General features: G+C 49.3%; 5 protein-coding genes and 1 pseudogene across 13 annotated transcripts; 3 read left to right on the plus strand and 3 right to left on the minus strand.

The window, feature by feature from the left end:
• Positions 1-10,662: 10,662 nt before the first annotated feature.
• Positions 10,663-27,341, minus strand: TYRO3 (TYRO3 protein tyrosine kinase). Of its 2 annotated transcripts, XM_023619556.2 has the most exons (20): positions 26,983-27,341; positions 26,548-26,630; positions 25,016-25,199; positions 24,688-24,788; positions 23,742-23,912; positions 22,200-22,286; positions 21,303-21,418; positions 19,585-19,762; positions 18,768-18,913; positions 18,084-18,228; positions 17,569-17,698; positions 17,385-17,485; positions 17,013-17,108; positions 16,592-16,672; positions 16,029-16,121; positions 15,479-15,600; positions 14,984-15,093; positions 14,635-14,794; positions 14,273-14,409; positions 10,663-12,135 (listed from the first exon to the last, which is right to left on the minus strand). In XM_023619556.2, the coding sequence occupies exons 3-20, from the start codon at positions 25,186-25,188 to the stop codon at positions 11,745-11,747; spliced, it is 2,538 nt and encodes an 845-aa protein (XP_023475324.1). In that variant the 5' UTR covers positions 25,189-25,199; positions 26,548-26,630; positions 26,983-27,341; the 3' UTR covers positions 10,663-11,744. The 2 variants fall into 2 exon arrangements, with proteins under 2 accessions (XP_023475324.1, XP_001500882.4); XM_001500832.7 differs by lacking the exon at positions 26,548-26,630 and having other exon boundaries at positions 26,983-27,322.
• Positions 27,342-34,846: 7,505 nt separating this feature from the next.
• RPAP1 (RNA polymerase II associated protein 1) lies at positions 34,847-50,442 on the plus strand. Of its 4 annotated transcripts, none has more exons than XM_001503407.6 (25): positions 34,847-34,920; positions 35,661-35,912; positions 36,221-36,369; positions 36,650-36,739; positions 37,195-37,315; positions 37,914-38,135; positions 39,219-39,398; positions 40,406-40,521; positions 40,805-40,903; positions 41,772-41,873; positions 42,100-42,267; positions 42,527-42,709; positions 42,836-42,970; positions 43,070-43,240; positions 43,786-43,943; positions 44,399-44,557; positions 44,709-44,910; positions 45,332-45,441; positions 45,733-45,928; positions 46,137-46,289; positions 46,526-46,668; positions 47,230-47,986; positions 49,430-49,606; positions 49,745-49,804; positions 49,911-50,442. In XM_001503407.6, exons 2-25 carry the CDS (start codon positions 35,732-35,734, stop codon positions 50,058-50,060), a joined length of 4,182 nt encoding a protein of 1,393 aa, XP_001503457.1. In that variant the 5' UTR covers positions 34,847-34,920; positions 35,661-35,731; the 3' UTR covers positions 50,061-50,442. The 4 variants fall into 4 exon arrangements, with proteins under 4 accessions (XP_001503457.1, XP_070127888.1, XP_005603183.1 ...); XM_070271787.1 differs by having other exon boundaries at positions 34,858-34,920; positions 36,221-36,329; XM_005603126.4 differs by having other exon boundaries at positions 34,864-35,105.
• A 2,411-nt stretch (positions 50,443-52,853) lies between these two features.
• On the plus strand, positions 52,854-60,939 carry LTK (leukocyte receptor tyrosine kinase). The gene is made up of 20 exons (XM_070239101.1): positions 52,854-53,000; positions 53,555-53,698; positions 53,797-53,968; positions 54,431-54,581; positions 54,726-54,872; positions 55,011-55,167; positions 55,242-55,424; positions 56,370-56,468; positions 56,865-57,017; positions 57,454-57,549; positions 57,842-58,040; positions 58,557-58,647; positions 58,777-58,841; positions 59,026-59,155; positions 59,251-59,348; positions 59,490-59,582; positions 59,684-59,785; positions 59,888-60,022; positions 60,098-60,188; positions 60,300-60,939. Exons 1-20 carry the CDS (start codon positions 52,958-52,960, stop codon positions 60,624-60,626), a joined length of 2,676 nt encoding a protein of 891 aa, XP_070095202.1. The 5' UTR covers positions 52,854-52,957; the 3' UTR covers positions 60,627-60,939.
• Positions 60,940-61,018: 79 nt separating this feature from the next.
• On the minus strand, positions 61,019-76,916 carry ITPKA (inositol-trisphosphate 3-kinase A). Of its 5 annotated transcripts, none has more exons than XM_070239065.1 (10): positions 76,793-76,916; positions 74,973-75,093; positions 70,477-74,783; positions 69,041-70,383; positions 63,053-63,149; positions 62,751-62,967; positions 62,404-62,608; positions 62,092-62,193; positions 61,753-61,824; positions 61,019-61,636 (listed from the first exon to the last, which is right to left on the minus strand). In XM_070239065.1, exons 4-10 carry the CDS (start codon positions 69,527-69,529, stop codon positions 61,433-61,435), a joined length of 1,386 nt encoding a protein of 461 aa, XP_070095166.1. In that variant the 5' UTR covers positions 69,530-70,383; positions 70,477-74,783; positions 74,973-75,093; positions 76,793-76,916; the 3' UTR covers positions 61,019-61,432. The 5 variants fall into 5 exon arrangements, with proteins under 5 accessions (XP_070095166.1, XP_070095169.1, XP_070095185.1 ...); XM_070239068.1 differs by having other exon boundaries at positions 76,721-76,856; XM_070239084.1 differs by lacking the exon at positions 70,477-74,783 and having other exon boundaries at positions 76,721-76,856.
• On the plus strand, positions 74,818-77,695 carry LOC138918258 (large ribosomal subunit protein uL23 pseudogene; annotated as a pseudogene).
• On the minus strand, positions 77,665-120,372 carry RTF1 (RTF1 homolog, Paf1/RNA polymerase II complex component). The gene is made up of 18 exons (XM_023619581.2): positions 120,137-120,372; positions 109,621-109,731; positions 99,120-99,267; positions 96,558-96,762; positions 90,564-90,678; positions 89,752-89,863; positions 87,306-87,441; positions 86,632-86,809; positions 85,582-85,664; positions 84,122-84,209; positions 83,914-84,021; positions 83,261-83,338; positions 82,491-82,612; positions 82,247-82,304; positions 81,732-81,809; positions 81,162-81,257; positions 80,284-80,395; positions 77,665-79,780 (listed from the first exon to the last, which is right to left on the minus strand). Exons 1-18 carry the CDS (start codon positions 120,332-120,334, stop codon positions 79,674-79,676), a joined length of 2,133 nt encoding a protein of 710 aa, XP_023475349.1. The 5' UTR covers positions 120,335-120,372; the 3' UTR covers positions 77,665-79,673.
• Positions 120,373-121,896: the final 1,524 nt, after the last annotated feature.

Here is a 121,896-nt window from a genome sequence, read left to right on the forward strand (position 1 = left end):
CAAAGAAACAGATTTTGTAGGCTGGATATTTGGTGGCATGTCAGAATTTTCGGAAAAACTCTTGCCTGTGAAAACTTGGAAGACAGACTTATGGCGATATTAGCCCTGGGGAAATGTTTGGGAAAAGCCATGTTGGTCCGTACTGCCCATAGACCTGCCAAGTCAGCTCCCTGCCCCAGGCCCTGTGCCTGCCTCAGGGAGTCCCATTCTTGATGTGCTTTCCTTCAGTGGCTAAGACTGGCCAGGCCAGAAATGCCATACAGTAGGAAATCTCAGTCTTGAACCAGCTCCCACAGAGGTCTAGGTGACCAGAAACACCTTCTTCAGAATTTTCTAAATCCTTCTCTGATGCCCAGGATTGGCCAGGGCCAGCAGGACCATCTAAGCAGAGCCCCTGAGCCCAGACTGGACTTGCGTGGGCCCTGGGAACCATTTGTCCCCTTCAAGGAGCTCTCCAACTCTTTACACCCACCACTCACCCCCCAGGCTATAGTTATGGTTTGTCCTTTTCTTAATTGAACTGTCCTTGTCTGGTCAATAAATGGTGCTGGGATGACTAACTAAGCATAGGAGAAAAAATGAAATTACCTCATACCATATACAAATATAATTCCAGATAAAGTAAAGACCTTGATGTGAAAAGAAAATCTTTAAAATATATATATAGGAGAATATCTATATGACTTTGGAGGTAGGAAATAACCTCTTAAACAAGTCACAAAAAGCTATAAAGTAAAATATTAATACATTGACTACATTAAAATTAAAATTTCTGTGCAGGGCCAGCCCGGTGGCACAGAGGTTAAGTTCACATGCTCCACTTCAGTGGCCCAGGGTTCACCAGTTCAGATCCCAGGTGTGGACCTACACACCACTTATCAAGCCATACTGTGGCAGGCGTCCCACATATAAAGTAGAGGAAGATGGGCACGGATGTTAGCTGAGGGCCCATCTTCCTCAGCAAAAAAATAAATAAATAAAATGTTCTTTTAAAAAAAAGAAATGATCTAAAAAATAAAATTTCTGTACAAAAGAAGACAAAGGGAAGACAAGTCACAACTGGGAGAAGATTGTTTGCCTCAGATATAACTGATATGCGATTGCTCAAGAATATGTAAAGAATTTCTATAATCAGTAAGTAAAATAAAAATGGACAAAGACTGTAGCCAAATGAAAGAAAGAAAAACTTAGTGTCCCATAAACATTTGAAAAGATGCTCAGACTCACAAGTAATTAAGGAAATATAAATTAAGACAAAAATGGGGTATCATTTCACACTCCATGTTAAAAATTAAAACATGTGACAATACTAAGTATTCCTGGGAATGTAGAGCAACAGGAACTCTCAGTCGATGCTGGTGAAAACGTAATTTTACAGCCACTTTGAGAGCTTGGCAATAGCCGACAGAGTTGGAGATGGGCATTCCTAAGACCCAGCTTGAAACTCTCTGTGTGTATGCATGGGGAAACCTAAGCAAGAATGTTCATTGCAGCATTGTTCAAATTACAAAAAAGTAGAAACTAAACGTTCATCAATAAGAGAATGGAAAAATTGTGTTGAGTTCATACAATGGAGAAATATATAGCGGTTTAAGTGAAGGCACTAGACCTACCCTTCAAAGTGGATGTCTTAAAAATAAACCGCATGCATTCATATTTTATTTACGGGCATATAAATGTAGGGAAAGTATAAAACGTGCAGGGGGAGGATAAATACCAATTTCAAATAAAGCACATCTGGAGAGAAGAATGAAAAAGGGGAATGGGATCAGGGTGTAGAACACGGGGGTTTCAGCTGCATCTATCAGGTATTTCTTTAAAAAACATCAAGGTCAAATATGGAAAAAGATTAGGATTTATATTTGTCTCAAAACTTTGCTAAGCATTTAAAATATTTTCTAATTTTAAAAGATTGAGGGATTATTTTGGCCCGCACTTTCCTCATTGATAATATGAGGATAATAATTCTCACAGCACAGGTGTGTGATTAAGAGCATGGACTCTGAAACCAGAAGGCTCTGCCATGTCTGAGCAGGTGACAATGGGACAGTTACTTCACTTCTCTGTGCCCCATTGGAAAAAATGGGAGTAATAGTCTCCACCCTCTACTATTGTTAAGAAGATTAAGTATATTAATATTGTAAAGCTCTTAAACAAAGTAAATGGTTGTGTTTATTAAATAAGCTAAAATATATTATAGTTTGAGGTTTAAAAGTAATAAAGTTTACAAAGGACCAGGAAGAGTACCTGGTATGCAGTATATGCTTGAACAGAGTGTTAGGAATGATAATTATAGCGTCAAATAGTTTCCAGGTATCAAAAAAGGGTCTATGGTCTGATTAAAAGAAATAATAGCAGAATTGGAAGAAGGCAGCACAGTTTCAATAATATTCAATGTATTTCTAGAAGACACTACTGATGCGTGGCAAAGCCCAATTTACACGAGGTTTAACCCTTTTCTTATCCCAAATTTGCAACTCAGGGTAAGTGAGACAGTGATGGTAGAAATACAGGCTGCAATTTACGATGGAAGTTTGAGCAAGTAGCAAATGATTCTGGCTCTTTTTATTTTATCATTTGTAAATTTCAGCAACTGGACCTAGGTACCTCAAGGTCACAAACAAGAAAATATTTCCTAACAAACAAGGAAAATTTGAATGTTTTGAGGACCGCATTTATTTTCATCCATCTTACATACTGACGTTATACATAATATTTCATCTTAATAAAAGATTACTGCAGCTACCAACCTTAAAATATACATTGAAAAATCGTTTGTTGAATTGGATGATGGTCTTCGGCTTTAGCCATTTCCTCGGACTCTTCATCTATGTTTTGTCCAGTGAGCATTTGCAGATCTTGTTTCCATGTGGCATCCCCACAGCTCCAGCCACCTGGCGAGGACATCTTCCGGCTCCAGCCCGCCCAGCTCCCTCCTGCTCTGCCCTCCCCAGGGTGCCTGCTGTCCATTCTGCTGCTTAGCTCGTTCTGGACTAACTCGGGACGATTTCCTTTTGTTTCCGAAAGTATGAGTTCCTTGGGTGTAAAAACGGGAGCTCACAACCCTTTTATATTCCTCTGGGCCAAGTCACTTCTTGAATTAAATTTTACCTCCAGAGGAGACAAACTTAAGACAGCTTTACGGAAAGCAGCATTCGGGGACGGTGCCATGTTCTCTGAGAGATGGGAGGCCCCAGCCGGCTGACCCGGAGATGCCGCTCCCCTCTCGGGGTCTCGCACCCCACCGTCCCCGGGGAGGCGCTGCCTCGGGCCGCCGCAGCCCGGCGCCTGCAGCTGGGGCCCCGGCGCGCCCCGGACAAAGGCGCCTGTGTCCCGCCGGCCGCCGAGAGGCCTCTGCCGAGGCCGGGGCGGCGCGAGCCCGCGGGAGACCCCCCGGGGGGCCAGCAGCGCCGGCGGGGCAGGCCGCTCCAGGCCCCGGCGCCGCGAGCTGGGGGCCCTCAGGCCCGAGCCTCCCCGGAGCCCAGCGCGGTCCCCTGCCGGAGCCTCCCCTTGGGGGAACCAGGTAGAAAGGCCCACCGGCATTTCTGGGCGAGCTCCAGCAAAGTTCAGGCACAGCCCTCCGACGTGGGGCCTCTTGGGTTCTCAAGGGTCGAAACGTAAAATTCCTTCTCTTTTAATGATCCAGCGGCTTCCTCCACCTCTCTGTGTCCTAGGGAGTGCCCAAACAGCTTCCCTCCTCTGCTTTACCCCAGGGGAAAACGGTGGGATTGGGGGGGGGGGGGGGGGAAGGAGAGGAATCGTGCCACTTACTGAACTTTGGCTACAAGCCAGGTACTCTTCTAGGTACTTAGATACTTTGTTTTAGTTAATCTTCAAAAGGATTTGTGAAGCAAACATTCTTTTCCTATTCTTTCTATTCTCAGAAAACTGAGGTTAGGGTTTTCCCCCCTGTTCATCATCTACCAAATCCTCCAGTTGAAAATTTTACTAGATTCTTCCTTTCCCCTGACTCCCACATCCATTGAATGAATATTTACTGAATGCCTACTGTGTGCTAAGGTGCTGGGGATACCATAATGAACAAAGCAGACAAGAGGGCTGTAGTCACATAACTTACATGGGGGCCAGGGGAGAGGGGAGGAATAATTGCAACTAATTATTATAATTACAAAAGGGGAATGAAAGCCCTGAGGGCAAATTCCTTAGGTGGTGGGAGAGAGAGCTTTATAACCTGGTCTGGGTTGGGAGAGCTCAGGAAGCTTCCAGAGCTGTTGCAGTAGTCTGGGGAACAGGGGACCACTGAGGATGCTGACAGCAGGAAGGATCCATGCAAAAGAGACTAGGAGAGTGGAATCGGCGGGACACAGAGACCTGTTAATGGTGGATGGGGACGGAAAAGTGCACCCAGCCTCTCTGCCACCTCTCCCCTCCCACCCTGCAACATTGGAGAGATGGAGGAACTAGGTAAATCCCTGGGTTCTGATCCTGATTGTGCCCCTCCTTGCTTGATGATATCATGGACAAATCACTCTTCCTTGTTGTAGTTGTCGTTTGCATGTGTCTCTGTGTGCAGTTTGAGTGTGTCTTGTATGTGTCTTGGATGTAAGGCCTTGAGAGACCTGTATTCCTTCCTTAGACTGCAGGCATGCAATGCCCTATGATAGTGTTCCTTAAACTCTGCTTAGCCTAGTGGTTAAGTTCCAGTGCTCTGCCTCTGCAGCCTGGGGTTCACGGGTTCAGATCCCCGGTGCAGACCTGTACACCGTTCATTAAGCCATGCTGTGGTGGTGTCGTACACATGAAATAGAGGAAAATTGGCACAGATGTTAGCTCAGGGCCAATCTTCCTCACCAAAACAAAGTAAGAGGGATATGTAGGAAACTACATTACGCAGTAAAATAGTGTAGTAGTGGCATGGCTACATGGAAATGGGATAAAGAATCTATAAATAAACCCAAATACATATGCGAATATAGCAGATGACAAAAGAAGTAATATATAGAAATACATAGAGATAGATTATTCAAGAAATGTTCAGAAAATATAGGTTGTTCAATATGTGATCTCAGGACAATGGGTAGCCATCTGGAAAAAAATTTGGATCCATATCTCACTTCTTATTCCAAATTACATTTTAGATAACTCAAAATGAAACACTGAAAAATAAACTTTAGAAGCACTAGAAGAAAATCTGGGTTTTTAAAAATAATCTTGGGGGGCCAGCCCAGTGGCACAGTGGTTAGATTCACATGTTCCACTTCGGTGGCCTGGGGTTTGCTGGTCTGGATCCTAGTGTGGATATGGCACCGATGGCAAGCCATGCTGTGGTAGGCATCCCACATAGAAAGTAGAGTAAGATGGGCACGGATGTTAGCTCAGGGCCAGTCTTCCTCAGCAAAAAGAGGAGGATTGACAGCAGATGTTAGCTCAGGGCTAACCTTCCTCAAAAATAAATAAATAAATAAAATAATCTTGAAACAGGGAAGTCCTTTCCAAGTATGATACAAAACCCACAAGCCACACATATACACATGTACACACTGACACATTCAAACGACAACCACAACAAAAAACACCACATACAACACATATCACAGACAAAGGAATAACTTCCTTAATATAAAATGAACACTTGCAAATTAGTAACAAGAGGGCAGACCCGGTGATGCAGCAGTTAAGTTCGCACATTCTGCTTCTCAGAGGCCCAGGGTTCGCCGGTTTGGATCCCAGGTGAGGACATGGCACCACGTGGCAAGCCATGCTGTGGTAGGCGTCCCACATATAAAGTAGAGGAAGATGGGCACGGATGTTAGCTCAGGGCCAAGCTTCCTCAGCAAAAAGAGGAGGACTGGCAGTAGTTAGCTCAGGGCTAATCTTCCTCAAAAAAAAAAAAAATTAGTAACAAGAGACCAACAACTTAGTAGAAAAAAAAGTATATGACAACGAGTTCACAGTAAAGAAAATCAAAATGGCTCTCTTATACATATGAACAGATACTCACAATAAGAGAAACGCAAACTGCAATTACAATGAAAAACTGTTCTCACTTATCAGATAGGCAAAACTCACCCATGGAAGGGAACTTGGCAATATCAACCAAAATTTAAAATGCACCTTCCAGGGCTGGCCCCATGGCCAAGTGGGTTGGGTTTGCATGCTCTGCTTCGGCCCAGGGTTTCGCTAGTTTGGATCCTGGGCACGGACATGGCACCGCTCGTCAAGCCATGCAGAGGTGGCATCCTATATGCCACAGCTAGAAGGACCCACAACTAAAAAAATATATACTTGGGGCCAGCCCAGTGGTGCAGTGGTTAAGTTCACACATTCCACTTCTCGGCAGCCTGGGGTTCACTGGTTCGGATCCTGGGTGCGGACATGGCACTACTTGGCAAAAGCGATGCTGTGGTAGGTGTCCCATGTATACAGTAGAGGAAGATGGGTGTGGATGTTAGGTCAGGGCCAGACTTCCTCAGCAAAAAAAAAGAGGAGAATTGGCAGTAGTTAGCTCAGGGCTAATCTTCCTCAAAAAAAAAAATACAGCTATATACCAGGAGGCTTTGGGAGAAAAAGGAAAAATAAAATCTTTAAAATGCACCTTTCTTTGAGGGGGCCAGCCCCGAGGCCAAGTGGTTAAAGTTCCACATGCTCTGCTTTGAAAGCCCGGGTTCACGGGTTCGGATCTCAGTCATGGACCTACTGCACTCATCAGCCATGCTGTGGAGGCACCCCACATACAAAATAGAAGGATATTGGCACAGACGTTAGCTCAGGGCTAATCTTCCTAAAGCAAAAAATGAGGAAGATTGGCAAGGGATGTTAGCTCAGGGCAAATCTTCCTCACCAAAAAAAAGAAAAAGAAATGCACGTTCCTTTGACTCAGTAATTTCTCTTTTAGGAATTTTCCTACAGATAATACTCCTATAAGTATGAAATAATATGCCTAAAAAATTCATTGCAGCACTGTTTGTAATAGCAACGTCTTGGAAGCAAACTAAATGTCCATCAATAGGGAACTTAAATAAATTATGATACATGATACAAAGGAGTGGAGATGCATACATAAGACTAGGGAAACATCTTCATAATGTAGAGGCTCTATGGTGTATACTAGATTGGGTTACATCTCTAAAGTGGAAACAATATTTGTACTGACTGCACAGGGTTGTTGTGAAGATTAAATGAATTAAAATACCAAAAGCATTTGGAACGCTATCCGAAGTATATACCATTGGCTATTTACTTACACATGTTAATAAAAAGAGCAAAGGGCAGAACAGAATGTGCAATAACCTACCATTTGTGTAAAAGAAAAATAAGTATATGGGTAAAATATTCCTTGAAAATTTCACAAGAAATCAGTAACAGCAGTTGCCTCTCAAGAGAGGAACTGAGGGGCAAGGGGCAAGGCAACCTATTTTCACTGTCTACCTTTCTATACCTTTTTAATTTCTTACCATGGGTATTTGACGTCTATTTGAAAAGATAAATTAATTTTTTTAAAGTAGAATATATCAATCAGAAACACATAGAGAAAAAGTAATTAAATTTTATAAGATATAGAAATTAAATTATGTTCCAATCTTTTCCATTAGTGTTATTTTGTTAAAATGATTATATATTGCACTCACAGAATGATTTTTCAAACACTTACTGCATACTTTCAAACTACTGATGCAGCATAGTGCTTATACCTCAAAGCGTGGTCCTCAGACCAGCAGTGTGCATCGCCTAGGAACTTGTTAGAAACGCAGAATCTCAGGGCCCACCCCAGACCTGCAGAATCAGTGTTAAATTTCAACAGAGTAAATTTAAAGATCTAATTGGCTTTATTCAGCAGTTCATGAATTGCGCAGCATCTTATGCAGTAAATAGATAGGGCCTCCAAGGAATTGTACAGAATAGAAGGGTTTTTTAGGCAGAAAGAAGGTAAGACAAAGAAGTTCAAAGAGTGGATAATTTCCGGCAAGGTCACCTTCCTTAGGGGAAGGCAGGGGTCTTATCAGGCAGATGACCTCACTAGTGTTGATCAGGAAGTTCCAGACTGATAGGTTTAAAATTCCACTCCTGGGAGAGGCTGAAACTACAGTTAGGTCAAGGATTAAGCCTTGGTGGGTGTAGCATAAGTGACTCCCTTTTGGGCTTGTTGTTTCTTTTTAACAAGAGTCTACATTTTAACAAGATTCTCCGGTGATTGTCTGGGAGATCTCATTTAAGGTATGAGAAGCATTGAGCTAGAGGACATAATACAAAACAAAGAAAGACAAACCCAAACCAAAACACTCTTGTCTCTTCCCTTTGACCCCCACCTCTCCAAATTGCTATGGTTAGATGATTCTGGAAAACATATTGCTGAGTGAAAGAAGGCAAACACAAATAATCCAACCTATATGATTCTATTTACATGAACTTCAAAAAGAGCCACAGTAATCCATGGTGTTAGACTGTCAGGATAGAGGTTGGCTTTGGGGAGGAGGGGGAGGTAGAGATGAAGGCAGAGCCCAAGGGTTGCTCCTGGAGTGCTGGTAATGTTCTGTTTCTTGACCTGGCTGCTGGTTATTAGGATCTTTGGGAAAATTCTTAAGGACTGTACACTTCTGATTGGTGTACTTTCTTGTATGTGTCTTATACTTCAATCAAAAGGTTTTAAAAATTCCACTATTATCACCTACCTGAAACTCCTTGACCAGGGGGGGCCAAGGTGCTTGGGGAAAAGAGACTGAGCTGATAAAATTATCTGCAGATTTAATTACTGATAGGTAACTCCCACAAATAGATTACTTTGTCACACACACTCATGTCAGAACTCCCGTGCATTTTTTTTTCTAAGATTCTATTTTTCCTTTTTCTCCCCAAAGCCCCCCGGTACATAGCTGTATATATTTTTGTAGTTGTGCGTCCTTCTAGTTGTGGCATGCAGGATGCCACCTCAGCATGGCTTGATGAGCGGTGCCATGTCTACGCCCAGGATCCAAACCGCAAAACCCTGGGCCACCAAAGCAGAGCATGCAAACTTAACCACTCGGCCACAGGGCTGGCCCCAGAACTCCTGTGCATTTTAAGAGGTGTCTACTGGGGCCTGCCCAGTGGTGCAGCGGTTAAGTGCACACGTTCCGAGTCGGCGGCCTGGGGTTTGCCCGTTCGGATCCCGGGTGCGGACATGGCACCGCTTGGCAAGCCATGCTGTGGTAGGCATCCCACATATAAAGTAGAGGAAGATGGGCACAGATGTTAGCTCAGGGCCAGTCTTCCTCAGCAAAAAGAGGAGGATTGGCGGCAGATGTTAGCTCAGGGCTAATCTTCCTCAAAAAAAAAAAAAAAAAAAAAAAAAGAGGTGCCTACTGTTGACCTGCATTCATCCAAACAATGACATGATCACAACAGAGCTTCAGCGTGCTCTCTGGAGTGATGGGAGAGGTTGCACAGGCTCTGCTCTCTGACTTCACGGGTTTCAAGACTGGATCAGCCATTCATTAGCTACATAACCTTGGGCAAGTTATTTACTTCTGCATTCTGTCCTATCAGAGAATCATCATTACATTCCCAACCGACAGGAATGCTCTCTGTATTAAATGAGATAATACAGTACATAGGAAGTGCTAGGCACAGTGTCTGGCACATAATAGGAGCCCATTAATGGTAGACAATTATTTGAGCATAAAGGTCTCCATCAGTAATCCCTGGACACTGTCTCGCAGATAATCGCTACCTGCTATTAAAGCTCATCACAGCAGGAAACATTCTTTTTTTTCTCCCCAAAGCCCCAGCATATAGTTGTGAATCCTAGTTGTAGGTCATTCTAGTTCTTCTATGTGAGATGTCGCCACAGCATGGCCTGATGAGCCGTGTGTAGGTCCATGCTCAGGATCCGGGCCAGCCCCCAGCAAGCAACGTTCTCAAAGCCACTTCCCTGGGAGTAAACTCAGGTCTCCCAATCCACCTGGGAACCAGACTCTGCAGTGCCAGCAACAGGTTTTTCAGGATATTTGCTTTCAGAAGCACTGCCCCATTCCATTGCCTCAGCCAGCAGCGCAATACCTGTGTCCCTCCCAGTCTTCCCATGGCCCTGGACACAGAGGGAGCTGTTTCTCATACCTCCTACTGCATGGTCGCATGAGCTTCCTCTAAAAGCTTCTAGATGAAAATTTTCAGGTGGAAATACTTGGAAGCAGACTTCATGCTCTTGCTTCTAATCCTCGAGAGGCTCATGGTTCTTTGCCCACTTCTTCCCAGAGGTTCCCCTGGCTCCAGGAAACAGTGTAAAGGTGAAAACAGTCTCCACACCCAATGTCAGAAGGAAAGTCTGACAGAGGGGTAGGAGACAGCCAAAGCAGTCTCTTTGTCCTTCTTCCAAGATAAAGAACTTTTTCAACACATTGGCATTTTCAAAAGGTCAATGGTGGTTATCTCTAGCTAGTGGGATTATAGGTATTTGGCATTTTTTTAATGATTTTCTCTATTTCCCTATTTGTCTACAATGACTATGATAAGATTCCTTGGGGTCTTCTCTAATTACAAAAGCATTTTGTGCTCAATGCACAAACCTTGGAAAGCACAAAGGAAAAGGCCCCTTAATCACATCATGTAAAGATAACAGCTGTTAACATTTTGGCATATGTCTTTCCAGACTTTTCTCTATGCAGAGATGCTTCATTTTTGTGATCTGGAAAAAAACGAAACAGTTAAGAGACAGAGCCTTCGGTCTTTAGTCTTCAATTTTATTTCTGTTTTTAAACAGCATCTAACGGCTTGGGAATGTCCCTAACAGCAAGGGCCCGCCCCATGCACTCCCAGAGGCGCCCCCAGCCAGGGCTGGGGTCCAGGCTCCAGGAACTCCTCCTCCCCCACACCAGCCATCAGGCCTATTTTCTCTCCGTCTCCAGAGACTTGGGACAGAAGAGGGTCTCCAGTTAGAGGGGAATTGGGACTAAGGGATGCTGCGTGGAAGGATTGGACTCAGACACAGCTGCCTTTGTTAGTCTCAGGCTAGTTTGGGATTTGGTAGCATGCTCAGACAGACTGTGGGAGGGCATCAAGAGGGGCTCCTGGACTCCTCTCTGGCCTCAGTCGTTCCTGGGCAAGCCCTCCAGCAGCCCTTCCTCTTGCCAGGCTCAGCGCATCGCCTCCAGAAGCTGGCAGATGGTAGCCTGTGGTAACTCAGCATGCCTTGCTGCGACCCGGTCAGCTGCACTTTACTGCCGGCCTAGGCAGGGAGGGTTATCAGGAAGGTAATGACGACTCGGACCTGAGTGTGTCCCCCTGCCTCCGACCACAGGGCTTGGGAGCTCCCCAGACCAACCCCTTACCAACTCTCATCTAAAGGGGAATAGAAGGGAATCTCTTTGTGAGGAGGGGCAAACTGGGCATTTACACCCCAAGCATGGGCACAGCTGGGCCCCCAGTGCATGCACTAAAGCAGCAGGGGCAGCTCAGCCGGGGGAGTAGGGGCCCACAGGGCTGCATCTACTCTTCCCCAACTCGCACACCCATGGTAACCATGGAAACATAACCACCCCCTCCTGCCAGCTGCCTGGGTTTAGACAACCAGGCCTGGCCCACCTCCACCCAGCCAAGGCCTGAACTGATGCCAGGCTGGCCACAGAGTGGCTCCAGGAAGAACTGAGATTGGGCGATTTGGTCAGTCCAGGATTCCAGCACAGCTTGGGAGGACTACCACAGGAGCCTCCACGCCTTGCTGCCTGGGCTGGGGTCAGACGGGGCGTAGTCAGCCAGCACGGCGGCCAGCAGAGCCAGCCGCGTGGCCCTGGATGCCCTCTGCCTGTGGGCTAACAGCTACTGTGCGGCAGTAGCCCTTGCTGCAGCAGCAGCAGCCTCTGGGCCTCATTGAGGGGGCTTTCTGGCTGCTGCTCCTCCTGCCCCGGCTGCTCAGCTAGCCCCCCAGGGCTGAGGATGTACCGACAGTCACTGGGGATGCCCCCAACTGCCCCTATGCCGCTGCCATCCCCAGCCCCGCTGCTGGCCTGGTCCCCGCCAGGCAGGTCCAGGCCGCCTCCCTCAGCAGGCTCCTCGGCTCTCTCAAGGTTGATGTACAAGGGGTCCTGGCTGATGGACAGCACAGACAGGTGGCCCAGGATGTTCTCCAGCTCCATTCGCAGGCATGTGAAGCTCGGGCGCTGCTTGGGGTCGGCACTCCAGCACTGGTACATGAGCTCATACCTGGGGCAGAGAGAAGAGTAAGGAGAGGCAGCGAAGAGCCAGAAGAACAAGGAAGGATGTTCCTTCCCTCAAAAGCAGAGGCCCTTTAATCATATGGAACCAGGATTTAAAAAATAAGTGATCCCTATTTTACCAATGTGGAAACTGAAGCACAGAGAGGTTAAGAACCTTGACTAAGGTCACACAAGTAGAATGTGAAGGAGCTGTGATTTGAAGCCAGGTGAGTTGGCTCCAGAGTCTCTCCAATGCTGTCTTGGGAGGGGGTACTGGGAGTGTTTTTGTTCTGCAGAACTCAGGCTGGAGTCTGGGTTATTTTAATGGGGTGGATTTGAGCACCTACCCTTTGTCCTAAATGCTCACTCACTCAGGCAAGTCTTAAATCCTTATTGTTCCTGGACACCTTTGAGAACCTGAGAAAAGCTTCCAGCCCTCTTCCGCTGACAGGAACACTTTATATACAATTTCAGGAGCCTTACAGATTCCCTGACATCTTATCCCTGTTCCCAGGGAATGCCTCAGGCTGAGGGGAAAAAAAAAAAAAAACTAATGGGAAGGGGCTGAGACCAGATCTAGTCAGAGCAAATGCCTGTGCCCATGATAAAAAGCCCAGCACACTGCCCCTGACACCAGCCCTCCTGACAGGGGCCCCCACTGATGGGGAAATCATGCCAGACACCGAGGAGGCCATGGGAATGGTCTGGGGCCACGGGTATGGGGCCGGGCTGGGATACATTGTCAAGGCTGTGCTAGGAGCCAACTGGCGCCTGTCCACTAGGCTGGCTGGTGGGAAGCCAGCATCTGCCCACTCTTTATTGACAACTCCAGCTTGGGAGGAGGTTACGCCAGGGCCTGGCCCCCACTGCCCAGCAAAACCTCTGCAGCTCCACAGGCCCAGGCAGGCTGCAACCCTAGAGAGACCTGAGCTTCCTGCCCTGCTGTGCCCTGTGCTCTGCTGAATGAATAGGAAGAGTAGGGCCTGGTTCGTGCGTTCCGATTTTCCCCCTACCCACAGTCCAGGCTCAAGTACTTCAAAGCCAATGCCCTAGGGAAAGAGCACCCCACCAATTAGGCTAAGCCTTCCTCTGCCTGTCCATGTTCTCGGACCTCTGGAGGTGCAACCCCACAGCAAGAAACGGGGAGCGGATTCCTTCCCTGGGTCACCATGGACTCCCTCCCCCGGGACCCAGGGGAACTCTGCCTTGCATGGGGTGGGAGAAGAACACCAGGGCAGACAAATCACAGTTGACGTCATGGTTAAGATCACAGAGATCTAGGTTCAAATTCCAGCTCATCCACATAATAGCTGTGTGACCTTGGTCACATTACTTAACCTCTTTAATCCTAGTTCCTCATCCACAAAATGGGGATAATAATAGTCTTTTCCTCCTCGGGTTAGAGGAGGATTATGTGAAAGAATGCCTGTGAAGTGCCCAGCTAGCTAGTGAGACTGTCTTGAGTCGCACGGGGTCTATGACTCTCCCCTGTGCAGTGGTGTGTCACACCCTGCCCCACTTCTGAGGGCTCCGGGCATTCAGGGAGGAAAGAAGGCAGCTCCCTTCTCCCCGGGATCTGTTTGTTATCTTATGTCCCCCCACTCTCTCAAGAGGAGGCCAAGACAAGAAAAGAACCCAACCTCCCGCCCCCAGCGCCCCCTCCTTGTCAAGCAAAGAATGTGATGGAGCAGCAGTTTTTTCTTGTCCCTGTGCAGCCCTCTCTGAGGGGGAGGGAGAGCTCAGCCACGGTTTTCTCAGACTAGCTGGGGAGAGGAGTGGGGGCGGGGAGAAGGCGACAGGGAAACCTGCACTCCTGCTCAACCCTGTACCTTCTGCCCTCGGGGTTCCTGGTTCTCCCCGGGGAACTAGAGAAAACAGAATGATAGGAAAAGGCTGGAGCAAGAAATATGGGATGGGAAAGGGGGAGAGAAAGAAAACAAGGAGGCAACAGATGAAGAGGGAGTTTGGAGTGGAGGTTAGTCTTCCCTGTCTTCCTTCTAATGACAAGGACATATCCACCAAAAAAATAAAAAAGGTCTAATCAAGGTTCTGAGCTCCCACTGGGCCAGGAGCTGTGGTGGCAGCCATCAACTGAAACCCCAAAGTCCTGTTTCCTCCCAGAATCCCCTTCCCGGGGCACTCACACGTCCTCCAAACAGTCCGGAGGCTGTTTCAGGCGGTTCCCGCCGATGAGGTAGTTGTAAATCTCAGCGTTCTCGATGCCAGCATATGGCGTCTGCCCACGAGTCATGATCTCCCACATGGTCACCCCAAAGGCCCACTGGGACAGAATCAAGGTTGGAGAGGAGGTGTCACTAGGCTTTGGTGACACCTGAGCCAGGCAGAGCCCTGAGGCAAGCACAGCTGGGGGCTCAGGGCCCTCATAACTGGGCAGCCAAAGTCCAGAGGGCAGACCTGGCTAGGCCCTTGAGGATTCTAGAGGTCCACCCACACAGTAGTCCATACCACTGTGTCACCACCAAGCCTCACTGTGGCACCCACTCACCACGTCACTGTGCACAGTATACAGGTTGTCAGCCAGGCTCTCCAGGGCCAACCACTTGACAGGCAATTTGGAGGCACAGCCCTGACGATAGTAGTCCCCGCTGTAGATTTTCCGGGACAGTCCAAAGTCAGCCACGCACACTGTCATGTCTTCTGCCAGCCTACGAGGGGTATGGGAGGATGGAGTCAGCCTTCCGCCGTGCTGGCAGCCTGACTAAAGCCAGGGCATCTATGCTCCCAAGCTGTCCCCATGCAGAGCAGATACTGTCCCAGGCGGGAGCTGACCATTAGCTAGCTCCTCCTGGCACTAGCTGCTCCCTCTTACCCCGAGCCCTCCGGAATTCACATACATGCAATTCCGAGCGGCCAGATCTCGGTGGATAAAGTTCCGGGAGCTCAGGTACTCCATGCCACAGGCAATGTCCACCATGAACCGGATCAGGGTCTGCAGGGGCAGGTTCTGGTGGGCAGACAGGGCAAGCTCAGGCTGGATCTGCCCACCCAGCTGGAGCAGGATGAATGGGGAGAGAGCCTAAAGACTGTCCTCGGAATCACTGAAAGAAAAGGAATGGAGGGGCTTCCCAAGGCAAGGAAGCTCTGGCAAATCTGAGAGGGCCCGAGAGTGAAGACTCCCCCATTCTGGGACTCCACGGGTCTCTTCCGCCAGAAAAGACACTTGCTCAGCCTAAAATTCCCAGCAGGGCTTTGTGAGGGAGAAGGAAACCTGCTGGCTCAGAGCCCCGCCTTCTCCCAATCAGCTCAACTGGCCCTACCTACCAAGGCAACCTCTCTCCCAGGGTCTTTGACCCTTTCCAACTCCTGGTCCCTCAACCACAGGCACTCACAAAGGGGTTCTCCCCCATCCGGGAGGCGAGCAGGAAGGCGTGCAGGTCCCCGTGCTTCAGGAAGGGCAGGATGACCATGGGGATAGGGAGACGGCCTTTGGCCCTGCTCCGGAGGCTCACCCCTGGGGACAAGGGAGAGTTGGGAGTGGGCTCATAAAAGTCAAGGGACGGCTCAGGCGTCTGCATGAGCCCCCGGCTGCTGGGTCCTACCTCTAGCCCTGGCTCTGTTGCCTCTTTCCCCACAAGTTCCACACTGGCCTGGTGACTACCCAGGAGGGACTCTGGCTGCCCCCAGATCTCTGGAGCATCTTCTCTGTCCCCTCCTCCTCCGTTCACATGAGCAGTCTTCATGTGCAGACAGTTGGTACAGGGCCTGCAAACTAAACTCCTTACCTGGAGTCTGATCAGAATCCAGCCAGGACCCTCCTTGCTATTTTGCCATCTTACTCACCAGTAAGTCCAAACCTCTGTCCCACAGGCTGCTCTCCCACCTTGAGGGAGCACAGTTTTAGCCCTGTTTCATATCTGCCTCCCCCAAGAAGGGGCTCACCAACAAGCTTGGCCACGTGTGGGTGGTCAAACTCCTTCATGCAAGCCGCTTCCCTGAGGAACTCTTCAATGTCGCTTGAGGCAATGATGTCAGCTGGGAGAAAAGGATGGGAGGGAAGGAATGAGGGAGATGTGCCCCCAGTTCTGACCCAAGACTCCCAGGCCTTGTCCTTCAGATGTCCTGGGCTTCCCAGGGGGCCCAGGAAACAGTCTGGCTGTGAGCAGGAGAAACTCTCATGGGGTAGTGCTACCCCACGATTTCTCCACTTGCTAATGCCTTCCCTTTGGTTTGGACAGCCCAGCAGCTCAATCGACCACAGCTCTGATCACCCTGAGTGAGCCCAGGGATCAGTCACTGCTGACGGCAGAGAGCAACGGCTGGGGCACGAACGAATGTGGGTTTACACCTGTGAATTATTCACATGGTACAGACAACATCCCAGTTAGTGCTGACTAATTCTTCTTGGAAAGTCTAGGGGCCCAGCAGAGCCTGCTTCAGCATCAGTCACCCCTTTCACCCTGCCCAGCAATGCCCTCACTCCATGTCTACTATTCTGCACTCACCTTTCAGCATCTTTACAGCCACTTTTACAAAGGAGCCATCCTCCTGCTTCAACTGGGCCTCCCGCACTGAACCAAACTCTCCTAAGAACCAATCCAAATGATGGTAAGTCCCCTCATCCTCCTGTCTCCTACCCTCTTCCCTCCCAAGTGACCTTCCATAGGGACATCATCACACTCTGGGGCCATTGCAGAAGGCTCCCTCATCTGTAGCCAAAGCAAAGTATGCTGTGAGTAACTTCTCAGCCGTCCTTGTCCCCAGCCACCATTCCCCCAAACATCCCAAACTCAGGAGTCTACAAGCATACCCTCTTTATAGAAGCTGACCCAAATCCACACCACACCCTCAAAGTGAGGGGAACAATCAAACACATCCAGACGTGGCAAACTCCACCGGTGCCAATCCCTGCACAGCCCCACATACCTTTGCCCAACATCCGGCCCAGAGTGAACTGCTGCTCTGGAATGAGCACATCCTCCAGTTTGTCCTTCAGTTCATCGCTGATGCCCAAGCTGTCCACTGTGGGGACGGGGGTATTGAGAAAGGTTCCTGATCCAAAACCCAGCCTGCGCCTTACACCCGACTCCACCCTCAGAGCAGAGATGAGCTCAGTTTAGCTCTCCCACTGCTAGGATGGCGCCCTCCATGAGGGTAGGTCTGTGTCTTTTCCACTACTGTGTGCTTGGGACTCCTCAAGGTTCAGATATATTGGTCAAATTAACGAGTTAGTAGAAGGAATGCAGATAGGGGCACAAGGTAGCCCAATTTTTCCTTCTATGATTCCCCATCACTCACATGTGGCTTCGATGCGCTCAGGCCTTTCCCGATTGAAGGACCGGGCTGCCCGGAAGTGAACGGCTGGCTCCCCCCGGGCCATGACACTGTCAAAGGCTTGCCTAAAAGGAAACCCAGGACTTGGGATCAGCTCCAAAGTCTTCAGTCACCAGCTGCCTCTTCCTCCGTGTCCCTACCCGCTTACCCAAACCGTGTCTCCTTCCGCCTCTTTCGAAGCAGGATGAGGGCCAGGGCAGCAGCTGTCACCAGGGCTGTCAGCACACCTAGGACCACAGGCACCCAGGATGTGCGGCTGTGGGGAGGGCCCTGCTGGCCTGTGGGAGACAGGGGCAGTGGCATGAGCTAGGAGGCATGACACCAAGGAGTCCCTTTAGAACCTTCTGATGACGGCCATTTGGCCTGGTCAAGAGGGTCCCCTCAGACACTAAGAGTCCCAAGTGGAAAGAGGCTCCAAAGGAAGACTCAAGAGTTCACACCCTGTCAGTGACGGGCCTGGCTGTTGGAACCTACAACTGACCAGGGATTTCTATGCTAGTTCTGGGGCAGTGAGGGGATGAAATACAGTTTAAATACCCCCTGGCATCAACTGCTCGACTGAGTCTTTGGCCTCTTAGGAGGAAAGGCGCTCCCAGCCTCCTCCTGCCAGCCTGGGTTGCCCTGGAAAGTCTCAATCCTGTCCCCTCCCCCTATAGGCCTCACCTGCATGGTCATGAGAAGAGACCACCAGTGGCTGACTCCAGGGCCCGCAGCCAACTGCATTGGAGATGCACACACGCACAGTCAGGTCCTTCTGGGGATCCCAGCCTGTCAAGTTGGCCCTGGTCCCCTCTACTGTCAGCTCACCCTGCAGCCAGGAAAAGCCCCCATTCCAGACTGAGTCTGAGCAAAAGGCCTCCAGCTGGGGGCTGAAGGCAGAGAAAGGTCTAGCTAGGAACAGGGGAGGTTAGGGACTCTATGGGTTCTGTGGGTTCAGCAGCTGCAGGAACACAACCTGCTGGGAGTCATCACATTCCTGCTCCAGGCTGCAGAGGCCTCTCCTGGACACAAGTAAGGCTCAGTCCCAGATGCAGGGGGGGATGGGAGGGAACAGGGCTGGGATAAGAAGGCCTTATCTGTGCCCTCCCCCAGTCTGTGCAGGAATGTGCTTCCTGCTTTACATACAAAGAGGCCACTAGACACAATCCTAACAGGAGACATAATCCAATAAGGAGTACAGCCTGCAGGGCAAGGCGAGGAGGAGTGGACTCCCTGGTGGTGGGACATCCAGCCCACCAAGGCCCCCAGACCCCTCAAGGACAGCCATTCTAAAGCTCTAAAGGCCTCGGAGCCCTGAGGGCTGACTCTGGGACACCTGGAGAGTGGAGGCTTCTGGATGCCCCTTACCTGGGTTCCGTTGTCTTGAACCCAGGACAGTTTATAGGGTCCCAGGGGGCCTTCCCAAGGGCCCTCAGGGATCACTTCTTCCCACTGCAGGATGAGGCCTGAGTCTGTGCGGATGGCATGGAGGTTCTGGGGCGCACTGGCTGGGGCTGCACCCAAAGAGAAAAGGTTGCTAAGATCCCTGCCCTTCCCACCATCACTATCCCATGAAGGCCTTTGGAACCAACCCCCAAGAACTAAACAGCTCAGAGAGTAATGGGGACCAGGGTGGGGCGGGTGGTGGGAGAGAGCTTGCCTCCCAGTTCTGACTGCTCTCACCCACAGCTGTAGGGAGAAGGGGGAGCAATGGCAGGACCCACAGCACCGCAGTTAGGCGGTGTTGCTCTTCATCACCTTGGTTACTGCCTCAGCTGCATCCTTTGCCACTCCCCTCTCAGCCCTGCCAGCTTCCTTGCAATCCCTAGATAACTCCAAGCAAGTGTGGGCCGTGGGGTCTCTGCACTCATTCCTGAAGTGATTTTACCCCAAATATGGCTCCTTCCTTCTCATTCAGACCTCAGATCTCTTTACTGGGTATTCTTGGACTCCCTGGGGCACTCTTCATCACCTTTCCCACTTTGCTTGTCTGTCCTGCCCCCTAGAACTAGAGCTGCATGGGAGGGGCTTGGATTTACCTAGTTCATAGGTATGCAGCAGGTACTCAGTGTTTGCTGAATGCTGCATGATCGACCCTCTCAAGGAGCCCCTCTCCCCATCGCCTCCATTCAGAACGGGAGCCAGCAGGGCCCTGCCCAGCCACTCTGCTCTGTAGGTCCCTTACCTAGACCCTTTGTCCGAAAGGGCACCCAGTCAGCATATGGAGAAGGCCCCAAGGCGTTGGCACAGCGCACCCTGAGGCTATAGTTGGTGGCAGGTGCCAGGTCCCGGAGCAGGCAGGTAAAAGGTGGCACGGGGACCACAACAGCAAGGACCTCCCAGCCCCCTGGGGCCTGTGTCACCTACAGAAAAGCAGAAAACTAATGATGTAGACGAGGGAGATGGAAGATGGGATAGGTATGGGTATGCGGGGTGCAGGGCTGAGTTAATGCCTCCTCTAAGTCTATCAGCAAGCACTTGCAGCCCACTCCCTCTCACTAGCTCCCACTCCAATAACACACCAGGTTCCACACCTCCATGCCTTTGCAAATGCTGTTCCCTTTGCTTGGAATGACTTGCTCTTCCCAGCAAAGTCCAGCTTATCCTTTAAGACTCAGTGCAAATACCACTTTCTCTGTGAAAGCCTTTCTCAACTACCCTAGAAAACTCATGCCCCTCTGTGCTTAGTACATAACTTGGTAAGAGAAGTTACTACTTGTTGGAACTGTCTGCATGCCAGCGCAAAGTCTCAGAGCTTCTCACCGGCTGAACCAGGCCTTCACCTTAGATTTTGGGGGCCCAGAACAAGAGTACAAATGGAGATCCACGTACCATATAGCTAAATATGTAAACATTATAAATCAGCTAACGAACTATTGAATAAAATATTTCCTATTTAATATGTTGACAAATAAAGCTTCAAAACAACCTGGAAGGTCAGTTTTGCATTTATAATCCTCCAAATCCTTGGATTCCCAAGCCAGGATGTGGTGGCATAGAAGAGCTAGCCTCCAGCCAAGAGTCTGCACCATGAGGGGCATCAAGTGCATGGGAGTGGACTATGCTATCTGCATATGCATCCCCTCACAAGTGGCTGCCCTTTGGACTTACTGGTACTTATACCATACCCTCCCAAGGATGGACCAGCGAAGAGGCCCACACAGGCCCCAGAAGCAGACTTGAGGCCATAAGGCAAGAGATTCTGAGTACCTCAAGTATGGTGTGGTGTGGTGGTTATTGGGGGGCTTTGGGAGGGTGTTCTCATGTCTAAATGGGCATCTCCCCTTGGCCCTACAGGTTCCTTGCCCAGGACAAGTGGTGCAGCCAAAGGAGGGCCAGAGTGGGGTCCTCTAAATGGTAGAGCCCAGAGCAGGGGCCTCTCCTGCCTGGAAGAACTGCCTAGGACAGTTTCAAAGATGCTCATTAAATACCTTTTGAGTAAACATATGAAAATGAACAAGCCAGCATCACCTCTTGTTTTTAGTATCACCTTACCCAGGTTTTCTACTCTCTGGGGCTTAGAACCTCTTCTGGTCCCCTTGTTTTCTTTGGCATGAGTCAGGGGGTGGGGCACGAGAGTACAGGTATCAGATAAATCAAAGGTTTGGATTTTCGCCCACATAAGAAAAATTCTTCCAGGCATCCCAAATCGGCTTTAGTGATCTGCTCCAGCCTGAAGAATGCACGGCTGAGCCAATCTGCAGAGTCACTTGATTGCCAGCGCACCCTATGATAAGGGGCGGAGGCCAGGGCTGTTCCTAGGAAGGGAACAACACCTGAACAGAGTTGGAGACAAGCCCCACAGGCAAGTCTAGGCAAACATGATACCACTGTCAACAAAGTGTCACTGAGGTAGCCAGAAGGAAGATGGCCAGGAGAGCCTGTCCTGCCCTCTCAGCCCACCTGGACCGTGCATGATTGCAGCAGGGCTCGGCCGTCGGCCCCTGGTGTCCAGGCCACGCTGGCATTGCTGCTGGAAAGCTTCGTCACTGTGATGTTGAACGGGGCTGCAGGTGGTGCTGTGGATGGGGACTTAGAGTCAGTGCCCTGGAGTTCAGTGTCCAGGATGGACATGAGAGGAGGGAGCAGAAGGCATGGGAGTCAAGCCTTGAGTCTCTCCCTAGGGTCTGCCCCACCCCACCCCCAACCTAAAGATGGCTACTCGGTACTCCTAGGACCACAGTAATGCACAAGCCAAGCAACCAGTAGGGGACAACTACTCATACCTGGGAGAGTGCCTAGGCTGTGGAGAGAGGTTGCCTCTCCCTGAATCAGGGGCCCTGTCTGAGCACAGAATAGGATAAGATAGTGGGCGTGTGTGGGGACAGGACCTCGGCCTTGGAAGACACAAACGAGAGGCAGCCGTCCCTGCTGCCCCAGCCCGTTCCTGCACACACTGGCTCTCTCCCTCCCTGTGCACACCAGCCCTTTAGGTCTCCTCTGTCATCCTGCTAGGCTGTTTTCCCCACCCCCATTCCCTCTACAGGGGCTGGCAGAAGCAAGGCTGGGCACGAGCCTTGACCATCTCCTGCTGGTTCCCTCTCTCCCTCCCTCCCAAGGACTCTGCTTCGTGATGGGAAATCTGCTGTGACGTCAGGTTTCTATTCTCATCTCAGCCATAGCAGGGTCTCAGGTGCTCCCACTAGGAATGGAGCTATGCCAATTAACCCCTTGTCTCTCAGATCCCAGCAGGACCGATGGGAACTAGAACACCAAATGATTCTAACTTCACCCATGGCTGGACAGCTTGCTGAGCACGCCCCCACCTCACCTGCCCTCCTTCCCCGCCAGTCCCCCTACCTTGAAGACGAACAGTGGCTGGGCGAGAAGAGGCCAGGCCTTTTAGGTTGTGAGCTTCACAGGAGAACACAGTGCTCTGGGTCACCCCTGGGGCCAGAAAACCTCAGTCAGCACCCCCAAGCAGCAGCTCCCACTCAGTCTGGGACTGAGGAAGGGGGATACTTAGGCTCTCAATCAGAATACCCTAGAAGTCCCTCCAGCCAAAGGCAGGGGCTAGACAGTGAGGTATGGTGGAACAAACAGGGACTTTGGAGTCTAATGGGCCTGGATATAAATCCCAGGGCTGGGGCTCTGTTTTCTCACCTCCCAAATGGGAGAATTGTGAGAACCAAAGGATGTAACGTATGTAAAGTGCATGGAACACAGTAAGAACTTGAGAAATGTCATACCAACCCTCCCACCTCAGTCCCATCTCGGAAGACAACACAAAGCTGCCTCCCTTTTTCCGGTCACTCCTTTTATTGCACATTCCAAAGCCCTTCTCTATTTGCTGTGCCACATCATTGTTGTCTTTGCAGATTCTCTGCCTTGCAGTAGTTCTCAGCTTATGCACATGTCTTGTCTCCCCAATTATACTAATTCCTTGGGGGCTGGATGAATGGCTTCCATTCCTTTTGTATTCCCTCAATCCCCCGTGGTGCCTAGCACAGTGTGGTGTGTGGAGTAGGAGTTCACTGAGTGCTTATTATCAGGCCGGCTGCCTGAGGGTCCCAACCACGCACATCTGGAGAGAAGTGAACACAGCCTCCTAATCTGCTCCAACCCAGCACCTCTTGAACAGTTTCTGCCCTCGCTTCCAACAGGTCCCATAGTCCATCTCTTCTCAAGAGGGGACTTGGCAGATCGGAGCCCTTCCCTCCCACCTTCCAGTACATGAGACCACACTCACACTCCCATCCTTTTTGGCCACTTCAGGCTTCCACTGAAACAGAAAACTTTGTTTCACAAATAAGCAAGCCTCACAAGCATGTGATATATGTATGTGCCCGAGGATCCTGGAGTCCAGGTGGGGGTCCAGGTCTAACTGTGTGGAGGTATGGACAGATACATTTGTTTGGGAAAATGTCTGGAGATTTCTGGAAAGGGCGCTTAGAAGAGGAGGCCCCTGTATGTTTGTGCTGGCCTCTCTCTCTCCCTTCCCCCTGCCATTCCCCGCTCTGCAGCCTGAGACTCTTGTCTTCTAGGCGAGTCTGCCAGACTCTCCTTCTAGCTCTGCGTGGGCTGGTTCCTGGCTCCTTCCCTTGGGAAGTGGGGGATAGGTGCCCCTGGTCCCACACGATTCATCTCCCAAGGCCAGCTACTGTGAACAAGAGAAAGAAGCTCCAGCATCTTCCTTAAGCACACTCAGCAGGATCACCGCTAATCAGCCCACCCAGCCAGCCCAGCAAACCTGATGAATGAGCTTAGTAACGGTGCAGCTCACGCACCCAGGCACTGGAGCTTGCTCTGGACACACACAACAGCAAACTTAGTGATTTAAGCAGATTCAAACTCTGCCAGCCTCTCCACCCCTTCTCAAAGCCCCCTCCTGAGGTTGCTCACCTGTAACATTTAAAACAGAGGGAGAGGGAGCAGGTTCCCCAACCTTCGTGCCTCCTCGCCACCAGACAATGGTAACAGGTTCGGGGGGACCCACAGCCTCACAAGACAGTTGGAAAGGCGCATTGGGTGGCACTGCCAGATCTTTTGGCTCCACAGTGAAAAATGGTACACCTAGGGAGAAAAGGCAGGTGGGAGTGAGCCCTGCCACCTCTGGGTTTCCACCTGCCCAAACCATAAGTTGCTTCCATTTAAAGCCGTCTATGAGAAGGTCCCACAGGCCCTTGTGACTGGGTCACCCATAGAACAGACATCTGACTTGAGAGGGGAGCTTCTCTTCTTTGGCCTCCTTAGGAATACCCTTTATGCTGTCCCCTTGGTCACTGGAAATTCTGCCTTCCCAGACCTGCTCTGACAGCCCTTCTCAGAGCAATGGAGAAGGCGGAGGGAAGGGAGCTGAGGGAGGGGCAAAAAAGGGGGGTAGTGGGCGGAAGCTTCAGCAGAGTAGGGCTGGCTGGCAGGCCCCAGAGCCCGTTCAGGGCCCTTTGTTACTTCTTAGTCACTTTGTTTTCCTGGGCTGAACAGCTCTGAGCTCCCTGCGCAGCTGCAGATCCTTCCTCCCCTCCCCCAGATCTCCCCCTCCTGGCCTGGCTACTTAGCAGAACAGAGTCCAATCCCAGATGGGTGCTGGAGGCTTGCTGTTTAGACAACTGAAACTGACTGCATCCCATAGGTTGTGGGTCTAAGTTGCCCCCTTGGCTCTCAAATACCCAGACTCCAGTGGGTATGGTCTTCTGATGTCTGAGATATGCCTGGAGCCTGGTGCAGTCAGTCCCCAGAAGGCAGTGGGGCAGCCCAGGTTCCAGTGAACTTTCTTCTGCAAAGATGTGGTCACTAGCAGACAGCACCTGCTCCAGGCCAACATGCCCAAGTGATTCTACCTCCTCACCTTCTACCGTGAGCCACACTGGCTGGGAGATCTCAGTTTCGCCCCCATCCTCCACCTGGCACCAGTACCGGCCCGCATCAGAGCGCTCCACTGACTTCAAGCTGTGGAAACAGGACACCAGGCTCACCTCCCAGGGTCAAGGGGGGGCAGCTCTGCTGGGGAGACTCAATGGGTTAAGCCTGTCCCCACTTCTGGAAGTTTCCACAGGTTGCCGAAAAAAACCCACAGACGTTTGGGCGTCAGCATTGCCCCCAGCTCTGAAGCCCCAAAGTAAGAACACAGCCTGCCTCCAGGCTGGCATCCCACACCTTCCCCCGCAGTCCTGCACCTGAGGAAGCCAATCCAGTGCTGCTCACTGACTGGGATGTACACCTGATCCACACTCTGGACCACGGCCCCATCCTTCACCCACTGTATCTCAGGATCTTCCATCCCCTCCACGCTGCAGTTGAGTTTCACTGGCTGCCCCTGAGACACTGTCAGCTTCACTGGGGCTCCCATGAGCTTCAGGCCTGAGAGGTGGGAAGGAGAAGGTGTCAGTCTGCTTGAAAGGGACCCTGTCTCTGGAAATACCCTCTATCCTCTTCCAGAACCTAGCTTCTGTGTCAGAGGGCTCATGCTCTGCCAAGGAAGCAGAGACAGGACGGTGTGAGAAGGAAAGTGGCCTGGACCTGGGGTGGTGGAAGGGGCATGACAAGCTCTCCAGGCACCATTTCTGCCATTGCCAAGTTCCTCCCAGCTCTTAGGAAATGACCTCTTCCATATACCTCCTTACCGGGCAATGTTAAGTTCAGGCCCAACCATCAAAAGGAAGGCAAGAGAGGCTGAAACAGTGGGGGTGTTCTCATATACCTGGGGCAGGTACTGCCCTGGGATTGACTACTGCACCCAGCCAGTGCAACAGGCTGCCAGCTCTCCACCCAAGGTGTCAGCCCAAAGCCCTCACGGCTGCTGGCACACCCCTGAACCGCACCCCACCCCAGCAAATGAAAGAAAGCTGAGGAAGGGAAGGAGGGGGTGCTCCCCTGAAGTGGAGAACATATGGCTGCAAAACCACGTCAGATCAAACACATGGCAGCCTTCCTGGCAGCTGCCCGCTCTATTAATACCTGAATGTGTGCAGGGGCGGGTGCTAGGAAAGTAGGAGGTAGAAGGGAGGGGAGGGGCCCTGAACAGGGAGCCCCAGACTCCTGGGCTACTGTCACACCAACAGGAGCCACCCTCTGGAACCCTACCCTCTGCAAATACATATGCATACATTCACACACACACACAGACACACACCCTTCCTGGTCTGCTGGCATGTTTTTAAGCAGAGAGGGACAGGTGAACTATCCACATAGCTGAAATCCAGTCCTGCTTCTTCCTGCCTTTCGCTGTGTAATTCCAGGCAAATTACTGGACTCTGATCCTGAGACACACATCTTTCAGTTCGTAAATACTTGTCACTCTTTCCCTTCTCTTCCCTGAAAAGCTGATATGGCAGGGAGTGCTGTCTCAAAAGAGGGTGCCAGCCCCGTGGCTGTGGCTCTGGCCTGTGTCTCTCCCCTGCTCCCTTCACCCTCTCAGGATCAGTCACAGGGCAAAGAGGGATAGCCTCACACTCCACTACACACGCCCAGTAGTCCCAGGGGAGTGTAGTGTGAACTCAGGGGTCCAGGATGCTGCAAGCAGCACTCCTAAGGCTGGCAAATGCCTCGGTTGCTATGTGGAAACACAAGGCTAACCCCCACAAAGACCAGCAATCCTGCCCCAGCCCATCCTCTTCAACATTCCAGTTTCAGGAAGCTCTAAGTGGGCACAGGAACTAGAGTATGCCCAGATGTGTTTTGTGACTGGGCACCCTGACAGCTCCTGTACCTGAATGGTGTAGGGGTGCCTCTTGGGTGCTCAGCTCAGAGTGGGACCTTCGTGTGTGGCCGGGCGGAATGGGGTCCCCAGGACTGGGAGGGGAGAGCAAACAACTAGGAACATCGAGGCGGGAAAACCCAGTCCCAAACAGCCCCCGCGGACCACTCAGCCCACAGCCCCACTCCTTTCCCTTCCACCCCGCCAGAAGAGCCACGGGCGCGAGAAAGTTGGGGGTGGGGGCCCCGAAGCGAGATCCGGCAGCGAACACCCCGCTGCGCCCCTTCCCCCAGCCCCCAAGTCCCGGCCTCGCAGCTTCGATCCCCCCACTCCAATCTCTGGCCCGCCCAGGCCCGGGGCTCGCTCGGCTACTGTCCCTGGGCTCCGACCCCGGCCGCGCCCCTCCGCAGCCCCCCGCTCCCCGCCGCCTCCCGGGCCAGCCCCTACCTGCGGCCGCGGGCTCCGGGAGCAGCAGAGCGGCCAGACCCGCCAGCAGCAGCAGCGGCGGCGGCGGCGGCGGCAGCAGCGGCAGCGGCGGGAGCCCCGGCCGCCCCATGCTCCGCCTCAGCGCCATCGGCGTCGCCGCCGCACCATGCCGGGCCCGGCCCGCGAGCGCCGAGGGAGGAGGCGCAGGAGGGCGGAGGAGAGGATAGGGGAGGGGAGCGGAGGGGAGGGCCCGGGAGGGGCGGGGGCCGGCCCGGGGGCGGCGCTGGGGCCGGTGCCTCGGAGCCCCGCGCCCGCGGCGAGGCGCGGCGGCCGCCGTCAGCGGCGCGGGGTCCCCGGGGCCGCTCCTGGGCCACCGCGCTCCTTCCACAGCCGTCGCCGCCGTCGCCGCCGCCGCTGATTCATGTTCTTCCCCGAGCCGCCGCCTCCTCCCCGGCCCGCCCGCCCGCCCGCAGCCCGAGCTCGTACCGCCCCCCCGCGGAGCCCCGGGCGGCTCGCTCCGAGCGTCAACCGGCCGCTACCGGCCCGATGTCCGGCCTCGGGCCGACCCCCGCCCACAGACCTCCCCAGCCCCGGCCAGCACCCCCAGCCCCGGCCACCCCAGTCCCGAACCCGAGGATCCGGCTCGGTCCCCTGGATGGGCACTCCAGCCACGCCCCTCTCCCACTCCAGCATCTTTTCAAACCCGACACTCCAGATTCTTCCCTCAAAACCTCGCTAGAAGCCTCTACCACACCCCAACTTTTGTCCAGACTCTGATCCCAGAACCCAGCACCCCCCTCCCAGGACATAAAGCATCTCAATCCCCTACACACTCCCAACCATCAGGCCCCCGAAATTGTCGTGACTCAGGGCTCCCCCCACAGGATCTACTAGCACCCTTTTGTGCCTCTTGATGCTTTCACCCAAACTCCCCATATTCGTGCTCCATTTTCCACCTCTTGATCTCCAAGACCTTGGACCTCGCATCTTGAGTTTTCCAAGATCTTCTTAGTAGTTCTCAGGTTTTATCTGCCACCCCCACTGCTACACTAGATAGGTGAAGGCCCAATGGCCCATATCTTTAAGGGCTGTTATTCTTCCTAGCTGCCTCGCTGCTTCTACCCCCGCACTCCCCAGGACATGGTGTGAAAGTTGGCTGTGTCCTCACAATATCCAATAAAACATTAGCTATTAAGCTATTATTAGTAGACCACCTTGCGCACAGTAGGCGCTCCATAAATAGATGCCTGTTAAGTGAATGAATAATTGTCTCAGAGCTTGGCCTGCCCCACAACCAGTAATCATGGGGGTGGCTGTGCCCACAGACATCCTATCAGGCAGATGCAGAACTGGTTCCAAATCCAGCCTACCAAGTGTTCCCCTCCCCTTGCCCTTGCCTCTCTCTACCTGTCCCCTGGAGCCTACTCCAAAGAGTCCTTCCCAGAAGTCCTGGGTGGGGAGGAGGGACAATCCACTCAGCACACCACCCCCCCATTTCCCACAGCCTCACTGGATCTTTCCAGGGATTCTCCTTCTGAGCAGCAGGGGCCTGCCTCTTCTTCCACTTGGCCCCATTAGTGCTTGTTTATTAATTATACTAATGATAACAACAACAGCAGTGCTGGAGGCAGTCTCAGACCCAGCTGGGGGCGCCCCCAGGCGGCAGCACAGGGAGAGACTCCAGACCCGCTGTTAGGGTTGGACGGCAGGGGCCTGAAGTCTCCCCTTAGCTGAGCGCTCTGCCAGTTTTCTTGGGCACTGTGGGTGGGGGCCAGGACTCTTTCCTAAAGGAAAAGACTTGCTCTATTCTAGAATCCACAGCTCCTGAGCTTGAACTGAGTTGGATCAGGCCAGGCAGACAACAGTGTGGGGCTGAAGCCAGATTCTCCAGGGCCAAAGCTGCTGGGGCTATGTGGCTGCTGCAACCCTGCACTTGAGCGCTTGTCACTTCTCAAGGCCCTCTCCCTGACCTTTCCTCTCTGGAAGGGACTTCAAGTTTCCAGTGAAAGGAAGCCTCCTCCTGTTGACTCTGGCTGACATCGGAAATACCCCTCCTAGAGGATGTTGAACTCAGAGCCCAAACCCCTCCCTCCACTTTCTTTTCTCCCCTCGTTTCCTCCCCATCATTTCCTGAACTTACAGGGAATCTCAGCCTAAGGACCATCCTTTGCCACCAATCAAAATAGGCTTCTCAGACATGTCATGGATGCCGCTGCATTCTCCACTCACAAACTTCCTACCTCAGCTGCAGGCCTGAGGCACGGCACTGTCACCCTGGGGCAGGACATGTTTCCATGTGGGGCCAGGAGCCCCGAGTCTGCTTCCTCTACCCCTGCTTCTAAATCTCTCTCAGTTCTCGCTACTTCTACTTGCAGGGTAGGGGGGACTCTGGGGTCCTGGTCTTCTGACTTTTCAGCTTTATACATAGAGTGCTTGCCTTCCTGAACCATTACAACCCGCTCTTCTTACCTATCTCCCTCATCTTTCTCTCTCTCTCTGGGCATGGTATAGGAACGTGCTTTGAGGGTATGTGAGCAGGTGTGATTTTGTGGAAGAGGTGTGTAGGTGGGTGAGAGGGTGTGCATTGTGATGTATGAGGGAGGGTGTGCATTTGTGCAAACTCTAAATGTGACTGACGCTTAGTGGGTGGATGGGGAGAAAATGTGTGCATGTGTGTGTGTGTGTGTTAACTGGAGGAGGCTGGCTGCCTGTGCAAATAGATGCCTGCAAAATCTCCCTTCCTTTCCTAAATGCATGGCTTGGAAGGAAACTAATCAAATCAACAGGAAATGTATTTGACCTAATGCAGGAACAGCTGTCCCAGGAGTTTCTGTCCTCAGAAGAGAACCAGAGCCAGCTATGATCTATCCCAGGGGAGAAGGAGGGGGCTGCAGGGGAAAGGAAGGGCCAGCAGCAGCCCCTTATTATGGATGGAGCTGGGTTGGGCCCTGGCATCTCCCTGCCCGGGTGAAATAAGTATCTGCCCACTCTCTGCCTTTTATGACCCAGGACTGCCCAAGGAGGCCAAGGATTGGGAGAAGAAAAACACAAACCTGGAAATAAAAACCATCTGTCCACAGTGGCAGAACACCCTGACGGCAACCTTCAGCAGTCTCAGGAAGCAGCTACTTCAGCTTTTTCAGAGTAAGGACCTCCTCCTGTCCCCCTAAAGGGAGGGGAGAAACCAAAGTCAGCCATGGGGTCACGGCAGTCTTGCTGGCCCAGGGACCTATTCTTTCCCAAATACTGGTTAAAGAGGTGAGAGTTGGGAAGTTCTGTGTAAGTAATGGGGCAGGCCACAGACTGTGTTCCTCACCACCTCAGAGAAGGCAAGAGATCTATGCCTTTGGGGCCAAGAGGAAAACTACCTATAGGTGTGATGCCAGGGGCACTGGGGCCTGTTGCTGCACCTGCCAAACCCTCTTTGCCTGAAACTCCTAAGCCAGAAACAACGCCACTCCTTGTCCAGTTGGAGACAAAATGGAAAGGTAAATTCCTAGGAGAGACCTAGACAGAGAGACACTTTGACTTATAGTCACAAGGGGACTTTCAAATGATTAGACTTTCCCCAAAAGCGCATTGAGGAAGTAGGAAGAGAAGAATAAGTTTGGGTTTTCTAAAACCTGGATCCAAACGTGTGGAAGAAAAAAATGTGTCCTCTTCAAAATTTCGCCTAGGGATGGCTCTGAGAGGAAGTTTCACGTGTGAGTGTGAGTGTGTGTGGATGCCCTTTATCTGGCTGGCTGTATTTCTCTTTTTGAGCCTCTGGAACTGCAGCCTGACACGGGAGGCTTTTCTGGCTCTATTTCTAAAAAAGCTTTTTATTATGGGGTATTTTAAATGTGCACACAATTAAACAGAATAGTATAATGCATCTCCAATGTACCAGTCACTCTGCTTCCATGATTATCTTGGCCAATGGTGTTCTATTGTCCCATTTTTGTTGTTGTTGTTGTTTTGCTGGAGTTTTTAAAAGCAAATCTTAGCCATATAATTAATTTCGGCTGTAAATATTACACTATCTGTAAGAGACTTAAAAAAACACTCATCCATATATCTGTGCAGATGGTTACATACAGAAATATTTATAGACGTGTACAGGTAACAGTATACACATATATATTTCCTTTCTCAGCTAAGAAGGGCCTAAAAGTAAAACACCCCAGGAGAAATGAGCACACCTAACATCCAAATCTTGGTTTCTAATACCATTTTCCAATAAAAGGAACCAAGAGTCCCTGGAGAAATGGCTGGGGCAGGAAAGATACAAGATAAGCCTGGAGCATCTTGTAATGCCAGGAAGTAAGGACATGCTCAAAAACAAAAAACAAAACACAAATACACACACACACACACAGAATGATATATTTATATTTGAATAGATAAATTAGTGGGTAGGGGCCAGCCCCATGGCCGAGTGGTTAAGTTCGCACGCTCCACTTTGGTGGCCCAGGGTTTTACCAGTTCGAATCCTGGGCGCAGACGTGGCACCGCTCATCAGGCCAAGCTGAGACACCATCCCACATGCCACAACTAGAAGAACCCACAACTAAAATATACAACTTTGTACTGGCGGAATTTGGTGAGAAAAAGCAGAAAAAAAAATAATGGGGAGCATAGACAAATCTCCCACACAGAAAAATTATAAATAATTGATGTAGATACTCCACCCTCAAGTGTGGGTTGTGCATGGTGACTTCCTTCCAAAGAGGACAGGAGGGAAAGCAGGGGGGAAAAGTCACTTTACAGTGGAGAGATCTGACAAACACCACCTCAGCCAGGTGAATAAGGTTAAGACCAACAGTGACAATGCACGTTGATAGTAGGTACCCTTGAAACCATGTGATAAAAATGGCATTTTAGCTCTGTGGTCTTCTTCCCCAAAACCTATAACCCTAGTTTAATCCTGAGGAAAGCATCAGACGGATCCCATCAGAAGGACATTCTACAAAATAGCCTATCAGTACTACTCTAAACTGTCCAACTTATCAAAAATACAAAAAGTCTACAAAACTGTCATAGCCAAGAGGAACCTAAGGAGACATGGCAACTCAATGTATTGTGGTGTCCTGGAAGGGACAGAAAAAGGACATGAGGGAAAAGTCGAGGAAATCTGAATGAAGTAAGGACTTTACTTGCTAATCATATGTCAATATTGGTTCATTAAGTCTAACAAATGCACCATATTAATGTTAGATGTTAATAACAGGGGAAACTATGTTTGGGATAAATGGAAATGCTTTCTTTGCGAATTTTCTGTAAATCTGAAACTACTCTAAAATAAAGATTATTTTTCAAAAAAACCCCTACATCCATACACAATAATTTTTTTTATAATCCTTAATATCCTATAAAACCCAGTTTGTGTTTCATTTCCCCCAACAGTCTCAAAAAACATCTTTTTACAATGAGTTCATTTGAATCAGGATGCAAACAAGGACCATATATTTAACTGATAGTCTCATGTATTTTTAAGGGGTGCTTTTTGTTGGTGATGAAGATTGGCCCTGAGCTAACATCTATTGCCAATCTTCCTTTTTTTTTCTCCCCAAAGCCCCAGTACATAGCTATGTATCCTAGTTGTAAGTTATTCTAGTTCCTCTATGTGGGATGCCGCCACAGCATTATTTGATGAGCAGTGTGTAGGTTCGTGCCCAGGATCTGAACCAATGAACTCCGAGCTGCTGAAGCCAAGTGAGCAAATTTAACCACTGGCCACAGGACAGGCCCCCTCATGTGTGTGGTTTTTTGTTTTTTGGGTTTTTTTTGAGGAAGATTAGCCCTGAGCTAACATCTGCTGCCAATCCTCCTCTTTTTGCTGAGGAAGATTGGCCCTGAGCTAACATCTGTGCCCATCTTCCTCTACTTTATATGTGGGACACCTACCACAGGATGGCTTGCCAAGTGGTGCCATGTCCACACCCAGGATCCAAACCGGCAAACCCCGGGACGCCAAAGCAGAACATGCACCCTTAACCGCTGTGCCACCGGACCAGCCCCCCTCATGTGTTTTTAAATCTATAAAAGGTCTCCCTTCTCTCCTGAACGTGAAATTTATACAAGAAACTGGGTCCTTTGAAGAATTTTCCACAATCTGGATTTTGTTAATTGTATCCTTGTGCTATCATTTAACACGCTCCTTTACAGTGCGTATTTCTTATAGATTGGTAGTTAGATCTAGATACTTGACTAGATTCAGGTTCAATTTTTTGGCATGAAGGTTTCTTGGGAGGTGTTTTGTACTTCCAATTGCATCAGGTCAGAAGGCACATTATGTCCAGTGATGCTAAGGGCAGTTTAGTGACGTTAAGTTGGCAACCTGATCCATCCATATGAAGTCCTCACAACTTTTACCTAATAGTTTTATCAGTCATTGATGATCATTGCCTGGAGCGATTATTTCATTAGTGGTTGCAAACAACGATTTTCTACTATCTATTCTTTCTGCATCTTTGGCTCCAGTTCCCCCACCCTCATTCCCCATAATTTCTGATCAGGTCCAGTACTATTTTAGATCCCACGGCTGGCTAAATCCTAGTAGCTGAAATTTACTGCCGCAGTTGAGACCAAGAGAACTAGAGAAGGATTCTATAGAATACCTGGAAACTTGTTAGAAGAGCAAATTCTTGTGTCCTATGCCAGACCTACTGAATAAGAAACTCTGAGGGTGAGGCCTAGCAATCTGTTTTAACAAGCCCTCTAGGTAATTTTGATGCCTGCTAAAGTTTGAGAACCACTAAACTAACGTTGGCTGCCTTAAGATGGCCTTCAAGGCGGGCTGGTGTCTTAGCAGCTAGGTTCGAGTGCTCTGCTTTGGCCACCCAGGGTTTGCTGGTTTGAATCCCGGGTGTGGACCTAGCACTGCTTGTTAAACCATGCTGTGGCAGGAGTCCCACATATAAAGTGGAGGAAGATGGGGATGGATGTTAGCTCAGGACCAGTCTTCCTCAGCAAAAAAGAGGAGGACTGGCGGCCGATGGTAGCTCAGGGCTAATCTTCCTCAAAATAAAAATAAATAAATAAAAAAGATGGCCTTCAATAAAGGAATGATTTACTAGGGTCATATGTGCATGGCAATATGCTGCTGGGTGCTGAGCATTATGGATGCAAAAAAGACAGTCTAGTCAAGGGAACAGGACAGATGCTTGTGAAAAGGTAACCAGTGATAGTTGATAGTGGGCAGTGCGTTCCCAAGATGCCACCCAGCGGGGTGCAGGTGGAAGATTCCAAGGAATGTTCAGTGAGAGTAGGACCAGTTGACAAAGGTTTTAGAGTTGATTCCAGCTAGGCCTTAAACGAAGAGAAAGACTTTGAAGAGAAAGACTTTGGGGGCTGGGGGTGGAAGGGAAAAGAGGTAGGATTTCCAAGAAGGGACATTTCCGAGAAGGGACACCGGCAGGAACAAAGGCAGGTTGCTCAAGAAGGGGATCACCTTGCCGGCAATGAGGCTGTTTTCTTCTCTCTTCTCACCACAACTACTCCTGTAACGTTTTTTCCTTGGGCCTCGCCTTTCCTTTTTCACAGTTACCTTCTTGCTCGCTCATAAACACACTGGGGCGGCCACACCGGTGTGTGTGCAGGTTTCTGGGTGTTGCCCGTGAGCTTGGGTGCTGGGGTGCGGGATGTAGTTATCTGGAGTGGTGAGTGCACAGGGGCGTCTGAGGAACCCTCTGCCTCCGTCACGGGTGTTGTATGTGTAGAAGGGCCTGTGCCTGCTGTACATCGGAAGGATGAGTGTTCTGAGCGTCGACTCAGAGCTTACGTGGTGGGACAGGACACCGCAAACCGACTATCTTCGCTCTTGCAGGTCTGGAACGCCAAGCCTGCAAAGCCCAGAGTGGGCGGAGCCAGGTCCGGGAGGGGCGGGGCCAGGCTGCGGGGCGGAAGCTCACGTCTGGCGGCGGCGGAAGCGCGGCATTTGCGGGGCAAGATGGCGGCGCCCAGGCGGTCTTGGAGCAAGTAGGTGGCTTGGCTGGAGGAACAGACGTCAGGGGACCCCGGCGGAGGGCTCTGTGCAGAGTGTCCAGTTCCTTTGTCGGAGCCTGCCCGAGTGTCTGTGGTCGGCACAGGAGGGGCCGCGGACTCTTCGGTGCGGAGATCTCGGGCATGGTCCCCCATCCGCCGGCAGCAAAAGCAGAGACTCGGTGATTTCTCTGTAGGCGTGGGTGGTCCAGGGGCGCCTGGGGGCAGTTGTGGGGCCCGACTGTGTACAAGTCTTGTGATTCTTTGGGGAAATTTTTTCCGAAGTATTTTATTCTTTTTGATGCTATTGTAAGTGGAATTTTTTTCTTAATTTCATTTTGTGATTGTTCTTTGCTAGTATATAGCAATGCAAATGAGTTTTATATATTGATCTTTTACAGCCCAAGATTTTTAATAATTTCAATATCTCTAGGCCAGGCATGTTCTCTCCAGTTTGATTATCTGCCTGGGTCCTGGTAGCATTTTCCTTAGTTCCACTAGGGTTGTTCCTGAGAGTTTTTATCGTCCACCGATTGTAAACAATCTAAGTTGGCAGTAAATATTGTTGCTAAGCTGATGACATCACGGAAGGCTAAATAGGGAGGGAATGGCGATAAGGTATGAATGAGGAGAAATGAGTTGACATGAACCCAAGAAAAAAAAAGAGCCTTCTCTGATGCACAATAAGGAGAATAGGGGTTCAATTGCAGAGCGCCCATTATCTTTCTTCCTTTTAGGGGTGAATGAGAGGGAATCCCCACAGTGAAGCAGTGGAGATTCACACTGGGGAGGCAGCAGGAGTGTCAAGATGCTGTCAAGACCAAAGCCAGGGGAGTCTGAGCTGGACCTGCTGCGTTTCCAGAATCAGTTTCTTGCAGCTGGTGCAGCCCCAGCCGTACAATTGGTGAAGAAAGGAAGTAGGCGAGATGGCGACACTAACCCAAACCAAACTCCGCTGCAGGATCATCGAGATGTAGTGATGCTGGACAGTGAGTGGCTGTGGGTGTGAGGCTGGGAAGGAGAAGGGGAACAGCCTCAGGGCCCCCTCCCTCTTCCTGATGTGGCTGGATTCTGCCCCATCATTATTTCAGACTCTGCATGGCCTCTCTTGCTGCAGCCCTATTTTTACATATGAAGAAACTGAGGCTTAGTGAGGTTAAATATCTTGCTCAAGGGGACACAGCTTGAGCCAGGGCCGCTTGGCAGCTGTCTTTCTTTCTTTGTTTTCCCTCTAGCCGGCAGTGTCTTCCTCGGAAGGTATAAGCCATCCTCACATCTGGGTTTTTTTCTTTCTCAGATCTCCCAGATTTGCCCCCAGCTTTGGTTCCTGCTCCCCCGAAGAGAGCCAGGCCCAGCCCTGGTTGTCCCGTGCCTGAACATGAGGACCCTGAAGAGAGGCTGAACAGGCATGATCAGCACATCACTGCTGTCTTGACTAAGATTATTGTGCGTCTCACCCTGGCTGAGTGGGACAACGTGTCCTAGAGCAACAAAGATATTGGGTGGAGGTGGTGAGCTTTATGAGTAGAGGGTGATTCAGAAAGGTGAGACTTCTGTGCCCTGTGCAGTCAGGTTGGAGGCTGGTTTAGAATCACCGGGCCCTGAGAAGTAAGGTGGGTTCATGACTCCCTAGAGTGAGGTTCTAGTCATACAGAACTGGGGTTGGTGGGATAGGGTCCAGCCTAGGAACATCTCTGTATCTTCACTACTTTGTGCTGTGCTGCAGGAACGGGATACAAGTTCAGCGGCTGTGAATCTGCCTCTGCCCAGTGGCGTTGCTTTCCCTCCCGTATTCCATCGCTCACAGGGGAGACAGGTAGGCAGGGGTAACCTTAGGTGATGCCTAGGGGACAGCCTCATTGTGAATCTTCCCCAGGTTGATAATCTTAATGATGAGTACTTCTGTTGTTAAAGCACTGTCACACTAAGTACTTCATATGTATTATTTCATTTAATCCTCATAACAAGTGTGTAAGGTGGGTATCCTTATCTCCGTTTTTCAGATAAGGTAACAGAGACCTCCAAAAGATAAATAACTTGTCTAACACCACACATGTAATTGATAGAAGAGCTGGAAATCCAACCAAGTCTGTTAGACTTCAGGATCTGTGCTTCTAAAGAGCCTTGCTTTTTCTGAGGACTAGGGTTGTAACCCTGGGATACTGAATAAGTCTCTCTTATCCTTTTGTTCCAGTGACCTTGGTATAAAGAGATTAAGATGAGAATAGGATAATGAGCATCAGTCACCTGGGTTTTCTCTTTGTCGTATAGGGGAAGGCAGCAACGTCTGGTAAGAGAAGCATCTTTGCCCAGGAGATTGCAGCAAGGAGAGTATCTGAAGCCAGAGTCCCAGCAGTTAGAGAAGTTGTGTCCATCCTGGACCCACCAGAGGGTGAGCTGGGGTTGAAGAGGCCGGGGCTCGGACTTTTGGTAAGACACAATCATAGAGTCACTTTGGATATGTCTTCCTGCCTCAAATATGAAGTGCATTTGAACCATCTAAAAAGAAAGGTGTCCCATATCCCCACTTAGAGTATTGCATATGGGTGGCTTGGGTCCACATCTGGGTCTTAGGTACAGAGAGCGGGCAGGCCATTTCTTGACCCTAGGGGAAAGGAAGGGGGTAGAAGTGTCTGGCAGAGACTAAAATAAAGATGTAGGCCAAGATTCCTTTAATGATACAAATTACTAGTGGAAGAACTGAGAGCAGGCCCCTAGAGGCAGGTGGCTTTCTAGACATTCCAGAGAAGAGTCAGAGTGTAGGATATTTCTGAGGGAAACCTCATATAAGTCCATGGGGAGGATGAGTGGAGAGATCACCAACCCAACCCCAGGGTGTATGGAGTCCTATGCCAGACCCATGGGGGTCTCTACTCTGTGCCTGGGAAAACTCTGGGCCTCCATCTGTCTCCAGGACTAATGGGGTTAGAGAAAGGGCCAGAAGGCCCAGTTGGGGTGAGGCGGTGAAACTGATCATACACTTCTTCCAGGTGCTGTGACCTCTGAGGCACTCACACCTAGGGAGCAGGGCAACCAGCTTCCCTGTGGCAGCTCCAGCTTCCAGGGACCCCATCTGGTCACAGGGAAGGGGCTCAGGGGCCAGGAGGCTGAGCAGGAAGCCCAGACCATCCATGAAGAGAATGTAGCGAGACTGCAAGCCATGGCTCCCGAGGAGATCCTGCAGGAGCAGCAGCGGTTGCTGGCTCAGCTTGGTATGGGCACCTGGCTTTCCTGCCCAGACTGGGCTAGGAAGGGACTGCTACTTCTGGAGGCAGGCTTACTGTGAGTGCCAGGCACTGTGCTGAGTACTTTAAAGATTTTATTTTTCCTTTTTCTCCCCAAATCCCCCCAGTATATAGTTGTATATATTATTTAGTTGTGAGTCCTTCTAGTTGTGGCATGTGGGACGCTGCCTCAGCATGGCCTGATGACTGGCACCATATCCACGCCCAGGATCCAAACTGGTGAAACCCTGGGCCGCCGAAGTGGAGGGCGCGAACTTAATCACATGGGCACGGGGCCGGCCCCATGTGCTGACTACTTTAATGCATTATTTCATTCTGTCCTCAAACAGTTCCTGTGAGGTAGGTGGTACTAACCTCATTTACTTAAGAAAAGAAATGAGGCTTACAACTTTAAGAAATCCTCCCCCATGTCACACAGCTGGAAAGGAACACAGATGAGGTATAAACCCAGGTGCATCTGGTGTCACAGGTCCTGCTCTTAACCACTGTGCAGTGTATACTATACTACACTAGTGTGAGACACTATATTGTAGCTGTACTCCAGCACAGCTACAGTAGGTTCTGTTATATGATGCTATACTGTACCACGCCTCCCTCCTTGTTTCTCTTCACCCAAACGATAGCACCAACTCAGTCTTGTTCCAAACCGTATGTGGAGCAGAGTATATCTTGGGTTTTTAGTGAATATTTGTGCATAAATAAATTATCTGAAAGTGAGAGAAATTATTCTCTTTGGCTGTAGTCAACATTCCTTCATTTATTCCACAGCCACTTATTTGGGCCTCTGACCTGGAGCCAAACACAGAAGTGGGCAGAGGGACCTGGGCCAGGGAACTGTGAAGAGTGGAGGGAAAGGTGGGCACGCAGGTCTCAGTGACAGGTGTGGGTCACTGGGGCCCCAAGAGAGCCCAGGGGGCTCAGATCAGGGCCGGAAAGTGGCTTGTCTTGGCCTTGGCACCTATAGGCAGGCAGTATTCAGCAGGTCTCAGGTCTATAGGAGGCTGGGGAGGATCTGCCCCCACCCACTCTCCCCGCCACCCTCTCCTCCAGATCCCAGCCTGGTTGCCTTCTTGAGATCTCGCAGCAGCACCCACAAGCAAGCAGGAGGGAAGGCTGCGGAGGAGCAGAGGCCAGGAGGCCCCTCTGTTGAGGTCACTGGAGAGGAGCCCATTGTGCCAGCTCCTGCTACTGAGCCCAGGCAGGAAGATGAGCTGGAGCCAGGAGCCCCAGGTGTGGAGGAGGGGGAATAAAAGTAGAGGAAAGTATCCCGTCTCCTAGGCCTGGCAGAAAGGAAAAGGGAGAGTCTTCTCTGTCCTCTGACATCTAATGTTAATCCTCATTATTGCCTTGAAATCAATCTTCATTTGCTAATGCATATATTCTTCCTGCACATGCTTCCTGTTTTCTTGTCCTGTGACTGCTCTTTCTCTCTCCTCCCTGGTAAGAGGCAGCAGGGTGTGGTGGCTGAATGGCCCCCTCCTCTGGCAGACCGTCTGCCCCCTGCCTTTGTGGTAGCTGCCCCAGCTCTGGCTCCATCCATCCCACAGCTCTTTCTGCCTCTGCTCTCAGTATTGGGGGAAGATGGCAGGGCCACGGCGATGGGAAAGGAAGAGTCTGACGCAGGTCTTACAAAGCAGAGAGGCCAATGGGAGCACTCATTTCCTAGGAAGTGGATTATTTTATTAGTGATTAACAAAAGAAGAAATTAAATTACGAGAGCCAGGAACCTTCTGCCCCTGGATAAGCTCCGGGCCTACTGAGCAGGTTGAGTGGGGGTTGGGGTGAGGAAGGAGGAGGATGCTGTGGGTGTGTGTCTGTTTCTTGCCCTACTAAAGCGGTGTAGCTCCCCCCTCATTGGACCCACTCTCCTCCTCCTTTAGAAGGTTGGTGCTAGAGAGAGGAGAATTATGTTTTCCCTGGTGTATGTGGTCCTCCCATCCCCCTCTCTTCTCTTCCTTACCTCCTTCTCTTCCTCTTTCCCCTCCCAACAAATCCTTGGGGTCAACAGGGGAGGGGGCTAGAGCCCAGGACTGGGTATGTTCTGCCATATCTGAGACATTTGTCCTGTTCCCAGGAGTTCCAGCCCCTGGGCTATGCCATTAGCCATAGCTGAGGGCAGAGACTGCTCAGACCCTAGGGCAGAGATGGATGTGGCAGCTACTGGGTGATGGCTGGGACCCCAGAGGATCAGTGAGCTGAGCCCCTTAGGGAATACTGCTCTGCTTCCGTCTCCCCAGCTCTGGCACTGCCCATGACCCCCCACAAAGAATGGCTGCACATGGACACTGTTGAGCTGGAGAAGCTCCATTGGACCCAGGACCTGCCCCCACTCCGGCGGCAGCAGACACAGGAGGTGAGGAGGGCCAACTGGCCTATGAGGGGTGGGCGGGGTAGAAGTGGGGCTGTGGCTCTTTTACCAGAACTCAGGCCCTTCTCTTCCCCCGAGCTTGAGAAACATCTCTCCTTTGTGCTCACTCTCCTCTCCCTGCCTCACCCCCAAGGCCAGAGGAACCCCATTTCCAGTCAGAGGTAGAGTTAGGAGCTGTGTCCTGAGAGTCCTGGGATTAAAGGTGAGGAGTGGGTGTGGGGAAGTTGCTGCTGCCCTCAGCGCATGGTCCTCTTTCTCTCTTCATTAGAGGATGCAGGCCCGATTCAGTCTTCAGGGAGAGCTACTGGCCCCTGATGTGGACCTGCCCACCCATCTGGGCCTGCACCACCATGGAGAGGAGGCGGAGGTGAGGCATAGGACCCAGGGAGGACTGGGCAGCGCTCCTTGCTTTTCAGCCACGTGGAAAAGGACCTCTCCTCAGTTGCCTAGGACTCCTACGTGCTCTATTCCAGTTCATGGCCTTGCTGTCCATTCAGGTTCTTAGGCTTGAAATCTTCTCGTTCCCTCACATTCCAGTCAGTTGCCAGAACTTGCTAATTTGCTGTCTGTCACCTCCCCATGATGCTTCCTAGATAACAGCCTTGCTCCCTCTTGTCTGCTCAATCTTCCACTCTCTGCCTTGCCATTCTGTCCCTCATGGGGCTTCCATACTGATTTCCTCTGGCCTGGCTCAGGCCATTCCTTGCCTTAGAAAGTTTCCTGGTTTCCCTCTGCACACAGAATAGTCTTGGCTCCTCAACCCAGCAAGACAGGCCTTCCCCAGTCTGTCCCTGCTGACCCTACAGCTCGGCCTCCCTCACTCCTGCTGCCTTCCTGCCATATACACCCTGTGCTCAAGGACCTCCAAGGCTCGGTTCCTGAAGCCTGTTCTGGGGAATGCCTTTACTGTTCCATGCTGGGCCCTCCAAGCTCTGCCCACCCACTGAGACTAGATCACGTTTCCAGGTCCCCCTTCTTTCTCTCCTGTTCTCTGGTTGCAAGTTAAACGCCGATTACTACCTTCCTCCCAATCTGCCATACGCTATGGTTGCTGGTATGCAAGTCCTATCTTCTGTACCAGTTGAAGGATCCATGGAGAGCAGAAGCAAGGGATAGTACTCTTTGTCTTCCCCTTGACACCTAACTCGGTGCCTGGCATATATGGATTGTTGCATATTTGTGGGAGGGTGCTGCCCTGTGTCTTGGCTCCTTCTGACTTCTTGTCCCTGCCTCAGAGAGCAGGGTACTCCCTCCAGGAGCTGTTCCATCTGACACGTAGCCAGGTGTCCCAGCAGAGAGGACTAGCACTGCATGTGTTGGCCCAGGTCATCAGCAGGGTGAGTGGACTGCTGGCCTGGTCCTGCCCCCTGACCCCTCACCCCCCAACCTTACCTCTTTCCACCTCCTGCCCTTTTCACTCTGGCTCACTAGCCCGTACACCATGGGTCTGTGAGTCAGCCTGGGAACGGGGCAAGCCCAGGGTCAGAGGTGGGCAAGTAAATGGTTAGGACAAAGACTATAACTTCAGCATCTTCAACAAGGTTTTATCCTCCTGTCCCTAAGGCCCAGGCTGGTGAGTTTGGGGACCAGCTAGTGGGCAGTGTCTTGCACCTCCTTTTGGATGCTGGTTTCCTCTTCCTGCTGCGCTTCTCCCTGGATGACAGAGTGGATGGGGTCATCGCAGCTGCTGTCCGGGCTCTTCGGGCTCTGCTGGTAGCTCCTGGAGATGAGGTACAACAGGGATGGGAACGGGGCTTTGAGGCATCAGGGTCCCTACTCCTCCTGCCGGGCTTGCCCTCATTGCTGAGGCTTTGCCAGGCAGAGCAGGGATTGGGTAATCTCTATCCAGCATCACCTTCCTAAAGGCCCCAAAGCCCAGGAGCCTTACCTCTCTGTCCTTGGTGGATAGCTTCTGCCCTCTCCTCCTGGACCCATTTCCTGGCCTGACCCTTTCGTCCACTTCCCACCCTCACTCTCTTTCCTCTGGCAGGAGCTTCTTGACAGCACCTTCTCCTGGTACCACGGAGCTTTGGTGTTCCCTCTGATGCCCAGCCAGGAGGACAAGGAGGATGAGGATGAGGATGAAGAGCCCCCAGCAGAAAAAGCAAAAAGGAAGAATCCTGAGGAAGGAAACCGGCCTCCATCTGACCTGGCCCGACATGATGTCATCAAGGTAAAGGTGCTGGGCCAGCTGCACGTGTCTCATGACCTTGAGGACAAGCACATGTTGCGCAAGAGGGGTCATCAAGGCCTGGGGCCCAGCTGCATTTGGCATTGGGTTTATCCCTCTTATCCTCAGGGCCTTCTGGCTACCAACCTGCTGCCTCGGCTGCGCTATGTGCTGGAGGTGACCTGCCCAGGACCTTCTGTGGTCCTTGACATCCTGGCTGTGCTCATCCGCCTGGCCCGGCATTCCCTGGAGTCAGCCACAAGGGTGAGAAAGAGAAGGAGGCAGAGAGTGGGCAAAGAGCATAGCTGGGCCTGGTCTTGACCCTCAGCCTACCTACCTCCCCTCGCCTCCTCTCCCCCACAGGTCCTGGAGTGCCCTCGGCTGATAGAGACCGTGGTTCGAGAGTTCCTGCCCACCAGCTGGTCCCCAGTGGGGGTGGGGCCTACCCCTAGTCTGCACAAAGTACCCTGTGCTACTGCCATGAAACTACTTCGTGTCTTGGCCTCGGCTGGTAGGAATATTGCTGCCCGGCTGGTGAGCAGGACACAGGGCAGGGATGGGGCCTCAAGACAGGGCTGGGTTGGGGCTAAGCATGGCTCCTGGACACTAGATGGTCTGTTCATGCCAGCTTCCTCTTCATATCTGTCCCAATTGCTTAGAATTGGCACAGAAACCACCAGGCAGGAGCTAGTCACCTGGAGCCTAGTGTATCCTGTAGGCCTACTCTGCTCTCATATGAAGGGGGGGTTCCCTGTTCCCTGGACCCAGACAAGAAGAGCCACATGCAGATAGGCACCCATCACCTGTAGCCAAGTAGCCCTAAAAAAGGTGCTCAGCAAACGCTTGCTGAAAGAAGGGGAGGACAGAGGGAGGAAAGGAAGGAAGGAGGAAGTGGGAAGTGGGAAGGGGGAAGGGATGGATGAGGTAGTTTCACCCTTGCCCAGATCTATGACCCTGCAGCACCAGAGGGGCCTGGAACAGGGCTGAGTTGAGCCAATCTCTGTAGTGAGAGAACCTGAGGCCTGAAACTTGGGACCCCCCAGCTGACCTTGATCCCCAGACTCTGTGCCCACCCCCAGTTAAACAGCTTTGATCTCCGGAGCCGCCTGCGCCGCTTTATAGCTGAGCCACCCCAGGAACTGGCCTTGCCCCCGGAGGAAGCTGAGATGCTGAGCATGGAGGCCTTCCGTCTGTGGGCCGTGGCCGCCTCCTATGGCCAGGGCAGTGATCTTTATCGGTGAGGAGAGAGGGGGTGGGTAGGCTCCTTCGCAGACCCCTGCAGTTCTGCCTTCACACCTAACCTGATGACTCAGCCTTGCTCAAGGTTTCAAGCTTGAAGGGAGGCTGAGAATAAGGAAGAGGGGATTCTGGGCGGAATGAAGAGGGCTTGGTAGTCCGGACCAGCCCGGGGAAAGAGGAACAAAGCGGGGTTAACCATGTTCTGTGCACAGCAGCATTGGTATCTCAGTGAAATTAGATTTAAATTCCCTCTTGGAGGGAAGCCTTGAAGGGCTACCTCCTTCCCTTCAGCCCCCAGCCTTCCTTCCCTCTTGAAGCTTCCAAGAGTACCCAGCGCTGGGCTCTCCCTCCTGCTCCTCCTCAACCAGCTGCAGATCCCTGGGCGGGGCCTTGCCTTGTATCGTACATCTCTATCTCCCTTCATCACTGAAGGCGGTAATTGTTCTCCCCCAGGGAGCTTTACCCAGTGCTCATGCAGGCCCTGCAGGCTGTGCCCAAGGAGCTCAACGTCCACTCCCCTCGGCCCCTGTCCATGCAGCGGATAGCCTCCTTGCTCAGTCTCCTCACCCAGCTGACCCTGGCAGCCAGCAACACTGCCCCTGAGCCCAGCAGGTAGGTTACAGCCCTGAGCTGCCGGCAGGGACATCCTACTGGGAGCTCTGGGACAGGCAGGAGTGCTCCTCCACAGGGGGAGGGTCACTAGAACTTAAAGCAGAGTTGAGGCAGCCAGATCTCACTGCAGCCCCTTTTGGCACCTCTGTAGTGACCCTGCTGAGGCCAGTCTGTCGGCCACCCCTTCCTTGATCATTTGGACAGAGGTGTCTGGGCTCCAGCTTCTGGTGGAGCCATGTCTAAGACAGACCTTGAAGTTGCTTCCCAGACCTGAGATGTGGAGTGCCCTGGGCCTGGTGCCCACTGCCTGCCTGCTCTTCCTGGATGCCTACTACCAGGCCTGGAGCCAGCAGGTGAGTGCTGCCTGTCTGCCTCCCACCATGCCCTGGGTGCCCTGCCTCCATCTTACCCCTCTACCCTCCTCCCTCTGTGTCCCCCTCTCCACTCCTGCCTCCTCATTCCCACCGTTTCCTATTCTTCACCTTTCCTCCTCTTTTCACCTCCATATCCAGTGGAGCTTGCAAGGAGTTTATGTTGGTGGGGACCAGAGAACCCAAGCAGCAGATCAGCCTCCCCGGAGCCTTTATGCTCTCTCAGGACCCCTAGACAGTGGGTGCCAGAACAACCTCAGGCTCTTCTCTCCCTCCAGAAGGGTCAGAAGGCAGAAACCTCCAAACACTGGCTCTCTCGGGCTCTTAGAATCCTGGGCTTGGCCTGGATCTAGGAGAATGGGTATCTTGGGCCATCAGCTCAGTGAGCTCCTCGGTCCTCCAGCCAAGCTTGTGCCCAGGAGATTGGCTTCAGGACATGGAGCGCCTGTCAGAGGAGCTGCTGCTGCCCTTGCTGAACCAGCCCACTCTGGGCAGCCTGTGGGATTCCCTTGGGTATGTACTGTGTGTGTGGTTTGGGGCGGGGGGTCGTGGTGGAGGGCCTTGGTGAGGAGATGGTGTCTCTCCTTGTGGAATTCCTGGGGCTCGCTCCCTAAGCCATCCCAAGTGGAACCCTTCAGCCTGAGGGAAACTTAGCAGGCCGCAGTTATGTCAGGCTCTCAGGAATGTGGGCGCTGGATTGCACAGCCAAGCGCCTGCTAGCCTTGGTCGCAGACGAAGCAGCTGTTTGCCAGCCCGGCACACATCAGGCCAGAGCTCCTCTCAGCTTCTCTGTTCTGCCTTCAGGCGCTGCTCCCTTCTCTGCAACCCGCTGTCCTGTGCTCCGACCCCTGAAACTCTCTCCAGCCTCGTGTCACTGGGCTGCACGGGAGGCCGCCCCGCTCTCAGTCTGGCTGGCTCAGCCTCCCCCTTCCCGTTCCTCACAGCCCTCCTCTCTCTTTTCAACACCCTGGCCCGGATCCACAAGGGGCTATGTGGCCAGGTGAGTCTTGGGCTCCTGGTTAGGGGCCAGGCAGGGGGCCAAGATGGCAGGAGTCAGAAGGAAGGGGCAGGGGGCGCCCCTTGGGGAAGGGACGCCTTTTCTGCCAGTACCCACTTCTCTGAGTTTGTCTGGGGAGGAGGCAGCCACCTGGGGAGCCCCAGAAGGAATCAAAGTCACCTTTAGATCTAACAAGCTACCTTTTCCTCAGCTGGCTGCCATATTGGCTGCCCCAGGACTCCAGAATTACTTCCTCCAATGCGCGGCTCCTGTGGCCGCTCCACACCTCACACCCTTCTCTGCGTGGGCCCTGCGCCATGAGTGCCACCTGCAGTACCTGGCACTCACCCTGGCCCAGAGAGCGGTAGGTGCCCCTGTCTGTCGATGTTGCCCCTTCCCCCCGCTCCATTATCCCCATCCTGCTTCTCTGAAGCCTGTGCTGCTTCTGGCAGACCACGCAGCCCCTGCTTTCCTCCAGACATGCCCAGGATTGGTGCCCTTCAGCATAGATCCCTTTGCCTATCTCTTCTTCCTTGCTGCTCTTTGCTTTGTCCTCTCTTCCCCTCACCCACCGCCATCCCCCGGTTGTTCTGTTCACAGGCAACACTCCAGCCAATGGCGGCCACAAATGCCGCCCTCCATCATGGCATGGCCTTGGCCCTGCTGAGCCGGCTGCTGCCCGGAAGCGAGCACCTCGCCCATGAGCTACTGCTGAGCTGTGTATTTCGGCTGGAGTTCCTCCCGTAGGTCCAGGGTTGGTGGCATCAACTCAGCCCTTTGAGGGGCTGCCGTGGTTGTTGACAGAGCAGCCCTGAATCTGGACCCGGGAGACCTGGGTTTCATTCTCGGTCTTCCATGGGTTACACTTAACCTGTCAGAGCCTCCATTTCCTCATCAGTGAAGCGAGGAAGAGGATAACCATACCGGAGAGTATCAGGGGACTTCAGTGTGACTGTATGGCTAAAAATGGTGTATAAACTAGCTGACCATTACTCAGTGCTTACTCTTTGGTAGTCCCTTAAGTATTTGTCTGTATTTTAAGTATTTTACCTGTACCATGAGAGGGATATTATTATCATCCCCATTTTACTATGAGGAAACTGAGGCACAGAGAAGTTCTCTAAACTTGCACCTAGGCAGCTGGCTTTACTGTCCATCCTCTTAAGTGCTGTACACACTGCATGGAAGGTTATTAGGGGAACAGGGAGGAGTGGGATTGGACCTGGGAAGCTCTGGAGAGCACGCATGGCCTTCTGGGTACTGTGGTTCCAGCCCTCATTTTTGGCTTTTGGATTCTGTTACAGGGAAGGAGCATCAGGGGGTCCTGAGGCAGCTGACTTCTCTGACCGGCTGTCCTTACGGAGTGGCAGGGACCCTGGGTGTGAACGAGGGGCTCAGCTAGCTCAGGCCTGCCAGGACCTCTCCAGCATTCGCAGCTGCTATCTGACCCACTGCTCACTGGCCCGAGCGAGCCTGCTAGCCTCCCAGGCCGTGTACCGAGGGGAGCTACAGCGAATCCCAGCCCTGCTGCTCCCTGTGCCTAAGGAGCCACTGCTGCCCACTGACTGGCCTTTCCTGCCTTTGATTCACCTCTACCACCGGGCTTCAGACACCCCCTCGGGGCTCCCTCCTGCTGACACTGTGGGCACAGCCATGCGGGCCTTGCAGTGGGTGCTAGTCCTAGAGAGCTGGCGCCCCCAGGCCCTCTGGGCTGTACCTCCTGCTGCCCGCCTGGCACGGCTCATGTGCGTGTTCCTGGTGGACAGTGAACTGTTCCGGGAGACCCCAGTACAACGTTTGGTGGCAGCCCTGCTGGCCCAGCTCTGCCAGCCTGAAGTCCTGCCAACCCTCAACTTGGATTGCCCACTTCCGGGGCTGGCATCTTTCCCTGACCTCTATGCCAATTTCCTGGAGCATTTTGAGGCTGTCTCTTTTGGGGACCACCTCTTTGGGGCTCTGGTCCTCCTTCCCCTGCAGCGTCGGTTCAGCGTCACCTTGCGCCTCGCCCTCTTTGGGGAGCATGTGGGAGCCTTGCGAGCTCTGGGCCTGCCTCTGACCCAGGTACTTTCTCAGTGCAGCAGAGCCCACCATGGGCATCGTCCTGGGCCTTGGGGGCAGTCCCGAGCAGTAGGCAGCTTTGGTGGGCCTCAGTTCCTTCTCTTACCCATGGGGGCCTTTGAGGAGATTAAGAGAATCCATGAAAAGGGTTTAACGTAGTATCTGGCATGTAGTAGGTGTTTGTTATTATTAACAAGGCACAGCTCCTTGCTCACGAGCTGCTATAGTCTAGAAAAGATATACTAAAAAAACAACGTTGTTCTAAATTGTTCGAATTCTAGGTGTTGAGTCAGGATTCAGAAAAGGCAAAGATCAAAATGGGTTTCCCATAAGGAGAAGGCCTTGTGGCAGTAGGGGTTGATCTGGGCGTTGAAGGTTGGGTAGATTTGGACTGTTGAGGAGGAAGGGTAGGATGTACCTAGTGGAATAGCATAAGCTGAAGCAGGAAGGAGTATGACACGGTGGGAGGCGGGAGGAGTCTAGAACAGATTCAGTTTGGGAAGATGTTGGAAACAAGGCTAATGAAGTCTGAGAGGGCCTCATATATCAGGCTAAGGAGTTAAATTTATAAGCTGTAAAGAATTATTATTTTTTTAGATTTGTTTTTTAATTTTCATTATAGCTTATTTTGGTAAACTTATAAGTATTTTAATATATAAATACATTTAATATCTGTATATAAAATATACATATATATTTTATATAAAAAACTAAAAAGAAAAAATATTTTTAAGAATTAAAAAAAAAGAACATTATAGTCATCCATAATCCCACTACCCAGTGGTAACCATTTTGATTTTGATTTATCTTTTTTATGTGCATATATATTTTTATAAAATTAGAATCACTGCATGATGTTTTCTTCATTTAACATGTAATAAGCATTCCCTACATCACTAAATATTCTAATAAATCAACATTTTTTATTATTACATAATTCATTGTGTAGGTATGCCCCAATTTATTTTATCAGAACCCCTTGGTGGGTAGGAAAGTTGTTTCCAATTTTTTGCTATTTTAAGTAACTATGATAAACACCACACCATTGAACATAAACTTTAGCTCTATTTCTCTCATAATCATTTCTGCATGGGATTAAGAATAATTTTTTAGAAAGAGAATTACTGGTCCAAAGAACATGAACTTTTGAAAGGTTTGACAATATAATCAAGCAGTTAAACGTGACATTTTGAGTTTTAATTTTACGTAGATTAAACAGATGTGGTAGGCAGTAAAAATTCACGGCTTCTCAGTTTCCCAGTGTCCCCTGCTTTCCAGCTCTTTAGTCTTTCACGTTGATCCTTGTGGCAGAGAGGGACACATGTCTGTGCAGGGCCTGATCTCTGCCTTCGTGACTGGGTTCTTGTGACCATCAGCCACCCACCCTGCATTCAGGTGATACACATTCCCACCTTCACCCAGCGTGTCTCATTTCCCCTGTCACAGTTGCCTGTGTCCCTGGAGTGCTACACAGGGCCTCCTGAAGACAACCTGGCTCTCCTTCAGCTCTACTTCCGGGCCCTGGTTACTGGTGCACTCCGTCCTTGCTGGTGCCCCGTGCTCTATGCTGTGGCTGTGGCCCACGTCAACAGCTTCATCTTCTCCCAGGACCCAAAGAGCTCAGTAAGTTACATCCCCATCTCCAGAAGGAGGAAGGGAGCCTGCCGTGAGCTGCCTCTGGGGAGGAGGTGAGGGCTGGGCAAGGCCAGTGATGGGTACCAGCCTTTGGCCCAGTGCCACCTATCCCTGTTCTGCCTTTAGGACGATGTCAAGGCTGCCCGCAGGAGCATGCTGCAGAAAACTTGGCTGCTGGCAGATGAGGTACGTGGGGCACATCCTGGGGGGTGGGAGAGTAGAGGGTCTTGGGGGACGGAGATCTCAACAGGATCTTACTACCCACTTCATGAAGTTTCCTCCCTCTTTGCAGGGTCTCCGGCAGCACCTCCTGCACTATAAGCTTCCCAACTCTGCCCTCCCAGAGGGCTTTGAGCTATATCCCCAGTTGCCCCCTCTGCGTCAGCAGTACCTCCAGAGACTGACCTCAGGGATGCTCCAAAATGGGGGCTCAGAGACCTAGCATAGCTGCTGCAGATGAAGAGATGGATACGTTCTCCTGGGCTTCACCAGCAGATGCCTGGCCAGACAGAAGGACTTTGTGTCCTACGGGTGGGCAGGAGACAGGAGCAGAAGGCTTGCCTTCCTGGGAGTGGCTGTTTGAGCTTTTCTGGAGCAGGGTGAGCCCCACCCTTCTGTCCTGAGATCTGGAGCTCAGGATCAGGGGCTTCTGAGGGTCTGTGCTGGGAGTGAAGGGTGACTTAGCTACTTACCCCCTCTTGGGGATGAGACAAACTAAGTCCACCCTTCCTCCCTCTCCCCCTCCCCCGCCCCAGGTCAGGATGTGTGAATGCTATAGCTATGCATTGAAATAAAAAAAAAAATTTTATCTCTTGGGAATCTGATTTGAACTGATTTCAGGTGTGTTGATTCAGGATCGGTATCAAGGGATGGGGGAGAAGTTGGACTACTGTGAGAGAGATGGGGGAGGAATCATGAGTGGGAGGTGAGAATTGAATCCACATCTGGGACAACAAAAATGTGAGTCCCAGTTCTGGAGTGGAGCCAGCCCAGGGCAGTGCTCTTGAGAATAGGGTGCCTTCTGGAAGGGCTCTCAGCAGTCCCCTTGGGGTATAGGTGTCCTTAATGAGGTCAGCATCTTGTCTTCTTGTGGTCCCCTATTTCTATCAACTGCCATCCTGGGACATGAAGAAGCCAAAAATGAGACTGGTGCAGTGGCTGTCTGTCTTAATCTGTTTAGGCTGCTGTAAGAGTGCCATAGACTGGGTGGCTTATAAACAACAGAAATTTATTTCTCACAGTTCTGGAGGCTGGGAAGTCCAAGATCAAGGTGCTGGCAGGTTTGGTGTCTGGTAAGGGCCAACTTCCTGGTTCATAGAAAGCCCTCACATGGCAGAAGGGACATGGGAGCTCTCTGGAAGCCTCTGTTTATAAGGGCACTAATCCCGTTCCACCCATAAGAGTGGAACCCTCATGACCTAAATCACCTCCCCATCTCCAAATACCCTCACCTTGAGGATTAGGTTTCACCATATGAATTTGGGGGCACACAAACATTCGGTCTATAGCACTGTCCGACAACACCCCTTCCATTGTGGACTTTATTTGTGGTTAGGCATGAGCTGGGGAGGACTGGGTCAAAGCATAAACTCTGGTTCGTCACTTCATCTCTTTTTTTTTTTTCTGAGGAAGATTCGCCCTGAGCTAACATCTGTTGCTAATCTTCCTCTTTTTTTTCTTGAGGAAGAGTCACCCTGAGCTGTGCCAACCTTCCTCTGTTTTGTATGTGGGTCGCTGCCCCAGCATGGCTGACAAGTTGTATAGGTCCACACCTGGGATCTGAATCCATGAACCTGGGCTGCTGAAGTGGAGCATGCTGAACTTAACCACTATGCCACAGGGCCAGCCTCATCACTCTTTCTTTTGGTAGAGTTTCCAGGTTGTTCTTTTGTCTGAATTCTAACACTTAAGCTTTCTTACAGCTTCATTTTCTGTGTGGAATTACTTATCATCATGTTTATGGATATCAGGCTGAGTGTAGAGTGTCCTGTAGATAGAACTCACTTCCCATAAATGGAGCTGCTGAACACAGAATTATACAATAGGTTTTATTAAGCAACTACTGTATCTGCAAACAGCAATAGTTCTCAAACTTAACGTGACAAAAATCACCTGGAGAGTGTGTTGAAACAGATTACTGGGCCCTACTACCAGTGTTTCTAATTCAATAGGCCTAGAGTGAAACCCAAGAATTTGCATTTCCAACAAGTTCCCAGGTGATGCTGCTGTCCAGGACCAATCACACTTTGAAAACCCTTGGCTTACAGGGGCCCTGCTAAGTAAATTCTGTGACCTCATAATGGGACATCTACAGAGTTAAATAGGGCATGGGGACCAGAGTTTTTACAAAATCACTGTTGTGTCTACACCTAGCCCTTACACTCAGAGACTTTACCAAGTAGCTAACTACTATAACTTCTTTTCTGCAGTGTTTTACAGTAAACGCAGGCCTCAGTCCTCAAAATTAGTATTTAGAGCACAAGAATGAGGACCCAAGACACACAACCACCCGAAGGCTAGTGGCCCTCACAGTTGTGGGGTGCCTTGTGGGCTACAGAGCAGTTTCTTTTTGTAGAATTTTTCAGGTGGTGGGGACACTGTCTCCAAGCAGTGGTGACCTGTGCGCCATCACCTGTTGGCTAGGGACACTAGTACCAGCAATCGGAGCTGCTGACACCAGGCCCAGGCCTTCGCCTGCCTTTCACAGCACAGTGAGAAGTTGTGCAGAGTTAACCCAGGCAACAGAATTGTATGAGGTGAACGCAGAGATCTATGTTCTTAAGGGTGTCGGGCGGTTCAGCCTGGCAGTCACAAAAGCCCTGAAAGACACAAGTAATGGCAAATAATGATGCCTTGGGGCAGTTTAAAGAACACTTTCCATGTGTCACCCCCACACCCCACCCCGAACCCCCACACACCACTGCACCACCACCACCAATGGAGCACACACCACACCACTCCTGCTGTGAGAGACCTGGAAGCTGGTGCAGGGTGTCTGGGGTGTGACTTGCCACTTTGTCAAAAGTGGTGGCACTTCCTTCCTACCCTCATAGCCACTACATTCCCTGGGGCAGCCAAAAGCAAACCCAGTGGCTCCAGGCAGAGAGCCCTTGGATGGAGGCTCTGCAAGGCCTGTCCAGGAAGGTGGGGACCTTGCTGCCCACACGCCCCGCCCTTCCCTGCCCAGCATCCCAGGGTCTGAGGTGGGTGTGGTCAGGCCGGCTTTAGGACCTGGCGGTGACTAGCGAGCGGCCGTACACTCCTATAGGCGGCAGTCCGGACCGAAGTGGCAAGGTCTGAGCCTACCTACATCCCTAGCTGCGGCGGGCTGAACAGGCGATGGGCCGCTCGGGCTGGCTGCTGCTGTGGCTCGGAGCCGCGGGTAAGTGCCTTCTAGCAGTCAAGGAACCGTCCAGCCAGAAGCACCTTCCTAGGGTTAGGGATGGCGGTCGCGACAGACCGAGTCCCAGTGGCTCCTCCAGAGGCCTCCACCCGTCGCGGCCAAAGCTCCCAGGCCCGTGTTCCTAGAGTGCATGCTGAGAAGCGCGGTGCCTGCCTGAATCCCGGACCCGGATCGTGTCGCTTGGGAAGGAGGGACAGGCCCTGGGGTCTCAGCGCCGCCTGTGGGCGGGACCGCCAAGCTAAGTGGAGGAAAGGATGGGGTGCCTGCAGGACTGAGGTCAGTGCGGCCCCCAAGTCATCCACTGGGAAGGGCTCTCCAGGGGAGAAACTTGCGGTATCAGTGGGCATCTTGCGGAGCCTCGGCGACCAGAGCTGCGTCTTGGCCGGCTTCCAAGCGCTGGAGTGCGCTGGCTAGGTGGGGTCGGGGGCGTGGCCGCAAGAGGCAAGGGCTGGCTGTCGAGAGGTTCTATTTTCCGTCTTCCATTAACATCCTGCCCCCTCTCCCAACCCTGCTGTCTCCCCGTCACCTTTCAGGCACAATTCTCTGCTCCAGCTCGGAATCCCAGGGGCCTTTTCTGCCATCCTCGCTCCTGCCGCTGCCAGCTCCAAGCCCCCGGGTCCCGAATGTCACGGCCCCACTTACCGGCTCGGAGCCAGCCTCTCCCCTAATTCATCGAGGTGAGCTCCGAGCTCCTTCCTCCCGTCTGCGCTCACCACGCCCAGGCCTTCGGGCCGGGCAGGTGCTCTACGACCCTTCCCTCCCTCCCTGCTCTCAGGCACCCACGGGCCCTGGCGGTTCTCCACCTGCGGGGCCAGTGGTCCGCGCGGGCCCACACAAACACAGTGCGACGGGGCCTACGCCGGCAGCAGCGTGGTGGTGACAGTGGGGGCCGCCGGGCCTCTGAGAGGAGTGCAGTTGTGGCGGTCGCCCGGCCCCGGCCAGTACCTGTAAGTGGACAGCAGGGATGGAGGTGGGCGGAGCGCTGGGAGTCGGAGGTTCTGCGGTCAGAGGAACCAAGGCCACCTGCGCACCACATTGCGTCTTAGGGCCTTCCGCAGAGACCTGCGGAACGGGCGACCTTGACTGTCCCTTCTTCCAGCGGAACCCGGGGAAGGGTCGCAATAGTCGCCACCGAGTTAGCTCGTACCCGGGAGCCTTTCCCGGCCAAGCACAGGGCCCCAAAGCAGCGGCGGCGCCAAGGGAAGTCTCCTAAAATAAGTGTGCAACTCTCCTAACTTTTCGGTGTGCAAACCTAGTCTCCCCATCCCTTCAAAATGGACTGCGGCCTCTAAGGCCTTCAGATGAGAACTTCTGGAGCCTCCTCTGTCACAGTCTCTGCCCCGGGCGGGCGGCCTGAGGACCGACGGCCGGTGGTCGAGGGCCGTGGACTCAGCGCCCGCTTTCCGCAGGATCTCAGCCTACGGCGCGGCGGGCGGCACAGGCGCCAGAAACCACCTGTCGCGGGCGCACGGCGTCTTCATCTCGGCCGTGTGCTCCCTTCGTGGTGGGGAGCCGCTTTACATCCTCGTGGGGCAGCAGGGAGAGGACGCCTGTCCGGGAGTAAGCCGAGCCTGCGGGAAGGGGGCGGTTCAAGCGCCCCAGGGCGAGGGCGCGGCGGAGGCAGGGGTTCTCCTTGGTACAGAGACACCAGCCCTTCGAGGCGGGGGTCCCGCGCGCGCTGACTCCGGCGCGCGGTGCCCGCAGGGGAGCCCGGAGAGCCGGCTCGTCTGCCTAGGAGAGTCTCGGGCTGCTGAGGAGCACGTGGCGACGGATGGGACCGAAGGGGTCCCGGGGTCGCGGCACTGGGCGGGAGGCGGCGGGGGTGGCGGGGGCGCCACCTACGTCTTTCGGGTACGTTGGGGTCCCAAACCTCTTCCCGCGGGCGCGCACACACGAGCTCTCCGTATGGGCTTGGGGGTCCCCATATCCCGGGGCCTGGCTGGGCCCTCGCCCGGTGCCGGGTCCTCTTGACGGCCGCTGGCCCCGTAGCTGCGCGCCGGCGAGCTGGAGCCGCTGCTCGTGGCGGCCGGAGGAGGCGGGCGGGCCTACCTGAGGCGGCAGGACCGGGGCCGGACGCAGGCAGCCCCGGAGAAACTGGAGAACCGCTCGGCGGCGCCCGGGAGCAGCGGGAGAAGCGGGGCGGCAGGTGAGGGCGCGGGGCCGCGGGGGAGAGGGACGTGGTCCCCATCCGAGGCCGGCCATCCTGCTGTCTCTCCGCAGGTGGAGGCGGCGGCTGGACGTCGCGGGCCCCCTCTCCGCAGGCCGGCCGCTCCCTGCGGGAGGGGGCCGAGGGCGGCCAGGGCTGCGCAGAGGCCTGGGCTACGCTGGGCTGGGCAGCGGCCGGAGGCTTCGGGGGCGGCGGCGGGGCCTGCACTGCGGGCGGTGGCGGCGGCGGCTACCGGGGTAGGTGCATCCTTGGGGAGGGCAGCGGGGAACCCTGGGTGAAGTGAGGTTAGAGCCTTAATACAGGCAGGAGTCCCTCAAAAGGCTAAGCGGGAAAGGCATTAGGCCTCGCTCCTTCCAGGCCAGAGCAGGTAGAGTAATAGCTCTTAGGAAAGGAGGTCACATAAGTTGCAATTCATACATGCAGAGAGAACTCCTTAGATTTTCATTTAAATCCAGGACCTTTTCCATCACAACAGATCCCCTCCTTGTTCTGCAGCAGCCCCAGAAGCTTAGAGCTGGCTGAGTTAGCAAGCTGGGCAGGCAGGCAGACAGGCAAGGATGGTTTAAGTCAGTAGTTCTCCAAGTGTGGTCCCTGAGTCAGCAGCATCAGCACCACCTAAGAGCTTGTTAGAATTGCAAATTCTCAGCCCGCCTCAAACCTACTGAGTCAGAAACTCTAGCGGAGGGTCCCACCATCTGTGTTTTTATCAATCCTCCAGGTGATTCTAATACACTCCAGAGTTTGGAAACTGCTAGTGTAAAGAAACAGAGCCTTTGTGTCTGTCTGGGCTGTACTATTCATACATACTTTATACACATCATCTGCATTATCACAGAAGGGGAATATGTGGGTTGGGCCTCTCCCATTTCATAACTGAGGACGTGGGACCAGAGAGATTCAGACAGACAAGGAGCGTCCCAGCCCACCTGAGCCAGGCCTTCAGGTTCAAGCTGGTTACTCCCTCCCCACCCCCCACCCCCATCTCTGGCCTCTTGGCTCCCAGTTGTGAGCTGGCAGCACCTGTATTGTAATGCTAGTGTAGACAAGGTCACACTGGGATCTCCACTGGGAGACTTCAGCTTCCCCACTGTTCATAAGCCAGCTTCCCAGCTGTGAGGCAGCTGTGTGCTCCTTCCTCCCCCCATTTTGTAGCCAAACCTTCTATCACTTTTAATTTCCAGGGGGTGATGCCTCAGAGACTGACATCCTCTGGGCTGATGGGGAAGATGGGGTGTCCTACATACACCCCAGCAATGAGCTCTACCTGCAGCCTCTGGCAGGTATTGGCCCCTACCCCCCACCTTTCAGCCTGGCCTAGCCCTTTTCCTCAATCCCTGAGCCCACACCCATCTGAGCCACCAACTCTGCACTGTGAACTACCTGTTCTTGCACAGCACAGGAACACCTGGGAACTGGACTGCCAGTTGTGATGCTGGTATGGGGCATTCTGGGGTGCTTGTCAAGTATCTCCTTAATATGAATTTTCCTCAAAAACCTGGGAGCTCAAGGATCCCAGAAGAGGGAGTATGCAGGCTTACCAAAAGTCCCCCAAGCCCTCCCACCATGGTTAAATGCCAGGCCTTGTTCCCAAGTTCGGGGCTAGAATTATCCATGTAGCTGGAAAAAGTGTGTATGCTCCCTGCCTCCCTCTGCAATATCAGTTCTTGTACTCATAGTCACGGAGAACCACGGAGAGGTGGAGATCCGCCAGCACTTCAACTGCAGTCACTGCCTTCTGAAAGACTGCCAATGGCAGGGGGAGCTCCAGTGGGCCGAATGCATGTGCCCAGAGGGCATGGAGCTGGCTGCAGATAACATCACCTGCATGGGTATGGCCTGCCTTTGTCCAGGGTCTGGATTCCTGGGGCCCTGGCCTGGGAGGAGCTACAGGGCACTGGGAAAGATGCCTGCTGTGTGCCAGGCACCAGGTTGGGTACTGGGCAGGGGACTAGAGGTGCAACAGGGCATGCTCTGCCTTCAAGGAGCGTGTAGGCTAATGGTCTAATGTGGAGGGGAGATATCTACATCTATGTCACATCTGCATATCTAGAGCTAGAGCTAGATCTGTCTCATGGGGACAGTTGCCATGGGAGGTGTAAAGTGTGTTAGGGGTTCTCAGGAGGCAGAAGTTGTGTTTGTCCAGGATAAGTGGGGAAAGCATCATGGAAAAGTTAACTCTTGAGCTGAGTCTTGAGGCGTGGCTAAAACTTGGGGTGGAGGGACAGAGAGGAGCTTCCCACTGGAGGTGTCTCTCTTTCTCCCTAGACCTGCCCACCCCACCAGGCCCTCTGGTTCTGATGGTGGCTGTGGTGGTGACCTTGACACTGAGCCTCCTTATGGTGTGTGTGGTCCTGATTCTGGGTATGGAAGCATCCAGCAAGCATGGCTGATTCAAGGCTGCCCACCTCTCCACTGAGCTGTGATGAGCTTCTGTGGGGTCCCAGTGGCAGACACGGTTGATTTTAAGACCCCTACTCCCAGCAGAGTAGTGATGGGCTCCTCTGGGTTTCTAAGAGTAGAAGCAGCTGGGGAGGCCTGGGGGAAAACATTTACCTTAATGGGCATCTGGAGAGGGGTCCTGGGCAAGGGGAAGCAAGGCAGAGTGGGCCTGATGGGCAGGTAGAGAGTGTGCCATTGTCCCTCCCACCCTCAGTGAACCATCAGAAGTGGCAGGGCCTATGGGGGACGAGGCTGCCAGGCCCTGAGCTCATGGAGCTGAGCAAGCTTCGAACCTCCACCATCAAGACAGCCCCCAACCCCTACTACTGCCAGCTGGGGCTTGGCCCGGCCCAGTCCTGGCCTCTGCCCCCAGGGCTTACCGAAGTTTCCCCAGCCAATGTCACTCTGTTCAGGTGAGTTCTCCCCCTCCTTCTGAGAACCTGTGCTCTGAATCCCCACCCCCAATCCCATTCCCTCCTGTGGTGAATTGTGGATTCCAGAGAGCATCTGGCCCAAACCCCTTGTGTAGAGGAGATGGAGGCCAGAGAAGCTCCAAAAGGGAAAGTAACTTGTTCAAGGTCAGCTGTCATCCCCAATTCTGGGATGGTAGGAAGCCTAGAATCTGAGTCCTTTGGAGCAAAGGTTGCCTCCTCCCCAGGGTGTCTGCAAGGACCTAAAGGAAGGCCTCCCCACAGACTCCCAGACCCACTCTGACCCCACACCTGCCTTCTCTTCTGCCCTGGCTCTGTGCGTAATACGGCCCCTGCAGAGCTTGAACTTGGGGACATGCCATGGTGCAGAGAGAGCTCAAATCCTCAGATAGGGCCACCTGGGCATATGGAGGGGATGGGAGGTAAGGAGGCACTAGACCCTCTAGGACCCTTCCCATGGCCCAGGCACCCACGCCCTTCCAACCTGTCTTCCTGCAGAGCCCTGGGCCATGGTGCCTTTGGAGAAGTCTATGAGGGACTGGTAACTGGCCTTCCTGGGGACCCCAACCCCCTGCAGGTGGCTATCAAGGTGAAAGGGGGCAGGACTTCTGGCTGTGGGTAGGAGAGCAGGGCTCTGTGGAGGGAGGAGCAATTCCTGGCACTAGGCTTCAGCCCGCCCTCCTGAAGTGTCATGAGCTCTGTGCTCTTTTGCTCCCAGACTCTGCCAGAACTCTGCTCTCCTCAGGACGAGCTGGATTTCCTCATGGAGGCACTCATCATTAGGTGCACCTGGGGCCGGGGTGGAAGGTGGGAGGGAGGTGCCGGGAACTGCCCGCAGGAACAGCCTCTCTTCACCCTGGGGCTGAGAGGCAGCAAGGCTAGGGACACAGGTCCTCTCTAGTTTTGTGGAGCCTGGAGCATGGTTTCTCTCCCTGCTGGTGATGGGGTATGTGCACCACTCACTCAGCAAGTTCAGCCATCAGAACATTGTGCGCTGTGTGGGGCTCAGCCTCCGGGCTGCCCCTCGCCTAATTCTGCTGGAGCTGATGTCTGGAGGGGACATGAAGAGTTTCCTGAGGCGCAGTCGGCCGCACCTGGTGAGTCCCTTCTCCCAGCCCTTCAAGCCCCTCTAAAGACCCTGACCACATGTTCCCAAACCTGCATGGACTGATGTGCCCTCTGCCCGACCCAGGACCAGCCGTCACCTCTGGCCATGCAGGATCTGCTCCAGCTGGCCCAGGACATAGCCCAGGGCTGCCACTACCTGGAAGAAAATCACTTCATCCACAGGTTGGATGTGATCTTGGTTCAGGGGACCCCCCAGCCCAACTTCCTCCCCAAGGAACAGCCCTTCCACATAACTTTTAAGGAACAAGATCAGGGCTGGAGCTTCTGAGTTCCAGCTGTGATTTTTTTTGCCCAACTCTTCAGGGACATTGCTGCCCGGAACTGCCTACTGAGCTGCACAGGACACGGTCGAGTGGCCAAGATTGGGGACTTTGGGATGGCAAGAGATATCTACAGGTGTGGGGCCTGGGGAGGTGGGGAAGGCTGCTGCTCCAGGGGAGTTTACCAGCACCCAATGGCATCTGAATGACTCATCACTCCCTTCTTCCCTCCTGTAGAGCCAGTTATTACCGAAAGGGGGGCCGGGCTCTGCTGCCTGTCAAGTGGATGCCCCCAGAGGCCTTCCTGGAGGGCATCTTCACATCCAAGACGGACTCCTGGTGATAACACGCCCTCCTCCCTCCCCTGCCTTGGGCTACCTCATGTGAGGGAAGGGGAGACTGCCTGATGGGCTTCATTTGATCCCCCCACTCATGATGCAGGTCTTTTGGGGTGCTGCTCTGGGAGATCTTCTCACTGGGCTACATGCCCTACCCTGGGCGCACCAACCAGGAAGTGTTGGACTTCGTTGTCGGAGGGGGACGGATGGACCCTCCCAGGGGCTGTCCAGGGCCTGTGTGAGTATGGAGTGTTGCCCAGAGAAGGCGGTCCTTCACAGCCACTGGTGGGCACGAACTCCTGCCTTCCCCCAGGTACCGTATCATGACCCAGTGTTGGCAGCACCAGCCTGAGCTCCGCCCCAGTTTTGCCAGCATCCTGGAGCGCCTTCAGTACTGCACTCAGGTGTGCCCCTGACCTGCCCTGACCATCCTGGTCTTGGGGGTAAGGAGGGAAGCCATAAAACAAAGCTGTGGCCCCCTTGTGGCCCCCTGCTCCTCTACCCTCCTATTACAGGACCCTGATGTGCTGAATTCACCCCTGCCAATGGAGCTTGGGCCCACCCTGGAGGAGGAAGGAGCTTCTGGACTGGGGAGCAGGTCTTTGGAGGGCTTACGATCCCCACAGACCCAGGAACTGAGTCTGGAGAGCTTGAAGAGCTGGGGAGGGAGCCTCCTTGGCCCCTGGCTGCCCTCTGGCCTCAAGCCCTCCAAAATCAGGGGCCTCCAACTACAGAACCTTTGGAATCCCACCTATGGCTCCTGGGCCCCAAGGGGCCCTGAGGGTGAGGACTCAGGCATTGACGGTAGCAACAGTTCCTCTCTGCACTCCTCAGGCTTCTAGGTGGCTTCTTATTTCAGTAGCCTCTGTCCCCTGCAGTCTGTGCTGCATGTCTGGGCCTGTCTCAGGGCTGGCCTGGCACCACTGGAATCTTCATCCTGGTAACCAGCCCCAGGCCTCCTGCCGAAGAGCTTGGCCACCCCCAGACTTTGATCTTGGTGACTAGAGGCCACCCCCCTGCTCCAGGTGTGGGCAGGGAGTTGAAATTGCCTCCTGCAGGAAGCCAGCCTCTGGACTGCCCTTTCCTCATGAGAGTCCTTCGCCTGGGCAGCCCCCAGCCCTACAGATGCCTCTAATAAAGAGCTCTTCTCATATCCTCCAGTGGTCTGAGTGGATGTGAGGGATGCAAAGGAACTAAGAAAGAGGGGACCAGAGGAGGGGGGAGGAGACCTGAGTTGCCAAAGCTGGTGTCTTTCTTTTATTGGGAAGGGGAGTCCATTGTAGTGTGGGAGGTTAGACCAATAGATCTAGTGCCTGCGAAATAAAATTCATTATCTGGCCTCTCTGGAGGGGTATGGAGCCCCTTCAGAAGAGCTGGGCTGAGGGAGAAGCCCGTTGTCCCACTCTACCCCGCCCCTCCCCCTTTAAATTAGTGTCATCCGCTCTGGGAACGCTGAGGCTTGTATGGGGAACAGCCCCCGGCACGTGCAGTGCGTCCCGTCGTGGTTGGCACCTGGCCCTGCTGGACCGTGTGAACCGCCCCCGCACCGCGGGGTTTCAGTCTCTCGCCCTCATGCTCTGCGGCGGGGACGCAGCCGCAGGTCCATCTGTCAGACCAGCCCGGTCCACGCGGGGACAGAGGCCCAGCCTCATCTCTCGGCCAGGCTGGCAAGGATGCCAATGAGATTGTCCAGCCCCAGCAAATAGCCGTCCTCGCGGTTGCCCTCCTCCCAGGGCCGCCGGTGGTCCAGGGTCTGGCCGTTGGGGAGGGGCGTGGTCTTGCCGAAGTCGATGAGCCACACACCGGCGCGATGGCAGTGATCATGCACGAAGAGGAGCGAGCTGCCTATCACCTGCCGAGCCCCACACAGTCAGGCCACGGGCCCTTTCCCGGAGCAGCCCCCCATCCTGTTCCCTCTGTAGACCCCTCACAGACCACAGACCAGGCACCTGAGGGTATCCCACTTACCTCATGCCTCCTAAAAAACTCGGAGACCTCCAGGGTGTCCCGGATCTGCTGCAGGCGGTTCAGATACCTCCTCTGGAGAGGGTAGGGTAGGAGAGGAGGGCAAATTAACTAAACGCCAATTGAGCCTCTGCTAATGTTAGGGTCCAGGATGGCTGCTCGGCTTGGCAAATACCGTCATGAGGAAGACACAGGCCCCCACGTGGCGCGCAGCCCGGAAGAGCAGGAACGTAAAGCAATTACAACACAATGCGATAAACGCTACCATAGGGGTCACTAGGCGAGGGCACCCCTCAGTTCCAGGCTCCCCTACATCTCATGGTTCTAGGATCTAGCGCTCACCAGCACTTCTGCATCCCCTTGCACAAACTCCTCAAAGACGCGGATCACCTGTTCCCGGCTTCGCGTGGTCTTGAAGTCGGTGCTGCAGGATCCGTCAGCTTTCTGAAGGAGGTGGGACAGGAAGTGTCAGGGGCCCCGTACCCACCCGAGGGGAGAGGATCAGGTTAGAGCCACGGTACCTCCCGGGACCTTTGCTCCCAGGGACAGCAAGACGGCCGCCAGAGGGTGCCTCTTCATGGGCTGGGGGGTTGCCAGGAGGGCTGGAGTGGAGGAAGGGTCGGGGCGGTGCAAAGCGAAGCAGGCCTGGCCTACCTTGATGCCCTCGATGCGGAAGCCAAGCGTGGTGCTGGAGCTGATGCCTTCTCGCCACTGCATGTAGCGCGGCTTGGTGACGGCGCGCTGCGCGTGCTCCTCCTCGGTGGGCGCCGCAGGGTCTACCGCCAGCATCTTCTTGTACATGTCCTTCCGCAGCTTGGGCCGCTCGCGGGCTTTGGTCAGCTCCTCTTCCAGGTAAGTCCTACCGGGGCGAGGCAGCGGCGGGGCGTGAGTGGGGGCACACATGGACCCCGTCGAACTTGACCTTGGACACGGGGTAGAGCGCTCGTTCCAGCCCTGGGCCTCCCGCCCGGTCCCCGCCTGGCCCGGCAGGGCCCGCGTACCTGACTCCCATCTTGCAGTCAAGTACGCAGGGCCCATCGAAGCCGTCGAGCAGGTCCTGCAACTGCAGGTAGCTCTCGCCATCGCGCTCCACCACGCCGTGGAAGGCAGGCACGCAGCCGCGCAGCGCGTCCGCCATGAGCCGCGCCAGGCAGTAGCGCTCCGGCTCGGAGCTGCGCTTCAGGATCAGCCCGCTGGTGCCCGCCGCCTTGAAACTCCCTGCAGATGGGCGTCAGTTAGCGCCGCCTAGTCCCTTCTTCCTCCGGACAGCCACCCTCCCGACCCGCGCCTGCCCCGCGCTCACCTGTGTGCCCAGCCAGCTGCACCCAGGCGTAGCGTTTCTTGAAAGGGCTCATGACAGGCAGATTCACCATGGTCCGGATCTTCTGCCAGTGGCTTTTCTGAAAGCAACACGGTCGCGGTCTGCACGTCGACGTCTCAGCAATGCATACGTCCTCCCTCTGGAACAGGGTCTCGCCCTGCTTCACCCCACCCCACCCCACTCCACCCCACTCCACCCCAGCCCACTGCAAGCAGCTAGGGCCAGATGATTCATTCATTCATTCAAAGAAAGTTTACTGTGAGCCTGTGTGGCGGCACGGGGTGGTGACAGATATCCAGCTTCTCGAATGTGCTGAGAAGAGCCCTGGGCTTAGCCTCAGAAGGCTCAGGTGTGCACCCCAGTTCTGCTGCTCGAAAGCTGCGTGGGCAGGTTATTAAACTGCTCTGTCGAGGTTTTAGAACTTTTGTGAGCATGAGAATCGCCTGATGGTCACCTTTAAAAATACAGATTCTCAGGTTGACCACAGGGAAGTAGGTCTAGGGTGGGACCAAAAATTTGCATTTCTACCAATGCCTCAGGAGATTCTGAGGCCTGAGAAACAAGCCCCTGGGTGTCAGTTTCTTCATCTATAAAATGGGGAAATAACCTCTGGGTTGTTGTGAGTAGTAAGTGACACTTGAGTGTAACAGGCTCCTCTCACCCCATTCCTCGGCATGAAGCAGAAGCTGGACAAATCTGGATTATTGATTCATTCACTTGGGACCATCGGTTCCTCTCATTTAAGGAGACAGACAAACACAGAAAAAAACCTTTACAAAGGCCCAGGGCAGGGAGGTCAGCCTGGCAGGGCCTGGAGAAAGAATGGCTTGGGACTCCCCGAGACCCTCTTGGTATGTCTGGATGCGGTGTCACTCCTTGCCAGTTGGCAAGGCCCAGGGCACCCTTGCTCTTGATCTAGACTCAGAAACCTGAGTTTTGAAAACAGGATGCAGGGCTGAGGGCCTGTCATCTTAGGTGAAACTGGGAAGGAAATGTAGATTTTGGTGTATTTCTTGCCTCATGACCATTGCTTCTGGCCTCCACCCAGTCCTGAGAGCATCTCATACTCTGGACCTTTCCTCTACCCACCCAGATCTCATCAGTCCTGTGTCTACCCTCTGAAGTACACAGGTTTGCTCATCCACACTGTGTGCCTGTCTTTTAGAGGAGTTCCACATGTGTGCCCCCACAGGGCTGGAACCCAGAACTCCAGCCTCACTGACCACAGAGAGTTCCAAGAGTGGGAGGGAGAACTGAGGCAGTGGCCTAAGCAGGGGAAGGCTGCTGCCCACGAAGCCCTTTCCCGTGGGAGAAGATGGGGGTTAGTGAGAGTACTGGATGGGTAGTCAGGAGTTGGTTCCAGTCCTGGCTGTGTCACTTTCTAGCTGAGTGAACCCAAGTGAGAATTTCATCTGTGTGAGCTTGTTTTCTCTGGGAGGACATAGCTGCTGCCATAACCCAAGGCACCGTTTACTGATGGCCTACTGCATGCCAGGCACTTCTCATCCTGCATCAGTCAGCTTTGCTCCTGTTTTCCTACTGAAGTCCCTACATGGCACACCAGGGTGTGATCACGTGTTCAATCCCCAGGGATCTGGGGGTGTAGCCAGAAGCAGCCCACTAGAAGCATGACATCTCGTTCAAAATTCCCTTTTTACTCTTTAAATATATGCAAGGTTTGCATTATGCTGCATAATAAATCCAAGTTTTCTTCTAAAACTCCCACTTCCAAATCCTCAAATAAAATTCCAGGAAGAAGTATGTGCCATGTGTACTCAGCAGCACCATCCTATACTCTCTTCCCCCACACTCATGTGAGAATCAGGAGGATGATGATGATGCACATGCATAGCCAGTGCATGAGGTGGGGGTGTTATTGCCATTTTACAGAAGGAGACCAAGGCTCGAGGAGTGAGCATCCCCTCACTCACTGCCTCCACCCCCCTAGTCTCTGGCTTAAGCTCTCTACCAGCCCAACCCCCTCCTCATGTTCCAACTGCCCCAGCAGCTTCCAAGTCCATGTTACCACCTGACTCCCTTTGGGGGTCGAATGGGACCTGACAGGAGAGAGAGCTTTGTACAAGGTGAAGTGATTTGCAGCCACAAGGTGGTGTAAGTATTTTCATCCCTGGGGAAACACTGAGATCTGCCTTGGGACCCCTCTCTGTTGACTGGACGCCTTTGCCTTCTTCCAAAGGAACGAGTTTAATGGTGGGGCTTCAGGCAGCTTTAGGGACCTACTGTCATAATTTGGGGGACAGTAGGACTAGAACAGACTTAGTCAGAGGGTACATCTAGTTCTACAGCCCCCGCAGTGGAAGAGGGAACCAGCCCTGGGTTAGGTGAGATGGGATAGCAGCAGCATCCTTTCTTCTGGGATCATGTGGGAGCAGTGAGTGGGGCTGGAAGGTGGAAGGTGGGCCTGGTAGAAGAGGATTTCGTACCCGCAGTCCTGGGCTGCTGGCACTTTATTGACGTGTGATGATAACACAGCATCATCACTTGCTCCCGAGATGAGGTAAAATGGGGTCATCACCGACTCTCCCTATTTTGTGAGGATCATATTAGCCAACAGCAGTGAAGACTAAGGCTGGTTCCAGCCATGCAGGTTACATAGGGCTTTCATACCTGTCATGTCATCTGAGCCCTCTTAGCCACCTCCCGAGGTTGGTATCACCGGGTTTAGCTCCCCAGCCAGTAATGGATATGGTCAAACATGGAAGGAATTGATGTCGTGGAACTCACTGCCATCTTCATCTTAGGGAGCTACCTCCTCTAGGGAACGTGATGTATATAAAAAATGCATGTGTCCTAAAAGACTCCTGGAGGATCCTTCTTCAGTGGGTGGGTGGGGACTTTAGCACACAAACAACAGCAGGGAAGATATTTTTGAGCAGGTAAGGCTTTTATTGTATGGATATCAGAAAGCAGATTCATTATGTTACCAAGTAAAATCTAGCTTAAAAGAGGGCCAAAGCCCCATCCTCTGGCCAGGTCTACTCCCCACAGAAGTCTAGGAAACCAACTCACAGTCAGAGGCTACAGGGCATCTTGGGACAAAGAGCCCAGAAGAGTTGACTGTGTGAAAGAGTCTTTGATGAAGGCACAGGAGGACCCTCTGATAATTCCTCACCCCTGGGGCTGGACAGGGAGCAGCACTCTCTGAGCAGGGCTTGGCTGGACCCTAGCCTCAGACTCTCCTTTGTCTTAGCTCCATCTGGAAGCCCTGAGGACTCCTGCTTCTTATCTCACACCATACACTCAGGGTCTCTTCTGCCAGAACAGCCTCTTTGCTGTCTTTGGTATTCATCCCCTTACTTCCCGATTCCCACTCTTTACCTCCAACGATGCAGTCTGAGGATGAAGCTATGGACCAGCCCAACCCCCACCCCATGTTCTCATTGCCCTATCAAACTAGCACTCCCTGTGGTGGTGGTGGTGGTGAGAGCAATCAGTTTCAATTTATAAAATGATTTGCACTAAGGTATAAGTGACCCACGACTTCACCCTCCCAGGGGCATTTGCTTTTTAAAAAAGAAGTCTGTTAACCTAAATTCTGCTCTATAATTAGTGAAAAGTGAAGTGTGGGAGTTTTGAGTCCAGGACAGGATGGCATCCAGGTCTCCTTACCCATCCTGGAGCACTGAGAGAAGAGAAGCAAATGAACAGGAGCCAAACACCCTCTCTTCTGCTAGGGCAACCCCCCAAAATTGTTCTAAGATAAAGGCAAGGCCTAAGAATAGGCAGCCAGCTGCCCTTGGGGATAGACCCCCAACTCCTCTCCTGGCCTGTCTGGGTTTCCCTGCCCATAGCTTTTCCCTCTACCAAGGGAAAGGCCTCCGGAGGGGAGGCACGCTGCCCAGTCTCGACTACCCTGGGGGAAGCCCAGCTCCAGGGAGGCTGTGCCGGGCTCCTAGGAGGAGAAGGGAAAGGATGTATGTGCCGGGCAGAGGTAAGGTAGGGCCTTCCCAAGGCTCCTGCTCTGCGCTATTCCTGTTACCCGCCCAGGCCTGGGTCTCAGGGGCTGGCGAGCTGGGAGCTCCCCGAGCGCCGCCTCAGTATCTTTCCCGCAGGTGCATCCTCCATGGTCAGCCAGCCGGCGGGCTCTACCTCCAGCCTGGGGAAGCCCTGCCGGCAGCCTGCGCGGGCGCTGTGCCGCCCCCGGACCGGACACGAGGCAAAGTCCGCGCCGGGCCCTCCCACGCGGACGCAGGCGGCCTCTGTCAACAGCCCCGGGCTTATCTGCTGCCGCCGTGGCTGTTTGCCTTCGGGGAGGCCCCAGCGGGCTGGGGGCTGAGAAGGCCTGAGAGACGCCGCCTTGGAGCAGGAGGGGCCCTCAGCGGCCATCTGCGCCAGCTCCTGGCCGCGCCAGCAGACGGCAAGGCCGAGGGTGGGCGAGGCCGGCCGAAGACGCTCAGGGCACAGCTGCCACTAGTCCCTGGAGTCGTGCCCCAGCCGGCTGCCTACGGTGCACGCAGGCCTGGGCCGCGGGACCTCCTCTGCCTGCTGGCGGCTGCCTCCGTGGCGCCCTTCCTCCTGCGCCCGCCTCTCAGCTGTCAGAGATTTGAGCGGGGGAGCGGGGACCCAGAGCTACTGCTCCGGATTTTCGGAGGAGGAGGGGAGGGAGGTGTCCTCTCATTGCCCCACATCCCACCTCCTTGGAAACCCCTCGGCGGCACCTGCCTCCCTACATGGGCCGGGGTTGCACGAGGAACAGTCACGGGTCAGGAGTACCCTTACCCCCCCGGGGAGGAGAGAGGGACTCCCTGCACCCTACACCTGGCGGCGGGGTGTGTTTCTGCTCTATGAGACTTTTTTTTTTCTCTTGTGTCACTTACAAACCATGCAGCCCTCTGAGTAGTGTAGGTCTCAGGGGGTAACTGAGTCACAGACCCACTGCAAGTGTTTACAGAGTCTCCCCCGCCTCACCCAATCCGAGCGTGCAGCGGGGCGCGGGTTCAGCAGGCCCAGGTCGAGCCCCAGAGCTCTCCCCCAACGCCGGCGCGCCACTGCGGCTCTCACCGCCCTTCTGGGCAGGCCAGGAGCCACCAGAGCCGGCGGGGCGCCCTTCGCCTCCCTCTCCGTTCCAGGGACACTTGCATAACGTGCATCTAAAGCAATTCCTTCGCGTTAACTACGGGTAGTTATTTAAAGTATTTGGCCTTGGTTAAAACAAGGGGGACGAGACGGCAGTCCTGGGCGCCCGCCGCACACCCCTAAGGGGCAGGCACTGGGAATGACTTCACCGCATTCTGGCGAGGGTTATCCGAGGGTCAAACCTGGACCCGGAACATCCATGCTACCAGAGGCGGAGACTAGGCTGATACCGACCTTTCAGCCTCAGTTTACCTTCTTCCAGGCCACAATTAGGAGCAGTAAACCGGGAAAGGCTGCGTTCCGCTCCCTGCCGGAGCTCCCAGCCCCGCGCCCCTCCCTTCCCCGCGTCCACGCCGCGTGCGGGCGCCGGGAGCAGACGGCGGCGGCTCCCGAGCAGAGCCTGGAGCGCCGCTCCACTCCCACTCAGGAGAGGGAACCGTGGCAACGGCGGGGGTGGGGCCGCGGCGCGGGAGAGGGGGCTGGGAGAGAGGGAGCTCGCGCGCCCCTCTCCCTGCGAGAGTTCGCGGGGCAAGGCCAAGCCCCTCCGATGCCTTCGGCCCCACCTCGCAGCCAGCAGGTCGCGCTCCCCCCTCCCCACCCGGTCCCCGTGGCCGGTCGCAGACTCCTCTTCACTCTCCTTCTTAGACGCCCCAGGACCCAGGCCGCGACCCGCCCGTGGAACCGGGGTGAAAATTGCCAAGGCGAGAGGTCGGCCTGGCGCCTCCCTCCGAGCCCCACGTTTCTCCTAAACAGTGAGAATCCGACCCTCCGCGGCGGGCGCTCGGGGAGGAGTCGGTCCTGGGAGAGCTCAGAGCTGGGTCCCCCGCGCGCGGCCTCCGCGCCCGGCGCCGGCCCCGCCCCCGCGGCCCGTACCTGCCCCAGCTCCTCGCCGGCTTCCAGCTGCACGTTGCCTCGGCTCCGGCTCTCGCTGTCGCTCAGCAGATCGTCCTCCGAGTCCTCGGGCAGCGACGAGGAGCCAGTGGAGGAGAGCGACGAGGTGGAGAGGCGGCGCGGCTGCTGCAGGTGCGACGAGCCCACGGCCGGGAGACAGCCGCCCTCCGGCTCGGGCGGCCCGGGGCTGGCCGGGGGGACGTCCGGCTCCTCGGCCGTCACAGTCAGCTGCGGGATCACCGGGGCAGGGGGAGCCCGCGGAAGCCCGTTGGGGACCCGTCCCCCACGCCGCTTGGCCCCGCGGGCCCGGGGATCCCCCGCGGCGGCGGCGGCAGCGACCGCGGCGCAGCGCGCCTCGAAGAGCAGGCGCAGCTCCCCGACGCTCCGGCGCGGGGCCCGCTCGAGCCCCGGGCTGCAGGGGCCCGCGCCTCCCGGCCGCGCCATGCCCGTCGGGCCCCCGGGCAGTGTCATTTCCCGGCACGAGAGCCGCCGCGGAGCCCACCAGCCCGCGGCGCGGCGGGGACTGGAGGCGCTCGGCGCCCCAGGCTCGAGACTGCCCCGAGGCGGAGCCTGCGCGGCCGCCCGCCCGGGCCCCGCCTCGGCCGCGCCCCCCGCCCACTCCTTTCGCTTTCAGAGAAAGCGCGGGCCTCCGCCGGCCCCGGCCCGGCGGGGAAGGCTCCCTGCTGCTCCTCGGGTGGCCGGGAAGCCCAGACCTCGTGCGCGCAGACCCAGGACCTGGCCTTCGCGGCCTCTCAGTGCCCGCCCTCTACGAGACGGGAGGGGCCGCTCCGCCCCCGGGCGCTACTGCCTCGCCTGGCTCTGGGGCTGGGAAGGATTTCTCCTGGCTGCTCAAGGGCCCTGACCTCGCAGGGGAGGAGCTGGTCCTGCTCTTGCCCTCCCACCCAGTCCTTTCCGCGTTCCGTTCATCCTGGGCCGAGGCTTCCAGGTCTCCGGGGCTTTCCTGCCCCCGGGGCTGCTTCAGTGTAGAGTTCAAGGCAATCGGCTTCCCAAGGAAGCCTCCCCACAGGGCTTGCGCCCAAGTGGGGACTCTGTCCCGGAAGGAGCTGAGGCTTCTCCCCTTCAGTTCCTCACTTCTCAGAGGGCAGAGATTAAGGTCGGGGAAGGGGCCTGGATCTCCCCCTTCATCCCTGCGGCAGCATCCCTGGCTACAGGCTGGGGGGGCGGGGAGAGGTGCTGAGCCTTTCTTCCTCCTGTCCTTATGGAGTTCTGGGCTTGGAGTCCGCTGTGGGGCTGTAAGCAAGTCATGTCACCTCCCTGGACTGCTGATTCTCCTCCGCAAGGTTGTGGTCCACCGCACGGGATTGCTGTGAGAATAAAATAAAATGAAAGATGAGCAATCTCTAAAACGTTAGCGTAGTTTTAGTGTGGGTGGTACAGCCGGTCTCAGCTCACTCTACCTGTGATTTTCGGCAGTCTCTTCACCCTTCTGAGTCCCATTTCCTCTCTTGTGAATTTAGGAAAACCTCATGTGACCCGCAGAGTTGTGGCTGTGGAACTGCAAGGAGAGCGCTGCTGGTGGTAAAGTGTTTCATACACAGCAACATGCTCATCGGTGGCATCGTTGTAGTGGGTCTTGGCCATTTGACACGTTCGTGGTCAGCTGAACTGCAAGGCTGCTTTGAGTAGAAGTCAGTATTTCACAGCATTTCCTGTCTTCCCCAAAATGCCAGGCATGAGGATCCTTCATCAGGGGCCTGGTGCCTGGGGGTCTTTCGGGATACCATGGTGAGAGCGCCCCCAGAAGGATTGCCTCTGATGCTGATGAAGGCCAAAGGGCGGAGCTTTCCTTCTCTTATCTCCCTTCAGCCAGGAGTCAAGGATGGGCCAGGAGGAGAGAGAAGGAGGGTTCCGACAGAGAATGGGAAACTTCAGCAAAGAAAGAAGGAGAAGATCCTGGGAGAACTGATGAAGAAAGTAGGAGTAGAAGAAACAGTGGGAGGAGGGAGAAGAAATGGAGGAAATGAAGGAATAGGAGAAAGAAGGAAATACAACAGCCTGAATACTTGAGTCCTCTGCGGAGAACCTGGAGAATCACAGGGCCACCTTCTCTGGTCGCAGAGATCTGGAGGAGCCTTTGTGGGAGGGGTGTGCTCTAGAGCCTGAGGGCCCAGAAATACCCGTGTCTCCTGCACTCACTTCTCTCCCTCCTTCCCAGCTACCCTGGTCCGTGGTGGGAGCTGGGAATGTACTGCCCTGGGTGGTAGGGGGGACGCTGGGGGCCAACTCAGGGTAGGGAGAGTGAGCAAGGACCTGTCAGAACTGGAAAGTGAGGAGGGAAGTGAGAGGAGGGAGTGTAAGCTGCCCACATGTGTGCCAGCCAATGCCTGGGCAACAGTGGTGGAGGCACCAGCAGGCTGGGAGCTGCTCTTTGTCCTGGCTGCCAAGGGAAAACTCAGGGGCAGTTCCTTTCCTTTGAGTGCCAGGCTCTAGCCCAAGGGCCGGCAACTGAAGAAGAGCTCTTTGCAATCCCAGCCCAGGTGTCCCAGGTAAGGGCAGACCTGGGAAAGGGTGCTGAACTGAGAGCTACTTTCACAGCCTTTTAGAGTGGGAAGGGTGTTTAGATGCTTCCTGTCCTCCTCATTCACCATAGAGAAGTAACAAAGGGGTTAAGTGACTCAGCCAGGGAGGTTAAGGCACTTGTATAAGGCCACACAGCTAGTTGGTGGAAAAGCCAGAGTGTGCCCTGGCTAGGTCCCCTGACTCCTATTCCTGTACTGTGCTCAGTTTCTTTCATCAGCATCTTGTAGCTCAGTCCCTAATTCCTTATCCAATGAGGGCAGAGTTGTCCTCCACCTAACACAGGCAGAAAGCATAAGGGCACATACTGGGGCAGGGCCTGGGGGTCCCAATAGAGCTATGGGACAAGGTCAAGGGGCTCTCCTCTCCTCTTAGTCAAGCCAAGAATGACACTTCAAATCCTGGAATCTTGTTCTTTGTGCCTCAGTTTCCCCAGTCTTCGAGGCTGTGAGTAGAGGGATGGGGTGAAAATCAGACCGAGAGCTGTGTAGCTGTGGAAGCAGCCTCTGGTGTGCTGCACAACATGGTGAAACGGGAGCCTAGAAGAGTGTTTCAAGGTTTCGATGGTCATTGGATGGCTGATCTGAGACAGGACGTGGGAGTCCCTCTGCCTCATCCACAAGGCCAACTGCATGTCTGAAGAGAGAACTGAGCTTTCTTTTTCTCAGCATCTCAGTTCAGGGGTCCTCCTCCTGTACCCTAGGGGCCTGCATCCTGGGGTGTCTGAGTCTTCACCCCTCTCTATGGCCTTCAGGATTTATCAAGCCTGAGAGCGACATCCCTCCTGTGAGGTAACAACCCTGGGGCACCAAACGTGGGAAGGGGGAGCCTGGAAAATGGGATGTGTGAGGTGAGGGGTTTCTGCGGGCCTGATCTTATTCCCTAGCCTGCCTCATTGAGCTCTGCCCCTCCTCTACCCCACCCCCAGGGCAGCACCAACGGCCCCAGGGGCAGGAGCAAGGTGACTGCTCCCCATCCCCTGCCAGGCCCAGTGCCAGTTTCTGCTTCCCAAGGCTGCAGGCAGGGCCTCTTACCTGGGGCAGAGAGGATGGAGCGTAGCCTTTGACCTGTACTCCTGAATGGGCCGCCTGTAGCTTTGAGAGGACTTGAAGGCCTCTCCAGAGAGGGCAGAGTCTCTATGGGGGGTGTGTGTGTGTGTGGGTGTGCGCGTGCGTGTGTGTTTGGGGGACAAATGTTCCTCTAGACCAGGTCGTGCAGGGTCTCATTCTAGTCCACCACTCCCAGACATGCTCTGTGGGGCTTGGCGTCCTCCAAGGACTTTCTGACCTCAGGATTCCAATATTCTGTGACAATACCTGTGATTCATTCATTCATTCACAGAGCAAACAGAAACTTCCATTGAGAAGCTGCTATGAACCAGGCATTGTGCTGAGTGAAAGGGACATAGGAATGAGGAGCTCCTTTGATGACCCCTCCTTACTGGGAGCGGTGGTGTATCATTTTACATGGTCTTCTGGAGGAAGGAAACCAGAAAGGATCCAACCAGAAAACAGGCCCCAGGATGCTAAATGGCTGCAGTTACTCTCGTTTCCAAGGAGCTGTCAGCGAGACCTTGGTCTGTCAGCTGCTTCACACAAACCACTCCGCAACCCTGGTCAGTCTGATGCCCTTCTCTGCCCAGAGCATAGCAGAGAGGGTGCTGGGGGGCTGGCCAGAGCCAGGGCCAACGGACACGTGAGTCTGGGGAAGAATGGGAGGTCTCCTTCCTCCTGGGGAGAGGAGCGAGTGGCTGTCTTCACCTGACAGCCCCAGACCCCTTGCCCTGCCTTTGGGTTTCTCCTCCCCACAATCACCGGCCCCATAATAGATAGACTTCGTGGGAATATTCTGGGATTGGGTGTTAGGATAGTTTAACAGGACTAGCGATCTAGCAGCATTCGATGACCCTCCATCCTCTGAGTCACTCTAATCAAAAACGAACAAAATGTGTCACCACACCTGTGTATGCGCAAGAAGAACATTTTCTCTCCTGACACACTTCAGAAACAAGGTTCCCCATTCCTCCCAGGAGCCTGTGTTCCTGTGGTTCTCCCTGCTCCCTCTCTCCAGAACTCAGAACCCGCAAAGTCTCTCCCAGTGGCCAAGCGGAGGCAGAAGGGACTGGGAGCATCTGAGGTCAGGGACGGTGTCGAGGCGACTGCTCTAAGAACGCGGCTCAGACTGCACCGACGGCTCGGCCCCCCATGTCCCCACCAGGGCACCTCCCCAATTTTGTGACCGCAGCGGGTGGGCGCAGCCCGATTCCATGTGTGATCTCTCTGCCTGCCCTCGTGACCTCCCCCCCAGTGCTCCGCGACCAAGTCCACAGAGCATCCAGCGGAGGAAGAACCGGGAGCCGCCGGGAAGCGGCGCGCAGACTCCGGGTCCGGGGAGGGAGTGCCCGGTCCGCGGCGCACACGCTTCCACCTGACGCCGCGGTTTCTCGCGGCCTCGGGTGGAACCCACAGGACTGGCGTCCGGGGCTGCTCCTGCGGGCGGCGTCCGCGCCCCGGGGTTTCATTCCCGCATGCGCTGCGGTCCGGGAACAGGATGGGAGCGGCGCGGTGGGGTTGAACGCCCCAGAACGTTGCCGCTCCCGCTTTCCCCCCGCCCCTCTTCCCTCCACCACGTTTATTGGGCATTAACTAAGTGCCAGGCGGCGCTGGGTGCTGGGGCTATGGAGAAAAATGCGGCAGACACAAGCAGCTTCCAGACTAGGGGTGCAGACTCACAAATAACAGTACAGCGTGGTGAGTGAGCCGCCTGGAGGTGCTCCCAAACCCGAGCGGGAGAAGGAGATCCGGGAAGGCTTCCCGGAAGAGGTGACTTTTCAGCTGAGCGCTGAAAGACGAGGAGGCGTTCTCCAGGAAAATGGATGGAGATACATAGCCAGTGCGTTCCAGGCAAGGTGAATGTGTGTGTGGCCTAGCAAGATGTGTGTGCTGAGCAAAGCAGGGTCATCAACAGCTAAAAGAGTGGAGGAAAAAAACCCCTGATGTTTTGAAGAAGGCACAGAGATAGTTAGCCACCACGAGAAGGATCAGAATTTTGTTAGACTTCTTTACAGTTATTTTCCGGTAGGGTATTGTTTTTATGTTTTAAACACTCTTGGTGGTTGCCAGGTGGCGGTGGTGACCTTCGGAGTCAATGATGGCTGGGAGCAGGATGACGTTTTCAGCCTGGCCATCTGCAAAGAAGGGGTGTTTTTCGGGGCTGGAGAGAATAGCAGCAACAAGAGGCAGGCCAGGAAGATGGCGCCGAAAGCGAAGAAGGAAGCCCCTGCCCCTCCCAAAGCCGAAGCCAAAGCAAAGGCTTTGAAGGCCAAGAAAGCTGTGCTAAAAGGTGTCCAGAGCCACAAAAAAAAGAAGATCCGTACCTCACCCACCTTCCGACGGCCCAAGACACTGCGGCTCCGAAGGCAACCCAAGTATCCTCGGAAGAGCGCCCGCGAAGAAACAAGCGTGACCGCTATGCCATCATCAAGTTCCCCTTGACCACTGAATCAGCCATGCAGAAGAGAGAAGACAACAACACACTTGTGTTCATCGTGGATGTCAAGGCCAACAAGCATCAGATCAAACAGGCTGTAAAGAAGCTCTGTGACATTGATGTGGCCAAGGTCAACACCCTGATCAGGCCTGATGGAGAGAAGAAGGCATATGTTCGACTGGCTCCTGACTAAGATGCTTCGGATGTTGCCAACAAAATTGGGATCATCTAAACTGAGTCCAGCTGGCTAATTCTAAATACAAGTTTTTTTTCACTATAAAAAAAAAAAAGAGGCAGGCCAATGGCAGGTCTGCTTCTCTGGGTGGTTCCCCAGGGCGGCCCGCCCCAGTGCCCACCTGTGGGAACCTCAACCTGGAGGAGGGTTTCTTGGCCCCGAGGTAGGGGCTGCCAGGAGTCTCTGGGCTGAGCACTCCAGCTTCTGGTCGTGCCTCTGCCCCACGCCCAGGCTGGGGCTGTTCTCTTGCAGCTGCCGCCCCCTGCCTCTCCTGGCTGCCCCCTCTATCCCCACCCCTGCCACTCTGCCCCACAGTCTCTCCTCTGAGGCCCAGTGGCTTCCACTCTCACTAACAACAGCATTTACCAGACCCCCACTGGGGAAAGGAAGACTTAATCTTTAACACAATCCTGACAGATCTTCTATTAAAGATGGGGAACTGCAGCTCAGAGGAGTTAACTAGCTCAGCCCCAGGTCATGTGTGGCAGAGCTGGGATATGAACCCTGCACTGAGCCTGTGTCTTGTGGCTCACCCTCGGGTCCAGAGCACCATCTGTAAGCCCTAAATGAGCCTATGCTACAGAGGCTAAGCCCCTTCGCTGGGCCAAGAAACCCCACCTCCAGGGTCCACTCAGCGGCACAGGGGCTGGCCTGGGGAACCTTACAGAGAAGGCAGGCTGCCGCTGTTCCCTCCAGCCCCCCAAAACTCTCCTCCCCAAGGGAGCTCAGTGGCCCACTTTGGTCGGGGAAGTCACACACAAAAAACTCTGAGCTGGGGGTTGCTGGCTTCCCTGCTCTGCTCCAGAAAGCTGCTGGACACCACCACTCAGGATTCCCTGAGGACAGCCACCCCTCCCCTCAACTCCGGAAGACGAAGTTGACTGACCCTGTACCCCTCTTCCCTCTGCATCCCTCTCTCCCAGGCAGTCAGCTCCCTTGCTCCCCAAGCTAGGCAGCTATGGCTGCCCCATAGCACCAGATTCTGGGAGATAAGTGGACTAGGCTGTCCTCTGCTCAGAATCCCTGCTCTCTAGAACCCAAGGGAGCCCACTGCTCCCAACAGGCGGGTAGCGGGAGCAGCAGGGAGTTGGAGAAAACCTCATGGGATGCAGCAGCTGAGTGAGCCCCAGGGACCCACCTCTCTCAACACCAGAGGCAGGCTTGGACTGGGCTCCTTCTATCGTGACTGTCACCTCCCACCTTCCCAGCTCTAAAGGGGAGTAGATGATACAGAATCTTGCTTCCTAGCTAAAACATGGTCAGAGAGGTCTGAGACGCAGCTTCAGGCACTGGGGGTGTGGCGTCCTTACAGATCTCCCCAGCTTGAAGGCTGTGGGAAGGATATCAATATTTCCTCCGTAGCCACACTCACAGCCCCTGGGTTCCCCCTTTGCACTCACAATAGGCAGAAAACAGGATAGCAGAGGAACTGCGCTTAGGCCAAATGAAAGCTGGAAGGACCAGACTCTCACCAGAGTGAGGCAGGGTTCCAGGGCCGACCTCGTTCCATTAAAGCTTGTCGGTATCTTCCAAAGCAGGAAGTCAATCAGGCCAATTGGAGGGTGCCCTGGGTCTAGACAACTACGACATACCAGAGAGGCTTCTGGGGAACCAGGCTGCTGGAGGGTTGAAACAGCCACTTTCACTTTGGGGGCGGACAGCTAAGAGAAGGGGACGGAGAGAAAGGAAGCAAAAGAGAGGCTTGCTTGGACTTTCAAAACATGACTTTGAGAGTTGCCACTCGGGATGCAATCTTTGGACTCAATGTGATCCCCTTGTTAAAACAGGGCATAAAGTTTATTTACAAATATCTGTACAGTTTTGAGTGACAGCTCAGGACTTCACAGAAACAAGAAAACAAAACCATTCTTTGAAGGGAAATTGCAGGCAGCAGACTTTCCCTGCACCTGTCAGAAGCAAGACAGACAAACAGACCTGTAGATGGTGAACTAGGCATATGGACGTTGGCCTTCTTGCTTTTTGGAAGGAAGTGAAAAAACAGCATTAGGTGCCACACCCTTCAACACTGAAACTACGTGGGGTGGGGGGTGGAGTAGGGGGCAGCCGCAGCAGCTCCCCAGCACAAGAGACTGTGAAGCACTAAGCAGCCCAGCTGGTGGGACAGAGCCAGTGTCTTGAGCCCGGTCAAGATCTCAGCTCCGAGGCCCTGCCTCCGCTGAGACTGGAGACAAGTCCCCAGTCTCGATTCCATCACCAAGCAGGCCACCCAGGTGGGAAGGTGACTTTCAGTCTTCTTTGGTTGGCTTTTCTCCCTGCTGTTTTGGCGTCTCCAAGTTTCAGCAGCTGCACGTGGGGAGGCAGTGGCAAAGGGGCTACAGTGTGATGCAGTTTTAATAAAAATTTTATTACACAGCCATAATGTAATCGACACTTCTCCAAATCCAAATGATACTAAATACAGATCTACATGGTGGATCAGAATGACTCCAGCAAATTATATGGATTCTATAATTTCATGTCTTTTAAAACCAGAAAGAAAAAGAAGTCCAAGTTTGTCATGATAGGAGAGGTCCCAGCAGCCTCTGAGACTCCGCCGGAGTCCAGGCAATGTTTAACAGTCTGTGATTCCACATTTACACAATAGTCTGTAAAGGGTTTCGGTCAATGGACTATTCAAGTATATATGATTTTAATGAGTCCATCACCACTCCTTTGCCCAAACAAACTGTGTCACAGCTACCACATAGCTGTGTTAGTCATATTTATCAATTTTACAGTCACAATACTTTTTAAAAACCATCCATTGCTGCTTTTTTTAAAATAAAAAAGTGTAAACTAAGTTAAAGCAACACTGAGGCTCTAGTGAACCCAGAAGAGTTACCAATTTCATTTTTATGATTAAATACAAATTGACTCCATGATTTCCCGTCATCCCACCTCCTTACAGGAGAGCAGGATGGAGCACACTGCAGGGCTTCTGGATTCCTCTCCCTCCGTGGGAGTCGGCAGCTCTCAGCTGTTCCTTTAGCTTAGTTCTTGGTATATATAGTCAGCTGTACTTTGTTCTGAAAAGATTTGTTAAATGCCACTTTTATTTACACTTGGAGCTTTACACCTGAGAATGATTATCAAGCAGTCAGCTTATCTCTTTTCAAACATTTCATAAAGACATACACACGTTGCTGGCCTCACCCTAGCTGCACAACAATATATATGCTCACCATATATATATATGGATACACACACACAGAACTGCACATGCTTGTAACATCTGCAACCTAGATCTTTTTGTGTTCGTTCTCTCCACATTCACGTTGAATACTTTCTCTTAAAAACAAAACAAAATGTTATTCTTGCTGAAACAGCAAAACAGAATCACTAGGAAGAGACAAGTACATGGAGTGGGAAAGAGACGTACTCCAGGTTCAGCTAAGAAGCTGTGGGCTGTACCCAGGGGATGAGCAGGACGCGTGCACTGCCCTCCCCAGCACCTGGCGTGGGCTGCCCTCCCACCTGCCAGGACACAGCGTACAGGGCATGGGCCACACTGGGGAGTTTCCTCGAGGTGGGGAGGTGCTGGGAGGAGGAGGGGGAGGGAGGTTACACAGCTACAGCAGTCAGGCCTGTTTAGTAAGAAGAATCACATTTAATGAGTTTCTTTCTTTGCAGTTTCAGATGCTCAAGTACAGCTGAAAAAAATCTGAAACAGCTATAGACCCATGACGGACTGATACAAAGAGTACTGCATTTTAAAAAAATGATAAAAAAATCCACACACTTACAGACACATACACACACACACACTCTCTCTCTCTCAAACAGACCCCCCCCGCCCCGACAAATGTACACTTTTTGGAAACTAAATTGGTTTTGAAAACCTCTCTTCCGCAGAGATGGGAAGCAGAGACAGAGGAGGAGAGAGGAAGCAGGACTGCAGGTGCCCAGTCCCCTCTCCCTCCACAAGGGTCGGTGCCAAACGTTCAAAGGTTGGGTCCACGGCAGCCGGCAGAGGAGACTGCCCAGTGTTGCTGCTGTCGCCACCAGGGGCTCAGCAAGAATCCCAGCTCCACGGTAATACTGAATGCGTGCAGAGTGGCCAATGAACGGTGCTGGTTTAAAAGAAAAAAAAAAAGCCAAACACAAATCTAAAGACATGGATAAAGCCCAAGAGAGCCCAGGTCCACACTGGGTGGGGCCTGGGAGTTGGTGGGAGATGGTACAGACAAGGGAGGTCTATACAGCAAATGGTTTATATTACAGATGACTGGCAGTTCAGAGTCTCTTCCCAGTTCTACTGCTGCTCCAGCCCAAAGAGGGCAAATGAAAGGAAAAGAGGCAAGGTGGGACACTGTGATGGGGCATGCAGGGTCAGGAGCAGCAGGCTGGGTGTGCTCAAATAAGCCCCCGTCGCTTTTTGTAGTCTTCCAAGTTCAGAGATCTCCTGGGAGCCCCGTCCTTGGCTGGCGGAGCCTTGGAGGTGATGGCCAAAGCCTTTGACTCTATGAGAAAGAAGAGAAAATTGGCATCTAAAGTACCTACAGAGTCCTTTATTTATTTTGGTGACGAAGATCAGCTCTGAGCTGACATCTCTTGCCAATCTTCCTCTTTTTGCTGAGGAAGACTGTCCCTGAGCTAACATCTGTGCCCATCTTCCTCTATTTTGTATGTGGGACACCTCCACAGCATGGCTTGATGAGCAGTGTGTAGGTCTGTGTCTGGGATCCGAACCCACAAACGCTGGGCTGCCAAAGCAGAGTGCCCGAACTTAACCACTACACCACTAGGCCAGCCCCCAAAGTCCTTTTAGTCTTGCACTTCACTCCTTCAGGTGGCCTTCCTGACTGTCTCTGTTCCCTCTCAGAACATAGCTGCGGCCTGTCGTATTCTGGCCTCTATAAACACTGATGAGCAGACACTCTCATGGCTTCCTAATCTGGCCTCCACGCTGAGAGCCATGGAGCCAGCTGGTCCTCGGCCATCGCCACTCCCCACGTTTACCTACCTGAGCTGGGAACTTGTAAATCAATCTTCACATCGAAATCATGTACTTTGAACAAGTCTTCTGAGAGGTCACTGGCTGACTTAGAATTCAAATCTTTATCCTTTCCCTGACCCTGCAATGTGAAGAGAAAAACTAAGCATGAAAACATACCCCTAAGTGGACTTCAAGAAGCAGCAGCTACTAATGGCAAAAGCTTTTGCTCAAGTTCATTAGCTCTTCCTACTAAGGCCCTTTTCGGATTCCTTCTCTCAGAGGGAGGACAGGAGAGGCTGCAGAGAAAGAGGTTTCTTCTCTGAAGCCTAAACGCAAAGAGGAGAGGGAAGGCCCACGTCTGTGGGGTGAGGGTTGAAAGACTGGGCTTAAGACAACAAGCCACATTCTGATTCAAGATTTCAGGAACTCCTGGGACAGTCCGGGCTCCCCCGGGAAAGACCTCACTTAGGCAGAAAACTGCTTCTAAATGGGCAGTTTCTCGGGGTTTAACATTTTAGTTTTCAAAGAGCTTTTACTTTCACAAGCGTCTGATCCTTACACGTCCTCTGCCCCCCTAATCATCCTGTGAGGGAGGCAGGGAATAGAGTATCATCCCCATTTTACGTATGAGAAACGTGGATCAGAGGGCTGGACGTCAGCTGCCTACAGCCGCAGTCAAGGCTTCAGTGAAGTGGTAGTGCTGGGTTTAGAATTTAGGTCGCCTGACCAAAATTCAACAGCTGTTTATTACATTTGTGAATAATTGGGATGGAGGAAGGATGGCAAGTGGGACCCCATGTTCTTCCAGCTGGGAAAACCAAGCCCAAACTAGGCGAGGTGCTCATTCTGGTGTCGGGCCAGGAGCCAAGCTCTGCAGGCCACGGGGCAGGCGGTACTGCACTTGCCTTGCTCATTTCCTTTGGAGCATCTGGTAACACTCCAGAACCGTACTTTGCATTCAGCTGGGCCAAGATGGCAGCTTGAACAGCTGGGTCTCTGGACTGAGAGAGAAAATAAGTTACTTTAGAGATTGTTCAACACTCACACAGTCCTACTGCCAGATTTTTTCCCACCTACCACTACTAACATCACAAGCACCGCAGTGGACCCATCAGCAGCTTAGCAGGGTTCTCAAAGCGGCGGAAAAGAGGCAATTAAAAGCTTTGAAGCCAAGCCCAGCCCAGCCTGGTCCTAACTGTGTGACCCAGCCCACACAGTCCTAACAGCTGCTGCACTGGTAAACCCACTGGCTCAGGGGGTGTAGTCCACAGGTTTCTATAAATCCATGCCAGGTTTTCACCACCTATACGTCCTATAGCAAGATAAAAAAGGACGTATCCAGACCCAAGAGTTTGAAGCAAGCAAATCCCACTAAGACAACATTATTTTTAACTTCCTTATTAATCTCCTAGTGGAATTTATTTTATGTCCCAGAATCTAGGTCCCGACTAGAAACGTCCTCTTTAGGCACTCACGTTAGAAACGATGGTAGGTTTGCACTGCCGCCTGGTAAAGGGATCCATCTGTTGGTTTTTCATGTTGTGACTTTCAGCCTGAAATAGACAGCATGCACTACAGAACACTATCTCCTTCCCCGCTCCTCTCATTCAACATAAGCTTACATATAAATAACAGTCTTTGCAAGGGCTTGAAAAAAGTCAAAAGCTGTCTATCACCCTTTTCCCTTCAAGAACACCAGAGAACATACAGGAACAACCACCAAAAGAACAAAACTAGAAATCTATCAAAATGAATACCTATGGAGTAGAATCTAAGGATGGGAGGGGTAAGACCGCGCAGAAGACTACTGCTTTGCATTACAAATTAATAAAATTATATAGGTGTAGGTGCACATAGAGATCACAGGTATGTTTAGTGTACAAATTACTTCAATAATGTAAAAATAAACTCAAGAAAGATGTAGACAAGATCTCATCATTTTATTAACTAAAATTGTTTTCAGTGATCCAGATAAAGTTGTGTAACTCACCACAAGGGCCTTCTCAGACTCCACAATGTTCCACTCCCGGTTCCGCTGGTTGATATAACTGTGGAGTGAGTAAGAGGGATGAGTCAGTGGTCTGTGAGAGCAGGGAGGGAACCACTGAGCCTGACCCAGAGATATGCGGAGCCAGTGCAGCACAGCATGTACAAGGCCACAGGCTGGCCGGATAACTGTGGCAAGGTCTGTGGGCCAAGGATGCAGCCCAATCAAAACAGGCTCCATGACACACCTGATAGCAGATATGTTCTTGGTCCGCTGGCGGTCCAGGGCCTCTGCCCGCTCCTCCAGCTCGTTCAGCTGGTCTTGGATTTGTTTGGCCTTGTCCTGATCCCCGAGGTCCTCAGCCATGGCCTGCACACAGAGAAAAGTATGAGATTTTGGCTATGACTGGCCCTATATCAAGTGTCCCCTTACTTCCAGCACAGGAAAGATATTTCATGTGATGAACAAATGACAGGAAACGTGAAAGAATGTTGAAAACAAACTTTTCAAACGCAAGGTATATCTTTTATTGTAGTGGTAACATCTTCCCATATAGCCATCTGGCTCTGGGACCACCGGTTCTGGGACCACCGGTTAGCAGTGATGTGTACCATTAATCTCAGAACCCAGGCCCCATATGGCTAGCTCACCCTCACAAGGCTCATCCCATCCTGATGTGAAGAATGGAAAACTACCCACCGCAGCTGGGCCTGGCCGTATCATTTGTCTGGTCAGACTCAGTGCTGACACACCCTGGGGTCTACCTTATTACACATGAAACTACAGAGACTAGAAAGTAGGGAGCCTGGAACGAGCAAGATCAGTTTTAACTTACAGAAAGGAAACTGGCCACGGAATGCTGCCCAGGTGCCAGGAAAACACTGTGCTGCTTGCGTTCAAGTCCAGCGTTATCTCCCAATCCTGCCACCAGTAACTGGGGCAAGAGGGTGAATGCGTTTGATTTCCACATCTCCTTACAGGACGGGGAGAAACATGTGTCTGTCAGTACATCCTTACCTTTTCCTTTAGCAGCTGAGTCTTCTTCATAGCGTAGTTGGGTGGGGCTTTCCTGAACCTCTCTTTCTCTTTTACAATCTGTACCAGAGAGGAGATACCAGCAGTGAGGTATTCCTACACTATTTTTGTAGACAGGCTAAGTGAGCTCATTTTGGAGGCAAACAGCAAGTTAAGAGGACTGCTCTTCCTATAGCAGTGTCACGCCCCAGAGAGAGAGAGGGAGTTCATTCCAAGGGATACTATGCTGCTTCCCGGGTCACGGAGATTTTTCTGGGACAGTCTGAAGGAACATGCACCAATAAACAGCAGCAGCCCAGGGGCCTGGCCACTGTAAGGCCAGCCACTGTCCAAGAGAACAGAGATCAAAGAATTTTACCAAAATGTTTGAAGAAAGAAAACTCTTAAGGACCAAGCCTGGCAGAGCCTGAATCCAGAATACACTTCTTTAGTCTATGACTTCAAATGAGAATGTACAGAAAAAATCTTGATGAACTACAAATAATAAGATAACAGTATCAGTTTAATTCCCTCAGCCTCATGCGATATTAGCAGGGCTAAAAATGTCAAGATATCCGGAAAGAAAAGAAAGTCATGATCTGCTCTAACACTGGTTCTTGATGAACCTCCAGGCTCTAGGGTACCAGGTTTCTTACCTCTTCAATGTCCTGATCGTTGAATTTATAATTAAGAGCTTCTTTAATAGATAATTCCTTCTTATTGATTTCATCTAGAGTGGGCAACTGCATGCCAGCAGAGAACATCTGCACCAAAACATGATAAAAGGTTATTAATAAGGGATTTTGGAAAGAGACACTCTCAGTGTTTTCATGAACAACTGCCAGGTGCTGTCTATCCACTTACCGCTTCTTTCCACTTCATAAATTCGCTTTCAGTGAATTCCTGGTTTGAGACGAACTCTAGGCGGAACACGCGTTGGTCATTGCCATGCCTACATAAAAAAGACAGCATCTCCAAAAATAGATATGTTGACTGTAGCACCAGCAAAGCAGCCCTACCAGACTGTACTACCTTCTCTGTGAGTCTCAATCCTGGCTACCCTTTAGAATCATCTAGGAAGACTTATAAAAATTCCAAAGCACCACTCTAGATCAACGGAATCAGAGTCTCTGGGAGTAGGAACGAGGCACCAAAATGAAACAAATGAAACCCCCCACGTTGTTCCAATGGGCAGCCAGGGTTAAGAATCAAAGCCTGCGCTGGAAACAGACTCGGCCGGCGCTGCAGAAGCCCATTCACAGGAAAATCCCTCACAGTCAACTGGCATCAAGAATATGAAACATCATGTATATACCTGAATGGCAAAGACACCCTATTCCCTACAGACGAAGAACACTGCCTTTCTGGTTTTCTTCTTCTTCTCCTCCTCCCCAAAGCCCCCCAGCACATAGTTGTATACCCTACTTGTAGGTCCTTCTAGTTCTGCTCTGTGGGACGCTGCCTCAGCATGGCCTGATGAGCAGTGCTAGGTCTGCTCTCAGGATCTGAATCGGGGAAACCCTGACCTGTCAAAATAGACCAGGCGAACCTAACCACTCGGCCACGGGGCTGGCCGGAACACTGCCTTTCTACTAAGCCCTGTGCCGGCAAAGTTAAGTGACTCAGTGCCATTCTCCTAGGGACGGTCACTCTCTGCATGTCGTGGCCACTGCCTACAAACTGGTTCTTTTTAAACAGACCAGGAGAGAAGATGGGGATGGGAAAAAGGAATGGAGCTTCCATAGAGACCAAATTAGGCCTTGGTAGAGCCATGCCCATCACCTGCTATTTGCAGTGATCCTGGCAAACTACCTCTATTCCTTCCTATACGGGATCTTTAGAATTTTCAGGCTCCAAGAGGGCAAGGATTGTGTGTGTTTATTTTGTTCTCGCCTCTATCCTGATGCCTAGAACAGTGGCCCATAGCAGGCATTCAGTACACATCCTATTACTGAAGAGGAAACTAAGTCTGGAAGGGTGATCTGACTAGTCAAAGATGGGTGAGTTAGTGACAGAGGCAGGACCAGAAGCCAGCCTCCTGACCAGGCTCACTGAGGCAATGCCTGCAGGGCTCTGGGAGGAGGAGCTCTCACAACCTGACCTTTTCCTTCTATCTCCTGTTTCACATCCCGACTTCCCCCAGAGAGAGAGATATCCTACTTTCCCTATAGGCAAAGACAGAATACAAGTTTCCCTCTGAGTCCCCTGTGGGGACAACAGTGTTCGCTGTAACAAGAAAGATCACATTGGGAGAGAGTCACAGCCCAACAGGCAGTGCCTGTTTGCAGTGGGAGCAGAAGCTGCCACGGAAGCACCTCTCCTACCGTAGTTGTAGCCCTTTGTTTGTTCTGGTGCCACCAAGCTGGTAAACTTTGGCAGTTTCCACAACACCAGTGATCTCAGCAACCTGTGAAGGACAGAGATGCCGGTCAAGAACAGACTCTTTCAGAGCTCTCCATGCCACTCTCTTTGGCTCTGTCTTCCTGAACGAGGATAAGAAACCCTGCACTGAGGGGAGGCCACAGCTGCCAGGTGTTCAGGCATCTTTCTCAAGTTTAGAACTCAGACTGCCAACCAGCAGGAGCCCATGCCCAGAGTAAGGAAGTGCCAGGAGAGGAGGCAGTTAGCCCAGCGGAAGTCATTAGAAGCTTCCCCTCCAACTTAATTCTACCTTCCTAGGGGATGTACTTGGGATTTCAGAGGTCAGTTTTATGTTCCTGTGAGGAACGAAGCACACTGGGAAACCAAATGTGAAGACTACGGAGGTCAGTTTCTGTTGCCAAGCTTTACGGGACATGGTATAGCTGGTCTTCACAGAAGGAGGTAAACATGTGTTAAAACCATACAACCCAGAATAAAAACAAATGCAAAAAGAAAAATATCAAACAGCTATGTTCCAGCCATCCAGACTACAGAAGCAATGCTGGGACCTACAAAATAACCTCTACTAGGTTGGAGGGATTTTTTTTTAAACCTCAATATAATTACCTGTTCCAGAAGTTACTTACTTTGTAACATGGAAAATTTTGACTTATCTATTTTTCAAATGCACAAAGCTTCTCCAGATTACATAACTCCCAACAAATACTTCATAAATGTCTCCCTTCTTGCTTTTATATGGAAGGAGGATAGAGAAAATTATTCTAAATCCAAACCCACCAGTCCCTTTAGCTCCAAGCACTCCTCCTGGCAACAGGTCATGCATGATCCCTGGTTACCTCAGATTGTCACTCTTCTACAGGTACCTCGACTGGAGTCTATTTTCCCATAAAATGGTGGCAGAAGAGTGACAGATTTGTTCAGTAGCTCCTACTCCCCGTCAAGAATCATTATATTTAAAACATGGACAACTGTCCAAGGAAAGAAACACCGACCCGGTAAACTGGTTTGCTGTTGTGGTTTCCAATGCCAATCCGTACAAAACATCCTGTGACAGTTTTAGCAAAGAAGGGCATGTGACACCAGCGTTCTAGCTTATGCCGTGATAATCGAACTCGATTCAATTCCTCAGGTAAGGAGACTGGTTGTGATTTTGGTGGGATCTCTTCTTTCCTGTGAGGAACAAAGGGCACTGGGGAAAATGTTCATAATAGAAACAGATCAAGATAAATAAATAATATTATCTTCTTAAAACTTAACTCAACCAAAGTACATGTGATTAACGCAGTAGGAGAAATAAATGGAGCAAGAGGAAAGAGTGGTAATAGAGTCTTGTTCCTAATCAGTAGTGTGAACTGTCTTGAATAAGGCTGCCATCTCAGAGAACCTATCAGAGTAAGAAAACTAATGGAAGCTCCTGGCCAAGATGAAGGTGACATGAAGTCAGTTCCTACCTGCCAGGTCCAGATGAAGTGTCCAGGGGTGCAGGCTAAGAGCTAAAGGCAGGAGCATATGTTTGGGCTGAGGTACTGGGGAACTCAGTTAGAAATTCAGGGTATGAATCAAACAAAGTTCACAGCCCAAACTGGGAGATTCTGGAAACTACACTCAACTTCTCCTCAAAAACCCCACCCATCCTGACTACTAGACCAAAATGCACACAGCTTACTCCTCCTCTTCATCAGACGACGATGTTCGAGACGAACGGTCTGACTTTTCACTGGACTTGTCGTCCTCTTCCTCCTCCTCATCGTCAGAGTACACCTCACTGGTTTTTAATGGCTGTTTTTTGGCAAGGAGCTCAGCTAAAAAGAAAAGGAAATGTTTATTTAGGTTCTCTTCATAAGAAGCTGAAACATCTTTCATCCTTGAAAAAGAACTGGCACATGGAAAAGGACTCAATATATAACTCTATCCTCTCCGGACTGGACTATGATTACTTGGGCTACATGCAGAACTGAGTTAAACCAGAGTTCAAATCATTCAGGCACCAAATGTCAATCCCCAACACACAAAAAAAGGGCTGAAAGACTGTCACTAAGTGGGCAGAAAGGGTCACCAAGTCTACTCACAGTTGTCTTTTATCGCACTCAAGACACCCAAAGATGGGCAGGAAATATGGGGGAAAAATTTATGATGTCTTCCGAGAATCTTTGAGGAAACTTTATTTTGAATTTACAAAATTCAAAATAATATTTATAATAGCAGAAGACTGAAAACAACCCAAATATCCACATAGAGGAGTGCCTGAATCACTGCTGGTACATCCACCCAATGGACTACTATGCAGATATGAAAAAAGGAGTGAGCCATTATACTACATTTTGAGACAGAAAAGGTTTTTTTTTATTTTTTATTTATTTTTTTAATTGTTCTCCTTTTTCTCCCCAAAGCCCCCCAGTACATAGTTGTATATTTTGTTGTGGGTCCTTCTAGTTGTGGTATGTGGGACGCTGCCTCAGCGTGGTCTGATGAGCAGTGCCATGTCCACGCCCAGGATTCGAACCAACGAAACACTGGGCCGCCTGCAGCGGAGTGCGCGAACTTAACCACTCGGCCACGGGGCCAGCCCCCAGAAAAGGTTTTTTAAAGGGACAGATAGTAAATATTTTAGGTTTGTGCTTTATATGGTCACTGTCTCAACAACTCAAGTTTGCTGTTATAGACAGAAAGCAGCCATAGACAATTATGAAATGAACAGGCATTGCTGTATTTCAACAAAATTTTATTTACAGAAACAGGTAGTCTACCAAGTACTGCTCAGCATAGAAACTAAGGAGTGATATCTAGCATATACAGTAAAGTGAAAAAAGCAAGGTAGAGAAAAGTGTGTATAGTGTGCTACCATTAATCTAAGATGGGAGGTGTTTGCCTATTATGGGAAGGAGGCAAACGGTGAATAGAAAGATATGGATGCTAAACTTCTTTGAATACACTGTGTTTAACAGATTTGACTTTGAAACTTTGTAGTATATATAATCATGAAACAAAATAATTAAAAAAGTCATCCCTACACTTCACAAGCAAAATGAAACAAAGTATTCATCTGATGCCACAGTACACAAAATGCAACCATAACAAGTGACTTTAAAACATTCATTTGAAAAACAGCCACATGGACCAATGGAAGAGAGAGCCAGAAATAAACACTTGCATATATGGTCAAATGATTTTTGACACGAGTGTCAAGACCATTCAATGGGGAAATGACAGTCTTTTCTAAAATGCAGATGCATGAGCAGGAACAAGAGACTGTTGATCTGAGTTTGGGGGCAGTTTGTTATTTCACATTATTGTGGTAAAAGCTAAGTGATGGAGCTGGTAACATCATAAAATGAGAGACAGTCAGACATTCTGTGTCTCCTGAAGGAAGTAGACACCACCACCAAAACCAAGCCTTCCCCAAAAAACAAAAGAGACACAGAACAAATCCAAATTTGTCCAATTCTCCAGCTCTAACTACAAATTACAGGGAATTCAAGGGACTAAAGGAACACATTCAACAACACCACTGGGATGAACTCAGCATCAGTGAGAAACAACAGGATAAACGACCCAGTTTTTTTCAACAAATAAACTGCAAGGGGGAAAAAGGAGAGATGGACAGGAAAATCTACAGATTAAGTGACTTCAGGGTCATATTAACAAATAACAATGTGTGGATTTTATTTAAGATCCTGATTCAAACTAACAAATTAGTATATTTTAATTATAGAACTAGAGAAATTTGAACAGTGACTAGAATCTGATAATATTAAGGGATTCATTGTTACTATTTTTTAGGTATTGTATCGGTATTGTAGTTATGTTTAAAACAAAAGAGTCCTTATCTTTTAGAGATACATCTTGAAATATTTACAATCGAAAAACGATGATGCTGGGATTTGTTTCAAAATAACCTCGTGGAAAAGGGAATACAGATTTAACAAGATTGGCCACCAGCTGACTGTTGAGGCTGGATGATGATGGGATCACGGAGGTTTATTATACTCTTCTCCGTATTTCTGGACTTTCCCATAATAAAGAGCAAAAAAAGGGGGAAACAACAACGGGCACCACAAAGTCAAATCACATGATCAAAGACACAAAGCAGCCCTTACATTTTCCCCACTCACCTGTTCTGTTCTTCCGTTTTTCTCGCTCTGCCTTTAGTTCCTCCATGGCTTGAGATTTCTTATCCAGTTTCTCATCCCGCTTGGAACGCCGTTCCTTGTTGTGGGACGTCACCTGGGAAGGGAAGGATATGTCGGATGGCTCCTTTTACCAACTGCTGATGGTAAGATTTTCCACACCCAACAATTACTCAATTCTCCACTGTGACTCTATATTGGTGGCAGAAACTGAAACTTGTTTAAGGGGAGAGAGCATCCTCTTGTGGACAAAGAGGACACAGCAGTAAAGTCAGTCCCTGTTTTACCTGCCTAACAAACAGAAAGCTTAAGAATTATAGGAATAAACACTTTCTGGAAAGACACCCTAGATATTATAGCTAACATATGTTGATACTGTCAACAAAGTTTTTTCTGATGGATGCAGAGGCGACTAATTTTCCCAACTACATTTATTACCAAGACCAGGATGACATACACCTGAGTAAACATCATAACCAATCTGGCTACCCGGGACAGGATGTTTACCAACTTTCCCTTAACGGATGCTCACACACCAGTGAGCTGCTTTTTAAATGCAGACTTGAGTGAAGAACTCCTAAGCAGTTAAACAGTGCAGCCAATGGTGAAACAATATATACAGAGATTAACAAAACCTGTAAGATGAAGACAACACGTAATAGTCTTGCACTATGTAGCTGACTAAGGTAGCTGACCAAGGCTGATCAACATAAACTCATCTTTTACATAAATACACACATGCACACTCAAAACAGAGGTTTTACTTTTTAGATAACAAGGATCATTGAATCTCTGACCTGAGATTCTTGAATCTGCGTCAGCTTTTTCTTCTCCTGCTCCTCTTCTTGCTTTTTCTTTTTTTCTTTCTTTTCTTTCTTTTTGGCTGTTTTTAGTTTTTTCTTGATTTCAAATCTGATTAAAAGATATTTGTTTGGTTTTTAAGTGGTAATGAAATACCTGTAAAGACTGATTTCTATTAGATAGGAGAAAGGAAGTAAGAAGGGCGAAGGAGTTAATGAACGTTTTGGCTTCCTACATGAAACTCAAATGTACCTTATAAGTACAACAAAAATACTGACTATAAGTACACCAAAAGTACTTGAAAACATTAAGCTGGAATAGACTTAAAATGAGAGAAAACATTCAGGATACTGCTGCATCCTGTTGGTAACACACAGCTCGTCCTCAGCCTTCATGTCATAGAAGAAAACAGCTGACTTCTGGATCAACTCCAGTGGTGTTCCATTAGAAACAGAATAAAGCCACAGAAAGCCACATCACATTTTTAAGGTGGTCAGGACAAAAGATGTATTTGAAAAATATCATTTTCCATCTTTCTTCATTAGGAAAAATGCCCCCTCAAACCAGCAAATACGTGAATAAATGTGCTATTCTCTTAAACAAATGCAATCTAGGCTCCCTCCTTATAATAAAAACCAGACTTTTATGAAACAAAACTAATTTTCTTGTGTGTATTTAAGGAACTTTAGGAAAGGGATAAAGAAATATAATAAACATTAAACTCTTATCATAACACTCTAAACTAACCCTAATTGTCATTTTGCTTAGTTCTTAACACAGTACTCAAATATTTTTTATGTCCTTTTCACTCATTATTAAGGTTGTTAATGTACTTTTATAAAGTGAGATAGGAGAGCACTGTTATGAATTTACTCCTTTTAAAAACAGTTAACAATTACACAACACACTCCTAAATAACCAATGGGTCAAAGAAATCAATAACTTGAGATGACAGAAAATGAATACACAACATACCAACACCTATAGGACGTAGCTAAAGCAGTGCCTAGAGGTAAATGTATTGCTGTAAACGCCTATGTTAAAAAAGACAGATTCCAAATCAATAACTTAACCTCCACCTTAAAGTAGGTGGAAAAAGAAGAGCAAATTAAATGTAAAGCAAGCAGAAGAAAAGAATTAATAAAGATTAGAGTGGAAATCAATGAAACACAAAAGAGAAAAACAAGATAATGAAATCAGAAGTTAGTTTTCTGAAAAGATAAAATTGATAAACCTTTGGCTAGACTGACCAAGAAAAAAAGAGAGAAGACCCAAATTACTAAAATTAGGAATGAAATCAGTTATCACTATTGACTTACCAGAAATTAAAAAAGATCATAAGAGAACACTACGAACAATTGTATGGCAACAAATTAGGTAATTTGGATGGAATGGAAAAATCTCTAGAAATTTACCAACCACCAAACCTGACTCAAGAAGAAATACAAAAACCTGAATAGATCTATAATAAGAGATTGAATTAGTAATTTAAAAACTTCCCACAAAAACAAGAAAAAATCCCTCAGGCCCAGATGGCTTCCCTGGAGAATTCTACCAAATATTTATTGATTTCTTTTCTTTTCTTTTTTTGAGGAAGATAAGCCCTGAGCTAACATCTGACCCCAATCCTCTTTTGGCTGAGGAAGACTGGCCCTGAGCTAACATCCATGCCCATCTTTCTCTACTTTTTATATGTGGGATGCCTGCCACAGCATGGCTTGACAAGCAATTGGTAGGTGTTCACCCAGGATCTGAACTTGCGAACCCCAGGTCTCTGAAGCTGAACGTGCAAACTTAACTGCTGTACCACCAGGCCAGCCCCTCTACCAAACATTTAAACAAGAATTAATACCAATTCTTCACAAACTCTTCCGAAAAACAGAAGAGGAGGAAACACCTCTCAATTCACTCTGTAAGGCCAGTATTATCCTGATACTGAAACCAGACAGTAACATCACAAGAAGAGAGAAGCGCAGACCAATATTTCTCATGAACACTGACACAAAAATCAACAAAACAGCAACGAGCTGGATCCAGCAAGTCATAAAAAGGACAATACACCATGACCAGCTGGGATTTATCCCAGAATTGCAAGGTTGGTTCAACATAAGAAAATCAATCATTGTAAGATACCATATTAATATAATACCTAATGGTGAAAGACTAAATGCTTTCCCCTAAGACTAGGAACAAGAAAAGGACGTCTGCTTTCACACTTCTATTCAACATGGTACTGGAGATCAAGAAAAAGAAATAAAAGGAACCCATATTGGAAAGGAAGAAGTAAAATTTATCTTTTTTTGCAGATTACATGATCTTATATATAGAAAATCTTTAAAAATCCACCGAAAACTATTAAAAATAACAAATGAGCTCAGCAAGGCTGCAGGGTACAGGATCCATATACAAAAATTAATCGTATTTCTATAAACTTGCAATGAACAATCTGAAAATGAAACAAAGAAAACCATTCCATTTACAATAGCATCCAAAAGAATAAAATATTTAGGAATAAATTTAACAAAACAAGTACTAGACTTTTACATTAAAAACTGTAAAACACTTTTGAAAGAAATTAAAGAATACCTAAATAAGTAGAAAGACACCACGTTCACAGAATGAAGGACAATATTGTTAAGATAGCAATACTCTCAAATTTGATCTATAGACTCAACACAACTCCTATAAAAATCTTAGTTGCTTCGTTGTTGCAGAAATTGACAAGCTGATACTAAAATTCATATAGGAATGCAAAGGGTCCCATAAAGCCAAAACAATTTTGAAAAAGAACAAAGTTGGAGGACCCACACTTCCCAAGTTAAAAACTGACTACATATCTACAGTAATAAAAACAGTATGGTACTGGCATAAGGACCGACATACAGATCAATGGTATAGAATTGAGAGTCAACAAATAAACCCATATATCCATGGACAACTGATTTTTTTTTTTTTTGGAGGAAGATTAGCCCTGAGCTAACATCTGCTGCCAATCCTCCTCTTTTTGCTGAGGAAGACTAGCCCTGAGCTAACATCCGTGCCCATCTTCCTCTACTTTATACGTGGGATGCCTACCACAGCGTGGCTTGCCAAACGGTGCCATGTCCGCACCAATGATCCGAACCGGTGAACCCCGGGCCACCGAAGCAGAACGTGCGAACTTAACTGCTGCACCACCGGGGCAGCCCCTATGGACAACTGATTTTTGACAATAGTGCCAGGACTGGGGAAAGAACAGTCTCTTCAATAAGTGGTACTGGGACAACTGGATATCTACATGCAAAAGAATGAAGTTCAATCCCTACCTCGCACCACATACAAACATGATCTCAAAATGGATCAATGACTTAAATATAAGAGCTAAAACTATACAACTCTTTTAAGAAGACATAGGGGTAAATGTCCATGATGTTGGATTTGACAAGAGATTCTGAGATATGATACCAAAACCTTCAGGAAGAAAAAAAATCTCACTTTATCAAAATTAAAAATTTCTGTGCATTAAGCAACACTATCAAGAGAGTGAAAAGTACAACCTACACAATAGGAGAAAATATTCGCAAATTATACGTCTGATAAGGGTCTAGTAACTAGATCATATAAAGAATTCTTATAATTTAACAACAAAAAGACAAGTACTCCAGTTAAAAAATGAGCAAAGGACTTGAACAAATATTTCTTCAAATATATATAAGTGGCCAACAAGGACATGAAAAGATGCTCAACATCATTAGTCAACAGGAAAATGCAAATCGAAACCACAATGAGATACTATTTCACATCTAAGAGGATAGCTATTATCAAAAAAAGGGAAAATAAGTGTTGGCAAGGCTGTGGAGAAACTGGAACCCTTATACATTGCTGATGGAAATGTCAAGTGGTGCAGCTGCTGTGGAAAACAGTTTGGTGGTTTCTTAAAAAGTTAAACACAAAATTACCATATGACTCAGCAGTTCCACTCCTAGGTATATATATACCCAAAAAAACTGAAAGCAGGTACTCAAACAAATATTGGTACATCTATGTTCACAGTAGCACTACACACAATAACAAAAAGGTGGAAACAACCCAAACGTCAATCAACAGATGAATGGATAAACAAAATGTGTATACACATGCGACAGAATATTATTCAGCCATTAAAAAAATGAAGTACTAATACATGCTCATGGATGAACTTCAAAAATATACTAAGTGAAATAAGCTAGTCACAAAAAACTACACATTCTATGATTCCATTTATATAAAATGTCCAGAAATAGGCAAATCTATAGAGACAGAAAGTAGATTAGTGGTGGCCTACGGCTGGAGGGCTTGGGAGGAAAGAGAGACATGACTCTCACTGAGTACAGGGTTTCTTTCTAGGGCGATGAAAATGTTCTGCAACAGTGTGGTGATAGATAACACAATTTTATGAATATCTAAAAACCATTCAATTGTACACTTTAAATGGGTAGATTCTATGGCGTGTAAAATATACCTCAATAAAGTTATCTTTAGAAGTTAACAACAGCTTATATTTACATAATGTTCTTATACGTATCATCTCGCTTAAAGCTTACAACATTCCCAAGGAGGAAGCTGAGGCAGGAAGAGGGTAAGTGACTAATTCAGATCACCTGGCCAGTGAGTGAACTGAGCCTAGACCTTCTTCTGTTTGAAAATGTCAGTGCTCTTTCCACACCTAAGCTACATTTCACGTTGCCTGCACTCATCTTAAAAAAAAAAAAGAAAAAAATTTAAAAAAGAGGCAGCCCTAGAATAGGTGAAGAATCTAACAACTGAAAATGACATCTCACTCCTGGTGCAGCCAGCTATAAATGGGATGCTAAAGGTGCTTACATAAAAAGATAGTTATTGTGGCCTAGTGGGTAAGTTCGCACACTCCACTGCAGCGGCCCAGGGTTTCGCTGGTTCGGATCCTGGGCGTGGACATGGCACCACTCATCAGGCCACAGTGAGGCGGCATCCCACATGCCACAACTAAAAGGACCCACAACTAAAATATACAACTATATAGAGTGGGGGGATTTGGGGAGGAAAAAAAAAATAAAGATGAAATGAAATCTATAAGACTTTCATTAAGTGAAAAAGATGGAGGAAATTTCTGAGTTACTATACTATACTGCCTTGCGGCTAACAAATGAGCTACAAAAAAAATCTCTATTTTCTGTGAAGGGCTCTGAACTTCTGTCTTAATTATCATCACTGTAAACATTCTTCTAGTGACTAAAAAAAGTCACTGAGTCAGTCAAATGACTCATTCATATAAGGTGAAAAACACAAAAACCAAGCTTGAAATAAACCAGCCGTGACTCGAGCTACTCTGTGATTTTATCACAGGGTTCTATTGACCTTATCTGAGGACCTCTTGTTATGCTCTCCACAGTTCAGAAATACAAATTTTCGCAGTCATCTCTACCACCTGGCAACTCTGACATAGTTTCTTAAGTGCAGTTTGTTCCAGTACAGGTAACCTTGGAAGCATTCACACTCAAAACAAATGTATTACTTGCTCCTGACTGAAAGCCAAACATTCTTGTCTAGGATAACTCACCACACTTAACACCGTCTCAGAAGGGACAAACAGGCTCCCAGATGAAATGGAACCAACTGCTGCCAGAGCAAATGCTTCTATTTTTCTTTCACGATGTTAGGGAGGTAGGGAAGGAGCCTAGTTTTGAGGACTATTTTATTTCCTGAGACAAAAGCCAAGTTTATTTTTACCTTGAAATTCTGTCAGAAAGTAAGGAAGAACTTTTGCCATTTAAATATGGCAAAAGTAATTCAGAATACTGAAGCAGCTTCTGAATATCAAAAAGCAATTTAACATTTGAGTTTTAAAAAAAATACAAAAAGGATAGTCAGATACCTAACTTGTAATAATGTAAATAATGATGAGAATTTCCAAATCTTGAATCCTGTGAAGACAGTGTTCCAAATGTGAATTGTAGAAAATTATTTTATCATTAAGGAACGAACCACCTTACCTTCTTTTCAAAACCTCCCTCTTCTCTATGCGGTTGAACAGTTCTTGCTCTCTCTCTTTCTCTGTCATCTGTTCCAGACGGGCCCTGTCTTCCTCATCTCCCATGAGGTCTTCTCCATAGCCATCATGGAACTCTTCATCTTCTGAGGAAGAGTCTGAATCTGAACTGGAGGAAGAGCTGTTGCTGTCAGAATCTGATACTTCACCTGCAACAAAGACCCAAACATAAGATTAAGCTATGCTACAGAAGACTGAGGCCATAGGTGAGCCGATAGTGTTGATAATCACTACCTCTTGGTTCTCCTAGGTAAAGTGGCACATGGCCATCTCAACTCCCTTGGGAACAGTCTTTGGTATGCCTTTGGCAAATGCAAACACAGGTTATGGAAGTTTAGGCTGAAATAAGTAACCAGCATGTTCTGTCTCTCTTTTTTTTTGCTGAGGAAGATTAGCCCTGAGCTAACCTCTGTGCCAATCCTCCTCCACTTTATATGTGGGTCGCCACCAGAGCAAGGCTGACGAGTGGTGTAGGTTAACTGAAGCAGAGTGTGCCAAACTTAACCACTACACCACAGGGCTGGCTCCTCCAGCATCATCATCATTTTTTTTTTTTGGGGGGGGGAAGATTAGCCCTGAGCTAACATCTGCTGCCAATCCTCCTCTTTTTGCTGAGGAAGACTGGCCCTGAGCTAACATCCGTGCCCGTCTTCTTCTACTTTATATGTGAGATGGCTGCCACAGCATGGCTTGACAAGCGGTGTGCAGGTCTGCACCCGGGATTCAAAGTGGCAAACCCCAGGCCGCTGAGGCAGAACATGCGAACTTTAACCACTACAGCACCAGGCCGGCCCCCAGCATCTTCTTTTTAATTCAACGTTTTTATTTTGAAAAAATTGCAGACCTAAAGAAAAAAGTTTATGAACAGTTTGACTCCTATACATCTTTTACTTAAGTTCACTCATTGTTAACACTGCCAACTTACTTTCTCTCTGTCTATATACATAAAACAACATACATTTTTGTTATTTATTTGCTGAACTGAGAGTAAGTTGCAGAGATTGTGCCCATTGAACCCTAAATACTTCTTGTAAAAGGGCAGTCTCTTAAATAACCAATTATACAATTATCAAACTCAGGAAATCTAACATTGAGGTAACACCATTATCTAACATACAGTTCATATTCAAATTTCACCAACTGTTCTAATACAGTCCTTTACAGCCACTTTTCAGCCAAAGGAGGACCCAATTTAAGACGGCACTGCATTTGGCTGCCGTGTCTCTCTAGTATCCTTTAATCTGTAATAGCCTTTCTTCATCCTTCATGACACTGAATTTTTAAAGTGTATAAGCCCAAAAATGACCTAATAGAATTTTGTGAGGTGATGATGAAAATACTTTCTCTCTGAACAGCAGCCACCAGATGTGGCTACTGAACAAATGAAACGTAGCTAGTACAACTAACTGAGAAGCTCAATTTTTGCTTTTAATTTTTAATTACTTCAAATTTAAATAGCTACAGTTAAATCTGGGTTGGTTGGGTTCAACAAGAGCTATTCAGGTTATGAATTTCTGGCAAGAATACTCCCTAAGTGATTGCGTCCTTCTCAAAGCATCACATCAGGAAGCACGTGACTGACTGTCCCATTACCAGTGATATTAATTTGGATTACCTGGTTAAGGTGGTGCCTCCCAGATTTCTCCTTTGTAGTTAGTAAGTCTAGGGAGATGCTGTGAGACTGTGTAAACATCTTTTTCCCCAACAAACTCTCACCAAATGGTTTTAACACTCACTGATAATTCTTGAGTAAATCAATTATTACTATGATGGTTGGAAAATGGTGATTTTCTAACTATCATTTCTTCTACAATTATTAGTGGGCATTAAAAAATATCAGTGTTTTAATGAGCCAATAAACTGATTAGTGAATTCCTAATGAAACTAGATCTTGATAGGACAAAGGTGGCATGGAAAAAGGGAGTATATATTACAAACGAGTTTTAAGCTAAACTAGCAACTTCATAAACTGTGCTTGACTCAATCTGAGGTAACATTCACAGACATGTGCTTACAACCAGGTTAGGTCAATTCTATACAGGCCAGTTTGTATATAAACGTAGGTTTTAAAAAGAAATGTAAAATTTACCATTTTAGTCCTGGAACAAGTATACTTTCAAATTAGTATTAGCAAAAATTCTGGAATTGGTTTCAAAATGAGAACATTTTTTACTGAGCTTTGTATCTGGTTCAAGGATTTTTCCTCCTCAATCAGACCACGTGCAGCCAAGAAAAAGGGAAGGCACTCGGTAAAATGAGCGGAGTCTCATGCAGGGACTCCTCATGGGTTTCAGGGGCTTCAGGGTTAGCCCTTTGGAACCACATGTATTTTTCTCGCTCATTCAGATTCTCAGAGGATCCCTGACCACTGAAAAGGTGACGGCCCACTGCAACAAAGGCACAGGCCGTGCTGTAACGCAGGCACCTCCCCCTCCATTTCCGACTCTGCACCTTCAACCTGCCAGGAGTGGGTGTCCACTCCCAGGGTCTGGGCTGCTTGGCTCACCTTCCTCAGGGGCTGAGCTCTCGGCTGAGCTGTCTTTGTCCGAACTGCCCGAGGAAGCAGTTTTGTTGGTCTGCTTCTTCAGAGTTCCTTTCTTCTCTGTTTTTCTGGCCTTTCCTTTCTTCTTATTTTTATTGTTCCCAAATGTCCACTACAAGGAAAAAAGAAAAAGAAAACTGAAATGGGGACTTCATTGGGAAAAGCTGGCAGATTCAAGAGTTAAGAGTCTCTGATGTTCATTGAAATGATTAGAGCAGTCTCTATGGCTTTGAACCCCAAACAAACACACTTTATATGGAGAAAGATATGGATTTTTGAACGCTTGGTTAAAACTTCACAACTTCTGGTTTGTAATTTCTTAGAGATAGTAGATAATTGATATAATAAACAAAATGTAATGTACTTTTTATCACAAGAGAAAAACAAAGATACAAACTTTATGGCAACTCAACTGAGTTAACTAAAACTCAGTACAGAAAACAGGCTTCTAATGTTTCCAGTGGCAGAGAGGGCAGTAAATGCTAGGGGTTGGTACGCCTGGGTTTCAGTACACAGAGGATGGTTTAGTTCTGGAGTGGATCCCAGGGAGGCAGGGAATAAAGCTTGTGTGCAGGAGAAAACTGCAGAAAGCACAGGGAGAAAGGATAAGGGCCACTCTAGCATGGATAGTAGTACCGGTGCCAACTCCAAGGAGGCAGAAAGTAAAGTAGATCATTATATATGTGTGTGTGTATCTAATTTTTTAATCTGCATCCATTACATTACAACATAACGTTTATTTTTTGCAGTAACACTGATTTATATTATATAAATTTTGAATGTACACCATTATATTTCGATTTCTGTGTAGATTACATCATGTTCACCACTCAAAGACGAATTGCCATCCATCACCACACACATGTGCCTAATCACCCCTTTCCCCTCTCCCTCCCCTCTTCTCCTCTGGTAACCACCAATCCAATCTCTTTCTCTAAATGTTTGTTTGTTTGTTTGTTGTTTTTATCTTCTATTTATGAGTGGGATCATTCGGTATTTGACTTTCTCCCTCTGACTTATTTTGCTTAGCATAATACTCTGAAGGACCATCCAAGTTGTCACAAATGGCCAGATTTCATCCTTTTTTTTTATGGATGAATAGTATCCCATTGTGTATATACACCACATCTTCTTTATCCATTCGTCCCTTGATGGGCACCGAGGTTGCTTCCAAGTTTTGGCTATCGTGAATAATGCTGCAATGAACACAGGGGTGCATTATCTTTATGCATTCACGTTTTCATGTTCTTTGGATAAATACCCAGCAGTGGAATAGCTGGATCGTATGGTAGTTCTAGTCTTAATTTTTTGAGGACTCTCCATACTGTTTTCCATAGTGGCTGCACCAGTTTGCACTCCCACCAGCAGTGTATGAGAGTTCCCTTCTCTCCACATCCTCTCCAACACTTATTTCCTGTCTTGTTAACTATAGCCATACTGATGGGCATAAGGTGATATCTCATTGTAGTTTTGATTTGCATTTCCCTGACAGCTAATGATGTTGAGCATCTTTTCATTTGCCTGTTGGCCATCTGCATATCTTCTTTGGAGAAATGTCTATTCAGATCTTTTGCCCATTTTTAAATTGAACTGTTAGTTTTTTTGTTGTGGAGACGTATGAATTCTTTATGTATTTTGAATATTAACCCCTTATCAAATATATGGTTTGCAAATTACTTCTCCCAATTGTTAGGCTGTCTTTTCGTTTTGTTGATGGTTTCCTTTGCTGTGCAGAAGCTTTTTAATTTGATGCAACATAACGTTTAAATTGGATCAAAAATAGGAGATCCCATACATCTAAACATAAGGAACCTGCCATTTGCATTATCAAAGTAAAAGGCAAGCAATACACAGTTAGTTAATCACCCCAGGGCCAAAAAAATCATCTTCATCAAGTACTTTAATTATAAGGCTAAAAGACCACATGATCGTTTTAAAACTTCACAAAAACTATTCAGTTACATTAAACCATACCTCCTTTGAAATTTTAACTTGTGAATTTAGGAGCATGATTTTAGGTGAAAAATACTTTACTTGGGAACTTTATTTTATGTACTATAAAGAATAATCTTCATCTTTCCAGCATCACAGATTGAATTATAAATCTGGTATTAACATAAAATTTCTACATCTAATTTTTTTTTTTTTTTAAAGATTTTATTTTTTCCTTTTTCTCCCCAAAGCCCCCCAGTACATAGTTGTGTATTCTTCGTTGTGGGTCCTTCTAGTTGTGGCATGTGGGACGCCGCCTCAGCGTGGTCTGATGAGCAGTACCATGTCCGCGCCCAGGATTCGAACCAACAAAACACTGGGCCGCCTGCAGCGGAGTGTGCGAACTTAACCACTCGGCCACGGGGCCAGCCCCTCTACATCTAATTTTTAACAATAACACAAAGTCTTTGCTCCTTCTGTAATGTGATCATAAAATAACCTCCTACTTCCCAACAGCTAAAATCATAAGTAAATTAATTTTGGATTTTTTTGGGGGGTGGGTAGACAGGTAGTTCTGATGATGTTTCCATCTGAGAAATGTTTCATATGAGCTATTCTTAAGAACCACAGCCTGCTAGTTTACCTTGACAAAATATTGTGAAAGGGTGCCATTTTAACTTCTGATTTTTCGTTTTAATTTACTGTTATTGTTTTAATTGCCACTATTTTTGTACTCGAGCTAGAAAGGGACAAGTGAAAATGAAACAATCACATGTTCTAGAATGATACATTAAGTGAATGAATAATGACTTCTCCGTATAAGCAAATTTACTTCTCAAACTTTAACATTTCAATATCTAGATTATTTAGAAAGAAATTCTAATGCTTCTCTTCTAAAGCCTAGCTGTCTACCATCTTAAATTTTAATCATCCAAGGAAGATAATTTTTAGGTCAGTTTGAAAGAATGCAAAAGAGGCTAAAGTGTTCAATTTCTTAGTTAACTGAGCTAAAATATATCAACTTCCTATGCTGACAATACAGATATTACTGGAGGCAAAATGTGTAAGACATCTTTTGCATTGGCTTTGATCACACACATAATACAAAGTCAATATTTATTGGTTGGTTATGAAAATGGGCATCACCCACCTCTTCCAAACAGGGTGTCTTGGCCTTTTGTACTACTCAATGGAAATACGAAGAGGCCCAGAGTGTGAAGGTTGAGCTACCAGGGTCACATGTGTGTTCGAGTGACCAGGTCTATTTTTGCCTACAGATTTGGGTTTCTCATGTGCAATAGAGCCAAACTCTGAACTCCCTAGGGGAAAAAAAGTTTTTATGAGAGCCAAGAAGACCTAAATGTGAAGTCACACAGGTGAATCCAATTTGGGAGGTGCTAGGAAGCTGTCTGGCTTCCTTATCCTTCACCATCTATCTGCTTCACTCTGCCACTGCCTGAGCTTGGGAACTGTCACTCATTGGTAGTCTATGAAGTTTATCCTTTGGGGGAGAGGGAGGAGAGAGAAGAGTAAAATGGAAGAAAGTAAAATATTTTGATTTAAAAAAGCCTTTTCTGGTTAAACCTGAATGTGGGAAGGGAACTTCATTGTTTTTCCATCCAACAATTTTCAAAAGAAATAAGATGACAAAGCTGCCTCACCTCCCATGAGGCTGACTCAAGAGTCTGTGATGCCAACAGCAAACAATCAAGCTTACTATATGTGACAGGGTTTTAGGGGAATTATAATAATGCAGGTAACTTTACTTCAAAAAAATAAAATTTCTTACGAATATAGCTTTCAGTACTGAGAAGCCAGATTAAGATACTTGTAAATTTACTTTCTAAAAAAGTGTCTTATTTTTGGCAAACCTTTAAAATCTAATTTTAAAAACACTATATGTTCATTATACGAAGCTTTGTAAAAATAGAAAAGTATTTTTAAAGCTAAAAAAAATCACCTATATTCCTACCACCCAAAGTTAAATAATCACTTGAAATTTGGGGGCCAGTCTCATTATTATTCCCATTTAATATAGAGAAAGCAGACTCAAATAGGTCCTGATAATCTCCCAACGATTTTTTTTCTGGACAACACATCACATTTGTAATATTTTATGTTCACTCCTATAAACCAGAGCTTCCTGAATGTTCTTTGGGCTAAGCATATATTTTAAATTTTTGTCCAGTACCTCTTCTCCCAAGATCATAGAATCTAATAAACCATTAAGGAAATGGTCACGGCTTGCGGTGGCAAAATCGATATAGAAATATTTTAATCCAGTCATTAGCCCAGAGATTGCTCACCTATCCCTGCAAAAGCTTTATTCTGTTGACTCTGAGACAGAGGGAAAATGAACTCTTCTTTCATTGCCAGAGTGTGATAGTAAATGGAGTCTAAAGAGTAAAGAATGGGATTAAAGGATGCTCTTAGGCTTCCCCCATCCAGCAGAGAGTAGAGGAAATGCCCTGGCTTTTCTTAATTTGTTTTGGGAACTATGGCTCTACTGAAAGGCAAGCTCTATTGTAACCTTAAAACAGAAGGCAAGAACAAGAAGAGTGCCTGCTGACCTGCATCTGAGTAGAGGCCAGAGCATCCCCCAATGAGAGCCGCTCAAAAACAACCTGGGAAAGGGAAAGGATCCCTTGTCAGTCAGGACTCTCCTACACACTGACATCCTGCTTTCTCAAGCAGTCTACCTGTATGCAGGCCCACACACAACACCAGGGAAGTATCATGTATACATGCAGTGAAGAAAACCGAAAACAGAGACTGGAAGGAAAATGTTTTCTTAACTAATAAATTAAGAGAGATTAGCAGTTTGACTCTCACTGATGTCACAGATACTCTAACGGACAGCAACTATCTAACGATACAAGGAGGGTTAGTCCTACACGACCCTGTGCCAGCCTGAGTGTGTGTGGGGTGTTATAAGTAGGTCCCCCTTACTCTGGGAAGGAGCTGACCTTCCTGGCACTCAGCTGAAAGACAGGAAGGAACGTCGGGTGGGAAGCGGTTGCTTTGGACTTGGGTAGCATTGAGATGCTGAGTATCTGAGCATCCTGGAGGCAAAAAAGCAAAGAAATTTCAAGATTTCAGAGAGGTTATCTCTAATGGACAAGGAAGATCATATTCTAGGTCTCAGGACTGAGGGCAGAACCATTGCAACCCAGTTACTCCGGAATGAATTTACAAGTGAAATGAAATATTTTGAGGTAAGAAGGGTTCAAGAACAACAGCTGGGCTAGTGATAAACTACACTGGGATTAGGGGTTAAAAGAACTGGAACACAGTCCAAGCCCTTAACCTGAGACTGTGTCCTTATCTATGAGGTAGGAATACTACTACTGCCTTAACCATCTATCAGGGTAGTGTGAAACTCAAAGGAGACAGAATAAAACAACTTTAGAGGACATGAGAAAGCATACAATTCTATGTAAATGCAGGGGACTATTTTATGATGGGAAAGGGAAATCAGAAATTCTGTGAGCCTCTGTTTTCTTATCTAAAATAAGGGAGTCCAGATGATGTCTACGACACTGGAGAGTTTTAAAGTTGTAGGATTCTATATGAACTGAGTGTTATATGAGGTCAAAGTAACCGTCAAAAGAGTTCTGTAGTTATTATTGTAGATCTTGACAGTCACCAGCAAAGTAGTGTGTGGGGAGCGCCTGGTTCCTGACTTAGGTGATTTTTTCCCTGAAGGCAGAAGAGGGTCAGCCGAGTTGAAGAGTAACTCAATTTAACGTCAGCCTAAAGAACATGAATAGCTTGGCTTTCTTTTCCCTTCCACTAGGCAATTAATCAGACAAAATACAAAAGACACTACTGTATTTTATAATCAGGCAATCACATATATTTAACTGGAAAACAGAGAATCCCAACACTCAATCACAAAAACTTATAGTCTGGTTATGAAGACAAAAACAAAAGTGAAAGAGAAGTGATATAAAAAAGCGTAAAATATAATCAGTACTGCATTTCACTGCATGGTAGGAAGTGTCAGAACTTGTAAACAAGTCTGAGCAAGTGGTCCATGAAAAGCAGTTTATTCTTCCAAATTCTTGTGATGAGATTTTAATGGTGTCTAGATAAATGAGGTGTTACCGTATGGTTATCTACATAGCCAAGAACCAAAAAAAAGGCTTGTAAGCAATCCAAATAGCTGTTGCTAAATTCAAGTACTAAACAGAGTATTCCAACCTAAACTCTACAGGGTCCCCTGGTTTCCTGACCCCAGAGCAGATCAGACGCAGGAAGGTGGAAGCAGAGCAGATTACCAAGAGCCGAGAACAAGGGCCACTTCTTACCTACAGCAATGGAGGAGAAAGAAAAGGTGTAAAAAGCAGTACCACAGAGCTCGATTATTTTGGAAGTCATTACTTCATAGTACAAGAACTGTCATTCATAATCATGACTAAATCAGCAAGAAAAATAACTATATGTAATAATATCTATCAGAAATTTTTTCAAATATAGTGGTTTTATATTTTAAACTTTCAAGGGTTTAGCTTCAGTACAGGGATAATTCATCTACGTGGAACATCTTGTTCCAGAGGTACTGTGTGTATGAAAACTTCCCTAAACCAGTGTACACACAGGAAAATAGCTTAGCAGTAAAGGCCTTTATCGCAAGCATGTACTACTTATGTATTACTTGTATGGTAAAGCAATAACAAAATGATCTTGGATATTCAGGCCGACTTCCTGGAAAAGTTGTTCCTAAATGAATTTATAAGTAAAAGTTGTATGTTTTTCAAAATGTTCTATGAAAGACATTGGAGCCAGCAAGAGATAACAGAGTGGGAACAGGAGTGCAACTAGATCAAACTGAGAGAGCCCAAAAGATCAGATGAGATAAGAGAAAAAGAGAAGGAAGAAACTCCAGAAAGAAAGAATGTAGAAAAAAATGGAATGGGGCAAAAACAAGAAGAGACCAGAGTCTTTAAAGAGACCAGTGGGGGCATCAACGCAACTAGGAAGACTGACGAAAGTTCTGAGGAAGAAAAAATAGGAGTGACAAACGCTGAACTACAGGGCTCGGCCAAATGCTTTTATTTCTCAAAAAAGTTGAAAACACAACTATACATGAAGCTTTTTAAAATAATAACTCTTGTTTAGGCAGAGGGTATTAGAACATAATTCAGCTGTTTCCTCACTTTGTCTAACATAGTTATACTCAATTTTGAACAATAAAAAAGGGTTTTCTTAGTATCCAATGTGATTTTTACTGGCAACAAGTAAAAATCTAGGCTTTCTCCTTATCTAGCCACAGCTATCTGTTTCTATATGACCCGCCATGTTCCTAAAAAGGACTCTGAATGACTAGATTTGAGATTCTGTTCCTTGTAACAAATAGACTTTTTTGCTTTGGCCATTTTTTTCCCACCTCATTTCATGAGTAGGTGGCTGCTACCTCTCCTCCTCTTAACCTTGTTATTTTTCCTCCCTGCCACTCCTGTTTGTACCCTTGTGGTACTACTCCTATCAAATGCTGTCAGGGACAGGCAGTGACAGCCCCAAAGTGCCACATCACAGCATTATGACCTACCACTCATGTGTGCTTTTCAATTTCTTAGGCTGGTCAATGTAAACCTTACAGAAAGAGCCCGGGTTTGGGACCAGCCCGGTGGTGCAGTGGTTAAGTTCGCACGTTCTGCTTCTCGGCGGCCAGGGGTTCGCCGGTTCGGATCCCGGGTGCGGACATGGCACCGCTTGGCAAAAGCCATGCTGTGGTAGGCGTCCCACGTATAAAGTAGAGGAAGATGGGCATGGATGTTAGCTCAGGGCCAGCCTTCCTCAGAAAAAGAGCAGGATTGGCAGTAGTTAGCTCAGGGCTAATCTTCCTCAAAAAAAAAAAAAAAACAGAAAGAGTCCAGGTTCCTACCTTTACATGTGCCCCAAGATATCTCTGAGAATAATTCATTCACCAAAAATAACACACAAGTGTATTCTCTTTCATTAAACTTAGGTTTCTTTCCCTGCAAAGATACTATACATGAAACATCTACTATTCTCATTAAACCTTATACTTAATGACCAGTACAGCCACTTTTTCTGGATAGGAAACTTTCTTAACTTCTCTCTATTCCCACCTTGCTCCCTGATCAATTAGCTAGATATCTTCTTGCTCTAAAATCAGTACATGCCTCTCCTTATAACAAACCAGTCATTAACCTTCTAACTCAGTTGTTCTTGCCCAGCTTTCTGTCCTGGCAAATCTGAGGGGACCAACATACTTCTTCTACCTGTATTCATTGCTCACTAATGACAATAAACAATAAACGAGGTGGGAGGGGGCAAGGGTTGGGAGGTGTATTTGAAAAAACTCCAGTGTAGCTTCTGGCGCAAGTAGGCTCCCCATCTGACTGAGAATTGACAATTTAACAACCGAATTTCTAAAAGGCTAGTTTGTAGGTAATAAGGATATGAAAGCCATAGCAGAAGTTAGAAGACATAGCAAATTACTTCAGGATGTCATTCTTACCTACAGAGATGTACGAATAGTCATTATCAGACAAGAAAAAAAGCAAGTGCCTCTGTCTCAAACTTTATATTCTAAAGATCTCTCAGAAGTCTCCAACCTACTCTAAAATATCTCTACGGCAGCCATAAATCTGAGTGCACAGTAACATCACTGAGTTTTCTAGTGGCTGGTTGGATTTTTAAAAAAGATTTTCTTAATCTTTTTGAACAATTTGCTTAACTGTCCAAAATAATGAAATATCTGCCCTAAGTTTGAGGTGCTCTGTGCTAACTAGCCTGGGCCAAAGAGTGATAAAGCAGGCCTAAGAACAGGCACCTTTCAGGACGGCTGTGATATTGAGGCTGCTCTTCCCAGCAAGGGGCTGGGGGTAAGGAGGCTGGAATAGAGCTGCAAGAAGCTTGTGGGCCTGGGGGCTGAGACCTGGAGGCAGTAGCAGGAGCTAACAACCTTGCAGGGGAAATTACTCAAAGCCTCATTCCCCACTGGGCAGGATGCAGCCTGCCCATCAGCTTTTTCTCCAATAAGTGCATAAGTAACGGGTAGTATCCTAAGGTGAGGACTTCTAGATTTGGTTAAGTAGCTGCAACTGACAAAGGGAACTCTAAGCTGTAAAGATTTTCGCAGATGCTGGATTTACTCCAGCGTAAGTTTTGGGCTCTTCTAATGCTGTGGAGGTGACACACACTCTGGCCTCCTGGTAGAAGCAGCTAAAAATGATGAATGGAATCCCTACAGTTACTGCACGCTTAGGACTCTGATTTAACGACAGGAATACAGAGAACAAAATACTTCAAGGGATAGTTGTTGCCTGTATCTTAAGTAATTGCAAACACCATAAACACGTTACAGGGTATTCAGACACAACACGGATTCAAACTTACTAGATTGTGGGGGGAAAAAACCCACAGCTGCTGACTTCTGAAACACGAAACAAAAGTAGTTGATGTAGGAATAGTGGGAAAGGGAATTGTTTAAGATTTTCCTGTATTGTCTATGCATTTAAAAAAAGAAAATGGAAAAACCAAACAAATGAGCAAATTCATCCATAGAGTCTACCACTTTTCTAACAGATTGGGTTATTTTATCAATCTGAGAAGAATTAAGATTCCTCCAATAAAAATAAATGAAACAAAAGAATAAAACTTACTCATTCACCACCTCTTGCTGTGGAAAGCAATTTTAATTCTATTAAATTATTTAAGATTAGGAGAACATCACTACAGTCAATCAGAATGCAATCACTCCTAATTTGCATCTGCAGGGCATTGGTAAATACTGCTCTAGCTGTTAATTAAATTTCATTATAATAAAAAACACTTTTTACTTTAGTGGAATTTTAAAACAAAATAAGTACATTGTTAAAAATATTTTCCTAGACTGCAGGGTAAGAGATTAAACAGAAAGGTGATATCCAGTCTCTCCAGGAAATTACTAAGGGAAAAAAAGTATTTTAACTCCAATGAGGAACACGTGGGAGTGCTTGGCAGCCCTTTCCCCTTGTCTCTGTCTCCCAGTAGGGTTCTGATTTAGGGCCTTTATTGCTGGTGGGCAGTTTGGGAAAGTCACTTTGGATTAAACAATGAACAGCTGGATTTTCCTCCCTAAAAGTTAATGCCATCACTCCAAGGGATGCTGATTCAATCTCCCCAAAGAAAGCTTCTTGTCCTGCTAAAGATTTCCCCATGAAAATATGGCATTCTTGATAGAATTTCTTTTCTAACATGAAAGTAGGATTAAGAAGAGGAGAAAAAGATAAATAAAAGAGATGATGACCAACAAATTGTGCCCCTTCACCTACAACAGGGGTGAAAACTGGAGACTAAAGAATGGCTATGAATGTCCTGCAGAGATACCCACTAGGTAACTAGCAGTACAAGGAATATGACAACCTGAGCGTTTTTCTTAAACAATTTTCTTTCCTCAAGAAGTTCCCACAGATCTTAAGCTGTAGGTCTCAGTTTAAGAAAAAGAGGCCATCAGGAGTCACCAACTCAGGGATCCCTAAATACCCCGTCGGTTCCAGGGGCTTAGACCCTCCACACCCACCTCATCATCACTGTCGGACGTCTCAGAGTCTGAGGAGGCTGCAGGCTGACTCACAGGAGGCTCCTTCTCCTCAGAGTCACTGCGCTTTCGCTTTGCCAGGGACAGGAGCTCCTGTTAGGGCAGAAGTAGTCACGTGAGTTTTATTTAACAGAGAAGAAATATCCAAGAATCATAATAGGCCCACCCTCCCTAGATCTCTTCTACTTCTTTGTGCTTTCAATTGAAGGACATCATCATGAGAACTTTTATCACATGAACAGATCGACTACCAGTATTCCTAAGTGCTAAAGAAATGTTTTCAAAACCTGTTCCCTTCTGTCTTAATGAGAAATGTATATCTGAAATGGAAAAGTGACTAGAAAACTGAACTGGAGCCTACTTCCAAATTGTCACCATTTCCTCTATAAGCTACAGAAGTACTGATTCTCAGGAACTGATATGATAAGAGCCACGACTACAAAAGGAATTTGCTCACTTCTGACTAGTATAGTTAACTAATACTCTGAGCATCCTCTTACTGTAACTCACGGTAAAACTGACATTTGTGGGGCTGTTCTGAATAAGCTGACAAACTACAAGTTTCTGAGGTCATTTTTTTATTTTGCATGCTTCAACCAGAAAAAAAAAAGTATATTTCCAGTGGTTAATCCAGGGTCTGACAACCACCAGTAAATGTGCTGGCCACTACATGAGAATCCTAATTTGACAACCCCAGTATTCCCATTCCCCACCTCTGTCTTGTCCTGGTGATTTAAGAGAGATCACAGGGAGAGGGATGTGCCACTTAATGAGTCACGGCCACAAACCAGGGTTTGCTCTCTCATGTGGTTCCCTCTCCTGTTACTTCTCCCCAACTCAGTCCAGTTAATCAAAAATGCAACAAAAGGTCACTTACCCTGGTTCTTGCTCTCTGCTAATATCAATACCAGTTCACAATTATATTGTACTTACTAGATACCAAATATTTTTCAAAGCATCTACCATTTAACCTTCACAACAACCTTAAGGTAAGTATCATTATCATCTCCATGTAAAGACAAACTAAGGAGCAGGAGAGGTTAAGTAACTTACTCAAGGTAACATAGCTAGTGGGGCTGGCCCCGTGGCCGAGTGGTTAAGTTCGCGCGCTCCGCTGCAGGCGGCCCAGTGTTTCGTTGGTTCGAATCCTGGGCGCGGACATGGCACTGCTCATCAAACCACGCTGAGGCAGCGTCCCACATGCCACAACTAGAAGGACCCACAACGAAGAATATACAACTATGTACCGGGGGGCTTTGGGGAGAAAAAGGAAAAAAAATAAAATCTTTAAAAAAAAAAAAAAAAAAAAAAAAAGGTAACATAGCTAGTACATGTCAGAGCCAGGATTCAAACCAAGGCAGAGAGAATCCTAGCTCCTAATTCAGTCACAGTTTACTGTCTAAAAGGTTTTCCCTTCTGCCAAAAAAAGAGAAAAATACAACTAATAAATACTAGTAGTATTATTCCTTGGTGATAATGGTGCTATACAACTATAGGTCAAGTGCCAAGATAGATTTTAAAATAATAGACTGCTACAAAGTATCTGTTTTCTTCTTCCAGTCTCTTTCTATTTTAGGAGTATACCCTCCTTGGCCAGATTGAGAAAATGACCTTCTCAGATTAACAGCTGACGTTCTCCTCTACATAAGCAGTCATGAAACGTTACTCTTCTCCTTTCATTAGAGAGCGCTAGCATACCAACTTCCTGAAAAGGCTGAAGATTATAAGAACACTCTACTTTCTCATACAAAAATGGTAACTCCTATTAACCAAACGCAAATTACAGCAATATTTGTATGTCTACAGTCTTTCTGAAACTTGGGGTGTAATTTACATACAGTACATTTTATCCTTTCTCCTGTTCAGTTCTGTGATTCTGACAAATACGTACATAGTTTAACCACTCCCACAATCAAGATAGGGGACAGTTCCACCATCCCCCCAACTGTTGCTGTAATTTGCATTTAGTCAATAGGAGTTACCATTTGGGTATGAAAAAGTAGAGTTCTTACGATTTTTAGCCTTTTCAGGAAGTTGATGCTCCTCATTTCCCTCCCCTAACCTCTGGCAAGCACAGACCTGTTTTCTGTCCCTACAGATCTGCCTACTGTAGAACATCATATAAATGGAATCATACAGTATGTAGCCTTCTGAGTCTGGCTTCCTAGCACAATGAATCTGACATTCATCCACGTTGCGGCACGTGTCAGTAGTTTGTTCCTTTTTATTGTTAAGTAGTATTTCATTGTATGGCTGTACCACACTTTGCTTATCCATTTACCAGTTGAAAAACATTTGGGTTGTTTCCATTTGGGGAAGATTATATGTTCATGTACAGGTTTTTGTGTAAACCTAAGTTTTTATCTCACTTGGGTAAATAGCGAGGAGTGGGATTGCTGGGTTATATGGTATTTGTGTATGACTTTTACTATTATCTTTTTCCCCACATTACCTTAATGCAAACCTAAAAAATTCAGGAAGACTTCTGGTAAGTAATCTCTTTCCTGATCTTCCGAGGTTCACAAAAAGAGGTTCCATTCTATACTAAAAACCTAACAAATGGCTCTTCTTCCTCAACAAACAATTGCATCTGATTGGCACAGTTCCTCCTCTTCTATGACATTTAATACCATGCTAACAATAGTATGGAGACAGCAAAGACCTTCTTAACAGTTTCTTAACTGAAAGATACCCTTTCTACAAGTTGAGAAGTGAACAGGAGGTTACTGGGAGAACTCATGGCAAGGCTGCTCTTTATAGTTAAGTCCATTTATTCTATTGAGGGCTCATAAGTATAACTGAATAGACCGACGTGCCATGGAAAGGCCTTTCCAACACTGCACACATGAAGAGACTGTCAGATCTGCTACCCGCAGGGGTTGATTTATCCAACACCTGTACTCAAAAAAGCCAATCTAAAACTGACTCATGCACAGGGGGTGGGTCCATCCACAGCTCTCTTCTGCCAGCCTACTTCACTGCGCCACACTGGTTGAGACAATGTTTCTATGTATCCAGTGGTTCTCTCTCACCATCATCCCTGTATTTCATCTCATCCAGTGAAAACCTTCCCTTACTTATCCCAGCATTCCTCTAGGAGAATGGCAGTGGGGGTACCAGCATGGATACCAAATTTAAGCTGAACTAAAGATCTGCTTAGAGTAATGCCAATGCCCAACATACTACAGGAATGGTTGTGCAGGGCGCCACATCTGGTTTCTAGAGCAGTTTCCTTAAACTAGACTGCCAAAACTGAGACCCTAAAATAAAGCAAGTCTAATTGTACTACGTAATGTTAATTAAAATAGTATTATTCTGATTAAGATTAGAACTTTAATCCATCAATATGTGAAGACTCATAACCCTGAGGATTAATCCCCCTAACCCGTCATTCACGAATAGTGTATTTTTTGTGATGTCATGTCAGGATCAACCTGTAATAAAGCAACTTAGCTCCCTCTTAACTTACTTAAAGGAAATTAAATGCCATCTCTTTAGTCAGATTTCCCATGATCACATGAAAGTGGGATACATATTCTGCACCCCAGAAAAGGAGAATAAAAGCCTATATGGATAAACCACAGAGTTTTTATAGCTAATTAGCATGCTGAGCTCTTTTTCAGTTATTCATTCCAAAAATATAGCTAATGGAAGAAATTACTACCAGCTAGGGTGACCAAACATCCCTGTTTGCTGAGGATTATCCTGGTTTTAGCACCGAAAGTCCTGAATTCTGGACTGAATTCTCAGTTCCAGGCAGACCGAGACAGATGGTCACCCTTCTAGCAGCACCTATTAGGTACTAAGCCCTTGGTAATAGCACGAAGAAAAGATACACGGTCCTTGACCTCACAGAATTTAAAATCAAGGGAGGAAGACAGACAACAAACAAGTAAAGAAACAGTTATATCTAACGATACGTGCTAAGAGGGAAGTGAATCAAATGAATGAGAACCTATCTGCAATAGGGTGATCAGGGGCCGCCCCTCTGAGGCAATGGCACTTACACTGAGACTAGAAACCCCGGAGGGTAGAAAGAGGGGTGCAGTTTTCTGGACAGAGGTCTCCAGACGGAATAGGAGTGGCCCTGAAGCTGCCAACAGCTCGACATAGCCAAAGAACTGAAAGAGAACCAGTGTGACTGGAGCTTAGCAGGCAAGCGGGAGAACGGAATGAGGTAGGTTAGAAGTAAAAAGAAACCAGCTCATTCCGAGGTTTATACGGCAGGATCAGCAGCATGGATTTTATCTGAAGGCAGTGGGGAGCCATCAACTGGTATCAAGCAGGGGAGGAACCATCCCTTGAGGGTTTTAAAAGAGCACTCTGACTGACAGAGGAACAGACTAGAAGGGCCAGGGTAGAAGTGTAGACAGGAGTCAGAAGGAATCCACAGTGGCATCACCACCGTGGATGGAAGCCTGGACAAGTCTGGGAGCCACAGGGACAAAGGGAAGTGGGAGGATTTGAGAGATGGCTGAGGAGAGAGTAGCAATTCACAGAGGTTTAAATTTGAGATGTTGATTCCTATTCTTTCTTTAATGTCAAACCCATTGGTGGAGGAGTATGATTCCACTAGCGGACACTGGGTAAGGAACAGAGTCAGGGAGGTATTTCTATTTTGTTGGAACTATTTCAACAAGCATGTACTATTTCTATAATTAAAAAAAAAGAAAACAAATCAAAACAATGAACACACACACAAAAACCCTTCTGAAGTAATAATTCCAAAGTGGCAGCATAACAATCCTTCACATTTAACATGATTGGCACTAAATGTAGTAACTTTCTCTTCAAAGTTCCAGTAAAGTAATTATAATTGTAGATAAAATACTGAATTACATAAATGCCCACAATGCCATAGAATTGACAAAATAAAATCAGTTTTCAACCCATTCAAAATAAAAGGTACTAAAAGTTAAAAAAAAATATTCTACTGTTGTTACTTGCTTTTACTTAGCTCTCTCTCTAATGTACTCTCTAACTAACGCACATTTCTACCCGGTAAAGAAGGGATATTGGTACTAGAGTAGAAGGGCTGGAGCAAGAACCCCTAATTGAGTGTCTTTAACTCTAAGTAATCCCACTGTAACCAGCAAAGTTAGAAAACTTTCCACTGTGGATATGCCAAGTAGTATTTGCTTATTCAACAAAGATGTATTAAGTGCCTACTCTGTGCCAGACAGGCATTATTCTCAACTACCTACTTGATGTCCCACATGGACAACTTTAAACTCTACACATCCAAGACTGAACTCATGCTCTTCACCTCTAAACCTGATCTTCCTCCAAGGTTCCTCATCTCATGCCAGAACCTCCACTTCCTCACCCCAATATCTAATCAGTCATTAAGTCCTCTCAGTTTCATATCCTAAAATGTCCAATTGAATCTTTCTGTCATCTCTATAACTACCATATCAGTCCGAGTCCACATGCAGTCAACAGATACTGATGAGGTGCCTGCAGCAGGCCCAGCACTGTTCTAGGCACAGGGATACTACGGGGAACGAACAGCCTTGGCCTCCTGGAGCTTCCATTCTAGCTGAACTTATGCTCTCCACCACCTCTCACCTGGGCTCCTCTATCTGCCACCTAACTGGAGTCTCTTCTCCAGATTACTCTCCCCACAGCAGCCTGGGCAAGCTTTTTAAAAGACAAATCTGAACACCTCTTTCATTCTAAAATCCTTTAATGGTTTCTCATTACGCTCAGAATAAAGTCCAAGGTCCTTAACACTGCCAACACGGCCTTGCCAGTGGCTTTAAAACTTTTTCTTTCTAACCCCAGCCCATATAAATTATACCTCATGAGCCAGCATCCACACACATGCATATATGTGAAACAGAAGTTTCATGAAACTTCTCTTTACTAGGTCTGACACACTTGATGTTTTCTATTCGATTCAATTCTGTTTTCATTTTTAAGGTTGGTTGTGATCCACTAAACTGGCTTTTCCATCCTCAAAGGATACAGGGACTACGCTGCAGCTTCATCTGTACGACTCTCTCCAACTAGGTATATCCCAGCCACTCTGTGCTTCTTTCAGTTGCATGGGGTGCTTGGTCCTTCCTGCCTCAATGCTTTTGTACTTGCTGATCCCTCAACCATGAACACTCAACACGTCCCTGTCCTCTTCAGTCTCCTAATCTCCTTTTCCCTAACACATATTCCAGGTCTTGGGTTAAATGTCACTCCAGTCAGGCTAGTATAAGGTCCCTGATCATACTCTCACAGTATCCTTGCTCTTCCTTCACAGCCTCTAGCGCAGTTGTAAGGAAATGATTCTCTGAGCAATGCCTGCCCCTCCCTCCCTCCCTCTCCCCGCTTTTCCCTCTCTCTCTCCCTCCTCTAAGCTACTTGAAGGTGGCAACTGCTTCCATTTTGTTCACCCAATAGACCTAGTGCCCCACACTGTCTAACACATTTGCTGAAAGATAAACCATCTCTGCCCTTGGGGACCTTATACAGTCTAGGAAGGGAGCATAAGTACACCAACAGAACCTGTGTGTCAAAAGACGGGTTTTGAATTTTTCCTAAGTCTCTCTGTTAATGCTCCCATGAGACTCAATCTTCTGGGCACTGTGTCTAAAGACAAGTCGAGTGAAATTAGCAAATCAAGCTAGATGCAACATTATGACACAAATTAAGAACTTCACAAGTTAACACTGACACTTCACACGAATTCATCCTATATTTCAAACTCTGCTCTAATGTAAAGACAACGATGAGAAGCACAATTTTTAAATTTCCCAAGTTTTATGGAGAAGGTTTATGAAAGGATACTTTATAACAATGCTATTTTTTACACATAATGTCTAAAAATAATTCCTAGAAAATACTTAGGGGGCCTATTCTTTCAAAGACAAATTTAATTATTGTTATTTCAAGTAGAATGAGCAGAGAAAAACAGGACATGACAACATAATCCACCATTTTAAAGAAAAAAGGAAATTATGAAATAAAGCATCTCAGTATGCACGCAATTTTTTTTTCTTGAGAAAGGCAAAGTAAAGTTTTTATAAATACTGAGTTGTATTGATCTGAATAGAGAACTCTGATTCCTTTATTATCTTGGGTGTTTTTCATTTCATAGGACCCATTGCTCAAATATTATTCCATAAAGAGTGACACACATTATTTCCAGGGAGGTGCATGACAGGCTAAAAAGCCTAAATTCTGTTGTCTTTTTCCGAGAGGTGCCAAAGGCAAGTATCTTCATGATTTGCAATTTTAAAATGCTGAAGAAAGGGTGTGGCAACATAAAAAAGTAAGGTCACTATCAGGTCCCATGTTAAAAGAAATCCTTCAAATTCTCAAAGTCTGAGTTTTAAAAACCTTTGAAAGTTAAAACATATTTTAAACTCTGATTCAGTTATTACATACCTCTTCCCCTCAAGAAAGGAAAAAAAGAAATAGGCCTCAGTGCAAAGCATCCCAACAATTCACACAGCTTCAGAGATTTAGAAGAACCAGCAGCTTTGCTGCCTTAAACATCTCTGATAAGTTCCTTCGGTTACACATGCACACACTATGGCCAAGAGAGGAAGCTACTTCTCTCCCAAACCACTTAGAGTGTCTTACTAAAAAGATTAACTTGCATACAGACACTGGTCTCAATCATTAACATAAGCAAGTGCCTCTGCTGTACCTGGTGAAAACGCAGAGTGGAGGGCTCTATCCCCTGAGGACTGATTCAGTAGGCCTGGGATGGGAGCCGCTGCAAAGTACATTTTAAATAAGCAACCCAGGCAGCTTCTGACACAGGTGGTCCTCCTCCCACCACCAGGAAAAACCCATGTAGAAGGCTCACCTGCCTCACTTTCAGTAAGGACTAAGTCGGAGACGTTTCTGACATAATGGCTTAGACTCCCATCTGGAAAACCCAAGGACAAAGGACCTCCTTACTAACTGTGTTCCACTCTCACATTAGACACTGAGAGATTTGTCATGGTTTGTTCTTTTCCACAAAGACCATATACTAGACAGCAAATACGATGTTATACCCACAATGAAGACCCAGAACTAGATGGAGCGGCAGCCCAAGGCATATTGGTCAGAAAAGGCCCAGAATTCATTAATTTTGTTCTGAAGATTCATAAAGACCCCCAAATATGGCTGACTTTGAACTTCTCCTAAAGGTCTCTAGTGAAAATTTCTAGTGAGCAGTGATCTCTTTCTGTGATCATTCCTCTGAGAGCCTGGCACAGTGCAAACTGATAGAACAGAGCAATAGACAGGCACTGGTGCCTCTGTTAGGATGTGCAGGGAAAGGGAATTTTGAACTGGTTCCCATCTGATAAAAGAATGCCAATGAGTGGTTGAAGAGGAGGAAGCTGAAATTGCTGTTAAAATGTATTAGGTATTACTTACAAATTTCATGCTAATTTCTTTTTACAAAAAAGATAGAGTTGGGTTTAAAGTTACAATCCCTTCCAGTTCTCTTCTTTGGAAAAGCTCTTGGTGGATGAGGTAAAATCTCTCTACCACAAATAGAAGCTCTCAAACTCACTTCATTTGTTAGAATTCTGCGGAAAACCACTAAGGACAGAAGAAGTTGCAACTTAGTTCATTCATCATCAGAACAGATGGCTTGAGAGTGCTTTACCAAAGAAGCCCCCTAAAAAATCTTTTTAATTGATGTACCAATTTCCTCTATTCAATATATTTTACAAATATGAATTCTAGCAACATTGAAAATGGCCATGAAACATTACTCTCAGTTTGCAATATGAAAAATTAAAAGACTAACAGATTAAGTTGGTATAGTGGAAAGAGTATAGTCCTGCGGTCCCACAGATTTGGGTTCAAATTCCAACTTTACCACTTAGAAGTTGTGTGAATCTAGGTAAGTTACTTCTTCAACGTCCATTTTCCTCACATGTAAAGTGGGGAAAATGATAACTTCACCATCATTTGAAAACTTGACAATGTAAATAAAGCACTCAATTAAGGTGACTAGTTCACCGCTGGCACTATGTAAATGGCAGCTGACGTTATTATCGGAAATATCTACACTTCCAGATCAGAAAATAGTTTAAAAAACCAAAAACGATTCTAATTCTCCTAAGCGCCAGTCTAAGATTATTAACCAAACTTTTACAGTTAAGAATATATTTCTGTAAATTTCAGTGAGAACATTTTCAACTTACCTTTCAATTCCTATCTCAAAACAAAGTTTCTATTCCTTTGATAGTTCTCCACAGGCCCCACCTCCATAACCATTTTCAAAACAGCCCTCCTTTCTTCAACATTTCTCCAGTGCCTCCTTCTTAAAGTCCTCCCCTTTCACACCTAATATTTTAGTCCTGAGACCTCTGGCTTAATAAAAAGAACCCCCAAGAAGGCATTTATACAAAAGCTTTAGTTTGCAAGTGCTTGTACCAACGTTAATTCTTACAAATACTTGATGCTTACAATACCCCAATTAGATGCACAGGCTGACCTTATATCTAGATTTTACAGTTACAACCAAAGATACAGAGCTAGACAACAGCCCAGCCCAGCCTAAAACTCAAATTTTTAGATTTCAAGTTCAGTACTATCTCTACTCAACTTACAAAGCTACTACTTCTTGCATATTCTTTATATTATTTGCTCACAAAACATGAGGGAAAACTCTATCTCCTAGTATCACTAGCACTGCTTAAAAAGGGCAGATTCCTCCCTACAGTATTTTCTGGAGTATATAAACAGTTCAAGCAACACCACCACACTGAGACCAAAAGTTACTTTCAATGGTTCCTGCACAATCCTCAAGGAAAAAATAATTCTGGGATGCTGCATGAAAGAGGCCTCGGCCACAGTCCCTCTATGCTGTCCTATATATTTCTCCACCTCTGCTCTCTTTCCTCCTCCCAAGACTTTTCTTCGACCTGACATCTCAACGGGGACCTTTCTCAACCACAAACGACCCTAGCTGCCAAACAGATTCGTGCCCACGGCTAAGTCTTCCCTGCTATGCACGGCGGAGAAGGTTCCCCGGAACATGTGCGAGTGTCCCTCCTTTCTGTCCATATCCCTTGTTTACAAAACTTCATCTTCCAGACTCCGCACCTTCTCAGCAACCCGCCCCCCCACCCCCACCGCCCCACACTCACCCTTGCACCTCCTCCAAAACCTCCCAGCCTCCCGGGTTGGCGGGCGATACTTCCTATCTCCCCGGGCCGAGATCGCCTGGTCTACACCTCGCCGCCCCGATCTAGCCCCGGCAGAGCGCAGACTCCTCCGGTCCCCCGAGCCTGAGGCCCACCATCCCGGTCCCTGCCCCGCCTCCCCGCCCAAGGCGCCAAGTCCTCGGGGGCTCCGTCTCCAGGCCCTGGCCGGACTCCGAGGGCCCCGGGAGCTACGGGGAAGACAGGAAGGAGGCGGCAGCGGTGGCCAGGGCACGAGGTGGGCCGGGCTCTAGGGCTGGGAGGCCCCGGGCCCGGCCGGCTCTCTGCTCCCGTGGCCCGGACTCAGCCCTCCCGCTCCGCCAGCCCGCGCCTCCGCGGCCTGCCCTCACCTGATCCAGGTTCTCGTCGCTGCCGCTGTCCTCCGTGTCCGAGTCGATCACGACGCGGCCTTTCCGCTTCTTTACCATGGTCGTCCCCCGGCTCCCACGCCGGACGCCGCCCGGACTCCCCTCTTGCCCGCCTGCCAGTGGGACCGCCACTGCCGCCGCCACCACCACCGCTCGACCCACACAAAGGCGACCGCGCATGCGCGCTCCGCTCCGCCCCTGGCCCCGCCTCCCGCTCGGCGCACGCCGTTCGCCGGAGCCCAGCGCCACGCCCTGCCCCGCCCCGACGCAGCGTGGGAGGCGGGGCCTCGCACCAGGCTGGGTTCCGGACAGCGGACCGCGGTCCTTTGCCCAGCGCGGGGCCTTGGAAACCTTGGGTGTGTCTGCGCTGCGGGGCCGGAGGTCAGTGTGCTGCCTACCTGTCGTGGACTGGAGCCGCAAGCATCTGGGTCTTCTCTGAGGAGACTTTCAACTGTCTGAAACTGATGGAGTGTCGAGGGCGACGTCAGGGGCCCCCCGCCGGGAAGACACAAGTTGCCTGGACCATGCCGAGAGCACCCGTTGGGAGATGAACTGTGCCTGCCTGAGCAGTGCGAGTGACAACTGAACTGGGACCTGGAAGACGCATCTGAGTTACGCAAAAGAAGAGTAGAGGGAAGGGTGTTCCGAGCAGAGAACCGCGTGGGCAAAGGCTCAGCGATAACGGAAAAAGTTGGGTTCAGGAAACTGAAAGTTCATTACGGCCGTACTGGTGGTGTGGTGTGTGAGGATAAGGCTGCGGAGGGACGCATTGGCCGCATCATTCAAAGCATGAGCTATATTATGAAATTTGAACTTTAATATTGAAAGATTTTAAGGATATTATTAGATTTGTGTTTTAAAAAGATTTAAAAGATTTAAAAGATTCGCAGTGTAGCGAACGGATTAGAAAGGAGTGAGACTAAGTCCAGGGAGACCACTTAGGCTATTGGTGTCATTTTGCCAAGAGACAATGGCGTCCTGAACTAAGGAAGAAGCAGTGGAAATGGAGAGAAGTGGATAGATTCTGGATAATTTGGAAAGTAGAATTCCCAGGACTTGGAGATTAGTTGGGAGATGGGTAAGGCGAGGTCCCAAACACAAATGATGCTTAGGTGCTGGCTTAGGAAGCTAGTGGTCAGTGGGCCCTTCATCAAGATAACACAAGTGGAGAGGAGGTTTGGGACCCTGATGTGTGTGGGAAATAAGTTCATTTTTATGCCTGTTGAGGTCAGCTGATAAAAAGGACAACTCCAGAAGTGATTTTTTTTTTCCTGGGATTTGGAATATACGGTAGGGAGTGTAAGCAATAATAATTTGAAACTGTTCTCAAAACTTTTCGGAGTCCATTAAATCTTTATTCTGATAGTGAACTTGCGAGTTGGACCCCATTCTTCCCTAGCCGTTCCTGGGCACAGGCAGGCTAATGAGTTCTTGCTCTATGGCTCCCTTTTTCTTTTCCCCTTTACTGTCTAAATTTTATTTTCTCTAGAAAGTTTTATATATATATATATATATATATATATATATATATATATATATATATATATATCTCACAAATGTGCAAGAGAAATCCCTGGAACTAAACACATACCTAGATGTCCACTTTGCTGCCAGTTAGCTTGAAATGGTGTTCAGGATTAAGGTAGAGAAAGCAACCTAAATAAGGCCCAGCTACCTCTTTACTCCAAAAGATTTTTCCTGAGATATAACCCTTAGACTTCTGTCCCCCAACATATCCTTGG

Source organism: Equus caballus, chromosome 1 (assembly GCF_041296265.1).
Source record: "Equus caballus isolate H_3958 breed thoroughbred chromosome 1, TB-T2T, whole genome shotgun sequence".
Lineage (NCBI taxonomy): Eukaryota > Metazoa > Chordata > Mammalia > Perissodactyla > Equidae > Equus > Equus caballus.

Bases quoted from the DNA above. Each gene is read 5' to 3' on its own strand.
- LTK (XM_070239101.1), top strand. From the start codon at position 52,958: ATGGGCCGCTCGGGCTGGCTGCTGCTGTGGCTCGGAGCCGCGG. The intron at 53,969-54,430 runs GTAAGTGGACAG...CGCTTTCCGCAG, and splicing joins CCCGGCCCCGGCCAGTACCT to GATCTCAGCCTACGGCGCGG. The intron at 55,168-55,241 runs GTGAGGGCGCGG...GTCTCTCCGCAG, and splicing joins CGGGAGAAGCGGGGCGGCAG to GTGGAGGCGGCGGCTGGACG.
- RPAP1 (XM_001503407.6), top strand. From the start codon at position 35,732: ATGCTGTCAAGACCAAAGCCAGGGGAGTCTGAGCTGGACCTGCTGCGT. The intron at 37,316-37,913 runs GTGAGCTGGGGT...CACTTCTTCCAG, and splicing joins CATCCTGGACCCACCAGAGG to GTGCTGTGACCTCTGAGGCA. The intron at 44,558-44,708 runs GTAGGTTACAGC...GCACCTCTGTAG, and splicing joins ACTGCCCCTGAGCCCAGCAG to TGACCCTGCTGAGGCCAGTC.
- ITPKA (XM_070239065.1), bottom strand. From the start codon at position 69,529: ATGACACTGCCCGGGGGCCCGACGGGCATGGCGCGGCCGGGAGGCGCG. The intron at 63,150-69,040 runs GTACGGGCCGCG...TGTTGCTTTCAG, and splicing joins CCGGCGAGGAGCTGGGGCAG to AAAAGCCACTGGCAGAAGAT. The intron at 61,825-62,091 runs GTGAGCGCTAGA...TACCCTCTCCAG, and splicing joins AAGGGGATGCAGAAGTGCTG to AGGAGGTATCTGAACCGCCT.
- RTF1 (XM_023619581.2), bottom strand. From the start codon at position 120,334: ATGCGCGGTCGCCTTTGTGTGGGTCGAGCGGTGGTGGTGGCGGCGGCA. The intron at 86,810-87,305 runs GTAAGCTGTGTG...TGTTCCTCACAG, and splicing joins TCGTCTGATGAAGAGGAGGA to GAAAGAAGAGATCCCACCAA. The intron at 81,810-82,246 runs GTGAGTTACACA...TGTCTATTTCAG, and splicing joins AGTCTGAGAAGGCCCTTGTG to GCTGAAAGTCACAACATGAA.
- TYRO3 (XM_001500832.7), bottom strand. From the start codon at position 27,109: ATGGCGCTGAGGCGGAGCATGGGGCGGCCGGGGCTCCCGCCGCTGCCG. The intron at 21,419-22,199 runs GTAGGGGGACTG...CCCCATCCACAG, and splicing joins AGCCACTGTTCGTCTTCAAG to CACCACCTGCAGCCCCGTTC. The intron at 16,673-17,012 runs GTATGTGGGGCT...ATTGGTTCTTAG, and splicing joins GGGCCGGATGTTGGGCAAAG to GAGAGTTTGGTTCAGTGCGG.